Consider the following 103544-nt stretch of genomic DNA (forward strand, 5'->3'; position numbering starts at 1 on the left):
TCAGGTTCAAATTTCTTTTTGCTAATAAATTAGGTTAGGTTGGTTCATTAAGCTGTCAACTCGTGTTCAACTAAATCGAATAACTTGTTTTGACTGCATTAATTATAAATATTAAAATTCTTACTATCATTAAAATTGTTTTGACTGCATTAATTATAAATATTAAAATTCTTACTATCATTAAAATTGTTTTCGGATTGTGTTGGAATTCAATTTTAGCTTGAAACAATTCTTTTACTTCTTAATTGTGACCTTTTCGATTGTATACAATTTGAAATATATATTTTCTTTAATACAAAAACTACTAGATTGTGTAATTTATAAGTATTTTTGGGATTGCAGCCTTAATTTTCACTTATGGATTATGTATTTTTGGAAGATATTTTTAGATTCTTACAATTTATAATTTTTTTTATAAAAAAACATATTTTAATTAATTAGTTCAAAGTCAACATGACTTTTAGATTAATCAATTTGAATGTTAATATGATTTTTAGATACATTCTCCTTTTACCTTATAACTTAAACCCTACATCTTACATTCTCCTTACACTTTATATTTTACACCCTAAATCTTATACTTTATACCATGCACCATTCTCACATCTTATACTCTAAACTTTATATCCTCATTAAATCCTATATCTTACACCATACACCTTACACCCTATTTTCTATACTCTACATTCCTTCCCTTACACCTTGTATTCTAAATCTTACACCCTACACTTTACACCCTACATCCTACACCCTCTCGCCTACACCCCACACCCTGTTTTCACCCAACACCATTTTCCCTCCTTATATCATACACCCTACACCCTCCTTAAACCTTATCCCCTACACGCTACCTTCTACACATTACCCTTCTTACACCCTCTTTACACCCTTCTTACAATCCTCTTACACTTTTCTTAGACAATTCTTACACCTTACACAACACACCCTACACTCTACTCCTCACACCCCACACCTTACACACTACACTATATGCCCTACCACATACATTATTCACCTTCCTTTCACTGTACACCTCCTTTATGCGTTACACCCTCCTTACATCATACACCGTACACCATTCTTACACCATACACCCTAAACTATCCTTACACCTTACACCTTACACACTACACCCTCCTTACACCATCCTAAAATCTCCTTACACCCTCCTCACACCTTCATTACACCCTCCTCTTTTTTTACTTTTGATCTCTCTTTATATATTAATACCCAATTATATTTTTTTCTTAAATATTTAATTAGGATAAACTATAGCTATACATATCAAATTGCTTTATCATATTTAATATTAACATTTGATTTATAAGGTTAACAATTTAAATTAAAATGTTATTATATATTTATATTGTCTAATAAAAGATCAATTTTTTATTATTTTAATTTAAGAAATTTTCGTATTATAATAATTGGTGTATTGAAAAGACTAACCACACGTAAAATTGTAACAGGCTTACCCGACATGCTCCTTTGCCTATAATAAAAGTTTTAGTCAAGAGTTTTAGTCAACAACAGGTTGAAAAGTTTACACACACTCCAAAATGTAAAATATAAAAGTAAATTTTTATGCATTTTTTTTAAGAAAATATAAGATTAAATTTGTTTGATCAATTTTTAAAGACATGCTAAATCTCATGTTCTTCAAAGATAAAGTACAAAAAAAGAAAGATGTACAACCAATATTATGTGTAACTATGGCTAGTCGACAGGAGAATGAGATGATCGAGCGACCACAAATCCTAAGAGCATTAAGCACAACCTATAATCAAACTTATAAGTAAGTCATATTTATTAGACATTGGATCATGATTATCTAATCATAAGTCCATCTCAAAACTACAGATACAAGTTTGAGGTAAGGAGATAGGTTATTATATTTATTATGAATTTAAGACATTACTATGATAACCGATCAGCTAAAATAATGACTTGAGTGTCGGAGTATCTTTGACAAGTATGCCCACACAGTTTGGAACTCAAACATCAAGAACCTAAAAGAAATTTATCTGCGTATACCTAAGACAACATAAAGTAACCTAAAGAAAAGTGTGAAGAAATGTCTTACTGTGATCCTCAGCCCTACCCCAAAATCATAACATAATAATTTTTTTTATAAACAAAACAAAATACCCTAGTTTAAATAATATTTTACGATTTATTTAAATTGTTTATATTAATTCATAAACTTTTACTAGACAATTTCCCTTTTCATTTTTAATTAAATAATTCAAAAATAATTTCACTTTTTTTCCTTTTTTTTTCCTTAGAACCTTTTCCTTTTGTTTTCTTTTTTAAATCATTTAATCATAGCTGAGGAAAGATCGACCTTTATAAGATGGATATTATTGTTTGTTTTGCAGAGAGAGAAGGAGGTGTTGGGGGCGAAAATTTGCACTTGCTTTATCTTTCTGTGATGGCACACAACTTAACGGGGCAGTGGGTTCAGAGATATACATGGGTTTCACACTTTGTAGGGTACCTATTCTTCTCCTTTTACCTCTTTTTTTGATTGTGCTCATGTTTGGCTGAACCTACACTTTTTATTTAATTTTTGGGGGGTTGGATTTTGTGTGGGCATGTTGGTTCTTTTGTAATCGGATTCGCAAAAATCTTTGAGCTGACAAAGTCAAGAGAAATATAGTACCCTTGGATATTGAAATTTCTGAAGGATTTATGTCTTTGCCTTTGTTTTATTCATTAAAAATTTTACTTGTAAAAACACAACTAAGAAACAAGCTTGTTACTTTTTCGAATGCATATGAAATACTTGGCCAACTTTTATCATTTAATTTTAATATATATATATATATATATATATATATATATATATATATATATATATATATATGGGGTTTGCTAACGCGCGTATGCCTGTTTTTCAGTTGATACATTTTAGCAATGTGTACCGGATTTTAGTAGACAAAAATACCCTTATATATTATGGATTCCAAGTTTTAAGGTTAAGGGTATTTTAATAATTTTCATTCTCAAAACTTAAAAAAAAAAAAACCCCAAACCCTTACTCACGTCTCTCATTCTCTCAATTATTTCTCTTTCATCTCTCTCACTTGCCTTTAAAAAATTTTCCTTTGCAAAGAGTTGAGTCATTGACATATTCACCTTCAAGGCAAAGGTTCACTCAAGATCTCTTCAATTTCACCATCTTCACTAACCTCTCTAATTTCATCATCTGTATTTGTTGAATCATCATCTCTAAAAAAATCCTCGAGACCAATTACCAATTCATTCGGATGTCATTATGCTAGTGAAAATTAGATAAAATTATATACGACAAAAATTATAAAATGAAAACTTATTATAAAGTCATTTTTTGTAAGAAATTGTTTAACAACTGAGTGTTTCTGATTTTTTTTCCTGGCCAATTACCAATTCCTTTGATGTCATTATGCTTGTAAAAATTAGATAATTAGATAAGACAAAAATTATAAAATAAAAACTCATTATAAAATCATTTTTTGTAAGAAATTGTTTAACAATGAGTATTTCTGATTTTTTCCAGATCAATTACCAATTCCTTTATCCTTGTGAAAATTAGATAAAATTAGATAAAATTAGATAAGACAAAAATTATAAAATAAAAACTCATTATAAAATCATTTTTTGTAAGAAATTGTTTAACAGCGAGTATTTCTGATTTTTTTCCAGGTCAATTACCAATTCCTTTATGCTTGTGAAAATTGGATAAAATTAGATAAGACAAAAATTATAAGATGAAAACTCATTATAAAATCATTTTTTTGTAACATTGTTTAACAGCAAGTGTTTCTGATTTTTTCAATTGGGGCTAGAGGGATGACTGAGAAAAGATTAGAGTGAGAAAGAGAAAAGGGAAAGGGTTGAGAGGAATGAGAGAGGTGAGTAAGGGTTTGGGGGGTTTCTTTTTTCTTTTTTTAGTTTTGAGAATGAAAATTATTAAAATACCCTTAACTTTAAAACTTAGAATACATGATATATAAGGATATTTTTGTCTACTAAAATCCGGTACACATTGCTAAAAAGTACCAACTGAAAAACAGGCGTACGCGCGTTAGCAAACCCCTATATATATATATATATATATATATATATATATGCTGACATGAATTATATCATGTAGATAAATTAATTGCTTTGTTCTATCTCTTAAGAAAATATTTGATGAAAATTTTCAAATGTTCATTATCTAAATATATCATCAATCATCAAAACATTTTATCACCATAAATTTTAATATGTCTCATAATAATACTTGTTTTGAATAGTCGAGTTAAAAACTATTATCTACACTTAATTACTAGTCTTCCTACGTCAATATTTCTAGTTTAGTCTTCGAGTCGAGTGGTGGTGTACATATTACACTCTGAGGTACATATTACACTCTGAGGCTCAAGTTAGTTACTAAATTTGATTGGTTATCACAACACAGTACTAATATCACAATAAATCCAATCACCTACCTATTTACCTTATCTTTGTATTTATAGGTTTCAAAGTGGGCTTTTAAGGGTTGATCACAGGATAAATAGAAGCGTTGAGTGCACAGTTATAGTACAATTAATATCTTGTTGCTTTATTATTCATCAATAAATAGACTTTCAATTACTTCTGGGTGAGTGAATGTGTCTTCAAAGTGCCTTCCATACTTATGATGTCTCTTCTTATTTGCTTTTGATCCATTGTCTTCCTCTCTTATTTTTACTCAAAAATATACAAAATTAATTCATAGTTATATTCATTTTTTAACTTCTTTCTTTTCTTCTAAAGTTAACTCATGTGAGCATCTCACGTGATCATGTGTGAAACTGACTACTACTTATTTGACTTCTATATTTTATGATATTTATTAATTAGTTTAGAGTGTTTTCTAAAATTTAGATTCATCTAAAATTTCTCATCAGAATAATATTATTATTGCATAGTAGGATATTTGAATCGACCGACTAGCAACCCAAACGATCACCAAAGATAAAATAACGAGTTGTCATATGACCATCCCCGAACGATCGTCCACCCGCTATACAGAGCGATCGTTATATCATATTCAGCGATCGGCTTGTAGCGATCGTCTGTTGATTAAACCAAATGCTCAACATTACCTCGCAGGGTCACGTCAACCTAGTCAAAGGTAAGAGTCAACAGACCTTCGGTCAATTTTAGTCAAAATGGATCTTTTAATCCTAATAAACTAAAGAATAAGCAGTTAGAAATATGTGGCCATGATGTTGCAAATCGCGGAACCAACTAACCCAATATCAAGTACGACCAAGCGGTTGTATTTTCCAAGCAGTTAAGTTCTCCAACCAACCGGATTTTTAAGTAAACGGTTTATCTTATTGCTAGGTTAAATATGGAAAACCAGAAGGAAAAAAGGTACGTTTTTCTGAATAGAGGAGAGGAGAAAAAGATATTATTTCTTCTATTATTGGATTGAAAAAGTTCTATCATTCCCTTTTTCTGACTTGAGCGTCGGAGTGCCTTCGCAGGTACTCACTCCATTCTCCCTGAAGAGTTCTAGGCAGGAGGAAGAACTACATTACTGGAAGGAGAGGACGTGACTCATCGGATTCGCATCTCGGCCTCAACTACTATACCGAAACATTTTGGCGCCCACCATGGGGCACGAGATTTGATATCCCAAAGAAGACCACAAAAGCTATGGAGGACAACAACACCCGAGATTTGATCAAGCAACTGCAAGCACAGATCGAAGCGCAAGCGCAAACAATACGAGAACAGCAGGAAATTCAGCGCAAACAAACAGAGGAGCTTGCGGCGCTGAGGGCGCAGCGTCCTCCGTCGGAAATATCGGCCTCCAACCGACAGGACGATAATGAAGGCAGCCATCATGGAGGACCATCTGAACCTGTCGGAGAAGGAAGGAAGGGGCCCACCTCTCTGCGGCTCACTAACCTACTTCCATTTACGGAAGCCATCATGCAAGCTCATATGCCGGAAAATCCCCCTCCGACGTTAGAAAGATACGACGGTTTAGCAGACCCCGACAATCATCTCCGCAATTTTATAGATGTCATGGCGTTCTACACGGATAATGATCTCGTTATTTGCAGAGCTTTTTCGTTTTCCCTGAAAGATGAGGCACTCGAGTGGTACCACACTCTTCCTCAAAATTCGGTGAATTGCTTCGCCACCGTAGAAGCTCTCTTTCAAAAACAGTATGCTACCAACAGGAGACCGGAGATGACTCCTACTGAGCTCGTGAACACCAAGCAGGAGAAAGATGAGACCTTGAAGGCCTTCATGCAAAGATACAACGAGACGACCCGACGTGTGAAGGACGTGAACCACACATTTATAATCTGTAATCTACCCTCGTGTTTACGGCCGGGATATTTCGCGGAACAGCTGTATGCAAATCCTCCAAAGTCTATGGAGGAACTCCAGGCAACGATCGCAAAATTCATCTGCATCAAGGACCTAAGGAACTCCAGAAAAAAGCAACAACATGAAAGTCCGAACAATAGTACCAAAAAAGACATAAAACGGTTGTCTAACGACTATAAAACTGATCGACCCCCTCGAAAAGAATCGGGGTGGACACCCAAATACGAACGTTATACATCCCTCAACGCACCTAAGGCGAAGGTGCTCGAAGAGGCACTGCACGCAGAACTTCTCACCGTTTGGCAAAAGGCTACTCCAAAGAATGCTGATGGCAGTAAAGTGTGTCGACTTCATCTTAACCATGGTCATGATACAGAAGAATGTAACATGGTGAAAGATGAGTTAGAAAGACTCATACGCGCGAGATATCTCCAAAAATACATCAAGGAGAGAACATCCACCAGAGCAGCAACTCCCAGCCGGAAGGAAACCTCTCGGCGAAGTCTTGAACGATCACCACCCAGGGACGACCGACGGAGACCACGATCCCGGAGCCAACCCCGACACTCGGAGAGGGAGAGGTCGGTCCGAGGGCGAATCGACACTATATCTGGTGGCTTCGCAGGGGGAAGAGCACCAACCTCCGCCTGGAAGCGACATTTGAGAAACTTAAAGACGGTGCACATGGTAGATCGACAACCTCGATCCATGCTTAGCATCACTTTTACTGACGCAGATTTCCACGTTCCCGACCCTGACCACGATGATCCCATGGTCATCACAGTCGAAATAGCCCGTTACGATGTCAGCAAAGTGCTCGTCGATCAAGGCAACTCATTCAATATCTTGTACTGGACCACCTTCCAGAAAATGGATTTATTCGAAAACCTGATAGTCCCTTTCAACGAGCAGATTGTAGGCTTCGCAGACGAAAGAGTCGACACTCGGGGATACCTCGACTTACTAACTCGACTCGGAACGGGCAGGGAGGCGTGAGAGCTCAGAATCAGGTTCCTATTGGTAGAGGCAAATACCTCGTATAACGCCTTACTAGGACGACCTTGCTTGAACGCTTTCGGTGCCATCGTATCCACCCCCCATCTGGCTATGAAATTCCCGACAGAAAGAGGTACCATCTGTACCGTAAAGGCTGATCAGCGAACGGCTCGACAATGTTACGTCGTTGGTTTAAAGGTCACCCTTTCATGCCACCTAGGAGAGCTAGAGGAGCCGAAACAGTGGCGATCGACTTGGATCCCAGAACCAATGTAGACGAACGTCTCCATCCATAAGGAGACGTCAAAACATTCCAATTGGAAGCAGATGCGTCAAAAACCACGACCATTGGGGTAGCTTGGTGCATCATGATGAAGCAGGAGCGCGTAGAAAAGGTCACCGCGAGTGACTCAAAACGCATCGCAAGATTTCTATACATAGGCGACGACCTATACAGGCGTGGCCACAACACACCCCTGTTAAAGTGCATATCGACGAACGAGGCGAACTACGTCCTATGTGAGCTCCACACCGGGATTTGCGGCTTTCATTCGGGCAAACGTACGCTCAGAGCGCGCATTCTACGCATAGGATATTACTGGCCAACGATCGACCAAGATTGCGAGACATTTGTCAAGAAATGTCTCTCATGCCAAGCACATGGTCATGACTTCCGCGTCCCTCCTGAAGAATTGCATGGCATCATCTCCCCATGGTCGTTCGCCCAATGGGAAATCGACATCGTCGGACCGTTGCCGATCGCCAAGGCTCAAAACAAATTCCTCTTGGTGGCGGTCGACTACTTCACTAAATGGATAGAAGCCGAACCACTATTCAAAATCAGCGCCCAGCGAGTACAGAAATTCATCTGGCAGTTGATATGCCGGTTCGGTCTGCCACAAAAGATCATCACAGACAACGGCAAGCAGTTCATTGAGAAAAAGTTAGAGTACTTCCTCAGAAGCCTGGGGATTAAACATGTGACCAGCTCGGTCGAACATCCACAAACTAATGGACAAGCAAAGGTCGCAAACAAAGCTCTGCTCACAGAATTGAAAAAACGAATTGGCGAGGCTAAAGGTTTATGGGTGGAGGAGCTACCCGAAGTCCTATGGGCGTACAGGTGCACCTCGCACTGATCCACTGGGACACTCCATTCAATTTGACGTACGACACCGATGTCATGCTCCCAGTCGAGGTCGGAGAGCCATCACTAAGACGCAGCATCACTAACATGACCCTCAATGATGAACAACTAAAGATGAATCTCGACACATTGCCCGAGCGGCGAGATGTAGCCACCGTTCGTGCAGCAGCACAAAAAAGAATGTTCTCCCGCCATTATAACACTAAAGTCAAGCCTAGAGCCTTCAAAAATGGCGACCTTGTGTGGCGGAAACGAGGAGAAGCAAGAAAAAATCGAGCGCACGGCAAACTAGCAACCAACTGGGAAGGACCATTCCGCATTACTGAGGACCTAACGAATGAGGCATACCACCTTGAACTCCTCAATGGACAAACCGTCCCCAACACTTGGAACGCCACTCACCTTAAATATTATTTCAGTTGAAGTTTATTGTTTTTCATGTTCATAACACATTATTTTTTGGGTTAAATATGTTTTTAGTCCCAAAACTATTGGTCGTTTCTAGTTTTCGTCCCTCTTTCAAAGTAAGGTACAATTTGGTTCTCATTCTTTCCGAAACGTTCGTTTTAGTCCTCGGAAAATTTTGGTTTTAGTCCTCATTTGTTGTTAAATGAGGGCCAAATTTTTAAACAGTGTTTAGTTTTCGAGGACTAAAACGAATGTTTCGAAAAGAATGAGGACCAAATTGTATCTTACTTTGAAAGAGGGACGAAAATCAGAAACGGCCAATAGTTTAGGGACTAAAAACATATTTAACCCTTATTTTTTTTTCGCTTACAATAAAGAATATCTTTCCTGTTCTTCATTTATTTCATTCTCACATGTCGAGTACCAAGGTCAAATGTAACAAAACCATTCGGCATGATTAATGTTCGCCCTAGAACACCCCAACCACGGCGCATACACTCCCTCTAGCAGATGATCACCTTAGAACATCAGGACCAAGGCAACCATTCGGCTTGATAAATGCTCACCTTAGAACATCCACACCATGGTATATCGGGATACACTCCCTCTGGTAGATGTTCTCGCTCGAACACCCAGGTACCTTCGTCAAAGGGATACACTCCCCTGGTAGATGTTCTCTCTCGAACACCCAGCACATTTAATCTAAACGCTCACAGACCTTACCAACGTCTACCTCACATCAGTGTGAGGACACTGTATCGTTCACACAATAATAAAACGATAGCAAATATCTATTTCATAGGTAATCAGTGTCTACAAAACAAAAATTCCAAGCAAACAAACAAGAGTTCATGGCCACACCAAAATTCTACAAGCTAATCTATTACAATATCTGGAGATCCAATAACGGACCCTCCCGCAGCTTCGGCCGTGGGCTCCTCAGTGGCAGCCACTTCATCATCAGCACCTACTTCCGCCTCCAGGAAAGCATCCTCCGGAATCTCAGCTAAGGGCAACATTTGACCCTCATATATGTCCTTCCTCAGGTCAAATGCCACTCCCTCAGTAGACACTTCAAGGAGATGCTCGACTTGCCTCAGAGCCTTCTTGAAACCTCTAGTGTGTTCCACGACTATGGCTTCGCTCATTTCTTCTCTTATTTCTCGCTCCTCGGCGGCCGCAGCAAGTAGATCGTCCCTTTCTTTAGTCAGATCGTCCCTTTCTTTAGTCAATGCAGCCACAGTCTTCTTTGACTGCTCTAACTCGGACGCCATCTGGTCCCGCGATATCTGGAGCTCATCCCTTTCTTTCTTCAAGGCAAGGCCGGCTGACCGAGTAGTATTCAATAATACTTGTGCCTCACACATCAACTACTCCAACTGTCTCTGCCTCTGATCACAGTTAGAGTGGACGTCCGCCAGCTCCTTTAGTTGAGTCCGCACCTTCTCCAGCTCGACCCTCAATACACCCCTATCGGAGGCGTATGCCATGTGCCAAGCAGCCATAGTTGTTCGACTCGCCCATTCCAACATGGCATCAGCCATTTGTTGGTCCGTCATGCTTTCCACCACCTTCTTCTCAGAATCATCCAGATTGAACTCAATTTTGTGGCTCAGAGTGAAGGATGAATCCCACTCGCCGGTAGGAACAGGACGACTCGTCTCTTCTTCAGTTTCCTTCATTCTCTTTGGCGTAGTGCCTGTGGTGTCGGCAGTCTTGCCTCTCCGTTTCCTTACCAGCGGCCGCTCCTCAACGATCGCCACTTCGTCAGGAGAGGCCGACCGCACATTAGGAGGAGGTGACGGAGTTCGAGTAGTTCCTGAGGATTGGCCTGGATGTCCGACATCCTCCTTACCAGTGTCGATAACTCTGAACCAATTGCGAACTGGTCCCTTTCTCCCCATTATCTCTGCAAGTACAAATTCATCCAACACGGTCAGCAACAATCAGGTAACATACAAAAACAACAATAAGAGAAACATACCAAATACCCTTGAGTCGAAATCATCATGTTCAGACAATTTATGAGTCGACGGGAAGAAAAGGGGCGAGGTAGTTCCGTCAACACACTCAGAGCTTCTAATTCTTCAATAGTCATTTTATCCTCAGACCACGAGGTGAATCTTAATGGATTCTGCGTCCAATACAATGGAAATTTCGAGCTCCCATCTTCATAAAAAAAGAGCGTCCGCCCCGAGTCGAGAATCAACACTTTAAAGAACTTATCTTTAAAGCCCCTGTACGACTGCGAGTATAGTTCTAGGAGGGCATCACCCGGCTCAGAAATTAAAGACACTCAACCCTTCCTAGCGACGGGTCGACATCTAAAAAAACGCAAAAACAGCGGCACATTAGGCCTAATAGCCAAAGCCTGACAAATAACAGCGAACGCCTGGATGTACCCACAACTATTGGGATGCAGTTGGGTTGGTGCAACGTTTAGGGTTCTTAGAACCTCCATTTGAAAACTAGTTAAGGGCAACCTAAGATACAGATCATAAAACGGCACAGAATAGCGATAGAAAAAATCGTTGGTGGCGTTCTCTCTTCCATGAAAAACTCTTTCATTCTCACGACAAGCCACCAACTTGACGCAAGATCTGTAACCTAGGGTTCTCAAGACGCAATTATTCTCTACCCAATCTGCTAGTACTACTCTACTTCTAAATAAGCTACGGAAATCACTTACTTCCCGCGAAGCCCAATCGTAGCCGATACCAGAAGTAGAGGGAGTAGCACAGTCCTTTGGACCTTCAGTCAACACATTTCCATACAAAAACGCACTTTCGTCGCTAAGAACAGTGGTGATTTCATGGCGCTCCGTCGTCGAAGACGCTTCCGGTGTATCAACACATGCATTCCGCCCCTTTTCTTCCATTATCGACGATGAACACACTATAGCGGGGAAATGGTTGAGGTTTACCTGGCGGGTACGTGAAGAAGAAGAATCAACTCGCAGCAAAGAAGGAAAACTGTCAACGGAGTAGAAAGGATGCTTTTGTGGTATTGCAAAGTGCTACGCCTCTTCACATTTCCTTTCATGTTATTAAACGCACAACTGAAGGCAGAACGCCACGCACCGTAGGATCAGCTTAATCCAACGGTTCTATTTGCGTGTCGTTACATATACCTCCAAAGGCGGGAAAACCCTAAAACCTTTTGATGAAACGGTGCGTAGCAATTACCTTACTCCATAACTGTACCATCAGCGTCCTACAGTAAACTTGCATGCTTAAACCGCGTTCGTTTACTCGGACTCGGGGGGCATTATGTATAATAGGATATCTGAATCGACCGACTAGCAACCCAAACGATCACCAAGGATAAAATAACGAGTTGTCATATGACCATCCCCGAACGATCATCCACCCACTATACAGAGCGATCGTTATATCATATTCAGCGATCAACTTGTAGCGATCGTCTGTTGATTAAACCAAATGCTCAACATTACCTCGCAGGGTCACGTCAACCTAGTCAAAGGTAAGAGTCAACAGACGTTAGGTCAATTTTAGTCAAAATGGATCTTTTAATCCTGATAAACTAAAGAATAAGTAGTTAGAAATATGTGGCCATGATGTCGCAAATCGCGGAACCAACTAACCGAATATCAAGTACGACCAAGCGGTTGTATTTTCCAAGCAGTTAAGTTCTCCAACCAACCGGATTTTCAGGTAAACTGTTTATCTTACTGCTAGGTTAAATATGAAAAACCAGAAGGAAAAAGGTACGTTTTTCTGAATAGAGGAGAGGAGAAAAAGATATTATTTCTTCTATTATTGGACTAAAAAAGTTCTATCATTCTCTTTTTCTGACTTGAGCGTCGGAGTGCCTTCGCAGATACCTACTCCATTCTCCCTGAAGAGTTCTAGGCAGGAGGAAGACGTAAAGATAACTACATTACTAAAAGAAGAGGACGTGACTCATCGAATTCGCATCTCGGCCTCAACTACTATAGCGAAACAATTATGTTTCTAAAAAACTACAGTGTATTTTAATAATTTTAACCATCTTCAACAAATTGACTTCAATATTCTTTTATGAATACCTAATATTCTTATGTCGAATCTTCGGATTCATACTCATGTGAATAATGTTCTCTTCAGAAAATTACCATATAGTTTTATTAGTCGACATAGGTGTCTCTATATTTGGAAATAAATATAAGGTACTAATTATTATAGTATTATTTGAGAAATTAATTCACAAATTTACTATAAAATTACAGTCCTAATCACATTAATTGTTGTATATTTTATAACCCATAATTGTTTCATTTTTATTATTTTAAAATAACGTGTCACTATGATTATATTGCTAACAAACGAAGTTTCAACCTTCTCTTTAATGAATTTAATTAAACTCCTTTTTGAGAAAATTGCATGTGCTGAATGCTTAAATCGCCGTGACAGCCATAGAAGATGGAACACTGAACACGGTGGTGACAGTAAATAAGATTCACAAAATATATAATATTATAATAAACACTAAATTAAATTTTAAAAAAGATAAAGAAACGTTACTGTTTGACCAAGCAATAATATACATACTTATAGAATAAGATGTACTTCTCTACAGTGACGCGAAATAAGCACTTTCAATGCTTTCCATAGCAAACTCCCAAATCCCAATTCAGGATTCTGAAATTTAGACCACACGATCGGTCAGCACATAATTTTAGGAATAAAAGTTATAAAAATCATGAGAAACTACTCAATAATTATATCTGTTATATTCTATATTAATTTTATAATAAATCTAAACAATAAATAAATAAATCAAAAGGGGCCCACGACAATGTCAACTCTTCCTTTGTCTGCCCAGCTCCTTCCGCGTAGAAACAACCTGTTGTTCCCATCACCACTAACCTCCACACGGCGTTCCTCTTATTTTTATCATTTTTTCGTTTTCTTCTTCATCACTGTTTCATAGAACTCAAACAGGAATCTATAGCCATGAATTCCTGTTTTATCCTCCGACGCTAACCACTCCTTCACTCGCTTCTACGATAAATTGAAGAAATATTCAAAGCATATTTTCATTTTTTTTCTTGTAATTATTATTTTCTTGAAGAAAAGTGTACAATCTGTTTCCATGGAGCCTGTCACGGGAAAGCCGGCCTTACTCAGAAATGTTTTGACACAGTTACTCATCATCGGCCTTCTCATCGTCATCGTAAGGTTTGCTTACGTCATCACCCTCGCCGGAGAGTCCTGCACCCTCGGCGACTTCTGCTTCTTCTCCTCGGAGGTTCGCTCCGCCTCCGTCGGCGAGGCGGCACCCGAGCGCTACGCCAGCAAGGATTGGATCAACAGCGTTCGGTTTTACTCGTCTGTGTTCCAGGACCTCATCGCTGGTGGCTTCCTCTCACGGGCAGCGAAGTCGCTATGCCTGGAGACGCCGACCGGGCGCGACGTCCTTGCGCTGCGTGAGATCGGCGTGACAGACGCCACCGGTATTTCGAAGAGAGCATCGCCGTCGCTGGTAAAGGCCGGTGATGCTCGCCGGATTCCGTTCGCGAACGGCACGTTCGACTTCGTGTTCGCTGGTGACGGTGCGCTAGAGAGATCGCCGCGGCCGGCGGAGTTCGTGACGGAAATTGCTCGGACGCTCAAACCCGAAGGGTTTGCCGTGTTCCATGTAAAGGCCAATGATACTTATAGTTTTAATTCATTCGTTGATTTGTTCAATTTTTGTTGCAATGTGGTGAAAATAAAGGACGTCATAGGGTTTGATTCATCGATGTCTTGCGTAAGAGAACTCGTTGTGAAGAAAGAACGTTATGTAATTGGTTCCGATTCCAATTCCAACTCCAATGGAAAATGCTCTGTTCCCGAGTACAAGAAAACATTGGTTAGAAACGCTGAGGCTTTAATAGAAGAGGAGCCACTGAAGCCATGGATCACTCTGAAGAGAAACGTGAAGAACATAAGGTACCTTTCTTCAATGGTCAATATAAGCTTTAAGGATAGGTATGTTTACGTTGATGTTGGAGCTAGAAGCTATGGTTCTAGTATTGGGAGTTGGTTTAGGAAACAGTACCCAAAACAGAACAAGACCTTTCATGTGTATGCCATTGAGGCTGACAAAACGTTTCACCAGGAGTATGGTTTGAAAAAAGGGGTTACTCTGTTGCCTTATGCTGCATGGGTTAGGAATGAAAGTTTGGCATTTGAGATTAACCATGGCCCTAGGGAGAAGGTTCAGGGTAAGGGCAGGGGCATGGGGAGGATTCAACCATTGCAGTCTTCAAGTGGTTTTAATGGTGGTGAGGTTGAGAGAATTCCCGGGTTTGATTTTGCTGAATGGTTAAAGAACACGTTTTCCAAGAATGATTTTGTTGTGATGAAGATGGATGTGGAGGGTACGGAGTTTGATTTGATTCCCAGGTTGTTTGAAACTGGGGCCATATGTTTGGTGGATGAGATTTTTCTTGAGTGTCATTACAATAGGTGGCAGAGGTGTTGCCCAGGACAGAGGAGTCCCAAGTATCAGAAAACTTATGATCAGTGCTTGCAGCTCTTCACTTCTCTTAGACAGAGTGGAGTTCTTGTTCATCAATGGTTTTAATTTAACTAGTAAAATAGCCTGATGGGTCAAACCCAATATATACGTTCTGTACCATTATTGTTTTACTGTTACCTTCTGCATGTTTCTTCCACATAGTTTTATATTTTGTTTCCCAGCCAATAGAAAGAGATAGACAAAGACACGGTACTTTATTTTTTCAATTCCATTATATGTAATAGTTGCAACTGAAAATGAAAACCATCCCATTACAACACTTGTATTTGCTACATATGTCTCGTCTTTTATCTGTGTACATGTAGCACATAATACTTTTTAAATTTATCCCAAAAGAATTTGATGATTCTTTTTTCCATATTATTATTGAACAATTGTTTCATGGGGTAATAAAATTGTTGGAGATATTTTACATGAATAGCTACTATTGAACTATTAAATTACATACATATAAACAAATGTCTCAATTATGTGAAATTTCATATAGGTGATTTGTGAAATATTTAGGAAAAATGGTGATTTCATTCCATGAATCAATTGGTATATAAAAGGTTCAAATCATGGAATGAAAGGCTTGCAAGGTCGAAGAACAGTGACACAGATTTAGGTGGACAGTTTAAGTTCAAGTGCATGATTAGAATTATAGTTACAAAAATTCAGCAAAAAACAAGAGTGTAAACCACATAAATATCTACAAGATAAATATGATATAATTAGGATAATCAAATCCAAAAAACAATCACAAAACTCAAAAACATAAATTCATTCTCCACAACCTTTGGATGAAAACTAATTTAATGAGCAAATAAATACATTGATTTAAATTAATTCATTTATTAAGAACAAAAGGCTAACCTGAACATAAAACTGATGGAATTCTTGAAAAATAATATTAAGAAGAAATGATCTAAGCCTATAGAATCAACAATACAATTCAACGACAAAGACTGAAAGAAGAGAGGTAATATTATGATAAAGGTACAATATAATTAGTCATGCAGCTATCTTCCAAAAACACAGAACTAATATCACAAAAACAAGAACTCTAGCATATCCTAAGTAGCACCTGCTTTAAAATTTTATGCAGTACTTCCAATGACCTAATATAGTGATCACATACAGCCACAAAAATGTTACGGCAATTAATCGTTAATTCTAAATTGTAACTAGCAAGAGTTAAAAAAGCATAAATAATAAATAGAATACTATATATGAAGGAGATTTACAGTTGACCTACCATGACAAATTAAAAAGACTACTTACCTCTTCAAGCTTATCTATTGCACCAAATAACAATATCCATACAAAACACAAACCCCAAACTCAAAAACATCAAACCCAAAGTCATTAAAACATAAATAATATACTTGTAGTTAACATTCAATCCCAGAAACAATTTCTTTTTCTTTCATAAACTCATTACCTTAAATATCTAAAAATATAAAGATATTAAATATAGACTATTGACAAATATTCTAACATATACATTGAATTATTTTAGTTTTTATGTATATCAAATAGAATAATATGATAAGTAATGAGTTATAAAATAGGACTTTCAAATACATTTTCTAACAAACAAATGTTTTATAAACAGCGTCTTACCAAAATTTTATCCAGTAACCTAATATAGTGATCACATACAGCCACAAAAACATTACTGTAGTTAATCGTTAATTCTAAAATATAAGTTTAATTTTTTTTTTGGAAATCTCAAATAGATTTCTTAGTTTTTTTTTTCATTTCAATTGGGTATTGACTTTTGCAAAATTCTCTAATTAGACCCCTACCACTAAATTGGGCCAACAGCGTTAAAATTACCTTGACATGACATGTAAATGTTGGCTTTTTAAATGATGTTACACACCCAATCAACAAAGAGAGGCATCTACCTCATCAGATCCTATCACATCAGCTTTGTCTTTTTCATAAGAAACTTTAATTCTCTTTTTCTCCTTCCTTGTGTTGTCGTCAATGTTCATCAGGCCAACAACCACCTCATCGGACCAACCTGCCACCACGAGCTCCACCATGCGCTGCCACAATCCATCGTGCCGAAAATCGCAAAGAGCCACTAACCTGTAGAAAACTTCATCGTGAATTTCTCTTTTCAATGAGTGCCACCAGTTCGTTCCATCACAACCATCTTCTTCGCCTCTCGGCCCACCACCGTCAACGTCGCCGCGAAAACCACTAGAAACCACCATGGCAGCACACCAACCTTGCCTAAATGAGAAACCTACAAGAAAACCAATTTCCAGAAAACCCAAATCACCAACACAAATCGCAAAGAGAAGAAACCAATTCGCATCACAAACCCTAATTCCCAATCACGAACCATCATCTTCAATCTTTTTCTCCATCGCAAAATCAACACCTGCATAAATCAAAACCTGAAACCAGAGAAACCCAAACCCTCAATTGTGATAATCTTCTTCGCGAACCTGCAAAAATCACAAACCCAAAAAATCCCCTTTCATCACGAAGACGAACCCCAAATCTTTGTGCACTAGGAACCCTAATTTGTGAGCCTCCATAGAAATCGCGACCCAGAACAATGCCTCCTCGCAAGCTTCACCTTGTTAGGATAAGACAAGCTCGTCTAATAGAAACCATGGTCTTGGTTTTGAAGTTTAACTAAATATCATGAAACGAAGAAGTCTCTGTGTATGGAAAGCTAACTCCAAACTAGAAAAAACACTTAGCAAATCAAATAGGATAAAACATCTAGGCTGAGGAAACAAAAAACCTTAAGATAGAAAACACTAAGTTAAAAAAATCCAAACCTAAATTAGAAAATCAACCTTCAAGTAGACACTAGGATAGAAAACCCAAAGTTAGAAGACAAATCTTAAGATAGAAAACAATCATCAAACATTGAGGTAGAACATCCTAGGAAACCAACTCTAAACTAAAAGAAATACGAGATTAGAAAATTCAAGATTAGGATAAAAGAACACAAAGCCATGAGCCAAGAAAGGGAAATGAAACTATAACTGCTCAGGAAATAGAGTAGAAAACAAAAGGTACGAAACAATAAGATAAAACTCTGGTTAGAAATTAAAAAGAACTCTAGCTAGAAAGAGCATACCCAAAAGTTGTAAATGATCATCTAGGAGAAAATATTAAACAACGAAAAACCAGACTAAGAAAACTTAAGACACCAACTGAAGACAAACAACTCAAGACTCTAGAAAACAAGAAAAAAACTTAGGATAATGATCGAAAAAACTTAGGGTGAAAAAACTTAGAATCTAAAACACAAAACACACAACTAGAATCCTCAACATAGAAAAACCTTAGGAGAACACTTAGGTCTTAGAAAACAAAACAAAAACATCTAGGTTAGGACACCCAAACACATGACTAAACATTGTTGTGCCTAAAACGTCTAAGAGAGATTGAATTAAATGCTCAATGCCTATAATTCCTGGAATACACATTCAACTTCTCTCAAAAACAAAATAGGTCAAGATAATGTCTCTGACAAAACATATTTAAAGACATAATTATTAAAATATGAAAGAAAGCTTAGGCAAGTTAAACATTATCTATTTAAAAAAAAGACAAAAGCTAAAGAAGGGTTTACTTGACTAAACGATGCCATGAACTTAACAAGCACATCATCTTATGATGAAGTATATATTTATGCTTGGTATCCTTAAAGAAAAAAACTTAATTGTAAAATGCTACCTAACGGTAGAAAATTAAAAGTACTTTGATGTTCTAAGCAAACATTAAATGACATTAAATGTTTAATGCTAACAAACAACAAAAGTGATATATGATAAACTGATTATACATCAAAATTAGATCAGAAATAAGTAACAGGAAAGACATTAACGAAATGTTCTCTCCCAAGGAAACAATAATATAAAACTTGTGTAGAAACAATCCACAAAGAAGTAAAAGACTAAAATACTCTCAAAATAAAGTGATAACAAGACACAAGAAAACACACGAATAAAAGATAAAAACATTAAAGATAAATAAATCTGCTATATATCGATCTATCTTATGCAAGACAATCACTACGAGTGTTCATCCTATAAATGCCAGAATGAACGTTGAGAAAAAGACAAAGATGAGCGTTAATCGGATTATCAAAAGTTGTGCCAAAAGATAAGTCAAGATCAATTTTGATAAAAGCTTTGAAAAGCACATCTGTTATGATAAAAGACATCATTTTATGACTGACACCTACACAAATATCCAAAAAAGAATAAATCTCAAGACAAGCTTCGTCAAACGGTCATATTGTTAAATCCCAAGACAAGCATCGTCACAACAATTATATCCTCAAGTTGTATAAATGGAAGACCAAAAGAAAGAAGAAGAAGATGATGAAGAAGAGAGAAAATATGAAGATATAAAGATATCTCATCATTCATTGAGTGAGGAAATCTCTTTGAGCTATCAATATTGTTGATAGGGGGAGCATAGTGTTAGTTAAACCCAATCCCTATGATGTTGGTTTTTGAAAATGACAACACATTGATAATAAAAGCACATGTATTGTGTTAATGTGTTGTATATGTTAATGCTTATTGTGAAATATGCACATATTGTGTTTGTCATATTTGTTGACATATTGTGTTAATTGTTGCATACTATTGAGTTTGTGGAACAATCATATCTGTGTATGCACAATATATGTTTTAGTGATATAAAAATCACATGCACAAAAGCATATTTGAATGACTTAATCGATTACAGTGGTGTGATAATCAATTAAGGTCATTAGAAAGCTTGAGTTTTAAACAGTGGCAAAACAATTAGTTTTGAATCAATTACATTAGTTGGTTAATCGATTAAAACTCGTGTGTTTGCACATATCTTTTTCAAATATGATGTGATGTGTTTTAAGAAAGAAAAGTTTTCAAAAATATTCTAAGTGTTAAAGCTTAATCGATTACATGGTTTATGTATTCAATTAAGTTCGTTATGATTTGAAAACTTACTTATGTTTGTCATAATTGTTATAACGGTCATATTTTTAAATGTGTTTGACCAAACATTTAATGAGAATCGATTGCATTAATTGTATATTTAACTAGAAGCTGAATTGGTTGTAATTTTGTTACATGTGTTTAATGTAACCGATTACATAAATATGTTAATCGATTTGATCTATGTCAGAACTGATATAAACTATATATTGGCGCATTGTTTGATTTTAAAAAAAAGAACAATTGAGAATTACACTTTTATATCTGATTGATTTTCATCTGAGAAGTTTTACAGATTGATCAAAGGCTCCAAGAATCAAGAACTAGAAGTGGTTTACAGATCTTGAAGCATTCTTGAGAAGCAAACGTGACTAGACTGAAAAGGTTGATCATTTCTACACAACTAAAGGTGCATTCTGTTTTATCAGCAGAAGAAGACTTGCAATCTTTGATTTTTTGTTCCATGTATGTGTGGCGTCAGGAAGAAGAGTGGTGTACTCTTGACTTTGAGAGGGGATATCTCAAAGGGGTTGTTGCGACAAGAACGGGGTAGTTGTGTGTTGACAGGTTTTGTTGTTCTATATTTGATTAAGAGTTTGTGAGGTGTTTACATTTGAGAGTTGCTCTGTAAAGCCTTGGTTGTAATACTCTGATCATTATAGTGAATTACTCTCCGATCTAAGGGGTTATTGGGAGGGTGATTGAATGTAGGCATTAAGGTTGAACCAGTAGAAAAACTGAGTTTGATTTTCTTCTCCCAATCTCTTTACATTTGAGCATACATTCTGTAATTGTTTTACACGCCTACTATTTTCATAGCACACCATTGCTTACGACACAAGAAAGGTTTCAAGAACCATACCATTTGCGAAAAAGATTTGAAAAGTGTTATTTTTTATAAAACACCAATTCACCCCCTGTTGGTGTTGAGAAACAAATCTCATTAATTCTAATAAATACTAAATTACTCCTATAAGAGAAAAGGAGAAAGAGAAAAGCTCAAGAAAAGAAGAACAATCTCAAGCTTCATCAGAATATCACTTGAAGAAAGAAGAGAAAGTGAAATAGTGAAATACATAAGAGAGTCTCTCAAGCTTCATTGTAATATTTGCTTGTGTTTATCACATGAGAGAAAGAGAGAAAAGAGCGAAGTAAAGCATCTCTCTAGTACTTCATTATATTGCATGCTTCTTATGTAAGGTGAGAAAAAGAGAGATGAGAGAAACACCTAAGAGTGTTTAGACTCCATTGTATTGTAGAATATCCTCTCTATGAGAGTTAAGGTCTAAACGATTTGTAAGAAATCTATGATTGCAATTCTGGAGAGAATCAAAACACTTACAACTTAACTCTAAGAAGTTGAGGAAATCTAGGTGAGATCGTTTAGTACTAGGAGTGGTGCGAATACTCAACTGATTTAGGATAATTGAAGGTTATTCGCTGATCAAGGATATTAAGAGTGATAAAGAATATTGCACAACCAGGAGTGGCTGAAACTCAAAGAAATCTTAGTGAGTTGCTTAGTACCAAGAGTGGTCTGAATACTCAAGGAAATCTCAGCAGGTTGTTAAGTACTAAGAGTGGTGCGAATACTCAACTAATCTAGGGTAACTAGAGGTTATTTGTTGATGAAGGATACTAGGAGTGGTGAATAATACTACGCAACCAGAAGTGGGGAAAACTAAACTAGACGCAGTTTCTTAGAGGTACTAAAAGCGTCTAGGGATACCACGAGTGGTGAATAATAATATGCAACCAGGAGTGAGTTAAACTCAATTTTACTTCATTGAATATCTAATGGAACCCTCTAAGTTAAGTTGGAGGAGAACTGGACGTAGCTTTAACAGGTGAACCAGTATAAAACATTTTATGTGTTTTAATCTGTTGATAAACGATGTAGTCTGTTAACTTCTCTTATACTCTCTCTTTGATAATATGCTTTGTGCCACTTAAGGTTACTGCCTATGTTCAAAATTGGATACACTGAGTTGGCCAAGTAAACGATCTCTCTAGGACAAAGTTTATTAACCAAGCTTACCAACTCATAAGTGTTACACATCATGATCAGAATGCAAGTTGTGAAAAGTTATGGAAACATTATTCAACCCTCATTCTAGTGTTTCCCTACATCTTCACGTTGTCTTCACCAAATCGTGACATCGACATGCATCTCTTCCACTCATCTTCTCCATTGGCCACTACGAAACACTATAGGCCACTACAAAAACCCTAATCCACAAACCCAACCTCCATGGAAACCAACCATCCTCGTGCAAACCACTTGCAAATCACACATCATCATGCCACGTCATTTAAACATCCAACATCAACATGTCACATTGACGTGATTCTAATGTCGTTGGCCCAATTTAATGGCAAGGGTCTAATTGGAGCAATTTTACACAAGTCAGGACCCAATTGAGATGAAAAAAATAGGGAACCTATTTGAAATTTCCAACAACAAAAAAGTACATGGCGAACGATTAAACCAGTAGTATACTATATATGAAGGAGATTTACAATTGACCTACCATGACAAATTAAAAAGACTACTTATCTCACCAAGTTATTTATTGCACCAAGTAAGAATCTCCATACAAATCACAAACCCCAAACTCAAAAGCATCAAACACAAAGTCACTAAAAGCATAAATAATATACTAGTTAACATTCAATCCTATAAACAATTTCATTTTCTTTCCTAAACTCATTACCCTAATTATCTAAAAATATAAAGGTATTAAGTATATACTATTGAGACATATTCTAACATATACATTGAATTATTTTAGTTTTTATGTATTTAAAAAAGAATCATATGATAAGTAATAAGTTATAAAATAGGACTTTCTAACACATATCGTCTAACGAACAAATATTTTTATAAACAACATCTTCCAAAAAGAAGTGTTTATTTTAAAGACTTATTGTAATATTTGCTCAATATAGGGCTTGCGAATGTGAATCATAGCTTAAATACTATCATAGCTTAAATTGACATTGATCAATGTGTCGGTATAGTTTGAGCTTAACATAGTTCACCCATCTTATTAATAAACTCACTAATAATCTCCTAAGAAGTCTTCTATTTGCATTGGAATATGTCATCGCTTGCATAGTTAAGATGTGACGCTTGACCTTTCTTAATAAATTATGTAGTAACTGATTTTTAATTCTACTTGTAATTAACTTGTTAAGTTATTTCTTTGGGCTTTTGCATTTAGTGGAGTAGATAAAGACTATATATATATATATATATATATATATATATATATATATATATATATATATATATATATATATATATATATATATATATATGAGAACACGACTCTTAGCTATACGATATTTAAAGAACTCTAAGAATGAAAGGGAAACGTATGTGACTTGACACCACTTGTCTACCCTAAACTCTAACCCCCAACCCTAAACAACCATAAAAAAATCCTAAACTATAAACCATAATTTCTAAACCCTAATCCCTAAATCTTAAGCCCTAAATCTTAAGCCCTAAATCTTAAACCCTGAACCTTGAATCATGAACCCTAAATCACGAACCCTGGAATCGTGAATCCTGAATTTTGAATCATGGACCCTAAACACGGAATCCTAAACGCTAAATCTTGAATCCTATACCCTGAATCCTAGATCGTACACCCTAGACCCTGTTAGGATAAGATCGTCTATGAGACATACCGTCTAACACCTTTCGAACTACTACAAATTAAGATTTGGAGAAAATAATTTAGATAAAAAACAAAAATATCCAATAAAATATATTTATAAAATGTTACTTCATTTAACTCACTAGTAATCTACTTGTGATAATATTACTTGTTAATTTGTTGAAAATATGAAATATTCATAAAGTAAGAACTATTTGAAAAATTTAAAAATAATAAAATAATATTAAAATATATTAAGTAACGAAATGGTAAATATAATATAATTAAAAATAGTATTAAATATAGTATAACACCATTTCTTATCCCATATATATGATATATATATATATATATATATATATATATATTAATAAAAAAAATAATGTAATTATATAATAATTTTGTAAAAATAGTATTAAGAAAATGCTGTAATGAGTAGTTTTGGAAAGAGAGGTTATTTACTTATTTTGAAATATAAAATTATTTAATTATTTATTTTATTAACTAAATAAATAAATTATTTTTATTTATTAAAAAGATAAAAATTATCCAATTAAAAAATTATATAAAAAAGTTATCATCTAATATATTTTTAGGATCTGGTATGTATGGTATATATATAAAATATTCATTTCTAAAACGACAATGGGGTATAGGAGGGAATTACATGGGTTCGGAAAGTAATTTCCTAGGAAGGAAAATAGAAATGCAACCCACCCGAACCCGAAAGGGCACATGTTTTCGGGAACAAATAGAAAATCACCCAGAACGGAGAAAAAGAGGTTTCAGCGTACCAGACACAAGCTGTTTGATAAAAAACGAAAAAGAAAAAAACCAGAGGTGGTTCTAGCCCTACAACTACAATGGCTGACACGCAAATCATTCCCCCGCAGCATGACCTCGATGCCAAATGGGACGCCTGCCTTGATCTCACCGTCCGCCGCTTCGTCTACTCCTCATCTGCCGGTGCTTTTGCCGGTCTCTTATTTTTCAGTCAGTACCATATTTCTTTCATTCATTTTTTTTTCGAGTATGCTGAGTGTTATGATTTCAATCTCTGAAGAAAATCCTATGTCCTTTTCTCGTTTCTGAGATGAAAGCACCACATTTATCTACCATCATATTCGTTATCACTCTTATCATATACTTGATCTTCCCTATGAAATTAACCCTACACCAAAATTTAATCTCCAAATTCCTCTCAAGCCTTCTACCCGTTATCCGAATAAGAAAACCCCGTAATTACAGGCCACTTGGGAAGAATGCTGATGTCACAACTTTTTGTGTCTGTTTGCTTTCTCGCGAGATTTCATTCACAGCACAAGTTTGAGATATGTGCCACATTATGTTCTGACCTTTTTGTTCAAAATTGTTTTTTTTTCTTAAAACACTTTAATTCTCTTAAGCAATCAATTTATCATCCCAAATCTATTACATTTTTTTTAAATTGTTTCCACAACAAGTGCATTGAGTGCCAAAATATAGACGAGAGATGTTTTTCTTCAATTTTCCTCTACTCAAGTGGTCAGGGACAAGCTACTAGAAAATGAAAATATGCTTAGAGGATATAAGCACTTTTAGATATGTTAAGGGACAAACAACTTTACGAAGCAGAAATATGCTCAGATTCCACGCCTAAACTTACAAGAATTTGCTTAGAACAAAAATAAAGATTTAAAATGCCTAGATATTGCCCAAGGGCAATTACCCCTGTCAAGGTGGATTGATGGTTTAGCGTGTTTTGTTCTGGTTCTTAGCCTTGTCTACCTTTTGTGTGAAAATCAATTGGTACGGGTTGGACAGAGAACATTCCAGTAATCTCTACAGTTATGGTTTCAGCTGAACAATCAGGGGTGAAGGGTGTTGAAAGTTTGAAAGGCTGAGTCATTCTAGGATTTTCTTTTGTTCTTGATCATTGGATTTTTTTTCTTTTCTCTTTCTCTTTTACTGACTGCCGTTGGAACAAGTTCATCTTTTTTGGGTGAATGCTTTTGGTTAAGATGGATTGTTTGTTTTTCACTTATTTATCGGCCTTTGCTTGTAGGAGAGTATTAGAAAATATTTAGCTTTTCATTGGATTATCCTAGAATATTGTGCAGCAAGCATTTTTTGAGTTCTTTACTGATATTTTGGGTGTTTGGTTTTGAGAATATGTTTTATGTTTAGGAAAAGGTGAAAATGAAAATAGGAAACAATAAAAAGTTGGTTTCCCCTATTTCCCTCAGTAACTTCTGAAAATAGGAAACACGTTGAAAAAGAATATGCTTGTTCAAACCAAATGTTCTTTATATTTCTTTATTATGTTTCCTTATTTTATATGATTACTTGCTCTCTTTCCTAGTGGACCTGAGATTGTACTAATGATTGTAATACTTGATCTAATTATTACTATAAATAGGCATATTGTGTTGGGGAATTGTAAACATTATATCCTCTCAATGGAGTATTCACTAATATTACTGGTAAATGTCATTCTCTTGTTTCCTTCTTTCTTGACCCTAAACCTATATTTTCTTTATTAAATGATACTTACTTGATCAGTTGCATATATTATGGTGCAAACGACTCAACATCAATGTTTCGTGCACTTGGTCTATCTAACATTATCAACTAGCATAATTAATGGAGTGTCTACAAAAATATCATATTTTTTGGCTTAAATATGCTCAAGGTCTTTGCAAATACTGTGATTTTAAAGTGCTTAAAAATTTTGGTTTTTTGATCCATGTAATGTCTGTTGTCACTTGTTTTGGTTTCTCACGAACTTGCCGAAGCAACATGTTTTATGTCCTTTCAAATATAACAATTTTGTTTTTATGTTCTTGCAAAATATAACAACTTTTGTTCTTAGCCCCTGTAAATACAGTGGTTTTCTTTCCGATGCCATTTCGTCCCTGCAAAATTTGGTGGTTTGTGTTTTTAGTCTCTGCTGCAATGCCAAGTATTACAACAAGTTAGGATGATGAACATTACAAGGATCAAAAACCAATTTTTTTTACGGGCTAAAGGCAAGTTGGCATATTTCCAGGAATGTAAAACATATTTAAGCCTCATTTTTTTTTTAGTTTAGCAAGACGATAATATTATTTGATAACCTTAGTGCTTTACCATGCCTATGCTCTGCTGATTTGGATTAAAACCGATTAACTATCCCCAATCCCATGCATATTTTTCTTAGTGTTATTTTTTTTTTTTGTGTGCATTTTGAACGTAAATTTTCAAAGTACTATTTGTTTTGCTAAATTGAACTTGCATGCTGTTGCATCTACTGCCTCTGAGCCTGTTATGGTTGTATTGAAGACCAATGTCAGTTTGAGAAAAGAATGACGGCCTATACTTTGCAAACTTGGTTCCGCATACAATTAATGACACATAAGCCAATTTGTTGGGTGAGTGTCGTGATTAGTGTTGTCATTAGTAGTCCGATCTTTAGAAAATTTGGTATTTATAATCAATTTGAGCTGCTGATTTTATTTTATTTTCTTACATTATTAAACCAAGGTTAAGTTATTTCTACGTTGCTGGTTTAATTTGGGGTTTTTGTAATGTCTTTTATCATACAATACAATCATTTTGTAAGTATTATATACCTTTATGGTTCACACTTGTATCTTTGTATTTGAGACTTTCTCAGATACTTGAATCTGTGGTTGAGACTTTCCCAAATTGTTAATGTTGAAGTTTTTTGCTTCTGATTATTGTACTAGGGAGTCCTGTAACTAGATGGGCATCTATTGCTTTTGGTGCTGGAGTTGGAATTGGATCTGCATATGCAGAATGTTCTCGTCTATTTGATGGACCTCCAACAAAATTACCCCTACCTAAGGTCTCCGAAACTGTTGCTCAGGTAGGATTTGGTTTTTATTTTTTTGTGTATATATAATGCTACAATCCAATAGAAAGGTATGGGACCTTAGGCCCACTCCCTCATTGGAAGTACAGGATTTCGGTGTTTATAGGGCATTGGGCTTTCCAATTTCACAATGTTATCAATAGGAAAATATCGGTAACTAAAAGATTCTTCATGAAAATACATAGGATGCCATAACAGCTTATGGCGGAAGCATCGCGAACAAATATATATAATAAGTAGAAGGCATAAATATAATTGAAGTGCAAAAAATAATGAAAGACATCCATAGAGTTAATGATACTAACAAATCTACTAGACTTTAGAATTTCAAGTTTCAAGAATTATAATAAGAACAAAACATGTAATTAATACCCTAAATTTCTAATCATTTGGCTCTTTCTCAATCCCAACATAATTATCTTAAATCTTATTCAATTGGGAATATCCCTCCTCCACTTCGCCTTCAAAGAAAGCTTGTTTGAAGTTAAATAATTCTTCAATATTTTCAAATCAGAGTTGGAACTATCAAATCCCAATTCATAAACTTGAATCATCTCTTTGCCCTTCCTTTGTGTTGAGGCCAAAGTTGCACCTACTCCTTTTTTGGAAGCCTATGAAGATCCAATAACAATACCCCACCACTTGATGGTTGCTTTCTTTTATTGTTTGCTTTTCTCCTTGCATAAATTATTGGTTCACCAACACTTGAAGCTTCATAAACAGTTGCCCAATTAAGAGTGGGATCATCATCAAATACCAACTCATTTTCCCATCTTCATTATCATTATCATCCACTTGTGCCACTAATCACTCATCAATGTCATTAAGTACACTAGGATCAATTTCATCTCTAATGTTGTATCTTTTGCCAAGTTGTTGGCTATACTTGATGTAAGCCAAATCATGCAGTTTTTTGTGGTCAAGCCTATTTCTCTTCCTTGAATGAATCTACATAATGAATAAATAAAGTAATAATTAGTTTCTTCCTACTTTGTAAGAATATAACAATGAAATAGGCATGAATAAAAACACTCCAATTGTGTTCATATTCTGATGAGCTACATGTCAAGCTTAAAATCTTGAACAAACTCAAGGTACTAGAATGACTATATGTAGAACCAAAAAGACTAACTCCCCTTTGGATTGTCTTCCTTATTAAAGGAAGTTCTCCAAAGTCTTCAAGCATTATGTCTATGCAATTGGCAACTCAAGGAGTTCAGTATAGATTAGGTCTTTTCTGCTCTAACAACTCAATAGCTAAGACACAATTGCTTCCCATTATCTCCAATGACTTGAACAACATTTCCAATCTCCTCCTTGAAGGTATCAAATAATTGTTTTTGCTTTTGTATCATGATTGATTTGTGCGATTCAGTCCCAAAATCACGATTCCCATTATGAATCGTGCCTTGAATCCTAAAGAGAATAGGAGAAGATGAACAATATTAGCGAGAAGGGAGAAGATGAACATCGGTGAAAATGGAAGAATATGAAATTATTTAAGGATTATATTTTCTATATTTATTCTTATTTTCTTTGAGTCTAGACTTAACAGTGGATTTGGGTCATACAACCCAATCCAACCATTATAACATTAATCTAATTTGCTCACTTTACAACCACTTTTTTTGAATGTGGTAGTTGTTAATTACATCTTTACATGTTTCTATGTCCTATATGTTATATTTTTTAAATGTTTATGAATCTTACAATTGAGATTGAAACAAAGAAAAAATATATGTTTAAAGGGCTTAAAAGACCCCTCTCATAATCTTCTATTTATAATGAACAACCATAAAGAATCCATGGAAGATTAAGGGATTGCACTAGAAAGGTAGGTGCAAAACTAGGTACAACTGTAAGTACAACTGATAGATGTTTCTATATATATATATATATATATATATATATATATATATATATATATATAAATAGATAGATACATATATACATACTGTGCTGCATGTAGTTGTAGCCTTTAAGTCTTTTCTCTTACTCAAAAAATCAAGTATATCTAAATTTTTAAATATTATAAATTTAATACAATGCATGTAATCATGTACAGTGCCATTTGTTTTATTGGATAATTTGATTAGTATAGTATTTTCAGAGTATGTAGGACTTTCTCTTTATTGAAAGGCTGTACTTGCAGATTTGACAGGGTGTCTTTTCCGTTTAAAACGGAAGAGGAAAGGAAATACCTTTCGTGATGGAAATTAATTGGAACATAAATTGTGTTGACTTATGACCAATGAGATAAAATAGTTCAATGTGTTGTCACATGTAATCGGAGTGACCCCAGCCATAAGGTTAGCGTACCCAGGCTGTTTAAGTTGTGGAGCGCCTATAACTGTGGAGTTTTTCTGTTTAATTTAAAGACGTGCTAATAGCTCTACTTAGTCATAAGTTTGTGTTTATGTTTCTGGTTTAGTCAAATATATCGTGATTCTAGAGCCACAGTATAGTTGTGAGAACTTATTTTATTTCCTGTTGTTTGAAGGCTATTTTAAATAGCAATGTTTGCCTGTTCAATCCAATAACAATGCTCCTGGGGGTTCGATTATACTGCGTATTTTTTCAGTTCTAACAGGGCACCCGTGTGATAATATTTATTGCTCAGGCATATGCATGTATTTAAAGAACTAGATTGGAACATAATTGACGTACTTATTGTTTTTGTTTCCGGAATGTGCAGGGCTCCGAGTAGATGCCACAACGCGAAGAAATCAGAATTTTCTTGTGATCGTTGATGGTTCCTTATAGCATTATTGCTCCTCCAAATTATGCACTACATGTTTCATAAATGAACAAACATCTCGTATATTTTATTCCCTAGTTTTTACAAACATTTGTTCTCGTGAAGGAAACTGACTTGATGAGTTTAGTTTGTTGACACACTCATGGATCCTGATATCAAACTCCTACCAAATCTTAAGCCTATTTCAAGCAATATAGAAGATTGGTTGGAAAATTAAATTATTTTACAGTCACTCAAACTGACATTTCATTTATAGACAATATGGTGAGTCAATATACAAGCGCTATTTAAATGTTGAATGGAAATTATCTCTTTTTGATAAAAGATATACTAAATGTTGAATGGAAATCATCTCTTTTTGATAAAAGATCTACTTCTGGATATTGTGTCTCCATTAGTGATAATTTGATCTCTTGGAAGAGTAGAAAACAAAGTGTTATAACAATATCTGGAGTAGAAACAAAATATAGAGCTATTACTCAACTACTTGTAAACTTGTTTGACTTAAATAATTGTTTAGAGAATTACAATTTGGATATGTCACTTAAATGACACTCATATGTAACAATTAGGTTACTCTTCATATTAGTTCTAATAATGTCTTTCATTAGAAAACCAAACACATTGAGATTGATTGACATTTCATTCGGGAGAAGATTGTATCGGGAGACACCAAGACTAAGTTCGTTAATTCAAGTGATTAGTAGCAAATATTTTCATTAAGTCTTTATGAAAATGAGTTAATTATATTTGTAAAAGATTTCGTACATACGATTTAAAGGTCAAAAAATTGGATCCATGAGTCTAACTTTGTATTTACAAATATGAATTACCAACATATAGTTTTACTAAAAAAATTACCCGAAAAATTGGATTCATGAATCTAACTTTGTAGTTAGCACAACACCAAAATTGTTTATCAACATTCTTTACCGTTTTTGTCGTTCTCACAACTACAAGCTCTCCGTAATTGTAAATGGGTGTAAACCTAAAACCCTAGACCTACCACCATAGGAGGAGTTACAAATTCATTGTCCTAACTATTACAAAAAGAGGAAGATGATTAGATATGAGACATGCCTCACCAATGAATGCACATGTCTTCAAGTGGATAAGGAAATGCAATCTCCTTTTTTCAGGTTGAGAAAATACCCACTTCCTTTCAATGACAAATAGTAAACCCTAAAACCAATTTTCCTTTATTTTGATTTAAAACAAAAAATTCAAATCACATGCTACATAAAACGGGCCACGTCATGTAAAACAGACACATCAAACGAATTGGCCATCATGTTAACTATTTAAGCGTTGTTACCATAAAAGGACTAAATTGAAAAAAATTGATAAAAATTGGGAATTGATTGAATATATATATATATATATATATATATATATATATATATATATATATATATATATATATATATATATATAATTAGGACTACAATGAACAAACTCAACACAAATTGGAACTAGTCAGTATTTAAGCTAAAAACCAATAACTACCCATTCTCAATCAATAACCTTGTGTTTGGATAAGGAATTTTACCAATTCTAAGAAATTGAAATACATGGTATTTCAATTTTCTTCTTTTCTTAAATAGTTTATTTGGATAGAGTAATTAGAATATCTTGAATTTCAGTTGTCTTGTTTGGATAAAACAGATTAATTTCTCATGTAAAGAAAAAATCTATATTAAATATATTTGGCTAGATCTTTGGATCAGATTGATTTGACTTGACTTTTGGTATAAGTCGACTTGTTTTGACATTCGTTCTAGGTCGATTTGTCTCGACCTTCAATCCAAGCCAACTTGTGTAGACCCTTGGCCATGGTCGAGACCGCTCATCCTTCTTCTTAGGCTAAATCGGCTCAACCTTCAATGTCAAAGGTTGAGCTAAGTTGATATAAGTTAAAGGTTCAAGGCAAGTTTACTAAGGCAGAAGTTTGAGTCAAATCAACTTGGATAAAAGGTCTAGCCGAGTTGTCATTTGCCAAAGGTAGAGAGTAGTTGTCCCTAGCCAAAGGTTGAGACTAGTCATCCCTAGCCAAAAGTTGAGACAAGTCGACCCTTGCTAGAGGTTGAGACTAGTTGGCACTACTCGAAGGTCGAGAAGAATCGACCTTGACTGAAGATCGAGACATGTTGGCCTTCGTCGACGATCAAGATGAGTCGACCATCAAGATGAGTTAGACTAGGGTGAAGGTCGAGAAGAGTTAGCATAGCCCGAAGGTCATGCCAAGTAGGCCGAGTGAAAAGTTGAGCCTTGGGCCGAGCAAAGTCGACTTGGGCAAAAAGTCTAGTCTAGTTGGCCTTGCTGAAAGTTGTGAGACAAGTCAACCCTAATCGAAGTTTGAGACAAGTCGATCTTTCGAAGGTCGAGACGAGTTGGCCTTAGTCGAAGCTCGAGATAAGTCGGGATAGGTTGAAGGTCGAGATGAGTATATCCTGATCGATGTTTAGAATGAGTTGACACAGACCAAAGGTCGAGTTGAGTAGGCCAAAGCCAGAGGTTGAATGGACTAGGCTTAGGAAAATGACCAAGCTTAATGGACTCGAGCCAAAAGTTAACCTGAATCACCTGACGCAAAGGTTGAGCCATGTTAGTTTGTGCTGAAGGTCAAGCACAATCACCTAAAGTCAAAAGGGCAATCTGAGTCAACCTGTGTATATGGTCGAGCTAAGTTGACCTGGCCAAAGCTCATGAAAAGTCAACCTTAACCAAAAGTTAAGACAAGTTGATATTAGTCAAAGTTTGAGACAAGTTGACCCTAGTTGAAGTTCAAAACTTGTCTACATGGGCCAAAGGTCGAGTTGAGTCGAATAAGTCCATCCTAAAGGTCAAATTCAGTAGGTCTAGGTTGCCAAGTCACTCAAACTTGAAGGTCAAGCCATGTCGATGTAGGTCGAAGGTCGAGCCCAATTTGCTGGACCTGAAGGGTCAAACCAAGCTGACTCAGAAGAAAGGTTAAGATGTGTCAGTTTGACCAAAGGTTGAGACCAAATTGGCCCAAGTTGGAGGTTAAGACAAGTCGGCCTTGCACCAAAGTCAAGATGAGTTAATCCTAGTTGAAGTTTGAGACGATTTGGAATTAGGTCGACTGAGTAAGTCCCGACATAAAGTAAAGCCAAGTCACTTGGGACAAAGGTCCAACTCAGTCGATTCGGACCGAACAGTCGAGCTAAATCGACTCAGGCTGAGTCAATCAAACAAAAGTTTAAGACAAGTCATTCCTAACAATATATAGAGACAAGTAGGTTTTGACCAAAAGTCAAGTCAACTTGCCTCGAGCTCATAGTCTAGCCAAGTCAACCCAAACTTAATGTTGAGATGACTCGGTCTGAGCTGAGTCGATATGAATTAACTTTTTTAATGTGTATTTTTTCATCGTAATCGATTAAGAATTCCACAACTTGTGAAATTTCAATTTAATTTTTTTCTTGAGTGAATTTCAAATTCTTTTATGTTAGTTATTTGAAATACTTCGTTAAAATTCTTTAATTTCTATTTTTTTTTTAATTTCACACTTCAGACAAGTCATTTTCTTTCAATAAAATTTTAAATTATCTAAACAAATGAATTAGTCTCTTAAATTGTCTTGTCCAAACACAACATCTATGCTTGGTTAGAGAATCCATAAACATATTTGGAATTAAAGCATTGGAGGAAGTGGATGCGTGGGTATTCCTTTGGGGAGCATGGTGAGCCATCATTGTGAAACCGAAAACCTATTTCTACTGGCCTAAAAGCACCGGTTTAAGAATTAGAATTATGCATGAAGTGATTGTTTTTGATTTATGATAGTCCATGGGAATTTCCTGGAGTGAAGAGAATGTATTGAAAATGTTAATGGCAGAAAAGTTGAGGGGTAGTCACTATAACATGTTAAGACGCAAGTGTTGAATATATATAATTTTATACAACCAAATGATCATATAGCCAGTCTCTCATAATCACATAAGCATGCTCAGCATCCACATCCTCTTCAGGAGATCCAGGTCGGTGAGCAAATCCGTGACCTCTACCGGGAAACACCACTACTTTGGAGCCCTCTCCAATTTTCTTCTGAATATTCTGGATTTCACTTACCACGCAAAGAGGGTCATTATCTCCTAAAATAAATAACACAGGAGCTTTTATATCAGAAGCAGCAATGGCATCCATCCTTGTTCCATAAAAGGAGATTCCAGCACCAAAACAAGAACCGTGATCTTGGGCCAGCACCTTCAACACTTGGCCACCTCCAAAGCAGAACCCAACAACGCCCAGTTTCTTGGAAATCCCTGCAGCCATAAATTCATCAAACAGCCATTTTGTCCATCTGCTAATATCTTCTGCTATCCTCTCTGGGTTTTGTCTACCAATCCACTCTTCAAACACATCTGCCTGCTCCTTTGTCCAAGGATTTCCACGAAATAAGTCTGGAACTAGAATGCTGCAAATTTGTTTACAATCATAAAGTGAAAACAGCCACTAGGGAATCTTAATACGTTGTTGATAAGTATAGGAGTTGCGGAACATACTTGTAACCATTGCAAGCTACCCGATATGCAAAATCTCTAGTGAAAGAATCCTCAAAACCGAAAACATCAGAAAGAAGCAATAGGCCCGTTCCATTGTTATTTTTCACTGCCTTGAACAGATAAGCCCGTATATTATCATCACCCTCCCCAATTGAAAGCTCCACTCCACTCACTAGTTCACATGTTTCATCATCTATCCCATCTTGCACATTCAGTAAGCTACATGATATTTTTGAGTCTGCACCATCTTGAACTGGTCTTGGAAGATACAAATCGCACTTTTTCTGAAAACATGCTGAAGAATCGCACTTTTTCTAAGTACAAATCAATTAGCATATCAACCTTAAAATGATGGAAATGACACACCCATGGTTTTCTTACCTAACCAAGCATGGTTTTATTACAACAGCACATACAACTCTACCAATTTGAGTATTTTGAACAGAAATCATGTGAAAAAGGGGAGAAGAACAAAGGTTTGAGGGAGCGAATAACGTACAGAGGAGAGGAGAAACGGAAGTTGGAAAGAAACGGCACTGACGGCTGAGAGGCTTTGCTATGTTTATGTTTATTCCACCACAAACACAAACTGATGCTATGCTTGTCCTTACAACTGTTGACATCCTTCCACCAACTACCTCAGACCTCCAAGAGGAATGTACATAAATGCTTGGTTTCCGAGGTAGATATTTCATATTGCTTCTATCCTTTATATTATCCTTTTCCAAATCAAATAATACTGCTACATCAATATTTTTAATAACATAATTGCTTTTTCAATTTTATATTATGATATTTTTATTATTTCTAATTTGTTTATCTTCGTATTTTTTAAGTTATTTTTCAGTTTTAAATTATATTAATAAATTATTACCGTTAAGTCTTGAATATCTAATAAATATAAGAGTTAAATATGTTTTTAGTTCCTAAACTATTGACCGTTTCTGGTTTTTGTCCCTGTTTCAAAGTAAGGTACAATTTGATCCTCATTCTTTTCGAAACGTTCGTTTTAGTCCTCGAAAACTAAAGACTGTTTAAAAATTTGGTCCTCATTTAGCAACAAATGAGGATTAAAACCAAAATTTCGAGGACTAAAACGAATGTTTCGAAAAGAATGAGGACCAAATTGTATCTTACTTTGAAAGAGGGACGAAAACCAGAAATGACCAGGGACTAAAAACATATTTAACCCTAAATATAATTATATATTCTTTGTTTTATTTATGTATTTATAGATTCTGAAATAGATTTTTATTTAAGATTTTCTAAATAGGTAAGACATGTATGTGTCAATGTCACTATGTTGGTAATAATAATTTTAGTGCCAAATATGTTGGAGTTAATAGTTAGATTAAGAAGGAATAACCATAATAATATAATGGATAAGTAACTAATGCCGAGCAAGGCAATCCCATTAATCTTATCCTGAGTAAGGTGTTAGTTAGGCAGCCAGCGCATTTTATATCACATGGAACGTTGTGGCTAACATACTCTTGTGATGTACACTTTTTCAGTCTCCACCATTGGGGTTCGGTTAAAATAAGCATATTCTCTTACTCTCTCCCTTTCCAAAGCGTCCTTTTCGTAATCGTTGTGTCTTTCATTAGCGTCTCTGTGATCGTCCTCTGTTCTTCTCTGTTTCTCCACTCGCTATCTTCTTTTTTTGTTTCTTTTTCCTTATTTATCTTTTACATTAAAAATCTTCTTGCTTCTTACCTGTTCGTCATCGAACGTTCTCCACCCAGAAACGATAAAATCCATTGCCCCAGTCAAAGGTAGTCAAAGGTCTGAATGGATCTGTGCGCTGTTCATGCGAAGAACCTTTTCCACACAAATTCGTTTTGCCTGAGACCAATTTCCTTCAATTTGGGAAGGAGAGGAGTTCCTTTCGGAGTTGTTGATGGACGAGTGTTCGAGATCACTGTTCTGAGGCCAAAGTTGTACCGTAGAGGGCTTCGCCCATTTGTTGTCAGCGCCACGGGCAAGAAGAATAATGACAACTCCTCCTCTTCTTCTGGTCCGTGAATTGCTTTAATTTCATATTTACATTCTTTTTTATAGGCAATAACTGCTTGTTTTCGACTTGGAAATTTCTTTCTGTCGTTTTATTCGTCTGAGATCACAATTACATATAGGAACATCGCATGCATGTCAATTGATTTAGGGTATCTTTGGGTGTTAGGGTTTGGAGAGGAAGGAAACCTGGGTAATTTTTTTCATTTTTAATTATTGATAAATATTCTTTAATTTTATATATTTTATAAAATTAATGTGCTGTTATACGTTAATTGTTTGTTTACTTTTTATAAACAATAATAACTCTAAGAAATTATTTTTGCTTCCTTTTGTTCCTTGATTTAATTTTCTCCCTCAATCCCAAGTAATTTCTCCATGGAAATTGTAATCCTCCTTCTCTTACTAACTACAAGGGCGAAGCTTGCCTTACCTTTGGTGGCCCAAGTTCCCAGTTATTTATTATTTTTATACTTGTTTGGGGATTTTTTTCTTTGTGCATCTTCCTATCCCTCCCCTGGAAATTCATTGAACATAGGTCGATATTCTACGTCCCTTCCGGGGAACATAAATCAATTCTGGAAATAGCTTATGATTAGGATTTATTAATTTATTTTAACACTTTTCCATTTTTCTAATCTTTTTTCTTTCTTAAATATCTTCCAATCTTTTGCAAATTAAAGAAAATATGATTTCTATTTAACGAGATTCAACAAATGAAAGAACAGGTCCAGTCCAAAAATCAAGGATTTTGTTGCTTCTTTATCAAGTTCAGTCTAGAGCTCGCATCTTTCCGTGTGAGAGAAAGGTCTATGAAGAAATGACGAAAATGAGGAATGGCTATAGGTTATCCCTTTGTTTAATTTGTGATGTCAGTTTTAAAATTTCCAACTTGGGTGCTACAATGATGCTTTTATAATAGTTTTGCAGCTGTGTTGCATAAATTATGCCTTCTTACAAACTTGATGCGTATTTGTAATTTGAGAAAATAATTTATTAGAACTAAAAAAAATCAGTGATTTAAATTTGTTTGTTGGTGAACATGTTTGGGTGAAAAGATTACCTCGTGAGACATTTCTGAAGTATGGACAATATGAAATTCTAAATGTGATAGTTTCTTATATTCCAGTTTTGTGTACTTGGATTTAATTAAATACTCTGGCAGTGTCAATGATGTTTACACTGTCATCCAATTATAGACTATCATGTATGGTAAGATTTTCTTACGTTTATTATAACTACTTTGGAAGTTATCCCATGATGAGTTCTAATTGGTTGACTGTGTAAAAATCTTTATTACATTCTTATGCTGCTATCTTTGTTGGACACTTGACATATTTTTTGTTCCTCTAAAGGTGCATTCTCTTCTTTTTGTTCGGAAAGGGTTCAGAACATATGATCTTATTATCAAATTGGTCTGTTATTTATATTTATTTTACCAAGTTTTTCATGAATGGGAGTGATATTTATGACATACGCTAAGCAATTCTGTCTGGTGAAAACTACTTGGTCTTCTTTTGTACCGTCCTTATTGTTTCTTGGGTAGAGTTTGAAACCACTTGTTGAAAATATATCGTAGACTAAGGATGGGAATTTGGATTGATCACTCAAATAAGTATTGATGTCATAGTAAAACCACACTACCTTATACCTTTTTTTCCATATTACTTATTTTTTTCATTGTATTGTTTTCTCTTGATAATGATATGATTTTACTGGAGTTCATTTGTGAATATGTTGGTCATTACAGGCAATGATGATACTAGAGGAAACAGTTCTGCTGATGGTAACAAATCAGATAGCAACTCTGAGAAATGTCATCATGCTAATCGGGATTGGCGTGAGTTCAGAGCAAAGCTATATAGAGATGAGCTGGTGATGCATTCATTCTAAATGAAATCTATATGTAGCTCTCGCGTGCCATTTTTAAGTGGAGGGAATGAATTTCATGAATCTTTTTCTTTTTTTATGTTTTGATGATTGTCAACTTCATGAATCTCAAAAAAATGTTATTTCAAACATCTATTAGAACCACACCTGTACTTTGTTACAGTCATAGAAGCATGCTTAATACATTCAGAACCGTCTCCTCTTGATGAATTTGTCAACAATCTAGGACACTTGGTTGAGTCAGACAACTATCCTACACCTGTCCTGTTTACCCAACTAAAGATTTATATTGATGACCAGGTTTTAAGCCATACAGGCTTGATTAATACGCTTTTATTAGTATTCTTTTTTACTTGTTGGTACTTGCAATACTTTTAATTATTGATGTAGACACAATCATTTATGGTTTAGCATATGTAAGCAATGCAGTGATTTACTTGCACATTATATTTTGTTAATCGGTTTTCTTCACTTCATTAACAGAAAGAAATATCAGATACTGACACTCATAATCAAAGTGGAACTTTGCCCGATTCCAATCCTCTTGGAACACTGTGGGCTCATCCTATTCCTGTGCCTGAGACTGGCTGTGTGCTTGTGGCTACGGAAAAGCTTGATGGTGTTCGCACCTTTGAAAGAACTGTTATTCTCCTTCTCAGATCCGGAACTAGACATCATCAAGGAGGGCCTTTTGGAATTATCATTAACCGTCCTCTGCACAAAAAAATCAAACACATGAAACCTACAAATCATGATCTATTAACTACCTTCTCTGATTGTTCTCTGCATTTCGGTGGACCCCTTGAGGCAAGCATGGTTTTATTGAAAACAGATGAGAAGATGAAGCTTCCAGGATTTGAAGAGGTAATTCCTGGGCTATGTTTTGGATCTCGAAACAGTTTGGATGATGCTGCAGGGCTTGTGAAGAAGGGAATTCTCAAGCCTCAGGACTTCAGATTCTTTGTTGGTTATGCTGGATGGCAACTAGATCAGCTGAGAGATGAAATTGATTCAGACTATTGGTATGTAGCTGCCTGTAGCTCAAGTTTGCTTTGTGGGGCATTATCAGATTCTTCAGAGAGTTTGTGGGAGGAGATTTTGCTGCTAATGGGTGGGCATTATTCAGAATTGAGCCGGAAACCAAAGCAAGACATGTAGGTATTATGGTTTCAGATTTAGAGACAACTGAAGAAGGTGTAATCAGGATCATTTATCCTCCTTTCAAATAAGTAGATCTTTATTCTCTTTTCCCTCTCGGTTATTATAAGAGAAATTGTACCTATAGTTTGATGTAAGTATGAGAATAATTACGTTAGCTGCATTTTACAATATATTTCAGAATTTCATCTATAGCACAAAGAGCTCCAACAACCATTGAATTGGTATTTCCACGATCTATAAGCGCGGATGATAATGGAATCTGCATTTTACAATATATTTCTTGGACGCTTTCTGATTCAATTAAATTTTTTTATAGTATTCGATCTGAGCAAGAATTTCTAGAGAATTTATATTTGAAAGTTGCATGTATAATTTATCTTGTCTGCTTGTTCAAGTGTCCTTATGTCTGCATTTTAGGTTAATCGGTTTTGTCTGTATAATTTTCTATATTACTGAAGTGAAGACTGGATTACAAATTTCTTTATTTACAATACTCAAACTACTTTTGCTTTTGTGTAGCATCTGGTTTTTGTAGTGATTGTAATGTGTGTTGGGCTTGTGAGTTGTTGTATAATCCTTTTGGAAGAATTTGATAGTTCTATGAAAGGGAGTTCGAATAGAATTATTAAAACATTTTCCTGGAAAATTGTTCACAATTAACCTCTCATTATCTGGTGGTTACACATGTTCAGGAGTCAGTATCTGGTGGTTCTATAACACATGTTCAGCAGTCTTTTGAAAGGTATATAACCAGTAAGTAATATATAGTGTATTTAAAGGATTAGTAATAACAAAATTTAGTACTAGTTTACCTTAATTTAGCCAAATATCAATAACAAAGTGTTCCACTAAGTATTATTATTGTTATCACTTTTACCTTATATAAAACTACTTTTGACCATGAGTACACGCGTCTCTTATTAAGTACACAAAGTCTCTTAAATTCTTTTAAGGTTCAAGTGAGGACGCACAACGTCTCTTTCAAGTAAAAGTGCAGAAAACATCTTTAAGCTATATAATAAAAATTTATTGTTTGATTACAAGGTTTACACATGGATATGAAATTATAGATTTTTTCTTACAAAAGTAGGCAAATTTGATAGACAAACTACGTGAATAAACAAATTTTAAAAAAATGACGAGATTAGGAAAGTCATCTAGCCTTCATACAATTTCAAATGAAGAAGTCATACACTCTTTATATGACTTTTGTTTCTCGCTCAGCACTCGGTCGACTTAAAAGTTGTTAGGCACACTCCCAATAACTTTTAATTCAATTTCATGAAAGTTGTTTAGGAACAACTTGTAACAGAGCTGACCTCATGTAACCAAACTATCATATAAGTCCAATTGGAACACAATATAACCATGCTAACCTCATGGAGTTCGAAGCTTAATGAAGCATGTGAAGAGCTAAGTGGAACATGTGGAGAGCTCGATGGAGCATGTAATTAGCTCGATGGAGAGTTGTTTTCTCCTGGACGATTTTTTATTGAAATCAAAAGTCGTCAACCCCCACCCAACAACTTATATCAAGCTTTCCACATGCTCTATTGAGCTAACGACTTTTAATTTTAATAGATAGTCATCCAAGGGAAAAATAACTTTCAATTTCTATAAAACAACTCCATCAAGTTAACCATATGGTCCATTGAGCTTTCCACATGCTCCATCGAGCTCTCCATGTCCCTTTTTGAGCTCCATGAGGTCAACTCAATTACAATATGTATTCCACCTAGACTTATGATAACTTGGTTACAATTCATAAAATGTTATTTGGAAGTTGTTGAAAGCCTAATGACAAGTCACATGTTGATCGACATAGAAACAAAAGTCGTGTGGGGAGTGTATGACTTCTTCATTTGAAATTGTGTGGGGATGGTAGGAATTGCCTATTCTCGTAATTTTTTAAAAATTTGTCTATTCATGTAATTTTCTTATTAGATTTGCCTATTTTTGTTAAAAAATCGAAATTATATGCTACTTGTTTTAGACATTACTTCTTCACATTATAAGACTTTTTGGACACTTTTCTACATGGATGCATAAATTGCTCATTAGGTCTCAGAGCCCTTTTTTCTTTTTTGCATGGAAGTGTTTTCTTACATAGACATCCAGAAAGAACTGTTACATGCTTTAAGGCCTCTTGGCTTATTATTTTTTAAAGTTTCATGACTTTTTATTGACATTCTTTAAATTATGATAGTGGATCACATTCTTTATCTATTGTAGCATATGATTATCCAGTCTGATCGAACAATCAACCTTTAATCAAACCATCTCATGAGCCACCAGCAAAACCGATTGGTTTGGAAGTAAATCGATTGAGCATGAGTAAGCACAATTAACCTTAATGTTGATCAAATTAGAGGTAAAGTGTGATTAGCCACGATTGAGTCGTGATTAGGTCAGTCTAATCAAAAGCCCATTCTAAAACCTATAAATACAAGTTTTAGGTAAGGAGCTAGGTGACCTACATTTACTGTGCTATTCATTTTTGAATTGCCATTAGAGTCCCTTCTGTAGACACCCTCTGAATGGTTTGGACGAGCGATTGTGTTAGACATTGAACTTCAGGACAACTTTTAAACCCTAGACGACTCACCATACTTTGGATCGTTGACCTCGATTCTACATCCTAAAACATATATGTATTAGTGACAATACTAAATCAATATTTCTAATGAATGATATTATGTGTTAGAGTTTTATTTTGGACTAGCTCTCTATTGATTTGTAGACAATACGAAATGAAATCTCAAGAACATGTCTAAGGCTTGACATTGCAATCAACCATCTGATAACGTCCTTTTCGAGCTAGGTTGGGCAAAGCACGAAGATGAAGCTATGGAGGTGGAAGTGACGCGGAAGCTATGGATATGGTGGTGAACCTCATGGATTTGCGGGTGGTTCACATGGTTTTGGTGATATTTGTGGTGGAATGGAGGTTTTTGATGGATCTCTTGAGAGGTTGGACCAACTCTAGAAAATGAAGGCTAAATGGACTTCATGGGATGCTCTAGCCTTGATTTGAGATGCACAATGATTTTGGTAGCATAACCTTATGATTCATCAAGTGATTGTAGGGAGATACACCTCCATTTATAGAGGAAGGTGTTTCCAAAGTATACCAAAACCTTAAAAATTATCCATTCTTAGAATGCCATGTCCAATTCCACATTAGCTAAAGTTTCTCCACTTAGAAAATGACACATGATCACTACCTTTATAAGAAAACTTTTCACTAAGGGCTTACCATGTGACCATCATGTCCAACGAAACCGTCCACCATACTATAGTTACAATCCCTACACTACTTGGTCCTTAATACAAGACCTAAAAGATATCCTATAATATTTGACCTTTAATACATGATGACTTTAGTTTTTAATATAAACATTTAAAATGTATTGTTTATATTAACAAAATTTAGTAATTATAAAAATTAAGTTAACTGATTTTATTTATTTTTTTATAAAACAAATATAAATAATATTAATAAAGCAACATTAAAAAAAAAGCACATGCACCAAATCATTAATAAAAGAAAAATAGCACATGAAGCAAAAACACAAACGCATGATATGAAGTAACCACAAACAACACAACATAATCGCATTGGATCTTCGTATCCGATTATTTGTTTATCTAATTAAATTATAAATTTATTTGATATATAAATTTAAAAATAATTATAAACTAATAAAATAATTAAATAAATAATATAATTAAAAATTTATAAAACAAAATCGAATTTTCATATCAATTCTTTGTTTATCGAATATCAACATCCGATAAACTCTCTTTCAAATTTTCATATCCGATACACACATTTTCAAAATTCTATTTTTTCTAAATTTTTTTTATTGAATCTAATAAATTCATACAAATTACTTTTTAACAATTAAAAATTATTTAATTAAATTATAAATTCATACAAATTAATATATAAATTTAAAAATAATTATAAACAAATAAAATAATTAAATAACTAATATAATTAAACATTTATATAACAAAGCACATCAAACATGAATTGGATATAAACATCCGAAAATCACAACATCAGATGAGATACCACACACTTAACTAAAGAGAATAGATGAGTTGATTCAAATGGGGTGCAAATAGGGTGGATGGTTTCTTAACAGAGGAAATAAAATGGGATGTATGTTTCCTAATAGGGGAAATAGGGTTTTTAAAATGAAATGGGTTTCCTAAGAGGGGAAATGGAGTGTAGTCAATGCTTCATTCAATGCACATAAATTCTCAACAACACAAAATTAACTAATGATAACCACCTCATTAATTAGCGGATATTTTAGAAAATTAGAGTTGCAAAGGTGCAGTGAAAAACTGAGGTGCAGGGTAAAACACTCAAAAAGGTGTACGGCATTTCATGACACAAGAAAAGAAAGGGAACGTAAAATTAAGGTTTTGAGGGTTTTTTAATATTTTCATTTCGTGGCTCAAGAAAGGAAAGGGAATGTGAAATTAAGATTTTAAGGTTTTTAATATTTTTTAATAAAGGGTAAAATGGAGATATTATAATTTATGGGGTGTAGGAAGAAAAAAGAGAGGTGCAGAAAGTGGCAGTTTATCTTAATTTGATTTGATCATAGGGTTATATTTTCTTATTCACATTAAATAAATAACTTGATTAAATCAATCAAAATTAATTATCATCTAAACCATCAATTGTTTATGGTAAGACTCTCAGGATCACAGTGTTCTTTATTTGTATACGTTTATTTTTTAGAGTCTTATTTTCTATATGGTATTAACCATTAATTCTAATTGATTTATTATTTGTTTAATTTCATGAATAACGGTGTGTTTGGTTTAATGTGATATTTAAATACACTAATACAAATTAGTAATTTTTTAAGAGAATTTTATAAACTTGATTGATCAAAATATATATATTTATCCCTTGTCATAATTGGAGGATTTGAATTGTCATAAGAGAAATTTATTAGCAAGATGGTTAATTATTATAATTTCTTTATATAATTGTATGTTAAAAATTAAAATATTGTATGTTAATATTATAAATTTTGTATATGGATGCATGTTGATGATTATTATATTTTTTCCTTCTTTTTAAGCAGAAACAGTAGACTCTACTCTATGAGCTCTATTCCTTGAACTGAAGTGAAGGAGGCTAAACTGAAAGTTAATATTAAAGGAGCGTGAAGTTACCTACAAATTTTAATTCGTGGGTAATAAATAAATTTCTTGTGTATTATCATCAATAGGATATTAGTGGCAGAAACAGGGATGGATGCTCCTTATACTTTAACTTTTACATTAAAAAAAAACACATTGTGATCAATGTTTTATTTTTTGTCTGTTTCTACAATAGATATATAAATAACAAAAAACCATTAATTTTAATAAAGGAATTGGATTATTTAAGTAATTAAAGTTTATCAGAGTTTGACTAAATGTTTAATAAGTGAAGGCGATTGTTGTGCTACATGATGCACGATGCATGATGCATGGCATGATGCACGATGCATGATGCATGGCATGATGCATGATGAGGTGTGTTTCTAAAATGGACACGCAAGCACGAACGTTGCACGTGATCATCTTTAGTGCTCCCTCCCTTCCTTCAAACACAGGACCAACAGCAGGCTCTTTCTTCCCCACCACTATCATCATCGCTACCTCCTTTCTCGCTCATTCTTCACCGACAAACTCACCCTTTTCCTTTTCTCGGAATATTATTTTCCCCCTTTTTTTTTTTGTAAAGGAAACCAAAAAAGGGCCAATTTTCGCCATTCCTTTCCTCTACCCTTTCGACCACACGCACGCGCTCTGCATTCTCTCGCACCTAAATTCATCCAATGTCTCCTTCTAATCCAACCTTTTGAAACTCAATTTGGTATCTCCTTGGCGGATCTCAATTACTGAAATCCAAATGCACGGTTACAGCCGCCTGGGCGGAGCAGCGCGTTCGCCGCCGTCGTCGCCGCGATTCCGCCACGGTCGGAGCAAGAACGGAAGCTGGAATTCATCTAAGGAGAGCAATTCCATGGAGAAGTTGGTCTTTATTCTTATGTCGGCAGTTTTCAGAAGGCGGGGTTTGCTTCTGTTTGCGCCTTTGCTGTACATTTCTGGAATGTTGTTGTATATGGGTTCCTTCAGCTTCGATGTTGTCAGTATAAAGAATGGTGTCGTTCTTGTACACAAGCGTGCTCCTCCAGGTTCTGTTTATAGGAGTCCTCAGGTCTTCGAAAAGCTATGGCCTTTCATGGAGGCTGAGGCTGCCAATGCTAATAATGGAACGGGCAATGTGGTACTTAATCTTTTTTCCGCCTTTTCCTTCTTCCTGCAGTACTGTCCTGTTACGTCATTCCACGTTTGAAATTGAAAACAACTAATTCCCATGATTCTTACCATTGCTGTAAAAGAGATTGGTCTGTGCTGTGCTGTTTTTGTTGTCATTGATGATTAATCTATTCTTATTATGTTTTTGCAACTGGAACTAATTGACTGAGAATCTGAGATGGAAATCATGCAGTTGGTGAAAGCCTGGACTAGTGGAGAGCTTAGAGAGTGGAGGCCCTGTGCTAACAGAAGTGTTCCTGAAGCAGGTATTTTCTACTCTGGATGAAAAATTGTCCAATCTTCAAAGTTTGTTTAGTTGTTTGTTGCATAATTTTTTTCTTATCTCTTTTAGCCTATTTTGTTTCTTTGGCACTTAGCTCTCTCCCATTCAATTTATTTTCAACTTCAGATTTAGTCATAGAATCTTGATTATTTATTTTATTATGTGTCCTTGTTCTCTTTGTTGAAGGAGTTTGCTTACCCTTTTCTTTCCATTTTTTCGACTTAGAATTGCCAAAGTCAAATGGGTTCCTTATAATTGAAGCAAATGGCGGATTGAATCAGCAACGCTTGTCGGTATGTATATTGATGAAACCAAAGATTTAATACTTTACTGGTTTATTTATCTGGGATTCTTATATCATGTTCAGTACACGGGAATGGTGATTCCATTTCATGTAATGAGGAAATGCTGAAAAAAATAATCATGGAAGGTTAATTCAAATCTAGGTCTCATTATATAGAACCATAAATGAAGCAATAGAATAGCATTACCTCATTCAGAGATAGGATTGAGATTCTTCATTACTCTAAGAACGGAGAAAAATCGTTCAATTTTATAAAATGACTTCGAACACTTCAACTTTCTTCCCTCTACCTATTGTACTAAATAATTCTCTAGTATTAACTGTAGTAGAATTCCTGGAGTCTATTTGTAACTGCCTTGGTTGGACTATTACTATTAACTCTGAGTCCTTTTGTAACAATTTGTATATATGAAGCTGAATTGTTCAAAAGACGTCAAGAGGAGTTAGTTATAACTGTCATTCTATTATATTTAATACTAGAGAATTATTTAGTAAAAAAGAGTTATAAACTCATCCTCACAAATAATAATATTGCTTTTCTGCAAAATAGTTTGCGTGCAAATAAATAATAAATAAATAAACCTGAATGTTTCTTGTTTTTTTTTTGCTTGCATGTAGCAAACTGTACTGGAAAATGGAAGTGGTCATGTCATTCCATTTTCATCACATGGAATCACCATTCTGTATATTAAACATGCAATAAGTCCCTTGGGAATGGGTGCAAGGGAATTTGAATCATGTTGGTGGGAGGGATTGGAGTGCTGTTAATGGTGATTTTCTTCAACAATAATTTGTTTTGTAAATGGGTAACTAATGAGTTATATCTAGAGGGCTTTATGAGGTTGGTGTATATTTTTCTCCTAGTGTTTGTCTTGGTTTTATTTTGCTCTGAATTGTGATATACTGTCAGACTAACCCAGTTAATGAATTTAGATGAAGGACATTGATACTGCAAATTGCTATGTACTTTGCATCATATGTCCTTATTGTTTTGGGACTTATTATTACACTAATCTTTATGCAGATATGTGACGCTGTTGCTGTGGCTGGACTACTAAATGCAACTCTTCTTATTCCTATATTTCATTTAAATAGTGTATGGCGAGACTCAAGGTAATTGCTTTTTTATGCTTAATTTTAAAATTGGTGACATAATTATGGTGGTTGCTTAATTTATGCATGTTTAGTGGCTGTTAAATCTCATTCCTAACACTTTTTTTATAACTATATTATTTACATACTAGGTATCTGAATTTGGAAAATGGTCAATGTTTCATTTATTATGTTCTCTGTGCCGACCATTTATATGACTGGCAAGCAGGACAAGTCAGATAGGATATCCGATCAGAAATTTAGTTCAGATGATGAAAGCTTTGGATTGGGCTTTAAATTTAAGGGTTGTATTATGCATAGTAAGGAATTAGTCAACTAATACCAGACATCTCAGAGAAGGCCTGAAAGAATATCTTGAACCATTATTTAGGTTTTGAGGTTAGGTATGACATACGGTATCCTTCTGTTTTTCTAGAACGGGACAGTGGTTAGTTGTGGCTTTTGTAAATCATTTTTAGGAACTACTTTCAAATACAATGACTGGACTTATTTTTGTACATAACTTATGAGTGATACACCTAAAATGCAACACTGGTGAACAGAGTCATTTAGTTTCATAATAATCTATTTGAACTTTCTTTTATTCTCTCTCTCTATATATAATATAATATGTATATATATCTTGTATTATTAAAGTTAATGGAAAGGTAATTTTATAACCCATTCTATAAGAGTAAAAGTGTTATTCTTCTTTATGTTGTAAGCTGACTGGCTATCTGCCAATTCAGCATAGTTTGTTTATTAAAGCTGTTGTTAGTAATTGGCAGCTCAGCAAAGTTAGTTTCTCAGTTAGTTATATTGTCGTTAATTGTAGCCAGCTTAAAAAAATTCTGTTAGAGCTTCTCTGTATATATGCACTGGTGTCATTGTTTATGAGATCAGAATATGATATACCTGCAAAAGTTCTCATATTTTCTCTCATTTTAGTTTCTTATAATTCTATTACTTAGTGATGTTATTGGTGTGTTATAATTTTGAAAATTTATGCTTCTTCTTGATATATGGCAGCTATTTTGGTGACATTTTTGATGAAAATTTCTTCATACAATCACTTGGAAATCATGTGCATGTGGTCAAAGAACTCCCTGTTGATGTACTCGAACGATTTGACAATAACATAAGTAATATTGTCAATCTTAGGGTAAAAGGTTGGTCCAGTTCAGCTCACTATCTTCAGAAGGTCCTTCCTCAGCTTTTGGAAATGGGGTGTGTGCCTTTTAATCTTCTTTTGTTTCCTTACCATTGGTTGGCTTCTATTGAGTATAGTAAATATGGGCTAAGTCCAAAATACAAATGAAGAATAATAATAAAGTAACTGAAGATAAAAGACAAAGATAAAATATCTAAGATATCTAATAATCTAATATATCTAACAACTTCCAATTCTTCTGATGTTTTTAAATTTTTGTAGTCTTTTCCATTAAGTTCGGTTATTCTCAATAGTAATTAACGTACTTTTTCACATGATAAAGATGTAAAATGGAAGCCAAATAAGATAGAAGCCTATGTATTGTTCACTACTGAAAAATAATTTCATCACATGTTTGGCTGCTTGAGTTTTCATTGATCAAATCTCTTTATTCACTGATACTTTGATTTTGGAATCATTGACTTCTTAAATTGTATGTGTCATCACAGGAAAATTGGGAACTCTTCAAATTCATTATTGTAAATAAAATCCCAAACAATAAAAATAAATACCTAATTTTTGGTCCCCAACAAGTAACAGCTAATTACTGTACAGTGTCCCTGTTGACTTGGTAGCCATATATAGTAATACTACTACCTCACTGACTTTTTGTTGCATTTTTTATTAGCATGCTGTACACAACTCATTTTTACAGTATATATAAGAAAAAGACATAAGGGACCATACACTTAGGTATTGGCACATAATGTTGATTCTTTTGATAGATGTGCCTGAATTGTTCTATAATTTGGTTCTTTGTCATCTTGGTCTCACTCTGGTTTGATGAATATTTTTCTGTCAAACAATTTTCTGATTACATTGTGATAATCTCTTCTGAAATCTGGAATCACTTAGGCTTATGCAAACACACATTTAAAACATAAAAGTAGATACACAGTACAATAACGTTATATGAAAGTTTGAGTAGTTGATTTTTAAATCTACTTGCTTAAAAAGTCGTTGAATTTGTTCTGACTTTTTATTATTATTATGATCGCTGTTCTTCATTTCATACAGGCAGTTTGCCATGTATTGTGTATGGCTCCTAAGAGGAATTTGCTCATGCTTGTCGCAGGGCTGTTCGCATTGCACCTTTCTCCAACAGATTAGCTCAAGCAGTACCCTCAAAAATCCAACGCCTTAGGTGCTTTGCCAACTTTGGAGCTCTTAGATTTTCTGAGCCTATACAAGCACTTGCAGAAAGCATGGTTGAGAGGATGATTAAACTTAGCTCCCAAAGTGGAGGAAAATATGTTTCGGTGCATCTTCGTTTCGAGGAGGTGTTTTTCTAGTGTCTCTGTACTTATGTTGTTTGATTTACTAGATTCAGTATTACACTTTAGATAGTTTAAGGATTTTACCTCACCCGTAGATATATTGTTATATTTTAGCTTTGATATTTGAAGCAAGGCTTACTATATACCTACTTTCCAATTATGACTTATTAAAACCTTATTGATCACTTGATACTGGTCTCTTTTGCCAATTATTGATAAACAGGCTGTGAACTTTTGAGTTTCCCGTGTTTTACCCCTTGGTTCTACATCGATTGATATTGAGAGCCTTGTCCCGCATGTTCAAACTACATGTTGCACCAGAAGCCTTTTGTCGGACAATTTTCTATAAATTGGGCAAGCTCTTCTGTGTGCCTGGAATATTCATTTTTCCATTCACGGAATGCTAAGCACAAACCAAGCATAATGAAAACTGCACCAATGTCTTGTCTTAGAAAACTGCTCAAATGAGCTCATATAGAGTCTTAAATTTCTGAATCTTCTCTGAAATTCCTCTGGTGTGTTCAATGAATTAAACAAAATCAGATCCAGGAGGCATATAATGGTCTCTGCACACCATCAAATACCAGAAGACTTGCCTGCATCACTCTCTTGTAGATACGCTGTTCTGAGCAATGAATAAGCCTGCATGAGAGTTCTCTATCGCTCTCCTAAATTGCAGATAGGGGGATGTCGAATTTTTCTTACCGAGCCTCTTGAAATGGTGAAAGATGTTTACCTCTGCAGAATAATGATGTGAAATAAATATAGATGAGGATAACTTAGAATATTCTTATGATTTTCCCTTATATCTAGATAAAGGAATTCATTTAAGCATTTAGTATCGGTTCATATGATTGGAGTTGACTATGTGTAAACTCTATGATTTAATATCCATTGCTTACTTTTTGCTGTGATATTTTACAAATTGTTTATAAATAGGCTCTTGTCAATTTTATGTGTTGTGTGTTTTGGCTGTTTAGTTTTGCAGTAATTATATTATTTACTATAATTGTTTTATCTATATGTAAAGGATATGGTTGCATTTTCATGCTGCGAGTACGATGGAGGGGAGGAGGAGAAACATGAAATGGATATTGCACGTGAAAGGAGTTGGCGAGGTAAATTCAAAAGAAAGCATAGGATAATAAAGCCTGGTGCTAATCGTATTGATGGAAGATGCCCGTTGACTCCATTGGAGGTATGCAGTTACAGACTCTTGTCCTTGGTAGGAGTTCTTCATCTTCATCGTTTCCATTTTTGGTGTGCACGGTCAGAGACGGCTCCCAGAATTTGAGAGCTCTGATATAATCTCATAATTTAGGATAAAATCTTATATATTTATTATGTTGAAAATACAATTCATATATACAAGTCTGGGAAGCTATTTCTGGAAGCAGAATAATAACTCCTAGACAACTAGATCCCTATGATTCAGGGATATCCCCATTATTCACAATAATTATAACTAATAAAAAACAATGATTCTAACATAAATAAAACAAATTCTAACATATATAAATCCAATCAACATGCACATAGAAAATAGAAACTTTTAAATGCAAATAAAAATGTATTGAACCTTACATTTACATAACACAACACAATAAAATAGCTTTTTTTTTGTTAATAATGTTTTGATGTCATCCTTGATATAGTTGGTTCTTCCACTTCATCTATGATGCAACACAATATAACTTATTTGAAATGCATTAAATGCTTTAGTTTAATCTTTAAAGGCCAATTTCTTTTATACAGTTGACTCAGGATCTTGGTGTGGATCCGTTGCGGTTTATACCAGTGGTTGGGGACTTGAACCCAAATACCTTGCTGTACTTGTATAGCCATTCTTTAACTTGCCAACCATTGAACATAGGGAAATTCAGTCTTTGAAGTTGTAGTTGGATAATTGTTTTTGTGCAGGAGATAATTGTTTCTCGATAAATTTCATCACAGATTCTCGTTTGGGGCATGTCTAGGTCAGTAGTTGACGAAACCTCTTGCTGAAAGAGGTTCTCATGATTAGTGAACATTAGTTAGAGCTTCAAGTGACAAGTGGTTACTTGTTCCAATTTTTCTTGCATTTCTGCATTGGACTCATAGATCTTCTCTGTTAAAAGAGCATTTTTTCACCGCTTGAATACTAAGCTGACTCCTTGTCGGATCTGACATGGTATGAGCTCCAGGACCTAAACTCTGATACTAATTGACAATATCCGGGGACAGTACATTCCCAGAATATAGAGAACCATTGGACAATGGAATTAAGAGGTTGGAATGATTCCCAGTGTTCAAGGATAAGAGTATTGGAAATGGGATTGTTAGAGAAACAATATTTTGGTGGTAATCTACCCCTTCCAATAAGCAACCACCACATGTATGCATTGGGCAGTTACAAATCACACGGAGGAAATTAAAAAGCTGTAAACAACCTCTCTACCACCCTACTTTAATGATTGTGCATTGCCACACCATCAAATCACATTAAAAGGAAATAAACCAAATAAAAGTATTATTACCTATCAAAGCTATAAAGTATGAATTAGAAAAAAGAAACTGAGTTATAGTCTACAAGTGATACCATATGAAATGAAAATGGATCTTAGCTTATAGTTTTCATGCCTCATTTTGTTTGATGCTGTAGGTGGGATTGATGCTTAGAGGCATGGGTTTTGATAACACAACCTCAGTATATGTTGCAGCAGGAAAAATTTATAAAGAACAAAAGTACATGGCACCACTTAAACAGATGTTTCCACGATTACAAACCAAGAATACACTGGCAACACCAGAAGAGCTTGCTCAATTTATGGTATTTAAGCAATCTATAGTTGTTTAAGACAGCACAAAATCATTTTATTCTTTATTGCAATGAAAGGTGATTCAAGGAAAAAAAATAATTTCTGTAATGCATGTTTATGATGTAGGGGCATTCGACTAGGTTGGCTGCTCTTGATTATACTGTTTGCCTTCATAGTGAAGTATTTGTTACAACCCAGGGTGGGAATTTTCCCCATTTCTTGATGGGTCACAGGCGCTATATGTATGGGGGGCATGCGAAGACAGTAAAACCTGACAAGAGAAAATTAGCTCTATTGTTCGACAATCCTAATATAAGGTACAATTATATTTGCTTTTGCAATTGCTTTTTTATTCAAGCAATAAAGTAGTTAATTAGGAGATGAAGTTTATTTGTCTAGAATGTAATTATCCTAATAAGAGGAAAATTACATATATATTTGATTATGATTCACAGATACGATACGTGTATCAAATACGTATGCTTATTTTGAAAATAATAAGATGTGATACGTTATGCTAAAAGTAGTAGTGTTTTATAAATTAAATATTTCATTGGTAAGTATACGTGAACTATCCTAAAGTATCAGTCAAATTAAAGCATAAGTGCATCATTAATCTCTATATAATGTACACATGAAAGAGGAAATAATGAATATTCTTTCTTATAATAACTGTACTAAATGTCTTTATATTATACAGACCTATATCAATAATTATTCGTCTAAAATACATTGAGCTAAATCTAATAAGGGAATAAAGCCCTACATTGGACACGAAGTTCAGCAAACAATGATGAAAGATCAGCTCAATAATTTTCGTTAGTAGGACGAACAAGAGTTCCGCCTTTTAGATTTATCTGCTTTCTGACTATTTATATTAGTTTTCAAATAGACACATAAATTTTCTTTATCATATATTCTCTCGTATGAAATGTTGATGTTATTATTCTACCCAGCTACCGTCCACCCATCAGATTCTTACCCTATATTCAGATTATTTTGTGTCATTTTTGCTAACAAATTCGCATAAGAGCTTGAGAGCCTGAGTGTCTAAGTGAAAAAAAGAGAGCAAGTTTGCTTGAGTGTTTGAGGAAGAAAGAGTGAGATGGTTAGTCTTGGAAACAATGTGTCCTTGCCATAGTTGACAAAGAAAGCCAACTGTAATAACTGGAGTCTACAAGCTCTTATTGGATCCCAAGATGTAATTAAACGCGAGTAAAGGACAAATCAGCTTTGTACGTATTGTATTAAGATGTGGATGAGTCTAGCTTTGAGAAGATAGAAAACGCTACATCTTCAAAGAAGTGTGGGAGATCCTGGAGAAGGCATACAAAGGGGATGACTGAGTTAAGCAAGTCCGACTTCAAACTCTCAGAAACAAGTTTGAAAACTTGAGAATGGAAGAGAGAGAACAAGTAGCCGAGAACATAACTCGGGTGGAGACTATGGCAAATCAAGTCGATAGAAATGGAGAACCGTTGCCTACCAGCCGGGTTGTGGAAAAGATTCTAAGGTCATTAACAAATGACTTTGAGAACATAGTCTGTGCCATCAAGGAGTTCAAGGACTTGTCAACACCCTCAGTTGAAGAGCTTGCCGGGTTGAGGTTCACAAGTAGCAGAGAAGGAAGAAGTAAGAGGCACTCGATCAAGCACTTCAAGCAAAGCTTGACCTGAAGGGAGGAGCTCAAAACACTAAAGACCGAGGTCTTGGTGGAAGAGACTGAGATAGCTGAGGATGAGGAGGACGAGGCCAAGGTGATTTTGAAGACAGCAAAGAGCAGACCACTCTGCATAACTAGTGTGGCCGTGGACAAGGGAGAGGCCGAGGAGGCCGATCAAGTAACTCTCGAGTTGAGTGTTTTAAGTGTGCCAAACACGGCCACTGCAAATGAGTGTAGATCAGCAAAATGCTATAACTGTGGTAAGGCCAATCACATTGCAAAGTACTGTCAGACTGAGAGAAAGAACGAGAGAAATTTCCTTACTGAAGAAGTTGATGAAGAAATAGGAATTTTGATGATGTCAAGGAGCTCGAACGCTGAGCTACTGAGCTGGAGATAGGACACTAAGCTACCGAGTTGGAGATCGAATGCTGAGCTGAGTCCAAGCTATATGATATCAAGGAGATCAAAAGTCAAGTTATGTTCAAATAGAAATCAGATCTCGAGCTTAGTCTGAGTTGTTCAAAAAATTTGGTTTGGTATCTGGATAAAGGGCGAGTAATCATATGTGCAGTGATGAGAGTTTGTTCAAAGAGCTCTCCAAGGTTGAGGCTGGACACATACCATTTGGAGATGACTCCAAGGTGGTAGTGAAAGGGCAAGGAATAATTCAATATCTAAAAAAGAAGGGTCGAGTTGGAGGGATAAAAGATGTGTACTATGTACCCAATCTAAAAAGTAATATACTGAGCATGGGCCAAATGATGGAGAAGGGCAACTCAGTTTTTATGAAGGACCAAATACTATACTTAAAAGATAAAGTGGTCGCTTGATTTCTCGAGTAGAAATGAGAGAGAACAAAATGTACAAGTTGTAGTTGAACATACTACAAAAGAAGTGTCTAAAGCTTGATGTAAATGATGAAGCTATGGTGTGGCATTTTCGTTTCAGCCAAGCTGTCGAAGAAAGAATTGGTGCACGACAGAGTTTGACGAAAAGTTCTGTGAGAAATGTGTACTTGGAAAACATCCAATGCAAATTTTCCAAAGATAGCCGAGTACCAAGCGAAGGAACAACTCGGATTGATCCATACCGACCTATGTGGATCGATTACTCCTGAGTTCTTCAGTAGTAAGAAGTACTTTATCTCATTTGTGGATGAAATTTTACGGAAGACATAAGGTGTATTTCTTATGGAAGAAGTCCGAGGTGTTTGAGGTATTTAAAAAGTTTAGAATGATAGTTAAGACGGAGACTGACAAGCACATAAAAGTTGTTCACTTTGACAAAGGACGCGAGTTCATGTCACTAGAGTTCATGAAGTACTGCAAGGAAGGAGCACGCCATAGAGCGATATTTGACAGATTCGTATCGCTATAACAAAATGGTGTGGCGGAGAGAAAAAATCGAACCATTCTTGATATGGTTCGGACCATGCTTAAAACAAAAATATGCCAGAGAAGTTTTAGGTAGAAGTAGTACAATGTGCTATTTATGTGCATAATAGATGCAAGGAAGGAGCACGCCATAGAGCGATATTTGACAGATTCGTATCGCCATAACAAAATGGTGTGGCGGAGAGAAAAAATCGAACCATTCTTGATATGGTTCGGACCATGCTCAAAAACAAAAATATGCCAGAGAAGTTTTAGGTAGAAGTAGTACAATGTGCTATTTATGTGCAGAATAGATGCCCACATAAGTTAAATGAGAAGACACAACAAGAAAATTAGAGTAGATAGGAATAAGAAGTATGTTTTTATTGGGTATGATGAAAAAGGGAAAGCGTATAAGTTGTTTAACCCAATAACAAACAAGGTCCTTGTAAGTTGAGATGCTCAGATGATAAGAACAAATGGAGTTGGGACAACATGAAGGAGAAGTCTATGGGAAGCTCGAAACACAGAAGAGAGAGCTTGGAAAATGAAAGCAAGAGCCTGAAAACTGGTGGTAGAAGCTCAGAATCCAGTGCTGGGAGAAATAATGAGAACTTTGATGAAGAAAATGAATCTTTACAACCCAGAACCCGAAGTCTGCAGGATATATACAATTCCATTGACGAAGTACATGTTGTATGTCTCCTTGCAGGTGTAAAAGATTTGAGCTTTGAAGAGGTCGTGCAAGATGACAAGTGGAAGAAGGCAATGGATGAAGATATTGGAGCAATAGAACGGAATAATGCATGGGAGCTAACCAATCTACAAAAAGGAGCTCGGTCCATTGGTGTAAAATGGGTTTATAAGAAAAAAATCAACGCGGATGAAGAAGTATAACAACATAAAGCCCAACTTGTGTGAAGGGGTACAAACAAAAAAAGGTAATAGATTATGACGATGTGTTTGCCCCTGTGACGAGGATGGAGGCAATATGGCTGTTGTCCTCCTTAGCAGCCCAACACAAATGGACAATACAACATATGGATGTGAAGTCGACACTTCTTAATGGAGTTCTAAAAGAGGAGGTATATGTTAAATAACCACTCGGCTACATGCGATGAGGAGAAGAAAAGAAAGTGCTGAGATTGAAGAAGGCACTTTATGACTTAAAACATGCCCCTTAAGCATGGAATGAAAGGATTGTGATCCAAGTGGACAAAGCTAGCAAAGAACCTTGTCAATTATGAAAGAAGTAAACACATTGATGTCCAGTTTCATTTTATCCTAGAAAAAAATAAAGGAAGGAAGCATGGAGTTAGAACATTTAGGAAGGTCAGAGCAAATTGCTGGCATGTTCACAAAATCACTTCTTGCTAATAGGAGAGTTTTGTTAGAATAAACTTAAATTTAAGAGTTATTTGAAAATTTGTTTAAGTTTTATTTTTCTGTTGCTGAATATTTTTTCTGTTGCAATGCACTTTGTTAGTCTTTGGTTAGTTATTTACGGCTATTTAATAGCCTATTCAATTCAATAAAAATGTGCAAAAGCTATTCAGATCATTTTTGTGTCATTTTTGCTAACAAGTTTCTGTACTCATTATAAAGTTTATTACTGGAACGTTTTTACTGATTTGGCAGATGGAAAGAATTCAAGCAGCAAATGAAAGACATGCTTCGTCATAGTGATCTAAAGGGAACCGAGTTAAAAAAGGCTGGTGGATCTGTATATACTTTTCCCATGCCAGATTGCATGTGTAAACAGCCAGTACTAAAAATCGAAAATGCTAACAAGACGTAATATACGAAGCTATAAATGTAGAGGAATTGTCTTTAGGAGATCAAATTGTTCAATACTTGTAATTTATTTTGTACCATTATCTTTTTTTACTAGTTGAAGTTAGCTGTGAAATCATAATCATAATTATTGTATATTGTACACGGAATTCATTGTACATGAGATCAATGTAAACCAGATAGACTTGCACGTCATTATTGTGAGCTGTCACAATTTAGTTCACTAAACCAAGCTGCTTCGTGTAGCAAATCATAAATAAATATCAACGGGTGGCAATTCTGCGCCCAGATGGCTCATTCCCATGTCAATTGTAGAAATAGTCTACAATTCTTAGTCCATTCTTATCAAATGCATTTAACAGGTCAAACCAAATTGTTAGGCCAAGAGGTTGCACCCAAAAAAAACATTTTTACTGGTAACAATTTTGGATAAATCCAAAATTAGAGCATAAACCTACAAAACACAAGCCTGATGGAAATAAAATGAGAAACGAGTTAAAAAATGTGTAAGTTGATGTAATTGAGTTGTTAGTGTATAAATTAGTGTATAATTGTGATAGGAAACTACTTGTATATAGAAGAAGGAGAAGCATTACACAGTCTTACTGCCAAGGCAGTTAGGAAAGGTGGCTAGAAGTCTGTATAAAAGGGATTGGGGTGTTTGGGGAGAGTTAGTTTTTGAGTCCTATTGGTTGACAGGAACTCTTTTGTCCTGTAGGGGGAGGTTAAGCTCTCTGTATCCAATTGTATCATGTATTCTTGATTGTTTGGTAATACAAAGAGGTTATACAGTTCTGAGTTGTGTGTTCGGCGTGTGTAAAGTGTGTTTTCTATAGGTTCTTGATTAAAAAACCTATCGTTTGGTCTGACCTGCCGGATCAAGAAGGGGGAAGAATCAGCGATGAATAGCCAAACGGAGGAAAGATTAGATAATCTTGAGATTACGATGGAGGGAATTAAGGAGGAGACGACTGTGATTCGACGCGACCTACAACAAATGATGAGGTTGATGGGTGGAGGTCAGAATAATCAGGGGGGTGGTTCTGAAGGGAGTAGCAACTCTATGAATGATAACCCCGAAAGACGCGACAATGGGGGAATACCACATAATTGGGGGAAAAGGGTGGAATTGTCATCGTTTGAAGGGGTGGAGCCGCATAGTTGGATTAACAGAGCGGAACGGCTCTTTGACATCCAGAAGGTGGCTGAGGAAGATAAGGTTGAACTCGCCTACATTAGCATGGAAGGGAGCGTGAGTTATTGGTTCAAATATTGGAGGGAAAAAACCAAGAACCGTTCTTGGTTGGGATTAAAAGTTGGGCCGATTAATCGCTTCAGAGGTGGTTTCAGGGGGACCGTGTACGAACAGATGGCAACGTTGAGGCAAGATGGGACGGTGGAGGAATATGTTAGGAGTTTTGAGATACTTTTGGGTCAGACCCAAGGGCTATCAGAGGAGATGATATTGGGATTCTTTCTAGCGGGGTTACGAGAAGAGATCAAAGGCCAAGTACGAATCCAAGATCCTCCAGATTTGATGATCGCGATAAGGGTTGCGAGGGATGTTGAAGACGCAATGAACCGAGCACGCGGAGGAGTCTGGAACGGGGTGAAAGTGAATTCCGTGGGCACGCGAGTCGCTTCGACGATCGTTAGAAGCAACGGTGATCGTAACTTCGCGACGCGGACCGGTGGGGCAGAGGGAGTTGGTACGACCAGAAGGAAAGGATCATCGACGACGAGTAACACCAATGCGAGAGGTAATACCACAACGGGAGGCGATAGCAGGGGAAGAATGGTAAGAAACTTACCTTATCCCGAGTTTCTGAAGAGGAGGGAAGAAGGCAGGTGCTTTCGGTGCACCACATACTACTCAAGAAGGTAGGTGCTTTGCGGGCCCATTTGCTCCGGGTCATCAATGTTCGGAGAAAAGCTTAAGAGTTTTGTTGTTAGCGGAGGACGAGGAGGAAGAGACGGTTGAAGATACGAACCCGGAAATGAAGCCCATGGAGTTGTCAGCGTGTTCGGCGGAGGGGCTGACGCCTCCCAAAACCATGAAGTTGATCGGTTTGATTGGGGAAAAGAGGGTGGTAGTCCTCATCGATAGCGGGGCCAGCCACAACTTCATTAGTTGGAACGTGGTGGAGGAATTGGGATTGTCGGTGACAAACACACCTTCATACGCTGTGAGCCTCGGTGATGGGCATAAAAAATTGACGAGCGGACACTGCGAGAAGGTTAGATTAAAGTTGGGAGACGTCACCGTGGAGGAAGAATTGTACGTGTTTGAACTAGGGGGTGTCGATGTGATAGTGGGAATCGCATGGTTGGCGAAATTGGGGGAAGTCGTGATCAACTGGAGAGAGATGTCCATGAAGTATGTCGTTGAGGGCGAGAAGATGACTATAAAGGGGGACCCAGCTCTGTCGAGACAGCTGGTAAAACCAGAAGCACTGTTGAAGATAGTGGACGCTGAGTCATGGATCTTGGTGTGGGATTTGGGCGTTTTCACTTTCTCTACCCTTTCCTCTAGCCTCCTTCCATAGTAGGAAGGCCTTTTGAGCTGAGAGGTCTCTACACACACTCCTTCCATTAAAAACACACCAAAACACCTTTCATCTACTTCCATTCCGCTGCACCTACTTTGCTTGTTGTTTGGAGCTGCAACTTGCGAGTTCCAATCCTAGGGAGGCTTCCATCAATAGAAGTCACCCCCTCCTTATCTGGTAAGCCTGGGAGATGGCTAGAAGAAAAGAACCAAGGGTCGTTGTGAAAGAGTGATGATAAATGTAGGGGAAATGAAGATTATAAAACGATTCTATTTGTTCGAAATGGGTATTGGGAGTGGAATGGCTGGAGAAATTGGGGGAGGTTGTTTTAGACTAGGGCAAGTTAACCATGGTGTTCCATCAAGAGGGGAGAAAGGTAATGGTGAAAGGGGACCCAACACTGGAAAGGAAGATGGTGGAACCGCGAGCCTTGCTCGAGATGAGTGAAGTAGAGGCGTGGTTGCTAGTTTAGGAGTTGGGAACGGTAGAAATGGATGAGAGTTTTAAGAACTGCCAGAGCTTAATAGAGGAACAAGGCTGGGAAATGGAACAATTGTTGAATCAATACAGAGGGGTATTCACTAAACCTGTCGGGTTACCGCTTGACCAAGGCATGGTGCACCACATACTACTCAAGACGGGGACTGTTCCGGTTAATGTCAACCCTACAGATACCCTCACGTGATGAAGGGAGAAATAGAGCAATAGGTGGATGAGATGCTTAGAACTAGGGTTATCAGGCTGAGTAATAGCCCGTACTCGAGCCCGATCATATTAGTTAATAGGGCCTTAAACCGTGCCACAGTTCCGAACAAGTTTCCTATACCAGTAATTGAAGAGTTGTTGGATGAGTTGAGGGGGGCTAGCTATTTCTCTAAGGTTGATTTGAAGGCGGGCTACCATCAAATTCGAATTGGGGAAAGAGACATCGAGAAGACCGCATTTAGAACTCATAAAGGTCACTATGAGTTCATGGTAATGCCGTTTGGCCTTACCAATGTGCCTTCCACATTCCAAAGTGCTATGAACAACCTCTTACAACCCTATCTGAGGAAGTTTGTCTTGGTGTTCTTTGATGATATATTGGTTTATAGCCAATCATGGGGGGAACATCTTAAGAATGTGAGGGAAGTATTGAGGACGTTGGAACATAATAAATGGGTGGCAAATAGGAAGAAATGCGAGTTCAAACGAACTCAAATCAAGTATTTGGGGCATGTTATATCCGATAAGGGAGTGCAGATGGATCTGGAGAAGGTGAGGGTAGTGTTAGACTGGGAGAGGCTTAAAACAATAAAAGGACTTAAGGGGATTTCTAGGGTTGACTGGCTATTATAGAAGGTTTGTCAAGGATTATGGAAAAATTGCCAAGTCTTTGACGAATTGTTGAAGAAGGGGGAGTTCTCGTGGAACGAGAGGGCAAAAGAGGCTTTGAGCAAGTTGAAAAGGGCATTACTATTGCCCTAGTACTGTCTTTACCAGATTTTAGTCAGCCCTTTCACATAGAGTGTGATGCGTCTGGCAGTGGAGTTGGAGCAATCCTTACCCAAGGGAAGAAACCAATTGCCTTTTTCAGTAAGGCCCTATCTGAAGGAACGCTAAAGAAGTCCATCTATGAGAAGTAATTGATGGCCTTAGTCATGGCCATACAATATTGGAGGCCCTACTTGCTAGGGCAGAGATTTGTCGTACACATCGACCAAAGGAGCCTCTGATATCTGTTAGAACAGCGCATTACCACTCAAAATTAGCAGAATTGGATCGCCAAGTTGCTGGGGTATGATTTTGAGATAGTATACAAGGTGGGGGTTACTAATAAAGTAGTAAATGCTTTGTCTTGGAAGAATGAGGGGAATAACGATGAGGAGAATGAGCTATGTGTAGTGGCCAGACCATATTGGTAAGATTTTGAGGAAATTGTGAAGGAAGTGGAGGAGGATAAGATCTTACCAAAGGTGGTAGATGACATTAGAAGGGACTCGAACACTCACCTAGCTTATACTCTAGAACAGGAAAGGTTGCACTATAAGGGTCGACTAGTGATCTCAGCTCGATCACCATGGGTTCCCAAATTAATTGCAAAGTTTCACTTAACTCAGACTGAGGGACATTCCAGGGTGTATAAGACGTATCGCAAGGTAGCTCAATCCTTGTATTGGATTGGCATGAAAAAGGATGTGATCAATTTTGTTGCCAGCTATCTGGTCTGTTAGCAGCACAAATACTTGTCCTCATCTCCACAAGGACTCTTATAGCCTCTACCGATACCGAATGCTATTTGGGAAGACTTGAGCATGGACTTCATAGTGAGGTGCCTAAATCACATGGCTATGATGCTATCTAGGTTGTGGTAGATCGCCTTAGCAAGTATGGACACTTCTTGCCACTCAAGCACCCTTATTCGGCTCGTACTATTATAGACATATTTGTTAAGGAAAAAGTCAGGCTGCATGGAGTACCCATTTCCATTGTAAGCGACAGAGACCCCTTGTTTCTAAGTATTTTTTTGGAAAGAGTTGTTCAAAATGCAGGGCACTCAATTGAAGATGATCACGACATACCATCTGAAATTTGATGGGCAAACGGAGGTGCTAAACCGAGTGTTAGAGGGCTATTTAAGGTGTTTCTATTTTGAGCAACCCAAAGGGTGGATTACAGTTTTACCATGGGCTGAGTATTGGTACAGTACCAATTATCAAGGAGCAATAAGGTGTACCCCTTTTGAAACAGTATATGGGAGATCTTCTCCTTCCTTGCATAGGTTTATACCAGACGATTCTTTAGTGGAGGCTGTGAGTCAGGAATTGCAAACCAGGGATGAAGCTATGAGGCAGTTAAAATTTCATTTAGAGAGGGCTCAAGCGTTGATGGTGAAACAGGCCAATAAAGGAAGAAGACCTGCGAATGTCAATGTTGGAGATTGGATATATCTAAAGATAAGACCACACAGGCCGACCTCAATGCCAACCAGACTTTACCCGAAGTTGGCGGCTAGCTACTTTGGGCCATTCCAGATTATTCAAAAGGTGGGGGAGGTGGCCTACAAGCTCCAGTTACCAAAGACAGCGCGCATACATTCGGTGTTTCATGTATCGCAGTTGGAGAAGGCAATAGGAGAGCAGAGGGTGGAGAAGGAGTTGCCAAAAGATTTGCAGGAAGATGAGCCCTCATTTTGGCCAGTCAGAATTCTGGGAAAAAGAGAAATACAGAAAAGGGAGGAGAGAGTGCAACAATTGTTAATAGAATATGGCATAAAGGTGGTCAAAATGGGGCGACATGGGAAGATGAAGTGACCATCAGGGATCAATACCCAGATTTCAACCTTGGGGACAAGGTTGAGCTTCAGGCGGAGGATAATGATAGGTAATGGAGGGTGTACGAAAGAAGAAAGAAGAATACTTAACATTTGCATTTATAACCTAAGTGATTCTAACAGTTAGGAAGGGCGGGAAAAGAGGTTGTATAAATAGTTTGTTTGTATAGTTAAAAAGGAGCTTTTTGAAACTTTGATTGTTGACAGGCGCTTAGACATGTGAAGGGGATTATGCCCCTGTATCTTGACTGTACAGACTATTCTTTTTTGTGAATAATATAATATTCATCTCATTCTTTCTGTTATACTGGTGTGAGAGTGTGTGAGGGTGTTCCTTGATTAGGTTTCGTGTTTAGAAACCTATCACAGTGTAACTAAAACTTTAAGTCTCTTCCACATAACGATTACACCTTGTTTCATGACCATACAAGAAAGCTTCAACCTCATTAATATAAGGTGTGTGTTTCTTGCTTTCAATTACAGAAACAATAGGAGCATAATCATATGGAAGTTTGTTGGCTTTTTAGAATAGTAGCATGTATGAAGCTAAATGCTTATGTATTATTGATTGTGAAATAATCAGAAACGTTGCAATATTTAAAACTTGAAAAAGTAACTACCCACTAACACTTTTATCCTAATTTTAATCCAGTATTCCAACCTATAATTAAAAAATTAACTAAATCCTAAAAATAAGGAATAAACTTTGACTCAATTAAATTAAAAAAAAAACATTCTTAAAGCATTTTCTTAATACTCCCTCCTTGCTTTAGGAGCTGCAAAAGTCCATGAAGGATCGATTTTGCTTCGTCATCAACATAAATTTCCATATCTTGCATAAATTTTTTACTGTATTTCTTTACTAAGTGTGGTTGAAAACATCATCACTTGTTGATCATGAGGAGTCAATTTGAAAATCTCCTAGACGTCTCTTCTCATATCAAGTGATTCCAGCATCTTGTTGCACTCCTCAAGTATGAAATGCCTCACGTTATTTAAACCAAGGTCCTTATCTCTAGCCAGAGTAAGAATCATCCCAGGTGTTCCAACAACGATATGAGGACATTCATTCTTGAGCAATTCTTTTTGAGCCTTGATATTGACGCCACCATAGAAAACAACAGCCTTTATATCAAGAAGATATGTTCTGAATCTCTCAAATTCATGGCAAATCTAATAACCAGTTCTCTTGTGTGGCAAAGAACAAGAACTGCAACTTGACCAGGAACAGGATCAACTTGCTGAAGTGTAGAAAGAATAAAAATAGCAATCTTTCCCATCCCATATTTAGCTTGACAAATCACATTCATTCCAAGTATAGAAAGGGCAGCAAATACATCACTTTGAAGCGGCATGTTCTCAGCTTTATCGACCTTTCTGATGAAAGAATTTGTTTTGCCTCCATGGTAAACCACAGCCACATTGAGAAGGATCAAAACCAATGTTGCAACCATTGCTGCAAAACAAGAGAAACTCTTTGCACCCAACATATGATGAGGATGTCTTAGCCTCTTGTGTCAGATTCTTGTCATATTTTCCTTGAGTGAGAAAAGAGCTTGCTCCTCCTCCAATGGTTTTAGAGCAAAGCTTTTCCCTTTCATTTGCAATTTGAGCATCTTCTTCCTACTACTGAGTTTGGTTCTTGCATATGACAACTTCACGCCCAAGTTGATTGTACTTGGTGCATTTAGCGTCAAGCCTTCTTTAGCACTTGAATGGAGGATGACCTATCTTGTTGCAATGCTTGCAAGGAGGATACTTTCCCTTAGAGCTTCTTGCTTTACTTTCATTTCTAACAACACCTTCTCTATTTGGTTGTTGGTTCCTTCTTTTGTTTTTCCAACTGTCTTCATGTTTAGCAAGCAAGGCTTCCTCAAGAAAGCCTTCTTCTCTCATAGCCCTTCGTTGTTCTTATGCCTGCAAGGAATTCAGCAACTCTGCCAAGGTGATCTTGGACATATCCTTAGTGTTTTCTAATGTGGTTATGGTAGCTTCAAATCTTTTACGGTAACTAGAATTTTTTCAACAATACGAGAGTCTTTAAATTCTGAACCAAGCAATCTTACTCTGTTTGCTATGCTCAGAAGGCTTTTAGAGTACTCCTTGATAGTTTCAGATTCCTTCATCTTTTGTAATTCAAAGTCTCTAATGAGATTCAACACCGGCAGGCCTTTGATTCAATCATCTCCATCGTATTCTTCTTTGAGATAATCCCATGTGGCTTTGGCTGACTTTAGAGACATGATTCGAGTGAAAATTGTTGGTGAAACTGTAGCAAAGAGGCATGCCTTTGCCTTAGCTTTTCTAGTTTTTTCGTCTTTGTGATTCTTGATTTGAGTCATCGTTGGATTGCCATGTAGCGCTGGAATTTCATAATCCTCTATCTCTCATAGATCCAGAGCTTCTAGGTAGGCTTCCATTCGTGTAAGACCCTAGGAAAATGTGGTAATTAGGGAATAATGTGGTTATGGAACTTGGACATTATTATTAGTAATTGTTGTTTGATTATATAATGTTTTCTATAATTACAATTATTATGTTATTATTTAATGTTATTATTGAGTAGAGCACATGATTGATATGTTTTTATCATGATGATTTGTGTGGTGTGTTGTTACCAATATGATATGATAGAAGGGTGATTTGAGATTTAATAGGTGTGGGCCAAATTTTAGAAAGAAAGAGAGTTAGGGTGTTGCTCCTTCCACCACCACACTTTTCTCCCTCCACCTCCCCTTTACTATTTTGTTCCTTAGTAAAATTTTATTTTTAAGGTTATTATTTTTTAATTTTACCCATTCACAACCTATTTCACTAATAACCTATTCTAATCCCGTACATGAGTAAAATACTTTTCTTTCATTTTAACATTATATTTCTTCCTCTCTTTCTTTCGTCGTTGTGAGATACTACAAGTTGCAAAGGTTGGTGGTGGTGGAAAGAATTATCAAGCAGTCTCCCTCTCGTGGTGCAGTGTCGCTCTCGTGGTGCAGTGCGTGGAGTGCTTCCTCCAGGTGCGTATTCGAATAAATCTTGAAATAAAACCCTAAAATAAAAAATGTAACCTTTAAACGGAGGTGACATCCTTCAACAGATGTCAACATCCATTTAATGAAAAACGAATGTCGACATCCGTTTTACCTTAAACGGATGTTGACATCCGTTGAAGATGTCACCTCCGTTTAAAGGTTACGTTTTTTATTTTAGGGTTTGTTTTATTAGGGGACATCCGTTGAAGGATGTCACCTCCATTAATGTATACTTCCTCACGCTGGTTGATGTTCTGGACGCTCCTTGATGTTCCTCCACACCATGGCGGTGACGCTCCTTCACACCACGGCGACAATGGAAGCTTTCAAACCAAAAAAAACTAGGAAGAAAAAGGAATGGAAGTGCGGGAGGTGGGGAGGTGAAACGAAAATGGGGAAAGGGGAAGAGAGTTCCGTGAGTGGATGCTGGGAAAGTAAAATTAGGGTTTCAAATTATTTAAAATAAGGTAAAAGATTAGGATATAATTGTATTTAAAATAATGTGGGGAGGTGGAGGAAGTATAGGGTGGTGGTGGAAGGAGCAACACCCAGAGAGTTAAAGTAAACTTTTGGGTTTAATTTTTATTTTGGGGCCCAAGGTAAAAGAGTCTTATACCCTCATTAAGTGGTGTGGACATTAAGTTAAGGAAGTGTAGAAAGAAAAAGGAATAAAAATAAAATCTGAAACAAAATAGAAAGATTATGTGAATCGTTGAGCTATTGGGTGGTTATTGATAGTTTAAATATTAGATAAAATAAAATAAGAAAGGAAATCTTTGTGGTTTTATAGATTAAGTGAAAGATATTATTTTTAATTAAAAAGATAGAGATAGAATAGAAAAAGATAAAATGGAGAAGAGTAAAAGGGGCTGCATATTGCTACCCTAAAATCCAAAAACGAAAATTAGAGAGTTAAGGGAGAGAAGAGATGTTTCTAGGAGAGAAGAGGAAGAGTTACAGAAAACCTAGTGCAAGGGAAGAGTTGTTGTATTTTTGAAGTTAGATAAAGCCCTAGGATTGGCTAAGGTATGGGAAGCTTATCTTTGTTTGTTAATTGTTGTATGATATATGTGTTCTTGGTTATTTGATTAATAATCCTTGTTGATATATGTTTATATGATTATGATTATGGTTGTATGTTGCTCTTGTTGGGTAAGGGTTTATGTATGCATGGGCATAGGGTTTATGTAATATTTGTGTTGGGTTTTTCCTATGAATGTATGTATAGTTGTTGGGTTATCTCAACAAAGGGTTTGATGTTAAGGGAGAATAAAGTTATGATTTATGGGGGGTTTTCATGCAAATATATGTTGTAAGTATTGGGTTAAAGGAAAGAAAAGAAGTCACTCCCGCATATCACAAAATCTGCACTGGTGTTTTCGACGTTGCGAAGTCGTTCACCGTTGGATTTGGCTAAGTTTTGGACAGTGGGTTTCAGACATATGATTCTTCATTTTGACCGTTCGGATCGTCAATTGGAGGTCCACGTTGGGAGAAACAGCCTAAACGAAAAGAGGAAAGTATTTCCGCATATCACAAAATCTGCACTGGTGTTTTCATCATTTCGAAGGCGTTCACCGTTGGATCGGACTGATTTTTGGACAGTAGGTTCCAGACATATGTTTCTTCATTTTGATCGTTCGGATCGTCAATCAGAGGTCTAGTTTGGGAGAAAACAGTCTCGAATAAGCTACTCTATTTTGGAGAAGTTGTAGAACGTGATGAGAATCAGAGAATGAGTTTAGGGGTTCTGTTTAAGGTTAGATTTTACTTGTGGATGAGATTGGAGGATGTGTGAGTGTTGGGATGTACCTTGGTATGTGATTGATGAGCATGAGAGTGGAAGATGAGGTCTACTTGTTGTACCTAGTAAATCCTGGTTCTATCTGCGGATAGGTACTCTCTTTGGCATTGGTTGTTGAAAAGAGAGTGGTGACTCCCTTTGGTATTGGTTGTTGAAAAGGGAGGGATATTCCCTTTGACATTGGTTGTTGAAAAGGGTATGACTCTCTTTGGCATTGGTTGTTGAAAAGAGGGTGACATTCTCTTTGGCAATTAGTTGTAGAAAAGAGAATGGAATTCGAGTGTTGAATCTTCTTTGGTGAAGGGGATAGATGTTCAGCCTTGTGTGATAGGGGAACAGTTCTGAAGCCAAAAGAAGGATGACTCGAGTGTATCTGTATGGGGAAGCTACAAATGGGACTGTAGAAGCGGCTACAGTCGGTGAGGTAAGGTACAGGAGTGTGACTGAGTCTTGTCATGTTAGAGTTCATGGTTTGGTTATGCTCACAGTGTGATTTATGATTGGGATAATCATGTTGGTGGTGTACCTATGATGAGGATCGAGGATCGGGGAGCAAGTAATTCGTTTAATTGAATTGTTATGTTAGAGGATTAGGAATTCTATTGTTATTACTATTATGTATGGGGTGTTTGATTGTTGTGGATTTAATCAATATGTTTGTATTATGTTATTATGATTGTTTTATCGGTAGCTTACCCATACATGTTTGTGTGTGTTCATGTGAATGCGATGATCGTATGATGTGTGATGTTATACGTGAGCAGATGATGTTGCAGATGGTGCTGAGACATGATAGATTCGAGAGATGACGGGGGACAAACTTGAGATTTTATTTACAGTTATTGTTTTTGAACTTTGAGACAATGTAATTGAAGTTATTTTAATTCCTTCGTTATTTTCATTGGACAAGTGTTTTGAAACTATTATGTTTTATGCACGTTTAAATATTGAGATTTCGAAAGTACCTTTCCGCATTATGTTAAAGTTTGAAATTTTTACCGATTTTTGAATAACCTGTGACACCCTGAAAATTGGGACGTTACAATTCGTACCGCCCAAATTTGATAATTTTCACCATTGAAGACTGATTGTGTTATTGCAGAAGAACTTGAATCTTCTTCCATGCTTTTAAATTTTTCTCTCATAGGTCCCTCAAGAAGAAGGTTCTCGATACCAATTGTTGGTTTTTTAGAATCAAAACAATAGCATGCTTGAAGTTAAATGCTTCTGTATAATTGATTGTGAAATAATGAGAAACGTTACAATATTTAAAACTTGAAAAAGTAACTACCCATTAACACTTTTATCCTAATTTTAATCCACTACTCCAACCCATAATTAAAATATTAACTAAATCCTAAAAATAAGAAAACAATTGACTCAATTAAATTAAAAATAAAACACTCCTAAAACATTTTCTTAACAAAGTCCTTTCAAAAGGGCATCAACATGTTCTTCATGTTTGAATGGAACTCCAACTCCAGCAAATTCATCAACATAGTGCTTATTTTTAAGAAAGTAATTCTCCCTTGGTTATGAATCAGGTTTGACAGCTCGCATAGTTGTACGAAGTTGTCTCGCATGAGACTTAGTCTGAAGGCTAAAATTCTAATGAACCTTCTCCCAAATCTCATAAGAATGAGTGCATCCAAGAACTTGAGATAAAACAAATTTTGAGAGAGTAGACTAAAGCCACACCACCAAAGTTTGATCTTGAACCTCTCAAGCCCCATACTAAGGATTAACTATGTCAGTGGCACAATCATGTTCATTAAGATATCTAGATGGAACCAATGGATTAATAACAAAACGATGCAGTTTATGTGACTTAATTACTGGGTCAACGTATTGACGCAAGTATCAGTAATTAGAATCATAAAATTTCTCAGCAATAGATATAGGAAACAAAGTAAAAGCCATGGCAAGCAAAATGATGAAGAGCGCTAAGTGAAAAGAGAAAACGCTAAGCGAAAACAAACCAGAAAATCAGTAATTCACTTGATGCACAGCTAGGACGAGTTGAGCAAAGTGAGATAAATTTTTGCAAAGCCAAATGCAAGCACAATTACCTAACATAAAGCACAAATCACCAATGCAAGCACAATTGAGCAGAGAAAATTAGGAACAATTAGCAATTGACCGATTGAAATGCAAAACACATGAGGAGAAGCATTCACGAGCCAAATCTAAGCCAATTCACCGATAAAAACCTTGAATTAACAAATCTGAACCAATCGCGAGCCAGAATTGGAACAACTCACCAATTGAAATCTCAACTCAAGCTAAATCGAGAACGTATCACCAAATGAAAACGTGAAGTGGGGATGTTTATGAATCACTAACAATGCACGAATCTCAACTCGAACAAGGAAGAAAACAATAACGAACATTAAGAATTTGGACTTGTGAAGAAAAATTTCTAGATACCATCTTAGAGAAACTGAACAAAAAGAGAGAAGAATTGAACATGATAATTTTATTATTGTATCACACTTAGATTTATGGTATAATGTGTATTTACAGATGGAGTTTGCTATAGTTGTTATAGAAACTGTCAGTTGTACAATTTCAAAAGAGAATAAGAAATCGTAGGTAAACCTACATTTGTAAACTATACTAACAGATCTGAGAAAGAAATGGTTGGTTAATTTTCATTAGTAGCATAATTGATTGTCTTTATATTTTAAGAAAATTTACCCCAACAAAATCATCATAATTAGTTATGCTTAGGGCATAATCTATTGACCAATATACATGGAAATATAGGAAACCAACATGATTGGCAATAACTTATAGGAACATTGTACAAATTTGACGTGTATTTCACAATAATTCTTCACCACTAAGCATGGTCATAGAGAATGTAAGATTTACACAACAAAACACATTATCGTTTGAGAAAAAGTTAGACTCGGTTTGTCTGTGAATTGGAGTATGAATTTGGAGAATGAAGATGTTTAAATTAAGAAAAAAAAATCTTAAAAAAATGAAGAGACTTGAAATCAAAATTTAATGAGATGTGATAAATGTAATAGATTAGAAAAATATTTTAATCGATAAAAAGTAGAAGATTATATTATTTATATTTATTATTATTGTGCTTATATTATTTCTATATTATTTATTTATTTTATTAATATTATTATGTATTTATTTTATTATTATTATTAGTTATTTTTTTTATTATTATTATTTGATTTACTATATTTTATTTGATAGTAATCAATTAGATTTATTTGTTAATCAATTATGAAATTAAATTTATAAAAGTTGAAAAAAACATACTTTCCCGCAATTCTTTCTTCGTATAAGAGAGGAAAGTTGAACGAAGACTTTCTTTTGGTTTTTCGTAATCTGGGGTCTCGTTTTTCAAAGCATTAGTGATAATTAGCGAGACATATCAAACCCAATTTCGTGCTCATTGTTCACAATGTACTATACTCAATCGTCTGAAAAAGTTATATCATATACTTGATGACAATTAACGAGACATATCTAACCCAATCTCATTGTTCATATCTTATAGGCTCAAGAGAACCTTTCTAATCACAAAAAGACTAGCGTGTCAGGAAAACGTCAGGCAACCATAAACATCACCACTATTTTACATCAGTCAAGGTCCGGAGTTACAAAATCTTTACATGCAAGAAAAAACGTGAACACGTCAACAAAGTTTAGCTGCCACTAGCCAGACATGAATGACATTGTTCGTCTGAAGTCCAAAGGTTTGAGCGCTTCCTGGGGAAAAGGCTTTCCATCTGGTAGCCACAGTCCACCCTCATGAGGTAGCAGCACCTGTGATTGGCCTTGGCTACTTCTCGCATCTCCAACACCTTCCTTCGATGGAACCTCTTGCTTTTTCTTCACAAATTCAAAAAACTCTGCAACTTGCCGAGCATATCTGCTCCACACAAACAATAAGTTCCAATGCATTAAGGATCCATTGAAAAATAATTTTAGTTCAATATATTTTCATGCATAAATCTGTCACCAATGGAATTCTAAAAGCTAGTACTGTAAAATCACAAGAATTTTACTTGTTAAAGGTGACCTTGGTTATCTTTACTTCCAGATATATCAATTACAGAAAACGTAACATTTCACTCACCACAACCATTATTATAAAGAACCAGTGACAAGTTAAACATTTGCGATGGAAGAGTGACATTAACTTAAATAACTGCAAAAGTTGCATGGATAGTTTGGGGATTATGCCTAATAGCAGAAGGACTCAGAAACTAAGCCGCTAAGAAATTTAGCCCAGATCCACTTGTTGATTACCAAATAGTCCTGCTTGCAGATCCATTATTGGCATGAAACAATAATCTGGGGATGAAACAATCTGACGATACACATAAAAACAAGGCAAGTGAATCAAACCCGTTTAGTGTCTGCAGCAGGTGAATAAAGAATTTTTAATTGTGGCATTGACCACAAGTTTATAGCTTCAGAGAAAGTAATTATTTTTCCCAGGTGCTCTATTTACCAGTTACCTGATGACTAATGCATACAATTCATGCGCACAACCACCATAAAAGTTGTGTACCAATTTAGCACAAAAATTGCTCGACGTGTATTAATTATAATTGTGTATGTACATGGTTTCTGAACACTTAAGCGCACTTACAAATGCCAAAGACCCTATAAAACTACCAGTATCCTCAATATTTAAAAGTTTCAATTCATGTAAAATAACACATTAACCTTTGCCTTTTCCCTTTGTGTCTCTGATACAATGAGAGTGGAAAAACAATGTTGTAAATTCTGATTATTTTAACAAGTAGCAAAAACCCTTCTGTAAACCAAACAGCAAAAGTTTTAGCCATTGCAGTGGGAGTAGACATAGTTCCAATAAGGAGCTCAGGTCCCATACCTCACAAATGGAATCTAAAATCCGACATTTCCACCATGCACTGCGGCTCGGTTTACATTCACACACAACAAGGCTGTGCACTAGTCTAGTTCCATTCCAGGTAAAGACTGCATCACCAGCATCACAATTTCACAACATATGCTGTTCATTTGTAATGGAGAGACACGGTGGAAGGCTCTAATATAAATTTATATGAACCAATGAAGAACCATACTACAAAAGCTAACCATTATGGAGGGAAAGTTGAAGTCCACATAAACTCCTCATACTAGAGATGTGGACTTAAGGGTTTAGAACATAGCATACACTAATACAAGCTCAGCTCAACATCAATCCTAAAATAACAAAACTCCTTGGGACAATAAAATTCATAATATTCTAACATAAGCAAAGAAGTCTGAGGGAATAAAAGGCATACTCCATCATAAGGAAAATGGAAAAATATGAATAAGAGAAGTTTATCTTACTGTCTCTTTGCCTCAATATCTTTGCTGAAATCAATATTGGGTTCACAGTCCAGAACCAGTGCAGGAACCTGTATGTAGTTAAAAGGGTTAAGCCAATCTACCCCGGTAAATAAGAAATTCAAATGAGATTTCCTAATATTGTACCTTCTGAATGCTTGAATGCATGTGACCACCCTCCAGATAAAAAACACGGTCTCTTATATCAGGGTGTAAAGAGTTGTCAATATGATGGGGTAGCTTATTGACTGCTAAAACTCCGTGATTACCACTTTGGAAGGGAAATAACCAGCTTTCATGCTTTTCATGGAGGTCACGGAGATAGTCCAGGGTGACTCCACCTTCTTCTTCTCTCTTCCGTAACATCATTCTCTTATGGCAAGTATCAGGACTTGCCCTAAGATAGATAAAACCATCAGGAATAAGTCCAGGCAAGGAAGACACGACAGGATCAAACCACGAGTCATAAATACTGATCTCCATCTCATTCATCCAGTTGGCTTCATGAACAGCTCGCACAAAAACCTTAATTGAAGAGTGACTAGTGAGATAGAAAAAACAAATACAGCAAAGGAATTCCCTTTCTCTCTAGTAAAACCAAACAGAAAAGCAAGGAAATGTGGCTTCAAGTCCAGTAGTTGCTTGCTATTATTTTGTAAGACATCCAAAAGAAGTTGCATCGGTGAGTGAGGAAAAAGGTAAACTACCACGCTCACCCCAAATCAAAGGAAAGGAACAACACCAATAGACAATCAACAGCCAGAGAGGATTTAAAGAGAGGGTCGAGAATACCAAAGGTGTAACACTCACCATTCTGTCACTGAAAACGCTCCTCTCCATCAGACGAAGAGGCTTGATTCCACCAGATGACTCTCTTTCCTGCATCACCCTTGTAACAAATACATAGTTCTGAAAGGTGTAGGCATACCTTTGTGGCTCCGCATAAAAAGCATCCAAAATATTAAAGTGATCAGGTCCAACATCCTGCCACTTGTTAATAGGTTCAGGAACAATCTCAACAAGGTCACGCAATTCAATCGTTTCATTTGCAATTCTCTGAAGGAAGGTAGTCTTGCCAACGCTGATATTACCCTCAACACAGAATGTTAAGCGCTTCTTCTGCTGCGAAGAGGAATTCTCTTCCAACTCCTCATCGACACTCTTTTTGATGAAAGTAGTTATACTTTCAGCATGGTTCTTGTGGATTATCCCAACAGAACTCTGCAGATACTCAACCATCTTGTCACTGGATTTGCCAAAGAACTGCGGCAGATGACCCAAACAAACAGAAAAAAAAAATTGCGAAATAGTCAGTATGAGCCCAAAAAACATTTATTTATACTTCCTTCATAGCTGAAAAATAATACTATAAGTTGGAAGATATTCAGCAGAGCGAAACTCGGAAAAAAAAAACACAAAAGGAGCATTCAGTATGAGATTTACTTTACATTTCCTAGGAATCTTGGGTTAGGAACGTAGACTCCTATGATTAGTATGACAATTTTCAAAATAATTCCGATAAATCTTAACATTCATAGAATCACTTTTAAAAATAATTTAGAAAACAAATTTATCCATGTTCCTAGAAACATATATTTCAAACGTGTTCCAAAAGTGATTTTCTGGAATGAAAAAAAAAAAATGTTGTACATCAAACAACATGAACATGAAACACTAAAACAGCATGTGCAACTAAGAAACGGGTTTTAAGATAGATAGATAGAGAAAGAGAGAGAGACCTTATCCTTGTAGAGTTGCTTGAGTTGAGCAACACCAGCGATACCTTTCTGAACGAGCTTTCTGAAATTTCTGGGACCCACACCGGGGATGGCCAACAAATCAGGATTTGACGGAGAAGGAGAGGAAGAAGTAGCAGGACCCTTTTGCCTCCTATTTAACCTCAAGCTAAAGGGTCTCTTCTCCTTGGCGTGGTTGCTCTCGACAGAAAAATCGCGAAGAGAGCGAGAGAAAAAGGAGCCGTGAGAAGCCGAAAACAAGGAGCGGTTTGGAGAATGGTTAAGGAGAATATGGGTGTTAGTCCTGTTAGGGGTAGGGGTTAGACTCAGCCTACAGACACAACAAGTACTGGAAGAAAACGAAGGATAGCGAGAAGAGAGATGGGGCACGAGGGCTCCATAAGGCTTCTTCTTGTCGGAGAAGGAAGAGGCCGGAGCAGTTGGAGGCTGCGGCGCGGCTGACATCGGTAGAAAGTTTGAAACTTGTGGAAAGGAGAGAACAGGAATGGAGAAGAAGGGAAGCGAAGATGAAGAATAAGAAGAAGGGCTTAGCAGTTTCTGCATTTCACTCACTCACTCAGTCGATGGCTGTTTCGGTGTGTTGTTGTTCCTCATAGTGAGGGCGGGAAGGAAGGGTTTTAGGTTTAGCCTCTTTCTGTATTGTTTTGTGCTCTGCTTTGCTGTTCTCAGTCTTCTATTTTTCTATTCTAATATTCCCAACCAAATTGGATACTCATACACATTCCCCAATGAAATGAAAAGCACAATTCAGAGGATTCAACACAATTCTTTTCTGTAACTTTGGAACGGAATCAAACTCTTGTATTTTAACTTATTATACTGATTTTTTTTGTCTAATTAAGCCTTTTTGTAAATTTTAATTTACTTTTTAATCCCTGTTTTCCTTTTTCTTTTGCAGATATTTTTTTTATTTACTTTTTTTTCTTATGGAAGGACTGTGAGTAAAATTTAGTACGATCTATCTAGGAGGAGATTGCATAATTTTAAAGCCTTGTGTTCAAATTTCATTGTTCTTGCATAATATTAAAAAGGTTAAATATTTATTTCTTAAACTTATACACAAAAAATAAAATTAATAATTCTTCTTTCATGTATTATATTTTAGTTTTCAAAATTTTAAAAATAATTATATATTTTTTTAATTGAATAACATTAAATTTTTTTATGTATTTAATGGTGTTTTAGTGTCACATTTAAAATAGAGATAATTAAATATTGTAAATAATATTAAAAATAATTGTATGATTTAAAAATAAATTAAAATATTTTTTTACTGTTATTAATATTTGTATATAATGTTAATTTTAGAGGTAAATTTTAATTATGGATAAAATAATTCTTACAATTATTTTATATTAATAAGATTATTTAAAAGTTATTTTTTTTTAAATAAAATTAATTTCAATTGATTTCTAAAACCTATTTGCATAATGTAGAAGACATAACCAACATCACAACTCATATAAAATGTTTTGTCCTCTCCTCTGTATTATCTTTTAAAAGAGTGGATGATCACAAGATTTAGAGATCGAGTTTTAAGTCTAACTCAACCTCCACAAAATCGACTTGAAAAGTGAGATTTGTACCTTCTTTATATATTATAAATTGGTTTTATCTCTAGTCGATGTGGGACTTCCAACACACGCCCTTCATGTCAAGATATAGGCATCTCGAGCGTGATAGTAGAATTAATAGGATGGTCCGATAGCGGCCCGACAACAGGTGGAACAAAAGAATGCCCACATAGATTTCGCTGGGATAGGCTTTAACCATGGCTTTGATACCATATTAAGAAGTGGGCTTTAAGTCTAACTTGATATGGTCTCAGAGCCATGGTAGGAGCCTTTCCTAGCGATATTTCTTGTTTCTTAAGCATTTCTATTTCACTCGTTATCGAACCGTTATCGGATCATCCAATTTCTACTATCATGCACGAGATGTCTATACCTTGGCGTGAAGGGGGTGTGTTGGAGTTAGGCTTAAATCTCACTTCTTAATATGGTATCAAAACCATGGTTAAAGTCTATCCTAGCGAGATCTATGTGGGCATTCTTTTATTCCACCCGTTGTCGGGCAGCTATCAGACCACCCTATTAATTCTGCTATCACGCTCGAGATGTCTGTACCTCGTCATGAATGAGGTGTGTTGGAAGTCCCACATCGACTAGAGATAAGACCAATTTATAATATATAAGTGAGGTGCAAACCTTACCTTACAAGCCAGTTTTGTGGGGTTGTGTTAGGCTTAAAACCCACTTTCTAATATGGTATCAGAGCCATGTTTAAAGTCTATCCTAACAAGATCTACGTAGGCATTCTGTTCCACCCGCTATCGAGTCGTTATCGAACCACCCATTAATTTCTTCTCTCACGCTCGAGATGTTTATACCGAGCAAACCTCATCTTAAAAGCCGGTTTTGTGGGGATGAGTTATGCATAAAATCCACTTCTTAATATGGTATCAGAGTCATAGATAGAGGCTATCCTAGCGAGTTCTATGTGGGCATTTCTATTTCCACCCGTTGTCGGGCCGCTATTGGACCACCCCGTTAATTCTACTATCACGTTCGAGATGTCTATACCTCGGCATGAAGGGCATGTGTTGGAATTCCCACATCGACTAGAGATAAGGCCAAATTATAATATATAAGTCGAGTACAAACCTTACCTTACAAGTTGGTTTTGTAGGGTTGAGTTAGACTTAAAAACCCACTTTCTAATATGGTATCAAAGCAATGGTTAGAGCCTATCCTAGAGAGTTCTAAGTGGGAATTTATGTTTCCACCCGTTGTCGGGCCGCTATCGTACCACTCATTAATTTCTACTCTCACACACGAGATGTCTATACCTTGACGTGAAGGGGGGGGGGGGTTGGAAGTCCCCCATTAATTCTACTATCATGCTCGAGATGTCTATACCTCGGAATGAAAGGGGGTGTGTTGAAACTCTCACATCGACTAAAGATAAGGCCAATTTATAATATATAAGTGAGGTGCAAACCTCACCTTACAATCAAGTTTTGTGGGGTTGAGTTAGGCTTAAAATTCCCTTTCTAATAAGATCTTTTGTTGCACTTGACTAATCTAACAATTTGTTGCATTTTGGGAGATTATAATATTATATATTGCCCTATTTGGTCGAGGTGTTTTCTCTTTAAGAATATAACACTTTGTATGCTTCAATCCAAGCTTGTTTTCATCATGTCCTCATTTACAATATTATTTAATATCATTATTGTTAAAATAGAATGGCTTAATTTTCAACACCAAGAGAGGGGTGAATTGGTGAAATACAAAAACAATGTTTTCTTTAAATCTTTTTAGCAAAGTAGATGACTTTAAAAACTTTCTTGAAACACAAAGAAAAATATTTTTAAGTGCAGCGAAAATAAATTTGATTAAACGCAGTAAAGAGTCGATTAAGTAAAAGTGTAGGGATAGAAAAATCAAACACTGCTTTTTATACTGGTTTGGCCAAGCCTACATCCAGTTTCCTTCCTCACCAGGAAGAAAATGCACTATAATGATCAAGGTTTTTACAACAAGGCTTTTATAGAGACCTCCACGTCAAAAATATAAAACACCTCTCTAACCCTCCATTTTTCACCCAAAATCATAACCCTTTAGTCATGTATATACCCAACATCTAAACCACTAAATCCTTTCCTTAATCTCATAAGTTTAGATAAGGAAACACCTTTAATTTCACAAGCAACTCCCTCTTAATTGCCTTATACTAAACCAAAAATTATAAACTCAAGAATCCAAGTACTTATACCATATCACAAGAGCCCTTTAACATAATTCCGTTCAATTAAACAATCATTCCTAATTATCATAAATCATCCAAGACCAATAACATTCAACCAAAAATTGATAACCGAAATTCATCACATCAAATCACCAATATTCATAACATTTCACATATTTAGCCCAGACTATAAATATAAATTAAATTAAAAGTATTAATTAGCTTCTTTTACTTGACAGAAGACCAAACCACTATAAAAAGCCTAAGACAGCTCCACAAAAACAGGAGCTCTATCTACTCCTACAAACACAATCAGGGTACATCATTAGAACCACTGATTAACAAAGACTCAAACTAATGACTCCAAAAGACACATGCAAGCTAAGCAGACCCACATACAACCAATATAAGAAAAGACTAGAGAAAAGGGGTTGAAACTCAACTTACTTAAACAGGAAAACTGATTGGTCTAAGTTGAAGAGCTCGCCGTGAGGATCACTCCTACGGTCTTGCTTCTTCAATCATATGAACATATGATGAGAACTCCTAGAGAGAAGTCAATGAATTCTAAAAAAGTAGTTTATAGGGACGATGTGTTTTAAAATAATAAAACTTGTTCATAATAAAACTATTTATATTAAAAAAATTAATATTAAAATAGTCGAGTTTCACAAATTTTAAATCACTATCACTTTTAAAATACTAAATTTCTAAGTCTTTACATAAAACGATAAAAAAAAATGAAATAAAAATATATTTATTTTCCAATTCTTGTGATAGTTTTCATTGAAACTTTCTTCAACTATAAGTTTATGGTCTTCTTCTTCAAATATCATTGGACAGCTACTTGAATGCTTTAGTATTCTCGAGAGAAAGACACCTAACAACTAACAACCACAATGCAATTAATTAAACATGTGGAGCTAATAAACTTCTACAGACTTTTGTTTCCTCTACACCCAAATAGTTTGTTTCTACACACCTCCATGAAGCACGAGTAATATAAAAAATACCCTTTGTATTATTATGTTGTAAGGACGCCAAAATTAAAAATTTTGGATTGCACAATCCACAATTATTTATTTTCAATATTGCTTAACATTTTTTAACTTTACATTTTGTAATGTATTTTGGGATGATGGAATCTAGAATACTTTTTCAATTATTTATTCAGATCATATTTATGAAACTATGTTGGATTTAAAATTAGGTTAGGGATCTTACAATTCATAAATTTCTGATTATACAACCTAGAATTTAACTCTTAAACTTTATCATGGTAGAGTTAGAATAACACTCACCTTTTAAATTGTACACTCCATAACTAGTATGAAGTGGATTTTTAATTCTAAGTAGCACAATAACGAAGATTTCTTACGAAATCATAATAATTATGAAAGGCAAAAGAGGGAGTTGCAATTTGAAGTTATAATTTTATAATCAAAGGTAATAATATAACTAACAACAAATAATTAAATTCCTAATATATCACTATCTATAATTAAATTGAAAAACTCAAATATATATTCCACCTTCAGATAATGTCAACTGTAACTTGAAAAGACTTTCGATAATATGTGATATCTATATAAGATTTGAAAATTATTATTAAAATTACAACTAATAGTTTGACATATATTAAAATTACAACTTATAGTTTTACAACATTTATCAAAATATCTTAATACTTGAAAACGTATTTTAACTAATAGTTTGTAATTTTCCATATTCATATCATTAAACATTGAAATGTTCAAATTTAAATCACGCAATTACAAATAAAAGAGGAAGATCGATATTTTTAAAAATAAATATAACAAACTATAATACCCTTATATCTTATATTTATATAAAAAAGTATAATTAAAATTGTTTTACAAGCACATATATTTAAAAATTTAATACTTATTTTAATTAAAAAAATTATTATGTAAATATACCTCCTATTAAATATATTAATAAATTGAAAATAATCCAATAGCATAAACAAAAACAATTGGATAGTCCGTGCTTAGGGGTCTCAAACTAGTTTTATACTAAAAATCCTTCTTAATTTAATTGTTTTGTTTTAAGATTATATTATAAAATGTTGTTACCAAATAGTTGCTAATGCATTCTTTTCCCTTTTTTTTAAAAACGAAACAAAGTAAATTAGTTTCTTAAAACTAAGATAGTTAATGTGAATAAAGAATAGTCATAACCAATTATCTTCCTTAATTGACTTTGAACCGTGCACTCGTAACATCATTATTCAAATTTCAAAAGTTTATAGGATTTCAACAAATATTCTCTCTTCCAGTACGATAGTTAATAATCGATCTGAATTAAAATTATTAAATAGAATTAAGCCAATAATAAATGAGATATCATTAAATAATTAAAAACTATTCTACAAGGACTTAGGAATTTATCTTAGAGAAATAAATACTTGTTGCCATAAATGTTTGTAAAAATGTTAACTATTCTAATTTCATTCTTTCTCTCTCTCTCTCTCTCTCTCTCTCTCTCTCTCTCTCTCTATATATATATATATATATATATATATATATATATATATATATATATATATATATAAATTTTAGCAAGCTTTTTAATATAGTTGTTATTTGATGAAATATAAATATTCACGAAATAGTCACTAATTTATTAGCATGTTTTGGATATAAACATTTTTATACAATATATTTATTAAAAATTCATTATCTAATTTAAGAAAAATATAACGTAATAAAAAAAATAATTCGAATTATGAATTATTTTAAAGAAGTGATATATATATATATATATATATATATATATATATATATATATATATATATATATATATATATATATATATTCGTGCATGGTTTTATCTTCACAAGATAGAAATATTCACCAACAATAATGAAATTAACTTTCAATGAAATAAGATACACATTCATAAATAAAATTATAAACTTATATTATTAAAAATTATTTCATACAATAATAAAGCATCTATGTACATTACAAAATCCAATGAGATGGTTACAAAAACTTAAATCACAGTCATTAATAATTAAGTCATTTTCATTCAATGTCAGCATGATAATAACCCCTTTATCACAATATATAATTTATGTATAACCAATAACGTAAGAAATATTGTTCAAAGAAATTAACATCAAACAAATAATAAAGTAAAATAAAAAATGTTATATAATATGATCAAATTTCATTGAGAGAGAATTTATGTGAAATTTCAAGAGATAACCACTAACTATGTATAAATAATTAGAAACTAGAGAAAATTTTGAGAGATATTAAAATTATCTTTTACCACCAGCTTAGTAATTATCTTTCATATAGAAAAGAATTTCATATACAGGCAGATGCATATCAATAAAAGAATTTCAAATAAATGTTTATTAGAGAATAAAAACTTAAAATATTAAATAATTAACAATTACTAAACAATTTATTTGAAATAAATTGTTGAAAAATACTAAAATAATAATATAACTTTTTTATATTATAAGTATATAATAACTAAATCGATTCCATTTATTTTATTTAAACTTTAATAAATATGTTAATTTTAAATAAAATTGAAAAACGTCACTTATTAAAAATATGTGGAGTATTACTTAACAAGATTTGGACGAACAATTATTTTGTATAATGTAGATGCTTTAGAACATTCTAACTAAATTATTAATCAAAGTATAATATTAATTTATTTAAAAAAATATAATATATTAATTTTTATTTTTATTATTATTATAGTAAACTTTTAATAATTTATTTATTATTATATAGATAATAGATTATGGTGATGTTATATAAGATAAGAATCAACTTAGAGTACTGATCTCATTTTTCTTATGTTTGATTGTATTTGAGCAATTTTCATAATATCGTAAGTACTAAAACGAGTCTCAAAATCAAAAGAAACGAGAGATAAATAGATAAATTTGTATTTAATAACTATGATTTTCACCATGTGGAAGGAGTGTTTTATCCTATTTGCGTAATCATTAACTATCACTACATAAATTCGAATTCACTTATATTTAACTTCACTTACGAATATAAAATAACATAAGAGCATTGATGAATTACACATTTATATTCATGTCCACCATTAGAAAGTAGATTTTCTAGGAACCAAATTATATAATTTAAATAAAATGAATTTTACATTTAAGTATTATAACATTATATTATATTTATCAAATTTGTTAACTATAATGTTTGTTACATGACAAGTTTCTTTAGTGTGTTTGTTCTTTGGATGAATGTTACTTATGGATATTGGCATAAAAAACCTAGCAAGAATGTTCTCCAATCATATGAAAACATGCATAAAAGGGTAGAAGAAGTGATTGATTTATTTTGAAAATCTCCCATATTGGCATGAGTTGAAGTTGGTGTTTCAACATTTTTTGCAAAATATAATAATAATAATAATAATAATAATAATAATAATAATAATAATAAAATAATACACTAGATCATCGCAAGTTGATAAACTATTGTCGTATGTCATCTATAATATATTGTAGTGAAGATGTCATGCTCAAGAGTTGTGATGCATGTTGTTGAGAAACCAGATAAGTTGAGTAGATGAAGAACCAAATTGGAAAGTGGATGACGGTATTTGTCTACAATGCTAGTTCCTTGAATATTGAAGTAGCTGTGGTAGAGACAAGAAATAGATGAAATTGACTATGTATCATTTCATGTATTCCTATATGTGAAAGAAGGGTTGGTCTTTGCATAAGATTAATGGTCAATGTTAATTCAATTTGTTATTCTAGACATTAATTCAATGGACATGTTTTATGACCTAATTCTTATCAAGTTTTCTCTTCTTGACAATTTTATAGAATTTGTCCAAATTTCCTAGTGGGGAGATATTTTTAGGAATTGATTGAAATTTAACTTGACCTTATCATAATAGTGTCATTTTGAATTTGTAAAACAAATTACCGTGGTGGTATCCACAGTAGGCTTGGATTGGTGTTGATCACTCCAACTTTCATATGGAACCCATAAAACTATAACAAAAGTGAGATTTGTTATAAAAAATTATAACCAAACATAATATTGAAGACAAAAGTAAATAAAAATTTGAGATATTGGTTTGTTATTTATTATACATGATCACCTTAAATGTTATTTATCCTTGTTTTATGTGTACCTAGATCATTGTCAAGTACATTCTAAAATTTGAGTATCTTCCTTCACTCCATCTACGTACCAATGAGTAAATTGGTTTAAGGTTAGAAATGAGTGTTGATAGGTTTAGGATGTTGATAGTGAATAATGGTTATAGATAGTGCCTTATTCAATATAGGTGGAATATAATGCATTGACCATTGCTTTTGGGGGACACACTGATCAATGGTCTGTGTCAAGGTTTATGATGATAGTAGTGAATAATGGTGGTGGACACTGAGTTATTCAATGTAGGACACTACCTTGTTCAATGTGGGACAATGCCTTGAATCCTAAACCGTTTAACAACACACTATTTAAAGAGCAAGAATGACATATAGCATTTATACTAATTTACCACAACTTTTAAGCTACATTAATTTTTCTTCAAGATCTCTTAAAAGCTTTTAATATAACCAAACACTAATTACAAACCAAGTACATAAGTCACTCCTAACAATAGAAGTACATAAACCACTCTTACCAACATGGATACACAAGTCACTTCTAGTTACCCTTTTTTATCTTCCCTAAACCAAGAACTCCACATTTGTTTCTACTTCTAGCTATAAGAAAAACAAAGGTTTAACATTAAGGAATAACTCTTATAAAGAGGATTTATAATAAACCACAAGTCTCAGGCTACATCAAATTTTCCTTTAAGAAATCCCAAAGGTTTTAACTATAATCAAACATGGATTACAAATGAAGTATACAAGTCACTTCTGACATCACGAGTGCATAAACCATCATTAATAACATGAGTACATAAGTCAGTCTTAGTTACCCCTTTTTATCTCCCCTTGAAACCAAAAACTCTAATTTCTTTTTCCCACTTTTGACTACAAGAAAAACAGGTTGAATACTAAAGAGTAACCCTCGTTGATCATTTACAATAAAACTCATTACAAGAATGTTTACTCCACTAAATAAAGGATATTACAACTTTTCCACCCCACTTATGCAAACACTAAAATACAAAAAGATATAAGCTACAAAAGAATAATAATAGATGTTTTTTTATGCATATTCATCTTTTATATATATATATATATATATATATATATATATATATATATATATATATATATAAGTGCTTATATATTAACAGCAGTAAAACAATCTTCTCATGATATATTCACTATAATTTTAATATTATATACTTTCAATTTCAAATTTATGGAAAATCATGTTTTCCTTTATTATTATACTCAATTTGTTAGTGGATTAAGGTTTACTGTTCCACCATATGAAAATGTATGTAAGTTGTGGTCCTCCCATTTAAAATTTATTTTTGAATGTGTTGGTGGTATGGTTTGTAATATGTGTTTTTTTTTGGCATATGGATATGACAATGTTACATATAAATATTGGTTGAGATATACGAGGACTTTGCTCAAGTGGTAGTCCACTATGACAAGAAGTTTGTAAATAACAGGACATATGGCGGGGAAACAAGTACATGGTCATGTGACCCAATAGATGAATTTATTTTGAGATATTAGGCATATTTAAGGATATGAGTTATGTTAAAATGAATGCGTTGTGGTATTCTATTAGAATGAGTTCTATGTTGGAAGAAATGTGGCAACTATTGTTTGATGATAATGATGCAATTCATAAGGTGAACATTGCCAGGCGAAATGGTGAAGTTCACTTGTTTGTGGTACACACATTTTATGAACCTCAGATACTAGACAATTTGTTGGAATATTTTCCTAATGAGGGTGATGCACCTGTATATAGTGGGTACAATACCAATGTGTGCAGCGGGAATGAGGTTGACATTGAGGGTGAGTGTTATGGTGAGGATGGGGTGGAGGTTGAGGTTGAGGGTTAGGGTGATTGTTTGTTAATGATGAGGTGGAAGCTAAGGATAAAGGTGATTGTCAAGGTGAGGATGAGACTGAGACTGAGACTGATGATGAAGGTGAATGTCATGATGAGGATTATGTGGAGGCTAATTGTCATGGTGAGGGTAGGGTGGAAGGTGAGTGTCAGGCTCAATATGAGGTGGAAAGTGAGAGTAAGGTTGAGTCTGAGTTTGAGGTTGAGTATGTTACTGGAAATGAGGTTAGGGTGAGTGATACAAATGATTCTTCTTTGTTAGGAGATTAGACAATAGATAAAGGTCTTGAAAATTTTAAAGGATTAGTTTATGCCAATTTGATGGTGATGTAGATAATGTATTGAAAGATAATGTATAAGAGAGTAATGTGGAAATTGAAGTCAAAATTATTGAAGAAGACATTGATGATCCATTTGGGACTTCTACACAAAAGATGAAAATAAAGGGTTGTGGATGATCAAAATCCTCAATCCAACATAATGATAAAGGACTGTGTGATAAAGAGTGGAAGTAAAAAAATTTTGAATAATAGTAAAGAAAGTGAGACAATGGACAATGATAAAGATAATATAAAAAATTTGAGACTTTTTAATGTCAAAAAATATAACTGAGTATAAATAAAAAGTAAGAATTTCGAAAACAAACAATAATTTATAGAAGTCATAAGAAGGTATGGAGTAAATGGTAGGAGAAATTTAAAATTTCTTAATAATGATAACGAAAAGTTATAGTAATATGCTTAGGGCAGAAGAAAAATGTTAGCCGTATGCTTATCTTGTACATGGCTTCACACAATTGTTGTTGGTTAAGGAAAATTGAGTACAATTAGTTGTAGTAATAGATGATTTAATTATTAAAGTTCTTTATGTACTTCGATATATATATATATATATATATATATATATATATATATATATATATATATATATATATATATATATATATATATATATAATTATATAAACGTAATATAATAATCACTTCAATGCTTACTCGTGTAATTTAATTTCTTTAAGCAATTTTCAATCGAATATATTACACCTACAAACAAAATGCTCTCCTATACAAACTTTATATGTAAATAGTTAGTAGACAACAAGGATTTCAATCACCTCAAATCATCCCCTATAAAATATTCTTTCAGGTCTATCGCTATCAATTTTGTTCGATTCACTATAAAGATATTATCCAAACCCCTTCATACATACTGTAAGTTTGTAATTTCATTATATATATATATTTTTTTTCAACAAGGAACAACATATGTTCAATGCAACAAATTTGTTTAAGACACAAACTAGCCACGATTTATTAATTCAAGTATCTCTAAAATAAAATTGTTATAAAACATCTTCATAAGATTTTATTTTACTTTAAATATATCTCATTTTTGTCACATTATTTTCAAAACACTTTTTTACAATTTTTACTTTAATATAAAAAAAATCTTATTAAACTTGACCTTCTTACAAATTTTTATTTGCACTTCATTTTATTTAAATCTTAACAAAGTTAATTTAATTGAGAGGCGTTGACCATATACTCTCTCACAATTTCTCAATACATATTTTATTATTAATTAAAATTATTTAAATATGAAAAAAAAATCAAGATATAGACTAGTTAAATAAAAGTGAAACCCATGAAATTTTATGATTTTGAAAGCATATCAATTTATTAAATATAGAAATACGTGAGTAAATACAAATACAAAAAAGATGTTAGGGAGAAAACCAAATTTTAGTAAGAACAATATGAGTTATTATTCTTTCTACATTTCATTTTAACCAAACCAGAAAAAAGAGTCTTATTTCCATGCTGACACACTACTCATTTTCAATCGAATCCTTCCTTAAGAATCTAAAACAAAGATTTAACGTGACCAATGTAGTTTTTGCCCAATAAATAAAGTTTCCTACAACCTTTACAAGAACACAGTAGAAGACGAAAAACTTGACCTTTTTGAGCCAATTCATATATTTTTTTTTTCAAAATGATGACATGGGTTGCACTTGTCTGCACGTTGAAAACCATCTACCTATTATGCGCTTATTTTTAGCTCAGTCTGTTTGGGTTCACTTTCAATTCTCTACACCATGCTACTGTTCTGTAAAAGTAAAAAACACTTAAGCAGAGTAATTAAGAAAAAGGTCTATTTTTTTGTTGTTAAGTTGAGGTTGAAAGGAATAGAAAGAGAAATGAAATATGAATTGAAAGTCTGGAGTCGTTGAAATCCAACGCAATTAATAAGCTCTAAAATCAGTTGGTTCCTTAGCATATTTTTCCTTTTATATTTTTTGGCATTCATACCCAACAACTTAACAACTCCTCCAACCCTCCCTCACCACGGAAAATAAAACAAAAAGACAAGAGATAGCGATAAAGGGAGAAAATCAGGGACCATAGTAGGCAGAAAAGAGGAAAAACCTCGACTTTCTTTGTTTTCTGAAGAGCAGTGAAGAAAGTGAAAGATGGGTAACAGTTTTATTTGCATGACTAAGAAGGATTCGAAAGATGTTGGATCGAGAAGCAAGAGAATGGGTAGATCACAGAGGAAGCTTGTGAACGAGGAAGAGCTGCATCTTCAGGCACTGTCTATGGCACTTCAGCAGCATCAGTTGTCTCAGAGGTTTGAAGGGTCTATGTCTCGGAGAATTGGCTCCTCTAGAAGGCATGCTGTGTCTGAATCTTTTTCAGCCAACAAGCAGGTGTGTGCCTGTTTTGTTTATTTAATTATTTATTATATTATATTTACCATGAATTGTGGATTTTGATTGAAAAGTTTTGATTTTTGAATCATTTCTTCACTGCCCAAAAGTAGCTTGTCATGATTAAGATCTTTGTGTATGTGGGATGGGTAGAAGTGAAAACTAGTGTTTGTGATCAGTGGCAGCATGTTGACTCAACATATCAAGCCAGGGCTGAAAAGTGCACATACATAAAGAAATCAAAAGGGCTACTTTTTTCGATTTTTATTTTTTTTAGGTAAAAAAGGGGGTTGTTCTTTTGTGCCTCAAAAGGTGCATCTAGAAAAGTACATGGCCATTTCACTGTGCTTTCAAAAGAAGATGCGATTTGTTTATGATTAGTTGCCTGCATCCTGTACTGGTTAACATACCCCACTTTCCATGATTCCGCTGTATACTTGTGCATTTTGACCCTAGCTGTTCTGAAGCTTCATGGGAAAATGCTTTTCTTCTAGCCTTTTAGGACAGTCTAGCACAATTGTCTAAGGAAAAAACTGGGGATGTTGTTTCATGTTTGCAGATAGATTGTTTTGTGAACTAGAATGGAAAGGAAATGTGTAATCAGTACTTACGCTCTTCACAACCTTGTTTTTGCCAAGAAAATTTGTTAGGAAGCGTTGTTGGTGGTCAGACATTAGCTATAATAGCCTATAGGCTATGACAATGCTATCTCCTTTTTGATTGTTCATGTTAAAAAGTTGAAATATGTTTGCCCCTGTATTTTGTATGAAATATTTGCCTGACTTGCTAGTGTATCCTGTGCAGGTTCCAATAAATCTGGAGAACATTAAAATAAAAAAGTTTGTACTAATCCATGGAGAAGGTTTTGGGGCATGGTGCTGGTACAAGACTGTTGCCTCTCTAGAAGAAGCAGGGCTGCTCCCAGTTGCCTTAGATCTTACTGGCTCTGGAATTGATCTCACAGACACTAACAGTGTCACTACATTGGCTGATTATTCAAAACCTTTGACTGTTTATCTCGAAAACCTTCCTGAGGATGAAAAGGTTTGGCTGTGTGACATTCAACATTCTTTTAACTTGAAGCATGCTATTATACAACATTCTTTTATATTTCATGAAGATGGAAACTTTGCAGGTTATTCTTGTTGGTCATAGTATTGGTGGTGCATGTATTTCTTATGCGTTGGAGCATTATCCTCAGAAGATCTCAAAGGCAATTTTCCTTTGTGCTACAATGGTATCTGATGGTCAAAAACCTTTTGATGTCTATGCTGAAGAGGTATTTAGTTAGCTTCTTTTTGTTGACTTATGTGATCAGTTGAATTTTTGAGAGTGGTGAAATACAATCCAACCTAAATTATTCACCAAAGCTTCCCAAGTTTGGAACCATTTCTTACCAATTATGTTATATGTGGGACATGTATTGCACTTCATCCTTTCCTAAATCTCTAATATGCTAGTTCTGGAGGAAAAAATTATTTATTTTGTATTTTCATCCTTGAGTGAACATGTTTTATATAATTAATTATTTCTGTTATTCTGATTCCATCACATTTTAGTTTTATTTTGGAATAGTTCTCACCAATTATCTGCACTGCAGCTGGGATCTGCTGAACGTTTTATGCAAGAATCAAAGTTTTTGATACATGGGAATGGTAAAGACAAACCCCCGACAGGATTTATGTTTGAGAAGGAGCAGATGAAAGGGTTATATTTTAACCAATCCCCAGCAAAGGTACACAGGATTGAAGACTAATTCTAACTTCTTTTCCTCCAAATTTTTTTAACTGCTATATTCTGACGGCCCATTCAAATTAGATACTTGAAGTTGTATGATTTGTGGCCATATACCTTCAATGATGATCATACCTTTTATCTTCATTGTTTACTCCACATTGCAAGCTTCATGCTTGTAGAAGATTTAAATTGAGTAACTGAATGATCATCCCCATTAGTGCAATAAGGCAAACACAAATTCGTTCTCCAACCTATAGTGGAGCTGAAAGGCAATTTTGTAATTGTTGTTGATCTATGAGCTCTGAGTGAGGTAGATAACGCCCTCAGAACTCAAAATTAGCTTGCTGGTATTTAAGTTGAAGAAGTAAACCCCTTCCTCAAAACGCTCATGCGTTGTAGTTGTGTTATCCCCTTTCCAAATGCTTTGGGACAGAGTTATGATTTCATAAAGACAGGTCTTTATGGACAAATATTCGAAAACGATTTCTTAAACTTGTGTTTTTTATTTTGAAAGTTGTTTAATTGCCCCAGAAAAGGAAAGAATTTCTTAAAGCAGATAACACTAAGCAGAAAGTAGTCAAGTGAATCCTTGAAAGCTTGTGTCAAGGGATTGTGGTCAAATTAGGATTGTTATTGATTCTGATTTTTTCACACAAGTAACCAGAATGATAGCTTGAGCATTTGTGGTTGTTGCATTAACACTTTAAAGTTCTGATGATATTTGGAATGAGTTGTATTTCAGGATGTTGCTTTAGCCATGGTTTCCATGAGGCACAGCCCTCTTGGTCCAATCATGGAGAAGCTGTCTTTATCTACTGACAAATATGGCAGCGGGCGCCGGTTTTACATTCAAACATTGGATGATCGTGCACTTTCACCAGATGTCCAAGAGAAGCTTGTGAGGGAAAATCCACCTGAAGGAGTTTTCAAGATCAAAGGCAGTGATCACTGTCCATTCTTCTCCAAGCCGCAATCTCTACACAAAATTTTGGTGGAAATAGCTCAAATTCCATAGCTTAATGCACAACATAATTTGTTCTATCATTTCATCTCTTAGGACCACACAATTGTAGAGTTGATATTGCTTTTCCTATATTGACCGTGAAACAGGAAGCCCAATTGGGAGAAGTATTTTTATTTTTTATAATCTTCAAATATAATAGAGGAAGAAACGTGATTTCATCCCATTTAAGACTATTATTCAATCAGTAAGTGACCTCTGTAAGTTTTCTTTTTCTTGTGCATAGAAATATTTTCTAGTTCTCATTCTGCTTTGACAACTAATTTTCATTGCGAGTTCATGTTAGAGTAAAATGGGAAAATGTCCTCTATACATTTTGTCCCTACATTAAATATTTTCTAATGTTTATATGCTATACAGTGTTCAACACCATGGTCGTAAACCAAAAAAGAAAATAAGGTGTTAGTGCTATGTCTACAAGAAAATAAGGAATGCACACACATAATACATACATACTAATTGATCAAGGTTTGTACACTGGTGGATTAGAGTTCTGATACATAATGTTGATGTAACATCGCCAAGATGATAATCTAGTCATAATTTCTCACCCAGCATTCACCAACCAATTAACAGCAGATATCAATATTGAAAAAAAACTACATATCAATAAACTACTAGGTGCTGTTCAAACGTCAACGTCATAATATTAAGCTTCGCCAGGCACAGTACATTTTAGCACAATGGGGTCCCTCTTTATCAACTCCAACAGACATTGATCTCCTTCTGATAGATCGTTGTCCCTCATAAATTTAGCCCATCCCCTCGATATTATCAATGCTCTGCAACGGCTATGACATGAGCAAGAAACATCCCACTGCTCTCCATTACTATTTTGGAGCATCATACCAACACCTGGCTTCAGATACTTGCAAGCAAATTCAGTTGACACATACTGCACAAGGAACACCAGCTTTAATTTGATCACTGCAAAACATTATGCATGCATAATTCACTACTTTTTTTAACTCTATATTGAAGCTAAATTATTCTCACCAATCGAGAAGACTTGATGGTACAAGTAACAAAAGGGTTTCTTGGCATCGATCTATCACTAGCAGTAGCAACATCCTTTCCTATCTTCCAAGAAGAGTGATTTCCTCTGCATCCACTTTTGACTTGTTTCCCATGAGAAAAATCACCTTTTTTCTTCCTTCCTTTAGTCTCACTCGGACGTATTAAATTCACATCATCTTCATCCTTAGTTTCTACTCCATTCCCCACCATACGCTTTTTCTTTTTTGTTTCATGGCCGTGGTGCTGCTCATTCTCAAACTTGGACCTCTTCCAATTTGGTTTATTAGTGCCCCGAGTTTGGAGAGGATAACAAATCTCAGCAGCAGTAATATCAAATATAAGAACACGAAATTTTGAGTTCCCTACATATCTGAAAATTAGGTGGGAACCATACCCTAGAGAATAGTAGTTTACAAACTCTCGCCATGAGCTGCCAAAGAAAACATCTTTACCATATTTCTTCAACCTCATTTTCCAAACACGACCATCAGGAACAGTAATTGTAGCAACAGTTGATAGTTCATCTCCAAATCTCTTTATAAATTCCTCAGGAATTCTCTGCAGTGATCACTTCTTAAATTAGTCACTCACACTAAGTAGATAATTTAAACTGCAACACTTTCTTCTCAAGTGAAGAAAAGAAGCAAAGAAGAACATCCTCCCCAGGTCATGCACAATGCCATAGTTATAACTATTTAGCTTAATCAACAGCATCAAATGTTAAACATGCAAAGAAGTTACAGAGTGAGATAATGAAGCAAAAAAGAGATAAGTACAGACATTTTTTAAATGAAAAAAAGAAAAAAGATTCATTTTTTTTAATGAATATGTTTGCATGCAGAGAAGTACAAACAATTAGGCTAATCTTCCTCCAAGTTCAAATCTTTCCGGTTGTGCGCTTATAGAACATAGAAAAAACTCCAAACTTTGATCTAAAATAGAAGGAAGCATGTAAAATGATGCATGATGGAGGTGAAAGAAAGAAGAGGAAGAAAAGAAAAAAGCAAACAGAAAAATGCTTAGATTTGTTTGTTACCATTTGGTTAGCATGAATAGCAGAGGGAAGTATGACTTTCAGAAAATGCTTAGATTCCCTCTCCGACGACCCTCCCCCGTGCTTTCTCCGCCGATCTTCCATTGGAACAGAGGATTCTACCTACATCCACCACTTCTTGGGTTGACAAGATACCATAATACTTCTTTCGAGCATTAAAAATTTAATTTCAGCCTTAATTTTCGTGTCATATGATTACTTTTTTTGTTTAGATTTATTTATTTTTTAATTAAGTATATATGATTTATTTTTTCTTTATTTAATTGATTTAATCACTATTAAAAGATACAAGATTTTATCTTTCACATTGTCTCTTATATTAATTAAGAAACTGTACCATTATCATCATGATGGATCAAACGTTTTTTATTATTTAACATGTTATACTTAATCGTAATATCATAATTTTATATCAATTACACTCCTCACAATTATTAACATCTAGGGACAAGCCACCAAGAGGCCTGAGTAAGATAAGAGGTTATTCATCTAATGAAAAAGTAATTGACACAAGCTCAATTATAAAATATAAAAAATTATAATATTCAATAAAAAAAAAAGCATGTAACAAAATCTCAATTCAAAATATTCAAATTTGCAAGAGAATTGAAACTTAAATAAACCTCTGTTTTATTAAATACAAAATCAAATTTAAATTAATAAAACTTATTTGTTCTCTTTTTTATATTTATTATAGTGATCATTAGAGATAATTTTGCCGTAACAGTTAGGACCACCAAGAGTAATAAATATTAAAAATTATTTTATTTTTAATTTATTTATTTTACTTCATTGTACCAGATTAATAATCTGAATAAGATCTTTTGACTATACGAATATAACTTTTTTTTTAAAATAAAAAATATTTAAGACTTAACTTTTACATAGTTATTCTTTTGTGATAAAGTGACAGATTTTACTAAAAGAAAAAAGAATGTTAAAAAAACTAAAACTGTATAAGATGACTCCTGGACGGTCCCAGACTTAGCACGTGGGACGTTCGGCTTTGCTCGAGCACTCAACCTGGACGGTCATGACAGGTAGATTTGCGGAGGTGATTAAGGTAAAACACCGAGGTTTAGGTTCGGGATTGGGTCGTAAGGCTTTGCTAATCCTAGACTCATGACCAAAACTATAAATACAAGTCAAAGGTAAGAGATAGGCAGATTAATTAATTGTTCATTTATTCTAGTACTAAAACAACCGATCGGACCTTTACTGACTTAAGCATCGGAGCACCTTTGACTTGCCCCTTGATGTCTGATTGTTTGCTTAGTTAGTAAAGAGTGAAATCATAATATTTCCCCCCAATGTACAGGTCTTAAAAGCTTGTGCTTCAAGCATAATATTGCATGGCTGAACGTATTAAAGTTGTGGTCCATCATTGTGAGAATTTTGTTAGTGATGACAATGGAAATTTAAAATTTGATGGCAAGATAGCAGAATGGTCTTGTGATCCAGACTTGTGGTGTTATTTTGGAATATTAGCTTCAGTGAAAGACTTAGGTTATATAGACATAAAAGAACTTTGGTACAGTTTAGGAGGTCAGTCAATGGTGCCAAATATGTTAGAATTGTTGACTGATGATAGGGGTGCTATGCATATGTTGAATATTGCAAAGTTAAAGGATGAAATTCATTTGTACGTGGTTCATAATACCATGGAACCACAGATAATAGAAATGATTGATTGGGTTGATAGCGATGTTAATGATGAAGGTGATGTTGCAAGACAAGTGGAGGGTGAGGTTGAGGGTGAGGTTCACGGTGAGGATGAGGGTGAGGTTGAGGGTGAGGTTGAGGGTGAGGTTGAGGGTGAGGTTGAGGGTGAGGTTGAGGGTGAGGTTGAGGGTGAGGATAAGGGTCAGGTTGAAGTTGGAACAGAAATGGAGGAGGGTCACTGTGAGGGTGAGGTTGAAGTTGGAACAAAAATGGAGCAGGGTGAGAGTGAAGTTGCTAAACAGATTGAACATGTTGAGGATGGTGAAGTACATGACGTAGAGGAGGTTGAGGTACATGATGTAAATGATTTTGAGCTAGAAGATGTAGAAGAGGATGAGAATGAGGATGATCATGTAGATGAGGCTGAGGATGAGGTTGAGGATGAGGCTGAGGATGAGGCTGAGGATGAGGCTGAGGATGAGATTGGAGATGATGGTCAGGATGAAGATGTAGATGAGTCTGTGAGTGAAGAAAGTCTAGTTGATGTCACCATTGAGTGTGACATTGGTACTTCGAAAGGAAATGTGAGGGAAGAACAACCTTTCAATCCAGTTGGTGAGTCTTCAAGGACAACTGATAATGAATCCATGCATGATGTTCGTGGCTTGTCTGACATTGAGTGGGTATCAAATTAGTTGGATAGTGGTCCAGATATTGACGAAGATGATGATTCCATTCGTAGAACTTTGTTTCTCACATTTAGCATGCCTAAAAGTTTGACGGGTTATAAATGAGAAGTAGGAACCTATTTCACTAAGAAAAAAGAATTCACAGAGGCCATTAGGACTATGCACTGAGTAATGGTATAAATTTGAAATTCATGAAGAATGACAAGAAGAGGGTTGTTGTAAAATGTTTGGGGGGCAAGGGGAAATGCAAATGGTATGCTTATTGTGCCTATAGGTCTGGTGCGAAGTCATGGCAGCTAAGAAAAGTGATTGATGATCACAGCTATAGTACAAATTTCAATGTGAAGTTGATGGCTTCTAAGTGGTTGAGTCAAAGGATGGAAAAATCTGTCAGAAAAAACCCTAATATGAAGGTCATGGACATTAGGGACAAAGTAAGTAGGATATGGAATGTAGGAATCTCTAGAAATATGGCTTTTAGGGCAAGAGCCATGGAAAAAGATAATATTGAGGGGTCATTCAATGAACAATATAGAAGAATCTATGGTTATGGTCATGAGCTTCTCAGAGCAAATCCAGGTTCAACAGTCAAAATAAAGGTTGAAAAGTGTAATGATGAATGTATATTCAATAGAATTTATGTATGCTTAAAAGCATGCAAAGATAGCTTCATTAGTTGTAGACCCATCATTGGTTTAGATGGATGCTTTTTGAAAGGCAAGTATGGAGGGGAGTTACTAACAGCAGTTGGAAGAGATGGAAAATTAAAGAGATCAATGTAGAGGCATTTAAATACTTGATTGCAATTCCAGCTAGGTATGTATTCACTTTTCTCCAAACGTTATTGTTATTTTATTGTTATATTTACTTTGACAGTTATATTTACTGACATTTAAATCTCTTAGGTTTTGGTCAAGATCTAGATTCACCCCTAGATCACAATCTGACACTCTTGTCAACAACATGTGTGAGGGCTTCAACAGTGTGCTAGTTCGTACTAGGTGTAAGCCAATTATCACTATGTTAGAAGACATTAGAGTTTACATCATGAAGAGATGGGCTACGAACAGGAAAAAGATGACATTATATCAAGGTTCTGTGTGCCCTAAGGTTCTTAACAGATTTCAAAAGCAGTCATGGTTAACCAGATATTGGTTACCAAGGTAACTTTAAACCTATAATTAATTTGTGTTCATCATTAAGAAGAGCTTGTTCATCATTAATTTGTGTTGTCATTTTGTACTCATGATAGATGGTCATCAAATCAATTATTTGAAGTCCTACACATTTCACAATATGGGGAGCAATATGTTGTGAATCTTGAAAACAAGGAGTGCAGTTGTAGAAAGTGGTTAATTACTGGCATTCCTTGCACTCACGCCATAACCGCAATGAAATTCTTGAATTTAAATGCAGAAGACTACATTGGCCATTGGTTTAGGAAGTCTACTTATGAAGAGACCTACAACACCATCATTTATCCTATTAATGGTCAACTTGTCTGGGACATAACTTCATATCTAGATGTATTACCCCTTGTTAACCCTCGACAAGTGTAACCGAATCGTATCAAGTAATAATAAATGGTAAGACCAAGTATCGTTTCCCAAAGGACTCACGACCTAAACAATTATGTGATTTGTTGATTAAATTAAACTTGTGAACAAAGTCTTGTAGATTTAAATGTAAATACTAAAACGTAAATATGAATGCATGTATTGATCAATTGAACAAAAGAAGCAAAACGTGATCGAAATATATGGAATGATGATGTTGTTGGGGTTTTCAATTCATCCTATCCACTCTTATGTATTCAAGAATTCATCTTTCTTCGTTAATGTTAATGTCACTTTCTAATTTACCTTAAACCCAATGTCTTGGTGAAGAAAACCTACTCCTAATCACTAGTTTACAATGTCTTGTCTCCCTAGCAATTATTCATGCATTACATTCGCATAGAAGCTTAAAGACAACCAATCCTCCTATCCCTATGTCTAGGCAATATTACTATTGGGAGAATTTATTCATGTCTAGATTTATCTATATGTGTCCATACAAATAACATCAATGATCATGCAATTGAATGAGTTAAACAAAGCATGCATAAAGTATAGAAGAAAAACCCTAACAATTAATGAAAGAAAGCATATGGATTAAAGAACCAATTCAATACATGAGAGTTTCAAAGGATTACATTGATTCTCCAACAACAATGAAGGTTTAGTTCACCATAATCATGGTGAAACTAGATGAAAAATAATGAAAGAATGAAAGATAGAACCCTAGAATTTGAAGAGTGGAGCTTGAGCATCCAAAATTCTCCTCCAAGGGGTGAAGAAAGTGTGATTTTTGCTTCGTTATGCCAAAAGATACTAACCCTAGGTCGACTAAAACCTTATATAAACTCCTAAAGATTACAGGAAAGTGGCCCAAGGCCCATTAAAATGGCGCTCAGCGGTAAGTGTGGTTCTTCTATTTGACGCTCAGTTGCAATTTTGCCCCTCAGCGGTGATGCGAGACTTCAAATTTCCGCTGAGCGATATCAGCGGCTCTTCTTTTATGCACTTTTTCTTCCTTTCCTGACTCCAACTTATGGCTACTTTACTTCTTCCATTCAATTCATTTAAAACCTGCAAAAACAAGGAAAACCAAGCATAAAACTCATCCAACTCTCTTATTTCCAAAACATAAGCAAAAACATGATTACGAGCTAGTTTCTAAGTCATAAAGGTTGTCTTTAAGGTCAAAATTAAGTCTAAAAATAACAGTTTTTCAACTGTTATCACCCCCAAAGAAGAGGACAATGCCAGGAAAACCCAAGAAAAAATGAAGACTAGAGGCTTAGGAGTTGAAGAAGAATGACACTGAATTAAGAAAGGGTGGGAACAAAAAAATCTGTGCTCTCTGCAAAGAAGTTGGACACAACAAAAAATCATGTCCACAACGACCTACAACACCATATGTGCCTCCACCAACAACAGATGTGCCTGCTGACCAACCTACTCAACAAACACAACTCACATTTAAATGTCTTGTAATATGTACTGATGAAGGAAGAATGTAATATCACTTTTTTTTTTGTGTAATGTGTACTGATGAAGACATGTGAGGTTTTCTTTTGGTGTAATTTGTACTGATGAAGTAATATGAGGTTTCTTTTGTTATGTTATGCACTGAGTAAGACAAAGTTGCTATCAGGTTTTCTTTTGCTGTAATTTGTACTGATGAAGTAATATGAGGTTTCTTTTGTTATGTTATGCGCTGAGTAAGACAAAGTTGCTATCAGGTTTTATTGACCATTGCTTTATGATGTTACATTTGCACTTTCTTTAACTTATGTTGCCCATATGAAATTAAATAAATCAAATGAGACAGTATTAAACATCATTAGAAGTAACCTTTATAAATAAAACAGACAATAACATTCCAAATATCAAATTACATTGATATCAACCTAGTTTCATCAACATTGATATCACAATTACATTACAAACACATGTAACAAACACCATCCCCATTAAAACCTTCATCCTTTTCTCCAAAATAACTATACTTTTCTCCAAACAACCTATTTTCAGCTTTTCAACATCTCTTTCTTCCATCTTCATCAAACTTCCACCCACTTCTTTATTTCTTGCACTTGCACTACTGTCTTCTACATTCACCACATTTGGAGAGTGAATTACTTCTTCACTGCACCACTCAAAGAAGTTGCATCCAACAAAATCTTCACCCCCAACCTGTGGAAGAAGAAAACACACTCCCTCGTCAACGAAATCAAAACTCTCACCTGTGGAAATCAAAACTCACCATTAAACTTACCTTGAAGTTAGAACAACCCCAAAATCTTTTGCCCTTGTGTTTAGGGGTTCTAGCAACGCAGACGATTGTAGGCCGATCACAAAAGCAAGTGGGTTTTACACCCAACCTGTGCATTTGCAAGAAGAAGATGAAGCAAACATTTCGTGAGTTGAACAATGATTCCAGAACTCTTCCTCCCCAACACGAACATGTTAAACACTTTGGAAATCAAGGCTGCTTTAAATATTAAGTTTTAGGGCTAACAACAACACACGTGGCAATCTAATTACACAACAGAACACCAATCTAATTTAATACACAATGCCTCGTCAACTAAAACAAATTACAACTCAGCACAGGAAAACGACGTTACTGATAAATTAACGGAGAGAGCTTAATTGACTCATTTTAACAAGTTTATGGACTCGATTGAGACCGAAAAAAAAACGATGACCCACTTGAGATTGACACACAAATACGAGGACCAAATGAGAGTTTAAACCTAATTGTTATGGAAAATTTGAATTAATCTCTTTCATCTTTTCAAACTTACCAAACTAACATAATATTTTCAAATTAAACCACACTTATTATATTTCCAAATTATTAGTAAAGTAAACTTATATTTCCAATTTATTAGTGAAGAAAATTAAACTTATAACATGTAACATCTTTCCTTTCAATTTTGTAAATATGATTCATTTTAGCTTTGATACTAAAACGAAAAAATTAACTAAGATATTAAAAGATGATAAAATAATTTCAAGTAATATATTTTAGGTTAAGATTCAATAAAATCATATATATATATATATATATATATATATATATATATATATATATATTACAGGAAAACTATAGAAAAGAGAGTTTAAATAGAGTTTTTAACTTTTCGTAAATAAGTGTTACATTCTTTTATAGGGATTAAACGGTGTTAAACACTTAAGTACTTCAAAAAGCATTTAGGAAAAATTTTAGAAAAGAAAGCAATAAGACAAACTTATTTTTATATCAGTTCACTCCAAATTAAGCTACATCTAGTTCTCCCTTAAACACTCTTAAGGGATTCTATTAATCTTGAAAGATTATAGCACGACTTTAACCACTTCTAGTATTACAACTAACCCAACTTATTAGAACGAGTTTCATCACTCATAGTATAAACTAGTCCAACTGACTAGGCTTTGTACTGAAATAATCTACACAGAAAAAGAAAGCACAATGCAACAGACAAAAGAGTACCAGTATATACATGCATTTAAGTGTTAGACGACCCTAAGTATTTATACATTATTCGTGTTCTTAGCATTTAGGCATACTTTGTTGAGTAACTTATAGCGTTTAGGATATTTTTTATGTTAGCGTTTGCATTTTTATCCTAGACAGTTTTCATTGTTAAACGCTATTTAGTTTAGATGCTTTGTTAAACTTCAAAACAAGGTTTGCTTAGATGATCTTGTCTTAAAATCTCTCCCTTATTTATGTTTAACAAATACATATGATAGCACGAAATAGGTATTAGAGAATTAGCTAGATGTGATAGACTTTGATAATATATATATATATATATATATATATATATATATATATATATATATATATATATATATATATATATATATAATCAGAGCAAAGATAGTTCTTTAAGATCTTATCATAATGTTTATCTTAGAGCATGCTTATAAAAGGATATAAGAGTGTTTAAGATATAAATATCAAAGCATTAAAAAGATGTTAAGACATAAATATTAGAACTTTTAAATGGGCATAACATCATAATGTTTATTTAAAAATAGAGCATCAAAGAAAAACAATTCATATTTATCAGAGCAAAAATATAGCAAACGAAGTATCAGAGTATATACGAATTGAATCAGAGCAATCATGGCAATTTTATAAGAGTTATATGAACAATATTTATAGATGATTGAAGGATGACTTGTGTAAGTCGTATGTCAATATATGCATTGTATCAGAGCATTAAAAAATATATCTGAGCCTATATATGTATAAGAACAAAACAACCGTGTTACTATCAAAGTAAAGAATCATAATAACAAATAAAAAGTATCAGAGTAGAAAATTTCTTGAGTAGAATAAACTTATTGATGAATGTAAAATGAATGAATTTACATATGTAAATTGCAAAAAAAAATTTTCTTCCCCTGAAAAGCATTCTCCCCCTAGAATTAATGACTCCTACAACTTTTAGCATATAACACTCCTCCCCTAAACATTTGGAAATATAAGTTTTGGAAAAGGTTGGGTGGCTAGGACGTTTAGAGTGTTGAGGAGGGTAGTGAATCTGACCTTTTGTTCCTCATTATTTGCTTGGAACATGGTGGTAATTTTGGCTTCTTGTCGCGCGTTGTTTTCAACAAACAGGTGATGAACATGGTTAATGATAATTGATGAGGCTGGCTCATTTGGCAAGGGAGGTAAGATTAGGGTGGCATGGTGGTTATAGGTTGGGGATTGTGGATAACTATTTGAGAAGGTGGGCTAGGAGGTTGTGTTGGAAATCCAAGTGTGAGTCTAACTCCCACATTGGATAGAAATGAGAAAGTAAAGACTATACAAAGGTGAAAGATCCATTAACCCATTGCCTTAAGGTTTTGGGTAGAGAGTGATGTCAATCTCTTGTATAGTTGGACTCATATCTCATTTGATATTGTGTCTCCCAAGTGAGCCCCCTCCTCTTTATTAGACCCAATGGTGGTATCAGAGCTAATAGTTTGTCTTGGTGACCAGCTTAGACGAGTATAATTGTCCCTATACCAAAAGTCTTCCTGGCAAAGAATATTCAGGTAAGCAAGTCCCGTTAAGATGAACGGTGGTTGGAAAAGGGCTACTTGTGGTTATGGTTGGTTGGGAATGCTTCCGCTGGAGGGGGAGTGTACCT

The 103544-nt window shown here is 35.0% G+C and overlaps 10 protein-coding genes and 2 pseudogenes across 11 annotated transcripts; 7 read left to right on the forward strand and 5 right to left on the reverse strand.

The window, feature by feature from the left end:
• The first annotated feature begins 5673 nt into the window (after positions 1 to 5673).
• Positions 5674 to 7356, forward strand: LOC124825411 (uncharacterized). Its single transcript, XM_088109416.1, has one exon. The coding sequence runs from the start codon at positions 5674 to 5676 to the stop codon at positions 7354 to 7356; it is 1683 nt and encodes a 560-aa protein (XP_087965542.1).
• Positions 7357 to 9786: 2430 nt separating this feature from the next.
• LOC148201510 (uncharacterized) lies at positions 9787 to 11789 on the reverse strand (annotated as a pseudogene).
• A 1950-nt stretch (positions 11790 to 13739) lies between these two features.
• On the forward strand, positions 13740 to 15695 carry LOC124825399 (uncharacterized). The gene has a single exon (XM_047298002.2). The coding sequence runs from the start codon at positions 14006 to 14008 to the stop codon at positions 15479 to 15481; it is 1476 nt and encodes a 491-aa protein (XP_047153958.1). The 5' UTR covers positions 13740 to 14005; the 3' UTR covers positions 15482 to 15695.
• A 9107-nt stretch (positions 15696 to 24802) lies between these two features.
• LOC124825404 (MICOS complex subunit MIC10-like) lies at positions 24803 to 30879 on the forward strand. The gene is made up of 3 exons (XM_047298010.2): positions 24803 to 25043; positions 27758 to 27897; positions 30599 to 30879. Exons 1-3 carry the CDS (start codon positions 24914 to 24916, stop codon positions 30608 to 30610), a joined length of 282 nt encoding a protein of 93 aa, XP_047153966.1. The 5' UTR covers positions 24803 to 24913; the 3' UTR covers positions 30611 to 30879.
• Positions 30880 to 34514: 3635 nt separating this feature from the next.
• Positions 34515 to 35875, reverse strand: LOC124825403 (alpha/beta-Hydrolases superfamily protein). Its single transcript, XM_047298009.2, has 3 exons — positions 35687 to 35875; positions 35188 to 35482; positions 34515 to 35099 (listed from the first exon to the last, which is right to left on the reverse strand). Exons 1-3 carry the CDS (start codon positions 35808 to 35810, stop codon positions 34580 to 34582), a joined length of 939 nt encoding a protein of 312 aa, XP_047153965.1. The 5' UTR covers positions 35811 to 35875; the 3' UTR covers positions 34515 to 34579.
• An 863-nt stretch (positions 35876 to 36738) lies between these two features.
• Positions 36739 to 40442, forward strand: LOC124825402 (electron transporter, putative (DUF179)). The gene is made up of 3 exons (XM_047298008.2): positions 36739 to 37204; positions 38951 to 39075; positions 39574 to 40442. Exons 1-3 carry the CDS (start codon positions 36979 to 36981, stop codon positions 40246 to 40248), a joined length of 1026 nt encoding a protein of 341 aa, XP_047153964.1. The 5' UTR covers positions 36739 to 36978; the 3' UTR covers positions 40249 to 40442.
• A 5422-nt stretch (positions 40443 to 45864) lies between these two features.
• On the forward strand, positions 45865 to 58579 carry LOC124825401 (O-fucosyltransferase family protein). Of its 2 annotated transcripts, none has more exons than XM_047298003.2 (10): positions 45865 to 46555; positions 46781 to 46853; positions 47096 to 47163; positions 48199 to 48287; positions 49296 to 49493; positions 50552 to 50756; positions 51784 to 51951; positions 53395 to 53562; positions 53678 to 53868; positions 58229 to 58579. In XM_047298003.2, exons 1-10 carry the CDS (start codon positions 46178 to 46180, stop codon positions 58386 to 58388), a joined length of 1698 nt encoding a protein of 565 aa, XP_047153959.1. In that variant the 5' UTR covers positions 45865 to 46177; the 3' UTR covers positions 58389 to 58579. The 2 variants fall into 2 exon arrangements, with proteins under 2 accessions (XP_047153959.1, XP_047153961.1); XM_047298005.2 differs by having other exon boundaries at positions 49428 to 49493.
• A 6404-nt stretch (positions 58580 to 64983) lies between these two features.
• On the reverse strand, positions 64984 to 65556 carry LOC124825412 (DEAD-box ATP-dependent RNA helicase 15 pseudogene; annotated as a pseudogene).
• Positions 65557 to 72527: 6971 nt separating this feature from the next.
• DNK (P-loop containing nucleoside triphosphate hydrolases superfamily protein) lies at positions 72528 to 76909 on the reverse strand. The gene is made up of 5 exons (XM_047298011.2): positions 76156 to 76909; positions 75227 to 75679; positions 74564 to 74941; positions 74420 to 74487; positions 72528 to 72980 (listed from the first exon to the last, which is right to left on the reverse strand). Exons 1-5 carry the CDS (start codon positions 76714 to 76716, stop codon positions 72764 to 72766), a joined length of 1677 nt encoding a protein of 558 aa, XP_047153967.1. The 5' UTR covers positions 76717 to 76909; the 3' UTR covers positions 72528 to 72763.
• Positions 76910 to 89225: 12316 nt separating this feature from the next.
• Positions 89226 to 92631, forward strand: LOC124825407 (putative methylesterase 12, chloroplastic). The gene is made up of 5 exons (XM_047298013.2): positions 89226 to 89661; positions 90466 to 90705; positions 90797 to 90940; positions 91262 to 91396; positions 92141 to 92631. Exons 1-5 carry the CDS (start codon positions 89425 to 89427, stop codon positions 92411 to 92413), a joined length of 1029 nt encoding a protein of 342 aa, XP_047153969.1. The 5' UTR covers positions 89226 to 89424; the 3' UTR covers positions 92414 to 92631.
• Positions 92632 to 92851: 220 nt separating this feature from the next.
• On the reverse strand, positions 92852 to 94606 carry LOC124825408 (B3 domain-containing transcription factor VRN1-like). The gene is made up of 3 exons (XM_047298015.2): positions 94473 to 94606; positions 93416 to 93994; positions 92852 to 93314 (listed from the first exon to the last, which is right to left on the reverse strand). Exons 1-3 carry the CDS (start codon positions 94572 to 94574, stop codon positions 93069 to 93071), a joined length of 927 nt encoding a protein of 308 aa, XP_047153971.1. The 5' UTR covers positions 94575 to 94606; the 3' UTR covers positions 92852 to 93068.
• Positions 94607 to 97032: 2426 nt separating this feature from the next.
• LOC148201511 (uncharacterized) lies at positions 97033 to 98400 on the forward strand. The gene is made up of 4 exons (XM_088109417.1): positions 97033 to 97420; positions 97654 to 97657; positions 97747 to 98004; positions 98094 to 98400. Exons 1-4 carry the CDS (start codon positions 97033 to 97035, stop codon positions 98398 to 98400), a joined length of 957 nt encoding a protein of 318 aa, XP_087965543.1.
• Positions 98401 to 103544: the final 5144 nt, after the last annotated feature.

This window comes from Vigna umbellata, chromosome 3 (assembly GCF_029865625.1).
Source record: "Vigna umbellata cultivar VRB3 chromosome 3, Vumbellata_1.0, whole genome shotgun sequence".
Lineage (NCBI taxonomy): Eukaryota > Viridiplantae > Streptophyta > Magnoliopsida > Fabales > Fabaceae > Vigna > Vigna umbellata.

What these genes read in the sequence shown, in the direction of transcription:
- LOC124825411 (XM_088109416.1), top strand. Translation starts at nt 5,674, where the DNA reads ATGGAGGACAACAACACCCGAGATTTGATCAAGCAACTGCAAGCACAG.
- LOC124825399 (XM_047298002.2), top strand. Translation starts at nt 14,006, where the DNA reads ATGGAGCCTGTCACGGGAAAGCCGGCCTTACTCAGAAATGTTTTGACA.
- LOC124825404 (XM_047298010.2), top strand. Translation starts at nt 24,914, where the DNA reads ATGGCTGACACGCAAATCATTCCCCCGCAGCATGACCTCGATGCCAAA. An exon ending in TGCCGGTCTCTTATTTTTCA is followed by an intron (nt 25,044 to 27,757) that starts GTCAGTACCATA and finishes TTATTGTACTAG; the next exon opens with GGAGTCCTGTAACTAGATGG.
- LOC124825403 (XM_047298009.2), bottom strand. Translation starts at nt 35,810, where the DNA reads ATGTCAACAGTTGTAAGGACAAGCATAGCATCAGTTTGTGTTTGTGGT. An exon ending in TTCCGTTTCTCCTCTCCTCT is followed by an intron (nt 35,483 to 35,686) that starts GTACGTTATTCG and finishes GCGATTCTTCAG; the next exon opens with CATGTTTTCAGAAAAAGTGC. An exon ending in GTAGCTTGCAATGGTTACAA is followed by an intron (nt 35,100 to 35,187) that starts GTATGTTCCGCA and finishes ACAAATTTGCAG; the next exon opens with CATTCTAGTTCCAGACTTAT.
- LOC124825402 (XM_047298008.2), top strand. Translation starts at nt 36,979, where the DNA reads ATGGATCTGTGCGCTGTTCATGCGAAGAACCTTTTCCACACAAATTCG. An exon ending in CAACTCCTCCTCTTCTTCTG is followed by an intron (nt 37,205 to 38,950) that starts GTCCGTGAATTG and finishes TGGTCATTACAG; the next exon opens with GCAATGATGATACTAGAGGA. An exon ending in AGCTATATAGAGATGAGCTG is followed by an intron (nt 39,076 to 39,573) that starts GTGATGCATTCA and finishes CTTCATTAACAG; the next exon opens with AAAGAAATATCAGATACTGA.
- LOC124825401 (XM_047298003.2), top strand. Translation starts at nt 46,178, where the DNA reads ATGCACGGTTACAGCCGCCTGGGCGGAGCAGCGCGTTCGCCGCCGTCG. An exon ending in ATAATGGAACGGGCAATGTG is followed by an intron (nt 46,556 to 46,780) that starts GTACTTAATCTT and finishes GAAATCATGCAG; the next exon opens with TTGGTGAAAGCCTGGACTAG. An exon ending in TGCATCTTCGTTTCGAGGAG is followed by an intron (nt 50,757 to 51,783) that starts GTGTTTTTCTAG and finishes CTATATGTAAAG; the next exon opens with GATATGGTTGCATTTTCATG.
- DNK (XM_047298011.2), bottom strand. Translation starts at nt 76,716, where the DNA reads ATGCAGAAACTGCTAAGCCCTTCTTCTTATTCTTCATCTTCGCTTCCC. An exon ending in GCGTTTTCAGTGACAGAATG is followed by an intron (nt 74,942 to 75,226) that starts GTGAGTGTTACA and finishes TCTTCAATTAAG; the next exon opens with GTTTTTGTGCGAGCTGTTCA. An exon ending in TGCATTCAAGCATTCAGAAG is followed by an intron (nt 74,488 to 74,563) that starts GTACAATATTAG and finishes AACTACATACAG; the next exon opens with GTTCCTGCACTGGTTCTGGA.
- LOC124825407 (XM_047298013.2), top strand. Translation starts at nt 89,425, where the DNA reads ATGGGTAACAGTTTTATTTGCATGACTAAGAAGGATTCGAAAGATGTT. An exon ending in TTGATGTCTATGCTGAAGAG is followed by an intron (nt 90,941 to 91,261) that starts GTATTTAGTTAG and finishes TCTGCACTGCAG; the next exon opens with CTGGGATCTGCTGAACGTTT. An exon ending in TTAACCAATCCCCAGCAAAG is followed by an intron (nt 91,397 to 92,140) that starts GTACACAGGATT and finishes GTTGTATTTCAG; the next exon opens with GATGTTGCTTTAGCCATGGT.
- LOC124825408 (XM_047298015.2), bottom strand. Translation starts at nt 94,574, where the DNA reads ATGGAAGATCGGCGGAGAAAGCACGGGGGAGGGTCGTCGGAGAGGGAA. An exon ending in CTATTCATGCTAACCAAATG is followed by an intron (nt 93,995 to 94,472) that starts GTAACAAACAAA and finishes TGATCACTGCAG; the next exon opens with AGAATTCCTGAGGAATTTAT. An exon ending in CCATCAAGTCTTCTCGATTG is followed by an intron (nt 93,315 to 93,415) that starts GTGAGAATAATT and finishes TTCCTTGTGCAG; the next exon opens with TATGTGTCAACTGAATTTGC.
- LOC148201511 (XM_088109417.1), top strand. Translation starts at nt 97,033, where the DNA reads ATGAAGAATGACAAGAAGAGGGTTGTTGTAAAATGTTTGGGGGGCAAG. An exon ending in ACCAGATATTGGTTACCAAG is followed by an intron (nt 98,005 to 98,093) that starts GTAACTTTAAAC and finishes TACTCATGATAG; the next exon opens with ATGGTCATCAAATCAATTAT.